General features: G+C 38.5%; 1 long non-coding RNA gene and 1 pseudogene across 3 annotated transcripts; one reads left to right on the top strand and one right to left on the bottom strand.

Annotated features, from left to right (window-relative positions):
- Positions 1 to 714: 714 nt before the first annotated feature.
- LOC137236649 (uncharacterized) lies at positions 715 to 43151 on the top strand. 3 transcript variants are annotated; one of them, XR_010948549.1, is made up of 3 exons: positions 715 to 864; positions 41361 to 41504; positions 41574 to 43151. It is a non-coding gene; the product is annotated as an uncharacterized lncRNA (long non-coding RNA). The 3 variants fall into 3 exon arrangements; XR_010948548.1 differs by lacking the exon at positions 715 to 864 and adding an exon at positions 40456 to 40609 and having other exon boundaries at positions 40669 to 41504; XR_010948547.1 differs by lacking the exon at positions 715 to 864 and having other exon boundaries at positions 40456 to 41504.
- A 5555-nt stretch (positions 43152 to 48706) lies between these two features.
- On the bottom strand, positions 48707 to 66478 carry LOC137236650 (protein claret segregational-like; annotated as a pseudogene).
- Between the last annotated feature and the right edge of the window lie 71358 nt (positions 66479 to 137836).

Genomic DNA, 137836 nt, shown 5'->3' on the forward strand with positions numbered 1-137836 from the left:
TACCGAAGAAGATTTAATGATGAGCTGTACGAGCTATACGCAGACATCAACATAGTCCAGCGAATTAAAACGCAGCGGCTGCGCTGGCTAGGCCATGTTATGCGAATGAAAGATGATGCTCCGGCCAGGAAAGTGTTTCTATCGGAACCCGCCTATGGAAGCAGAGGTAGAGGGCGGCCCCCACTCCGTTGGAAGGACCAGGTGGAAAACGATTTAAACTCCCTTGGTGTGACCAATTGGCGCCGGTTGGCGGAGCGAAGGAGCGACTGGCGCGCCTTGTTGGACGGCCATAACCGTTTAGACGGTTAAGCGCCAATTAAGTAAGTAAGTAAGTAATTTTGCACCATCTTTTTTCAATCTGGGCAAAAGAGTGTGGAACTCTCCTTCTTCATATCTTGAGGATGAGATGTCTTGGACCCATAGCCACGACCTTTTTCTTTTTCTTTCCTCTTCTTCGCACAAAAATGAAATAATTACACCTTCAAAAACTGTGTCGTCCATTTTGCAAACAAAAATAAACACAAACTTTTGCCGCAATGTGTCGCTCGATTGCCGCTTAATGTGAATTGCCAAAATATGTCGCTCTGTGAGGCGCCGCTGCCGCTACGTGTCGCGCAGCGTAATGTGCGCGTACCTTAAGGGCAAAATTATATAAACGCTTTGGTCGCTTCAAAGCAAAGATAGCGTACGGCGTTTCATTGTTTTTTCGTATGGCATTGTCAAACGTAGGCACGCAACCAAAGCATTTATGTAACTTTTTCGATACTTCGCCCTACAGATGTATTAATGAATGCAACAAAGCGTCTGTGTAAATCCGCCTTAATTTTTGTAGATGTGAAAGTCTCCTGCAAATAAAATGGTGCTGTAAGTTCAAACAAATCAAACTCCCATACGACACTAGTTTATTTTCTATGTATTTTTATTGTATTTTCTCTTATATTTTTTGTCGAGGGCATAGTGTACAAGTACAAGTGTGTTGACTTATCTGTCAAGCATTCTGACAGGCACTCGCTGGATTCGGAATGACAGCGAATTCAAAATGGATACCATTACCGAGTGCGCCGAATGATTGAAAAATTTAAAAAGTCGATACGATTGGTAGTCAAAAATGTTGTCGTTGAGACCAAAAATGCGACTCTAGACCTGAGATTTCCATCAGGTGAGCGAGGCTGTTTGTAGTTTTGACGTTTATCGCTTAGTGAACACACTTGGTATAGGTACACTATGGTCGAGGGAGCCAATAAGGTACTGGTGTAAGTGTGTGAACTATATTTAAACAAACTAACGAAATGCAAGAAAAATATAAAGCAGATAATTAAAAACAAACAAGCCTGTTTGTATTTCGATAGGGTTTTTCGACATTAGGCCGTTTTTTCTTTATTTTTTCTGAAAAGTGAAAATTTTGTTTTTAGTTTCAAAATTTTGTGCATACAAACACAACTAAATTCAAATTCAATTCAAAATTATGTGTGCAATTGAGTTTTCAATAAGTGTACATTTTTCAGTTTTTCATAGTTATTAGCGTAAAAATTTAGCAAAATTTCACAAAACGTTAAGAGCCTGTATGCACCTACAAATTCATTCTTCTCTAAAGTACTTATTCATCCACGATTTAAACTAACATTTATGTATGCTTATCTATGTAGTAGGCAGTGCGTTAATCACGCAGACATATTTTTACGGTTCACTAGATAACTTAATAACCAAGTTAACGTTTATAACGCACATAGTGTATAGTTAAAATTTTTTGTTTTGTAGTTAAAAGTAAGAAACTAAACTAAAGAGCTCTGTGCGGATATAATGAAATAAGTTGTCTAAAGCGCCAAATACACGACACGAACATTTCCGCGAACATTCCCGTTATGTCATGTTTCTGCGACCTTTTCTGTCGTGTATGGTGGTGTTTGCCAGTTCGCGCAAATGTTCGCCAAAAATCTAAATATTTAAATTTTTGGCGAACATTTGCGTGAACTGTTCGTGCGTGTATGGCGAAATTTCTCATAATCGTAGTAATTTCTGAACGGAACAGACGTGCGCGGAAAAGTAAAATGGACAATAAAAAATTTCTGAGTGAATTTATTGAAATGTATAAATCTTTGCCATCATTGTGGCAAGTAAAAAGCAAAGATTATTGTAATAGAATTAAAAAGAATAATGATTATGCGACTTTAATCGAAAAATTAAAATAAGTAGATCCTGATGCCACAAAGTATAGTTATAAAAAAAATAAGTAGTCTCTCATTATTGTATCCCGTTTCGTTATGAGTGGCAAAATTTTTTGTAAAAGTTGGTCAAATGTTGCCTTGCTCATACCAACGTAATTTTTAAAATCATTTTGTGACGTGAATTACAGTTCTTTAATAAGCTCACTTTGTCCAAGAACTGCTCGTTTTTTAAACCATTCTTTCCACCAAATTCTTGTTTTGCGATCTTCTCTTTTTTTTTTACGCTTAATTGCCACAGCGAGCAATATTGTTGCAGCACAATTGTTGTCCGTATTCATCGCTGTCTGAAAGAGAACTAATGTTCGGCCAAAAGTTCGTATGGTGTATGGCCAAAGCTGCGAACAAGATTGCTGAATGTTCGCGGAAATGTTCGTGTCGTATATTTGGTGCGTAAGGAAATGTTGCTGACATTTCAATGGATCAAATACAAATGTATTATGATTAAGTGGAAATTATTTAGTTGTGTTGTAGCCTTAAGTTAAGTACGTTTTTATATTAATAACTATATGTTGTTGCAGAGTAAAAATTAAAAAAAGTTGAGAGTACAAATACGTATATTTTGTCCGTATTCGGAACGAACTCACCGCTTTAACCGTAGATATTTGTTGTCGTAGTCGGGATTGGCAGTAGGCCTATAGTTGGCGGCCCTGCTGTTGTTGTTGTAACTGGTGCTGTTGCAGCAGGCCTATTTTCGGTGGCCCTGCTGTTGTTGTTGTAGCTGGTGCTGTTGCAACAGGCCTATGTTCGGGGGCCCTGCTGTTGTTGTTGTAACTGGTGCTGTTGCAGCAGGCCTATGTTCGGCGGTCCTGCTGTTATTGTTGTAGCTGGTGCTGTTGCAGCAGGCCTATGTTCGGCGCCCCTGCTGTTGTTGTTGTAACTGGTGCTGTTGCAGAAGGCCTATGTTCGGCGGCCCTGCTGTTGTTGTTGTAGCTGGTGCTGTTGCAGCAGGCCTATGTTCATGGCCCTGCTGTTGTTGTTGTAACTGGTGCTGTTGCAGCAGGCCTATGTTCGGCGGCCCTGCTGTTGTTGTTGTAACTGGTGCTGTTGCAGCAGGCCTATGTTCGGCGGCCCTGCTGTTGTTGTTGTAGCTGGTGCTGTTGCAGCAGGCCTATGTTCGGCGGCCCTGCTGTTGTTGTTGCAGCTGGTGATAGTTGTGCGTTCGGTAGGCGCTGCCGTTATGGTGGCTGTTGCGCTCTTGGTTGGCGCAGTTGGTGGTGGTTGTGGTGCGGTAGTGGTGGTTGCGCTATTGATATAAGTTGCTCTTTAGTGGTGTCGCTGGTACAACATTGGGCGCCCATTGAATTCGTTGTAGTGGTTTTGAACATCGTAGATGGGTGGACATCAGCCTCTTAGCATCTAACTTTCAACGTCCAACGTTAAGTCTATAACGCGCTTTACCTTTGTATCATACAACTTAATTTGATTACACTACTTGTTAAGCATTGCACTTTGAGCAAACCAAGAATAGTCCTAAGTATATACTGTATTCCAATACGCGTTTTATTTTTCTTATATAATCATGGTTGTCTTCCGAAGTTCACTGTGCCTGGGACTTGCTTTTTCCATCGTTTAGGACTAAAACTAACCAAGTTACACCATTAAAAGGATGAGAATATCCATGATGGCATGAGATGCGTTTTGTTTGTACACTGCTGGTATTTGTCTGATGGTTTGGCACCCTTACGCGGTATCCTGCATATAAGTATATACACTGATCTTCTCATAGGCAGTTCTCCACCTAATTCATGGTCGCACTCACTATTTTTGCAATGGTGCCACCTACGTTCTTGTCTGGCCAGACGAGCGCGACGTAATAAGATTTGAGTAGATGGCCTATGGACGAACGCGAGCTCTGATTTTTGTTGAATGCACTAAACCCGATGCTTCCAAGAGGCGACGCGTAACGCGCATGAAACGTCCATTATTTGTTCGCTGCTTTGACACGCACCAATTTATAAAGAAGAAGAATTTTGATTTATTCCAACGAAAATTTCAAGCAAAAATGTTCAAACGATAATGACGCTGATTAGTAGACAAAAAGGAAAATCGATAACTTTTCCCTCACTTTTTCCACTTTATAGTGTGTAACAATATTTTTTTTTGTTCTTTTTGCCACATCGGTAATAAAGATTCGTTTATAAATCTTGCACATGGATTTTTATACTTTTCAAGTACTTTCAGCCGTGTTGAATCTAAGACTTTCGTGCATAGATTTTGGAGCTTAAACTAACTGATGGAAGCGCACATTTCACTTGGAGATGTTTTGTTAGTTGTTTTTTTTTTTTGTCTCCAAATGCTCCAATTTTCTGCTGCTTTATATATTTATTCACACAGCACTTTAATATTGCTTCCTATGGGATTTTGCATTTTTTTGTATGCATCTATTTCCGCTCTTCGCATAGCTTAATTATTTTCGGTATTCCTTTGCACTATTATTCTCTAAAATACATTTGATTTAAATGCATTTCACTGCAAATTTGGTTTCTTATGTTCACCCTTTTTTCAGTATGTTCTTGTTTAATAGTTTTGTCAAATGAAATAAGAAAATTGATTTGTCTGTGCACGATTTGATGCCAATTTCGGCTGCAAATCTTTCAATCCAACTTGACGAACGGGCGTAAAAAACGGACTTTTGCCGACGCGTGCCATCCACTTAATTAGTCTTTTTTGAGGAAAAAACCTCCACCATGCAGTTATGCCCTTGGCAAGACAAAATTCCATTCCATTATTGCGACTGCGCAGTGGAAAGGCGCCGTTAAATCGTATGATCTAAGCCGGAGTCATTGGTGCTGTATGTCGTATAGCTGTATCCGTATCCCTAACTTAATCAGGTGTTTATCGTTACGACGGTAAACCAAAACCCAATTGGTTGGCTACGATACGGTTACGACCTTAGCAGCACCAATAATCGATTGCATTGATTCTCATAAGGTTGGTCGAATCAGCTATTAAAAGGTTACCGATACGGTTACCGATAAAGCAATCGAAAAATTAAAATAAGTAGATCCTGATGCCACAAAGGATAGTTATAAAAAAATAAGTAGTCTCTCATTATTGTATCCCGTTTCGTTATGAGTGGCAAAATTTTTTGTAAAAGTTGGCCAAATGTTGCCTTGCTCATACCAACGTAATTTTTAAAATCATTTTGTGACGTGAATTCCAGTTCTTTAATAAGCTCACTTTGTCCAAGAACTGCTCGTTTTTTAAACCATTCTTTCCACCAAATTCTTTTTTTGCGATCTTCTCTCTTTTTTTTACGCTTAATTGCCACAGCGAGCAATATTGTTGCAGCACAATTGTTGTCCGTATTCATCGCTGTCTGAAAGAGAACTAATGTTCGGCCAAAAGTTCGTATGGTGTATGGCCAAAGCTGCGAACAAGATTGCTGAATGTTCGCGGAAATGTTCGTGTCGTATATTTGGCGCGTAAGGAAATGTTGCTGACATTTCAATGGATCAAATACAAATGTATTATGATTAAGTGGAAGTTGTTTAGTTGTGTTGTAGCCTTAAGTTAAATACGTTTTTATATTAATAACTATATGTTGTTGCAGAGTAAAAATTAAAAAAGTTGAGAGGTCAAATACGTATATTTTGTCCGTATTCGGAACGAACTCACCGCTTTAACCGTAGATATTTGTTATCGTAGTCGGGATTGGCAGCAGGCCTATAGTTGGCGGCCCTGCTGTTGTTGTTGTAACTGGTGCTGTTGCAGCAGGCCTATTTTCGGTGGCCCTGCTGTTGTTGTTGTAGCTGGTGCTGTTGCAACAGGCCTATGTTCGGCGGCCCTGCTGTTGTTGTTGCAGCTGGTGATAGTTGTGCGTTCGGTAGGCGCTGCCGTTATGGTGGCTGTTGCGCTCTTGGTTGGCGCAGTTGGTGGTGGTTGTGGTGCGCTAGTGGTGGTTGCGCTATTGATATAAGTTGCTCTTTAGTGGTGTCGCTGGTACAACATTGGGCACCCATTGAATTCGTTGTAGTGGTTTTGAACATCGTAGATGGGTGAACATCAGCCTCTTAGCATCTAACTTTCATCGTCCAACGTTAAGTCTATAACGCGCTTTACCTTTGTATCATACAACTTAATTTGATTACACTACTTGTTAAGCATTGCACTTTGAGCAAACCAAGAATAGTCCTAAGTATATACTGTATTCCAATACGCGTTTTATTTTTCTTATATAATCATGGTTGTCTTCCGAAGTTCACTGTGCCTGGGACTTGCTTTTTCCATCGTTTAGGACTAAAACTAACCAAGTTACACCATTAAAAGGTTTAACTGTGGTTGCCATGGTGGAACCATACAAGATGGTAGTCACGGTGATATTCCTGCAGCCATCATTAAAAGTTCCATATATTTTGTTTTTGTGAACCGATAGACTAATGTCAAAATGGTACCGCGCTGAAAGTTGATGTCTCAAATCGTATAAAAGCTACAAGTCAGCTGTCACCTTGTATAGTTGCGCCATGGTGGTTGCCGTTATTGGGAATTTTCCCACACCATTGGATTATTTCGCGATGCCACCTGCGCGAAATTAACAAAAAATTGTTTTAACCACCCCAGGCAGACATGAGTGAGGGTGAATCCTATCTTTTTCCTATCACTAGCCAACTGGTACGTTGCAAGGGTGAATCTCCCAAGTGGACCATAACAACCTCCAGATTCTTGTGTTACACAAACATAATGAACTTGGGTACAGAAATTCAAATTAAAAAGTTTTTCACAATAATTTGAAAAACTTTACGTTTTATCTGCTTTTTACACTTAAAGGCGGGTAAACGTCTAGTTGAGGGGTCGACTGCTAATACGCGTCAAAAAATACCAAGAGAGGTGTCAAAGACGCATATTAACCTCTACAATAATAATCCGAAGGCAGAAAAGAAAAATTTTATCTCTGTCCGGAGATATTTGCAGTTGAATTTGGCGATTTTCAGGTGGTTGTTGTAATGTTGTTGTGCCCACAAAAAAAAATTGTGAACATTAGTGTTTTGCGCGGATATAGTTTTGGGGTCCAAACCGGTGTTGGACCCACCCAGGGTAATTTCTTATAAGCGCGGCCGAAGGCCGCCAACGCAGAAAGGTGTTCTGCGCAAAAATACTATGGATACCACCCCCGGTTTCGGAGGTACCCGCGGTACATCAGGTAATACTGATGTCAAGGCGCGTCGTTTGACACCTCTCTCGATATTTTTGGACACGTATTAGCATAAAACATGTAGGTCCCGTCCGGCCAATTTGTAGGGAAATTCAAGAGGAACACGACGCAAATTGGAAGGGAAGCTCGGCCTTAGATCTCTTCGGACCCGCAGTCGACCCCTCAAATAGAATATTACCTAAAGGAGTAACCCTCCGTAATAAATTAAACTTTTAATGAAAATCAATAACTCTGAACTGAACACTTTTCGCCATGAGATAAAATTAAAATGCTTTGGAACAGGCGAAACACTTTTGTTACTACATAAACCCCGTTTTTAATCTTTTACGTCTCTGCACAGAACCCTAATTGACCGTTTTCAAGCGAATCAACAATGGCAACCCAGATTTTCCCGTTATGCTCACCTAAGCGAGTGCCTGTCAGAAAGAAATCAACACACTTGTACTTGTACACTATGGCCTGAGGATTAAGAACATAACCATTAATGGCCGTTTTCATAAAAGTCGTTTACCGCTTTACCGGAATTAATTTATTCGCTGATTTGGCTAAAATTCGTTTTCACCGTGGCCGGTTATCACGAATCAGATGATTAAAAGCCCGATTAACTTTATCGGCGATGGATGGCCGGTTATCTGCTAATCGAGCAAAATTTGACGTCTGTCAGCTGTGTACAAAATAAAATTTGCGCGAAAATTTTATTAAAAATTGTAATTTCAGTGAACACTTCGTTTTGTGACGTCGTCGCGTTAAGTTCGGTTTTCCCCACAACTCAACCGCGTGTTATCACGGGACTCTATTCATGTGGTTGAGAATAAAATGGCGGATAGTGTGGGAATCGAAATGAAAATTAAAAACATTTAAAAAACTAAAAATTTATCGTACTTGGAGTAAACCATTAAATCTAAATATAATTTATCGTACTTGGAGTAAACCATTAAATCTAAATATATAATAACCTCAATTACGCAGAAACCTACGCACATGGTTCTGGCCTTAGTGTATTACCTGTGTGTTGGTGGAGCAACTGTACAACAATTTAAAGACAGCAAACTTCTGAATATATAACCTGGTGTTATGGATTAACACCAATGGAGGGATAACCTGGTGTTTTATTAAGCTTAAGCTTTAACCAATAAATTAATAATCAAAAAAAAAAAATAAAAAAAAAAATATAGTGTGGGAATCGAAATGGAAAAAATCTAATTAAAAACATTTAAAAATACTAAATAATTGTGCGTGTTACGAGTTCGTCGTAAAAAAAAAACATGCAAATTGTACAAAAAGATTATATTGCTATCGGGCAAAAATCTGAAAAAACATTAAAATAAAAATATGCATTTTCTGCAAAAAATACATATAATTGCTATCGGGCAAAATCAAATTTAACATTAAAATGTTAATAAATACATTCAACATATAAACGTAAAACTTTCGTTTTACATAAATTCATACATATATGATAAACGGAACATATAACGGGGTAGAGATTACCTTATATATAAACTGCGATAAAATTGCGATAATATACATATAACTCCACCAAGGACAAAAAGAACAAATAACGGTATTGAAAATTTATTATTTATTAATGTACATTCATGTACACATAACCAGAATGAATATAAATTCTTTAAAATATATACCTGAGACGACGAAAATACTTTTACAAACCGAAAAATAATTACCCCAATTGGATAAAAGTCAAATTGACATAAATAAGACAAATTGAATATAATATGGCGTGTTGCCAAATAAAAACCAACCCTAATTGAAAATACGAACAATTACAATAATTAATACCAAATTGCAAGCTGCTACACATGGTTCTGGCCACCTTGGTACTACCATTGTGTATTAGTGGAGCTAAAATTACATATACAACAATCTGAAAAAAGAACCATCCAACATACAACCTGGCGTAATGGACTAGCGTCCGTGCCATTCAACCAAACCCAAAAAAAAAATAAATAATTTCAGTGAAAATAGTGTATTTTATTAAACAAAATAAAACCGTACACAATTGTTAAGTGCTTATAGATTTATTACACACCAAAACGTTTTTGCTATTTGTATTAATTGGAGTACAACATAAATTTGGTGTACAACCTACTGTCCCTGTGATCCGGGCCAATTAACAATATTATTAGACAAAATAAAAAAGCGCACGCAATTGATAAGTGCTTATACATTTATTACATACCAAAATTTTGGTATTTGTATTTAATCAACTTTATATAACCAATTGGAATACAACATAAATTTGGTGTACAACCTGGCATTATAGAGTTCCCTGTGATCCGAGCCATTCAACCAAGAAGCGGAAAAACAATTAATAACCGCACATGACTCAAACATTTTTAATAACAGCCGTGTTAAACACCGATTTGAGTGAAACGAATTTAAAGACGGTTTTATACTAGGAGATAGTGGATATGGTGTAAATAGATACATGATGACTCCACTTTCATATCCCAGCACTGCCGCGGAACGATTGTATAACGAGTCCCAAATATGTACGAGAAATTGCATAGAGAGGTGCTTTGGTGTGTGGAAACTTCGCTTTCCAGTGCTTTCCATAGGATTGAGAATTTCGCAAGAAACCGTAATGGCAGTCGTTGTTGCATGCGCTGTTTTACATAACATCGCTCGGAAAAACGGCGATGCAGACCCCTCCGAAGATGGTTGTGGTACTGAAGAGTCTACTGAAACTATAGATGAATACCACTCGACAGAAAGTCAGGAAGCCTCCTTTTTGAGGTCGAGTTTGATCAGGGATTATTTTGCGAGGTTAGTATATAAGTCAGCTCATTAAGCCAGGAGTAACATACTTTTCAATTTTTTCCAGGTTATAAAGATATCACTCATCATCATCGTCTAGCGCTAGTGCTTGTTAGTTTTTATTATGTGCGCTGGTACGTATGCAATTTATTCGAATGCGTTATGAAAACTATATGGAATAACCTTTTTTTTTAAACAGGCGATTTTAAAGTTTGCAACTATAATACGTAGCTATTTAAAATCTCCAAACATATCGATTGACTTGCATGCAGATTTGCAATCCTTGCAACACGATCTCACAAAAAAACTCAAAGAAAAAAATTACGCTTCCCAAGGCAGTCGGTTCTATGTACCGGAGCGACTCTGGATTTTTCCCGAACAAGGACTGTCATTTCAGTGTAACCCCATTTAATTTATTATGTTCCTCCCACAACTTGTCATCCCCCCCAGCAGTGGGACTGCAACATACTCTCCTGCTCCGGGCAGGTATCGAACCCAATCCGCTACAATAACTACAACAACAAGAAAAAAATGAAGTTAGCAAAGTGGAGGCTTTACCAGTGCGTACCACCTTGACACAAAAAATTTCAGTTGGCTATCAGGAGGAACGATTTTCCACTCATTCAAGTAACAGCTTGTCCGTTGATGTGAAATGCAAAATCAACTTCCAATTCAGAATTTTGGTATAAATCTAACTGAATATTTAATAACACACAAGATCGATATATTAAATGCAATGTTAGCTGCTGGTTTTCTACAACCAATAGTGCCTGATTCCGAGCAAGTTGAATTCGATGAAAATCTACATTGCAAATTTATAGAGCTACATACACTAGCTCATACATACATATCGGTACATGCCGTTGGCATCACGGGAAGGACCATACATCTCCAAAAGAACTTTTTTTCTTCCTATTAGGACACATCGACATGTTCGGAAATAACACAGCACGCACCAGCGAGATATCAATGGTAGAGAAAGACCAGCGATACAAGCACTTTCACGCCACCATTTCTATGGGCTTCAATGCAATGCCGATGGTGTGTACCGAAGAAGATTTAATGATGAGCTGTATGAGGTTTACGCAGACATCGTGTTCAAAGTTATCTTTAGTTAAACTCATTTTTCATGTATACGTATTTTAGATTAATTTAATTCATTTTTCATAGTAGGTATATAGTTGTCTTTAATAAGCTTAAATAAAATAAATAAATATATATTTTATACTTATTTTGTTTAAAGCTGGCTTCAGGTCAAATTGAGTAGAACACAATATGTTTAAATTTTACTACCAATATATTTCGGCTACTCTTCCGGTAACCGTCTTCAGGGCGTAACTATTGACAAAATCAAAACAAAATAAAATAAAACATTAACAATTGCACATATTAAAAATTATAAAATTGAACAAAATATATGTACATACATTGCATTTATTAACACGTCTGCTCTGTCTGACGTGGAGCTGTGTACTGTCTTGTTGGAAAGTAAATATTTGTAGCTGTGCGCGCAGTTCGCTATATCTGTCTTATAATTGAGCCTAATGTTTGTATCTTTGTCGACGATATGTAACATTTCTAGAGTGAAACGTTTGCTATAATGTTGTTCTTGCTGGAGAATCTTTGTTTCTTCAAAATTTGGTGTATGTGCTCTCATTTTACAGTGCATCATGATTGCTGTTTTTTGATTCATTACATTATGGCAATGTTTTAAATCCGACTTGTGTTGGGCAAGTCTACTTTTCAATTTTTGTTTGCTTGTTCCTACATAAACACTATGGCAAGGCCCATTGTTTTTACCTCCTTTGCATGGAATTTCATAAACTACGTTACTTTTTTCCATTTCGGGTATTTTAGGTTTTGTTTTGTTGAAAAAGTTTTTCAAGGTATTAATAGGTTTGTGTGCTATTTTAATATTTTCTTTATTGTAACAATCTGACGTCGCGAGTCGTTCAGAGAGTTGAGGTACATAAATAACTGATTTGAAAAATACTGGGTTTTCGGATTTTTGCTTTTGGTTTTGATGTTTTGATTTATTTAATAAGCTTTTAATAGTTTTATCGGGGAAATCGTTATTCCTTAGTAATGCAAATATTTCTTTTTCTATTTGGTTGTGGTACATCTCATCTGAACTTTGTAACATCCTTCGAATACAGCCCATTGCTGTATTTCGTATCATCGCCTTTGGGTGTTTAGAAAAAAAGTTGACGATTCATGAGAGCACATACACCAAATTTTGAAGAAACAAAGATTCTCCAGCAAGAACAACATTATAGCAAACGTTTCACTCTAGAAATGTTACATATCGTCGACAAAGATAGAAACATTAGGCTCAATTATAAGACAGATATAGCGAACTGCGCGCACAGCTACAAATATTTACTTTCCAACAAGACAGTACACAGCTCCACGTCAGACAGAGCAGACGTGTAAATAAATGCATTGTATGTACATATATTTTGTTCAATTTTATAATTTTTAATATGTGCAATTGTTAATGTTTTATTTTATTTTGTTTTGATTTTGTCAATAGTTACGCCCTGAAGACGGTTACCGGAAGAGTAGCCGAAATATATTGGTAGTAAAACTTAAACATATTGTGTTTTACTCAATTTGACCTGAAGCCAGCTTTAAACAAAATAAGTAATTAATTAAGAGGTCACCAAAAATCACAATTATATAAAAAAAAAAAAAATAAATGTAAGGCGCGATAACCTCCGAAGAGATCTAAGGCCGAGCTTCTCTTCCAATTTGCGTCGTGCTCCTCTTGATTTTCCCTACAAATTGGCCGGACGGGACCTACATGTTTTATGCCGACTCCGAACGGCATCTGCAAAGCAGATAAGTTTTCACTGAGAGCTTTTCATGGCAGAAATACACCCGGAGTGCTTGCCAAACACTGCCGAGGGGCGACCCCGCTTAGAAAAATTTTCTTCTAATTGAAAAATCTTATTTCTAAAATTTTGATGTTGCTTTGCCCGGGAGTTGAACCCAGGGCATACGGTGTGATAGGCGGAGCACGCTACCCATCACACCACGGTGGCCGCCATATCACAATTATATATATTTTATAAATACAATGAACCAAGGAAAAACGGACAAAATTGAGTTTTTTAAAGTTTTTTTCTCCAATTTTAAGAATATTCACTACCATCTTGCGTGTTATCAAAGTTCTTATGACACATAATAGTGGTTAGTCATAAAATTGGGGAATAATATCTTTAAAATATCAGTTTTTTGCTCTCCTTAAGATATGAGTTTTTGCTGATAGAGGTTATTGAATATACGCTGACGATAAACACTCCTGCTCATATAATTAGGTACAAAATTGAAAATGATTTTATTGGTAAAGTATATTTACATATGGGCTTTTTATAATTTCCATTTAAAATATAGCGTAATATTTCTACTATTATTACTTACTTACTTAATTGGCGCTTAACCGTCTAAACGGTTATGGCCGTCCAACAAGGCGCGCCAGTCGCTCCTTCGCTCCGCCAACCGGCGCCAATTGGTCACACCAAGGGAGTTTAAATCGTTTTCCACCTGGTCCTTCCAACGGAGTGGGGGCCGCCCTCTACCTCTGCTTCCATAGGCGGGTTCCGATAGAAACACTTTCTTGGCCGGAGCATCATCTTTCATTCGCATAACATGGCCTAGCCAGCGCAGCCGCTGCGTTTTAATTCGCTGGACTATGTTGATGTCTGCGTATAGCTCGTACAGCTCATCATTAAATCTTCTTCGGTACTCGCCATCGCCAACGCGTAGAGGTCCATAAATCTTTCGAAGAACTTTTCTCTCGAACACTCCCAAAGCCGCTTCATCTGCTGTTGTCATGGTCCATGCTTCTGCCCCATATAGCAGGACGGGTACGATAAGTGACTTGTAGAGTATGATTTTCGTTCGCCGATAGAGGACTTTACTTTTCAATTGCCTACCTAGTCCAAAGTAGCATTTATTGGCAAGATTGATTCTTCGCTGGATTTCAGTGCTGATGTTGTTGCTAATGTTGATGCTGGTTCCCAAATAAACGAAGTCTTTTACTATTTCGAAATTATGGCTGCCAACAGTAGCGTGGTTGCCAAGGCGCATATGCGCTGACTCTTTGCTCGATGACAGCAGGTACTTCGTTTTGTCCTCATTCACCATCAAACCCATCTTTACCGCTTCTTTTTCCAGCTTGGAGTAAGCAGAACTAACAGCGCGGGTGTTTAGGCCGATGATATCAATGTCATCAGCATATGCCAGTAATTGCACGCTTTTATAGTATATTGTTCCAGTGCGGTTAAGTTCTGCAGCTAGTATAATTTTCTCCAGCATCAAATTAAAGAAATCGCACGATAGGGGGTCACCCTGTCTGAAACCTCGTTTAGTTTCGAACGGCTCGGAGAAATCCTTCCCAATTCTGACTGAGCTGATGGTGTTGCTTAACGTCATTTTGCACAGCCGTATAAGTTTTGCGGGGAAACCAAATTCAGACATAGCGGCATATAGGCAGCTCCTTTTCGTGCTGTCGAAGGCGGCTTTAAAGTCGACGAAGAGGTGATGTGTGTCGATTCTCTTTTCACGGGTTTTTTCCAAGATTTGGCGCATTGTGAAAATCTGGTCGATGGTAGATTTACCAGGTCTGAAGCCGCACTGATAAGGTCCAATCAGCCGGTTCACGGTGGGCTTCAATCTTTCGCACAATACACTTGAAAGGACCTTATATGCGATATTAAGAAGGCTGATTCCACGATAGTTGGTGCATTTTGCAGTATCCCCCTTCTTGTGGACTGGGCAAAGAACACTTAGATTCCAACCATCGGGCATGCTTTCGTCCGCCCATATTTTGCTAAGAAGCTGCTGCATGCGCCTTACCAACTCCTCGCCGCCGAACTTGAATAGCTCCGCAGGCAATCCATCAGCGCCCACGGCCTTGTTGTTTTTCAATCTGGTTATTGCTATTCTAACTTCGTCATAATCGGGCGGGGGGACATATATTCCATCATCATCGATTGCGGGATCGGGTTCTTCATCTCTGCGCGGTGAATTGCTGCCTCCATTTAGGAGAGCAGAGAAGTGTTCCCTCCATAATCTAAGCATATTATTATGAATAAGTAAAATGTCCATCATTTTGTCTCTGATACGAATGTAACATAACTTTCAATAGAGATTAAAGAGTCAGTCGTTAATTTGATTAAACCGAATAAACAGCCATTTTGACTTCTGTCCGTAGTGACAGACATCAGAAGTGAAGATGGACCTAAATGCATTTAATCTTGCACAATTGAAAGAACTATTAACCAAGCTTCAGCTGAAAACAACCGGCACAAAAAGTGAACTTATAAATCGCATACTGGAAGCGGGCGCAGATGTGGTGAAGCCAATCTTAGAGTCATATTCGCTATCGCTAGCGAGTGCATCTGTTGCACAGACGAAAGGTACGGATCAGCAGAAAATTGAAGAACAAAGGAGGGATGACTTACGAATGACGCAATTGGAGATGCAGGTTAGTGCGCTTTGTGCCGCAGTGAAACAACTAACTGATGTACAGTCGCAAGGTATTCGCTCCACGGAGGAGGTAAATCATCAAGCTTGTCCTGCATCAAATTGGCATCATAATGCGAAACTTTGTGTATCGAATATTTCATCATCGCATTCCGCGGCTTTACAGTTACCAGTGTCAGATCGGCCACAAGCAATGCCGGTCAGCGTGTCGTCATCAGCATCGCCAATGTGTGTAAGTGCGATGCCGAACGTACAGCAACCGTTTTCAATGTCACAGCAGAGGATTTACCCGAATTCGATTCAACAAACACCATCGCAACAAGTATATGCTACATGCCAAGCACACAGCCTTGGGCAGCGACGCAAGCAGCAGACGGTTGGTTACAGTCCCGTATTCACGATTAGGGGAGAGGTACATAGCTAGAGACAGATTTATTCGCACACCAAGTGAAATAGCAGCAATTCTGCCGGAATTCAACCCTCTTGATGGCACATACGCATCAACGCAATTTATTGAGAGAGTGGAACAATTGAGAGAAATGTATCAATGGGAGGACACTTTTGTTGTTTTTGGTGTTCTCAGCCGACTGAGAGGAGTTGCAAAGCGATGGGCCGACGCGCAGCCAGCATTTCGCGAGTGGAACGATTTTGTTGTGGCATTTTTATCTGATTTCCCGTGCGTTAGAAATTATGCAGATGCGCATATTCAAATGATGAATATGAAAATGAGTAAAGGTGAGAAACTCATCAAGTATTTTTATAAGATGTTAGCAATTGGAAGAAGGGACAATATCGAAGACGCTTCGATAATTCGTTACATCTTGAACGGTCTAAGTGACGATAGTTCGCGTAAAACGCTAAGCGCTATGAAGTTTACAAAGTGTTCGGATTTGCTACAATCACTCTCACAAATACCGACAGTTGGCGAGAATAGGAATAGAGCAAGTGAAACCAACTATAGAAATATTCAACTGCAGTTATCATACGCTCGCACGTCGCAACGCACTCCGCATAAAAACATCCAAACGCCAAACACAATGTTTTAATTTAAGAATTTTGGTTCTTTTATTTAAAGTAAGTTTGCAGAATGTTCCTTTAATAGGTAATTTTATTTTGTATATATACACTAGGCTTAGTTTTAAATTAATGGTTACAAAAATGTTTTATTTTAACTTTTTTCCGCACCTGTTCGTGCGTACACTTGAATGTCCAAATTTTAATTATCATTCTGTCAGCCGAATTGCTCTGTGTTCAAGTTGTTCCACACCCGTGGGTAGACAACGGGTGTTGCAGCAACTTGAACACAGGCCGACATTTTATTATTTATTATGGCTCTGTTACATCATCCTTTTTGGGGAAAAGAAGAATTGACAAAGTGATCAATTTTGTCACATTCTTCTTTGGCCAAAAACTTATAAAAATTGTAGCGAACAAACGAATATATATTTATATTAGGGTGTTCCTCCCCTTTTTAATTCGTTGGTTCGGAACCATTTTTATTATTAATTATTACAAATGAAATTAGAAGTAAAAATACTCAAATTTTATTTACATTTATGTTCGTTTACTGATAGGAACTAGAAAGTTATTGGCGGGAATATTAATTACAATTTAAATTAGTAAAATACTTTGTGTGTTTGTTTTGTTTGAATTTTCTTTTGTAAATATTTACATTATATATACAACTTAAGTTTTGTTCAAGCGTTGAAGTTTTAATATTTGTTGCTTTAGAGAATTTTTGTTTTTTTTTTTTGTTTGTAACTTAAGAAATGCGATTTTGTTATAAGTTATGAACAATTTTTATGACATAGGTTTTTGAATATGCAAAATTGTGTGCTCTTTTTTTTCTTTTTTGTTTTAACAATTTTTAAGCCTTCGTGGCTGCTTAAATTCTAGTAAGAAAATTTTGGATTTGTTTTTCAATCAAATTAAAAGTGAAAGTATTGAAGTAATGTTAATTTACTTTACTTTGGCGGTTTTTATGTACCACTTTTTCTTTGTTTTTATCATCGAAAATAGTTACATTAGGTTCGTTAATTTTAGTTATAATAAAAGGACCTTGATAAATATTTTCGTGCTTATGATGTGGTTCTTTTTGTAAAAGTACTTTATCTCCGATTTTTACAATTAGAGGTCGTGCCGTTTTATCGTACAGATTTTTACTTTGTAATTTATTTTTATTAATTAGATTGTGTGCCATTTTGTGCGTTTTCTGCATCCTAAGCTTAACTTCTTTGGCATAGTTGTCGACGTTATAAATTGGGTAAATTTTTTCTTTTGTCAATTCATTAGGCAATGTTGCCTTTTTCCCAAAGACTAACTCGTAAGGCGAAAATTGGTTGTCGAAAACTGTGCTACTCGTAGTATTGTGTAGGAAAGTAAAGTATTTTAAATAAACATCCCAATCAGAAAAAGTGTCTTTTAGATATGCACGTAAGTATTCATTAAAAACTCTATGATTACGTTCAATCGTGCCAACAGTTTCGTGATGGTATGAAGTTGAAAAATTATGTTGAATATTTAAAAGGTTTGTTAATTCTTCGAATAATTAATTTTTAAATTCAGTACCTAAATCTGATTTTATGGCATTCATTGTGCCGTAAGTTAAAATGAATCCTTCAAAAATAGCTGAAGCGATTGTTTTTGCCGATTTGTCTGGTACATCGACTGTTACCAGGTATTTAGTCATCTCGCAAATCATGGTAAGTGCGAACTTGTTACCATATTTGGACTCAGGTAGGGGTCCTATTGTGTCAATTACTAGTATATCGAATGGTTTACAAGGAGTTGGTGTTAAAACAAGTTTTTCTTTTGTTTTATGTTTAACCTTGTTTAAAAGACAATCTTTGCAATTTTTGATATATTTCGATATATCACGAGTCATGTTCTTCCAATAAAATTTTGTTCGCAATTTTGCGTAAAGTCTTCATTCCGCAATGTCCACCAGAAATTGGATCATTATGGTAAATTTTCATTAGTTTTAATTTTGTATCTTCGTCTGTTACTGTCTCCACTGGATCTGTTAATATAATTTCTAATAATTTTAAAATTTTATTTCCAATATTTTTGAAATTTGTAATAGTGTAATGTTCGAACATAATATCGTTTTTAGGCCATTCAATCTGCTTAATTTTGCGTTTGCCGGCTTCTGATTCAAGCCTCGAAAGTAATTTCTCTAAAGTCATTATTTCGTTAACAAGCTCAAAACTAAGTAACTCGAGTATCTTATGTTTAATATGCGCAAAAATTCTTAAATTTGTTTTTATTATATTTATCGTACGTAATTGCAGATCTTATTCGTGGAACATTTTTCGAAAAATTAAATGAAAATTTGTCGTAGACATGTAAAGTAATTTGTTTTTCATCGTTTTGTCTGTTTTCCTATGTAAATTTTTGTCGTTTGCCTTTTTTGTCATGGCTCTTGTCTGTACTGCCAAAATTTGTTTGTTAGCTTCTTTAATCTCATCGATTGTTATCCGCGATAGAGCATCAGCACAAACGTTTGATTTACCTTTTATATATACAATAGTAAAGTTATATTCAGATAGTTCCAGTCTTATTCTTGAAAGTTTTGAAGATGGGTCTTTCATGTTGAATAAGTATACTATAGGTCTATGGTCTGATTTTACAATGAAATGGGTGCTATAAACGTATGGTGGAAATTTCTTGATTGTAAAGTAAATAGCTAAAAGCTCTAATTCTATAATGGGCTTTTTCCGTTCGGCTTTATTAAATGCTTTAGAAGCGAAACAGATTGGTAAATCACTACCTTGTTGTTCTTGACTCAAAATAGCGCCACATCCAGTTGTGGAAGCATCAACGGTAATAATGAATTGTTTAGTAAAATCTGGATATTGAAGTAATTTTGGTGAAAGTAACGCTGCTTTCAAAGATAAAAATGCTCTTTCGCATTCTACATCCCATACAAATTCAACTCTTTTCTGCTTAATCGATTTTGGAGCGCTGCCAGAGACGCAAAATTAGGTATAAACCGTCTGTAATAGTTTGCAAACGCGACGAATCGTCGTACCGCGTCTTTATCAGTTGGTTTTGTATACTTTTTAATTGCGTTTATTTTAGAGTCGTCTGGCAACAAACCTTTGGCTGAACATTTATGACCTAAAAATGTAACTTCTGGTCGTAAAAAGTTGCATTTATTTGGGTTAAGTTTGAGGTTGAAAGATCTACAAGTATCGAAGACCTTTGAAAGATTTTTAATGTTGTGTGCTTCGCTACACCCTATGACGATAATATCGTCGACGTACAAAAATGCGACATTGGGTGGTATACCCGAAAAAGCTATGGTCATCATTCGCGAGAATGAATTAGGTGCTATATTTAAGCCGAATGGAAGCACTTTCCATCTAAATGCGCCACGGTCAGTGCTGAAAGACGTAATGTCACGAGAGTCAGGATGAAAGGGGATTTGATGAAATCCTGAAAAAAATCTAATGTGGAAAAATATTTTGCTCCACCGAGATTGTCTAAAATATCGTCAACTCTAGCTAGTGGGAATTTATCAGCAATGAGTTTTTTGTTTACTGCGCGAAAATCTACGCACATACGATATGCTTTTTGACCCTTAGTATCTTTCTTTGGGACTACAATCAAAGGACTATTGTAATTTGAATAACTGGGTTCAATCAAATCATTGTCTAACAATTTATTTACTTGTCGATTTATTTCTTCGCGTTGAGAGTATTGCAATCTATAGTTTTTAACATATACCGGTTCGTTGTCTGTCAGTCTTAATTTTTGCTCGTAAAAGTTATTTAAAGTCATTTTGTCCATGTCAAGAGCGAAAATGTCGGCATAATTTATGCAAAGGTCAATTAATTTACTATGAGCATGTTGAGGTATTTGATTTTTCAAAATCGAAATTAGTTTTTTGGTACGTTTGTCTTCTGTTTCTGTCTTGTTAATTGTATAAATATTGTAGTTTGAAAGTTTTTCTGTCCGAATACTTTTTCTTTTGACATACTTTATATCATCCGTGGTATTTATAACTTTAATAATTGGGTTACTGGAATTAACAATGCACCTAGCTGTGAAAACACCTTTTTCAATTTCCTGCGAGTCCACGAAAAGTGGCTCGGGTGAATCTCCTAAATCAAAAAGTCTGAATATTTCACATCTTGGTGAAATGATACAACTGTCGCTTTCTGTTCCGTGCAGGATTGGTATCACGACTTTTTCATTACCTACCCAAAAGGAAATACTATTTCTTTCATAATTAATAATGCATTTGTTAATTTTCAGAAAATCTTTACCCAGTATGCCATCGGATGGAATATTAAAGTCTTGTAAATTATGTTTAATAGAAAAGTTTGAAAAATTTAAATTTGCTGTAATTTTACCTAAAGTAGAAACTGAATTAGAAGTGACACCGGTAATGTTAATAATGTCGTTCGTATTTAAGGAAATATTTCTGCCTAGACATGATATTTTTATTAAAGAAATGTCGGCTTGAGTGTCTACTAGGAAAGAACAAAATTTTTGTGACTCGTTTAGTTGTAATTCTATAAAATCTGAGTAATTTAAATTTAAACAATAGATGGCTATTGGTGAGGGAAGTTCGCGTACTCGCTTAATTCGTCCTCCCTCAGTGTTCGCTCCTGAGGGGCGCTGGCGTTTAAAGCGCGAACGTTTGCGTTTCGACCTCTACCATTGGCTGATCTCGAATTGTTACCTCTATTGTTACCATTATTTGTATTTGAATTGGAATTTGTAATTGGACGCGTATTATTACTGTTGTTATTCTGGTATCTATTTCCGTTATAATTTCTATATCTTTGATTGTTGTTACCGTTATAGTTACTATTATATGAAAATGAACTATTATTTCTATAACCAGTATAGCCGCGGTTTGGGTAAAAACCTCGATAACTACCGCGTGAATTTCTAAATGTACTGTTACCACGTGATCGAAAAGCTAAAACCTGACGCTCAGTTACTTCATTGTTTTTTTCTACAATTAATTTTGCTACCACGTCTTTCGGATCTGTAAATATCGTTGAGGCTAAAATGGTTTTTACTAAATTTGATTTTGCATTTAAACGACACACGTTAACCGTTTGTTCGACTGCCATTTCATGAGCTTTTGTTTGAGTGATCCCTTCAATAATAAGAGACCGCTCAAGTGAGTCAGCTAAATCTTCAACTTTTTTGGCAAAATCTGTATAATTGTTACCATTAACATGCAACGTTGCAATTCTCCCTGCTACAACTTTCGAGTTGTCTGGTTTGATCCTATTACGCAGAGCTGTTTTAATTTCATTAACTGAAGTTACCTGTGTTGGTATTGCTTCACGAGCTTTACCCTCTAATTTTGATTTTAAGAACGCTATAAAAGTATCGGTTAAATCTGCAGTAGCGAATTGTTCAAGTAATGCAATTTTGTCTATAAAAGAATCAAGTGCTAGTGGATCACCACTGTAGTTTTCTCTAATAGAATTAGCACATGTGTTAATAAAAATTCTCTTTTCCTCAGGTGTTGCCATGATTTGATCGTTAAGATCTGGAGCTGAATTAGCAGAAGATGAGGCCACGTTTGTACAAATTGGATTGTTAAGATCTGGGCTTACGTTAGAAGTTGAAGTTAATATTTCACTATTTGAATCGTTAAGATTTGAAACTAAATTAGAAGTTAAATTTTTACTTGAAGAATCTTCGAAGCCTAGGAAATCTGCTGACAACGATAATTTATTTTCCTGTTTGGTGTCTTTTTCGGTCGAAGATGAAGCTAAACTTTCGTAACTTAAGCATGATTTATCGGAATCGGATTCTGAATCTGAAGTTTTTTGCACTTGCTTACCACTTCTAAGGTTGTACATATGAAATTAATGAAGCACTTGTTTGAATGTTGAATTTATATTTGAAATTGAATTGTTGAGGAAAAAGAAAAAAAATTGTAAAATTGAACTGATTTACAGGTGAATAGTCGCTAAAGAAATATTTAACAATTTATTTGAAGAATTAATGAAAACTGCATTATACTTGTTCAGAAAAGTCTTTAAGAAGTGATTGAATTTAAACTTTGCACAAAAGTATGTAGGTATTAATCGGTAAAAATTTCACAAATTTGGTTATCTGTTCAAATATTCTTTTATGTTCACAGACGCACCGATTTAAAAAAAAAAATTCGTATATCTTCACGGACGCACCGCTTTATATAAAAAATCTGACTTGGTTTTTAACGGAACCACCGCATATTTCAAAAAAAAATGTACTTAGTTTTTAACGGAACCACCGCATATTTCAAAAAAAAAAAAATTTAATTGGTTTTCTAACAAACCACCGTTTGTATCAAAAAATTAATTGGTTTTTTCGAAGACCACCGTATGTATCAAAAAATTAATTGGTTTTTTAACAAACCATTGTTTATATAAAAAATTCAATTCGTTTTTCACGAAATCAATTTTCCTTTAATTCTGAAATTTTAAATTTTTGATTGAAATGCGAAAGCAACGAATTTTATAAAAATTGTATAAATGTTTTAATATACATACATAAAGCCGTATACATACAATACCCGTAGGCAACATGTTAAATACATATATGTATACTTATTTTTTCTGGTCACTGCTGCTGCTGCGCTGGCAGACCTGAATCGCTGCTGGTGTTGTTGCTGGTATGTGTCTTTACATGTTAAAGTTGGTGGTGGTGGAAAATTACGCTGAATTGTATGTATGTTTTTGGGTACCGTTACCTTCGCCGTTATGCGTGGCGTGGTGCGAGTGCCGTTATGTAAAATTTATAGAATTTGTAAAATTTTGCATAATTTTATTGAATTTTTATTTAGGAAAATATGTCGTAATTTGTTAAATTTTAATTAGAAAGAAGTGTTGTAAGTTTGTTAAATTTTAATGTAGGAAATTATATCGTAGTTTAGTAGAAATTTATTTAGAAAATTGTACTTTTATTGAATTTTATTTAGAAAATTATTAAATTTGTTTTAGGAATCGTAGATTTAGAAATTTAAATTTATTTGCTTTATTGATTTTATTAAATTTTGTGTAGAACACCACGCACATGACTTCGCACACCAAAAAAATTTTCCACTCACCATTACTGCCGCTTCGCCTCGATGCCAAAATTGAAAGACAAAAGACCGGACTCCAGCCTCACGGTCGCCATGTAAGGGTCCTGCCATGGAACCTCCGAAGAAAACGTAAATTTGTTAATTTGGACGTGCGCTTGCACGTCGCAACGCACTCCACATAAAAACATCAAATGCCAAACACAATGTTTTAATTTAAGAATTTTGGTTCTTTTATTTAAAGTAATTTTGTAGAATGTTCCTTTAATAGGTAATTTTATTTTGTATATATACACTAGGCTTAGTTTTAAATTAATGGTTACAAAAATGTTTTGTTTTAACTTTTTTCCTCACTTTGTTCGTGTGTAAACTTGAATATCCAAATTTTAATTATCATTCTGTCAGCCGAATTGCTCTGTGTTCAAGTTGTTCCACACCCGAGGGTATACAACGTGTGATGCAGCAACTTGAACACAGGGTGACATTTTATTATTTATTATGGCTCTGTTACACAACAAAGAAAGCTGAATCAAAACAAAACGATCGCATAAACCAGATAACGAGTGATGAATGCAGGGAATATGAGGGAAACGTAGAAGAAATAGAAACTGAAACGTCAGTGAATAATATACACGTTGGTAATACATGCAAAGAGTTGTGTAAAATTGTTAATGTTATAGGCAAAAATCAAATTGAATGCAAGGCGCTCGTTGATTCCGGGAGCAGTAAGTCGCTGGTAAAGCTATCAATTGCAACAAGATGTAGGCTAAGCGTTAGTGAGTGCCCCGAGAAATTGATCGGATTTGCTGGTGGTGAATTAATTTGCCACGGGAAAGCTTTAGCAGAAATTATGTTGAATGACGTTACTCGTGTGGTCGAATTATTAGTTGTTGTTGATTCTGCAATGTCATACGACGTTCTTGTTGGAATTGATGTGCTTTCGAAGGGAAAGGTAATTATTGAAGGTGGCACATGCCGTATAATGTCGATTGCTAAATGCGGTTTAGACACTAATGAAGAGTTGAATGCCAGTGCGCAGCAAGGGCTCGTTGAGTTACTAAATCGGTACGCGGATTGTTTTTCTGAAAGGCTACCTGAACTGGGTAGGTCGAAGAGGTTCAGGATGAATATTCAGCTAATATCACAGAGGCCGATTTCAAAAAAACCATATAGCATCCCTATTCCAAAGCAAAGGGTTGTGGAGGAAATAGTCGATGAATTGCTGTAATTAGGAATAATTCGTAGGTCGAATTCTTGTTACGCATCACCGGTTGTACTTGTGCCCAAGCAAAAAAGAGGTTCTTCACGACACTAGATCTTATGTCCGGATACTATCAAATAGAATTAGAAAAAGAAGCAAAGCCTCTAACCGCGTTTGTTACTCATAATGGACTTTACGAGTTCAATAGAATGCCATTCGGATTGCGAAATGCCCCATGCACCTTTCAAAAAATTATGTCACGTTTGGTTGCACCTTTAAGTAAAGTGCTGTGAGTTATGTACATGAGGTCATCATCGCAACCGATTCGGAAGAAGAAAACTTATTTTACTTCTAAAAATAATTCAAGAAGGAGGTTGGACTTTGAGGGTATCCAAATGTTCATTCTTGAAACGGGAGGTAACATTTTTAGGACACCAAGTAGATGTAAATGGGGTTAGACCAGGAATATTTAAAACATCTGCCATAGAGGCATATCCGACACCAGGGAATCCGATGGAGATTAGGATGTTTTTAGGGTTAACTGGATTTTTCCGGAAATTTGTTCCCGGCTATGCGCTCATTGCCAAGCCACTCACTCAGCTGACGAAGAAGAACCCGGCCTTTAATTGGGACTCTAAGTGCGAAGAGGCGTTCCAACATTTGGTTAAACTCATTGTCAAAGCCCCGGTGCTTACAATCTACGTCAATTGCCTCAAGATTCAGAATCCGAAAGCAGAAACTATATTTTTTATCTCGTTTAAAAGTTATTCGCGGAAAACACATCGGTACTACTGTCGCTTTTGTCGTTGTTGCAATTAAACAAACGAAAACAAATGAAGGTGGTGAATAGTGTTGCCAGCTCCGCAACAATATATTTTTATCTTGGTAGAATATTATAAGGTGGTGGCACGTCGACATAAATGCAAACAAACATACATTATCAATGTATTTTGTTTTGTAATTCTCTGAATAATTTGAAATTAATGTATTTAATTGAAACAAGTTCATCGGACTTTATAGAGATTTTTATGCTGATTCCAAAGGTAACTCTGCGTAGAACACCTTTCTGCATAGGCGGCCTTCGGCCGCGCTTATGAAAAATAACCCTGGGCTACGCCATGCCAAGTCCGGGTGTGTGTTCTTCTTCGTAGTACACCCTTCTGCGCAGCACCCCAAATAATATTAGACTACAAATTATTAAAAATGTTTTACAAAAACAAAATACATTGATAGTGTATGTTTGTTTGCATTTATGTCGACGTGCCACTACCTTATAATGTTCTACCAAGATAAAAAGATATTGTTGCGGAGCTGGCAAGACTATAGCCGGAGTCATTGGTGCCGTATGTCGTATAGCTGTATCCGTATCCCTAACGTAATCAGCTGTTTATCATTACGACGGTAAACCAAAATCCAATTGGTTGGCTACGATACGGTTACGACCTTAGCGGCACCAATAATCGATTGCATTGATTCTCATAAGATTGGTCGAATCAGCTGTTATAAGGTTACCGATACGGTTTCCGATAAAGCACCAATGTCTCCAGCTTATGCACCACCTTCATTTGTTTTCATTTGTTTAATTGCAACAACGAAAAAAGCGACAATAGTACCGACGTGTTTTCCGCGAACAACTTTTAAACGAGATAAAAAATATTGTTTCTGCTTTTGGATTCTGAATCTTGACACAAATACACGTCTTTTGATACCGCTATCGACACATGCGACCTGATTTTTAGGACCCCCTCTTCCCCTACATATCACCAAAAGTTTGAAAATCGTGGCACCTTATATAAAATCCAACCCTCGAAAAATGTTAGGAAAGCTACCAACGAATGGGAGAAATAATTTCACTTGTAAAATGTGCCAGCACCCTTATAGGGCGAATTAATGGTGACTTATAACCATAAAGCCATAACCAAATAAATCAGCTGATCGAACCTACCTTATGGAAAGGTATGTAATCAATTAATGGTGCCATACCATAACGCTAACCCCATAGCCAATCAATTGGTTTTTGGTTCCTAGCCATATCCATAACCTAAAAATATTTGAGTTGGTGAATTTAATAACTTTTTGTAGATTTTCTTCATTGTTTTGGATACGTTATGACTAAGAGACTTATTTTTTGCGGAATATGTTTGTAATTTTTTGCGTTTTCTTCATTTTTATGAAATTTTCACGATTTTTAGGTTAAGGCACCATTAATCGATCACATTGAGATGGTTATGGATATGGGTATGGTTACGACTATGGCGTTAGGGTTATGGAAGTTTAATTTGGCTTTATAGCTCCGTCAAATAAGCAGCTTTTCATATAAATGAGTTTAAAGGTTCATGCCCGTTAAACGACGCGACATGTAGCGACGCGTTCCGACAAAATATTCGCGCCATTTTTGCCTACCTTGCAAAAATTGTTGGATTACGTGTTCAATTTTCTTCATATTGGATTACTCTAACAATACTCCTTTGCAACGCGTTTGCGGACCACCATCAGCCGATCATTACTCGAACAGAGTGGCCAAAAGTAAAATATTGCATACAAATAACTGATAAAATAACTTTACTATGGCAACTCTGATAAAATGCAACCGCGCACTGGTTTTATGTATACATACCCTTCAAAAAACGCGAGTACTCTATAAATAATGTAAGGAATACTCCTTTGGAAATATAGGACTGCTCCAAAACTAATCTATATTCATACTCCCACTCTCGCTTTGTTTGTGAGTATTCCATAGAGTACATACGTGAGAGTACTTTCCAAAGTACTTTCACTGTTGTACTCCATGGAGCACCCACAGAGGATCATATGCCAAAGTACTAAAGAGGAATTGTGTCGGAAATAATTATTGAAGTGAATTTAATTTAAAATGAAAGTAAATGAAGAGGGGCAATACAACTTTTATATTTTATACTACGAATATTCTTATGTTATTTAGCATTTGCGTTCTGCAACCGGTACGAGGAGGAAGAAGCGTCGAATGACAGAATGAAGAGGCAACGTTCGGCGGAAGGCGACAAGCCTGCTTTCAAGAGGCAGAAAGGACCCAGTACTAGAGCCGCGAGGTAGGGCAGTCGCATAGACAAGACAAGTAGGCCCAAAGCTGTAAGACAGATGGGTAGCAACTACCTCGAAAGCTGCGAGTCAGAGGGAAGTTCCAATTAAGGAAGTAGGAGATAAGCCAAAGGGAGATAACGCTAAGACTCCGGCTTTCTCGGAGGCGCTAAAGGGAGTTAACGCTAAGACTCCGGCTTTCTCGGAGGTGCCAAAGGGAGATAACACTAAGACTCCTGCTTTTCCCGAGAAGATGAGTGATGTGGCAAAGCATTCACTGAATGTGGCGCTGGTTGATCGTAGCAGTCCTTTCGGACAAATGACTGTTGAAAGGTGGAGATCTGTGGAAAGGGAGCTTATTAGCTTAATGCTTAAGATGATGCGGGAACAACCAAGTAAGCCCCTTCCAAACTTTGATTCGGAGGATGGTATAACGGTGTGAAGATGATAGCGTGCGACAACATCGCGAGCTTGCAGTGGCTGGAGGAAGTGGTTCCAAACCTCCAAAGGCAAGGCACGAACGCGCGGTTTGAGGTGGTGGATAAAGCGCAAATCCCCACGGTACCAAAAGTTAAGGTATGGATACTATGCGTGATGAAGTCGGAGGATACACTGCGACTTCTGCAGAATCAGAATCCGAACATACCGACACAGGATTGGAAGGTACTTGCTGTATTTCGGCCTACCGAGGATGGTCAGTTCTACATCTTCCAAATAAACAAGCAGGCGGAGGAAATTTTGTACACGCAGCTTGGTAAAATGTCCTTTGGCACTGGCAAAATTTACATGCGACTCAGGAAAAGAAGTCCCGAGGATAAAAACCCTAACACGCTACAGGTGGGCGAAGTCGAAAAGGACCTCAAAAGCCTAAGGGAAAAAAGACAGGTGGAGGTCCCCGACGTCACCACGAACGTGCTAGAAGAGGACCAACCGCTAAATGGTGCTGTGACTCGCACAGAGGAACACCCTGCACAACAGTCACGAGAGGCTGAAGGGGGCCTCGAATACTCTAAACCAAAAGGGCAAGGGGAGGACGACGACGTCAAGACGAAGGTGCTGGAGGGGGAAAAACAGCCCAATGGTGCTGCGAGTCCTACAGATAAACCTCCAACACAGTAAAGTGGCGTCGAGCGAACTCCTACTAACCCTTGAGGAGGGTTGGTTTGACGTGGCGCTGATCCATGAGCCGTGGCTCTCATCGGGAGGAAAGGTTTCTGGACTTAGCGCGCGCGGGTTTGGCGTTTACTACGCGCAAACGGAAGGACGGGCGCGAACTGCAGTAATGGTAAGGAAACAGCTGCATTCATATATGCTGCCTAATTACACCACTGAGGATCTCGTAGCGGTGGCCGTTGAACAAAAAAAAAAGAATAAGCAGGCATTTATCCTGGCGTCCTGCTACATGGCCCATGCTGCGGAGGTCCCACCGATGGAGTGCAAAAGGCTAGTACAGGAGGAAGGGCGCAAAGGGCGGTTGGTCATAGGCGCAGATGCAAATGCGCACCACAATGCGTGGGGAAGAGCAGATACGAACGAGAGAGGCGAATCTCTGTTTTGTTACATCCTGCAAACCAATTTGCAGATAGCCAACAGGGGAAATGTCCCTACATACATTGGTCCAACATCCAGCAATGTTCTGGATATTACATTGAGCTCCGAGCGTGATATATCAAGGTATGATTGGATGGTTCTTGATAGACCATCCTTCTTCGACCATGCGTATATCAGCTTCAACATCCCCCTAAAGAGGGTAGAGAAGGGAGGAACCTTTAGAAACCCTAGGTCAACGAACTGGACTAAATTCCAGAAACATGTAGAAACAAAACTGGGACAACCCAAAGAGGTTGCTAATGTAGAGGAACTGGAGGAGTCGAATGAATTCCTAACAAGGACGCTTATGACTGCGTATAACAAAGCTTGCCCTCTAAGAAGATTCAGAGGAAAAGCAAAGCCTCCATGGTGGAGCAATGAGCTGAGTCTTCTAAGAAGACAGGTTAAAGAAATGTTTAAGCTCGCAAAGACCGCGGAAAGCGAAGCGTGTCGAGACGAGTACAGGGATCTACTGAGGATCTACAAGCGTGAAATTACCAGGGCGAAGAGAAACTCATGGAAAAGTTTCTGTACGGACATAGAGTGCTCCAGCGAAACAGCACGGTTGAAAAAAGTCCTAGCAAAGGGAAACATAGTCCAGGGACTAATAAAGAGAGAGAACGGGGAATGGTCACGTAATAGTGAGGAATCCCTTGAGGTGCTTCTCGATACACATTTCCCATCGGGAGACGGTTTAGATGAGCCAGCAGACATCACTCACACTTCGATCACGGAGCTAGTAGTGCCGGGCTTGGTGACCGATTCCAAGATCGAGTGGGCAGTGAAGACGGTTTCTAAGTTTAAATCGCCGGGCCCAGATGGTATATTCCCGGCCATGCTACAAGTCTCAAGTAGGGCGGTCGTGCAATGGCTTAAAATAATATTCGATGGGTGCATACGACTGAATCATGTACCGCACTCTTGAAGAACTGCTCGTGTAGCTTTTCTACCAAATGCGGGGAAGATCGGTCACATGTATTCCAAAGACTATAGACCCATTAGCTTAACATCATTTCTGCTCAAAACCTTTGAGAGGCTGATAGATGTGTACATAAAGTCCAACGTGGATGAAAAGCTGCTCTCCACAACACAGCATGCGTACACCAAAGGCAAGTCGGTAGACACCGCATTGCATAGGGTGGTAATAAGCATAGAGAAATCCCTGGAATATAAGGAGTATGCTCTAGGAGTCTTCTTGGACATTGCCGGGGCTTTCAATAATGTTGCAAAATGGGCGATTATAGATGGTCTTAATTACATTAAAGTACATCCTGCCTTAATCAGATGGATCGGGTGCATGTTAGATTGCAGAAAGATTACATCACAATGGCGATTGTACGAGGCCACGAAATCAGTGGACAGGGGCACGCCGCAGGGAGGGGTGCTATCACCTCTGCTGTGGACGCTGGTCATCAACCAACTGCTCAGGCAATTCGATGAGGGACCCGAAAAACTTACGGAGTACGCAGATGACGTTGCAATTGTCATAAGTGTAAAGTGCCTTCCAACGATTATTTCTTTGATGGATCGGGCGCTTCGCGATATTCATACCTGGGCATCTAATGTCGGGTTGAAAGTCAATGCGGAGAAGACGGATATGGTCTTGTTTACAAAGAGGTACAAGGTCCCAAATTGGACCAGGCCTAAGTTAGGAGGGGTGACCTTACAGGAGAAACCTTGCACAAAATATTTAGGAATCATCCTAGACAGTAAGCTGTCATGGAAGCTCAACGTGGAGGAGAGGGTCAAGAAGGCCTCAACGGCACTCTGCGCATGTAAAAGAATGCTGGGGTGTACGTGGAGCCTATCGCCCTCTCTTTCTCATTTTTTACAGCGATTGGAAGCCCTATTCTATACTATGGAGTTCTTGTTTGGTGGAAAGCCACACAAAAAACAACATACCTCAAAAAATTAGAGGGGGTATGCAGACTATCGATGCTTAGCATTACGGGAGCCCTAAAAACAACCCCGACGGCTGCACTGTATGCCATTTTGCACATCCCACCTGTAGACCTGGTAGAAGAGAACAAAGCGTTAACGACCGCAACCAGGCTCGGTGCTTCGGGCAGCTTGAGCGCCGACCATATGACCATAGTAGTATAGCGTCATCCATCACAAGACGAACAGACTACATGATCCCCTATCTGCGCTTCGTGGGAGATCTTAAGGCCACAATAGAGGTGGACGGTTGGCGCAAGGGTGCGCAAATGGCGGACGAGGCGATACATGTGTACACCGATGGTTCCAAAGTAGTGGAAGGAGTAGGGTCTGCGGTATACTGCGCTAATCCGGAAATAAGCAGATCCTACAGGCTGCCGGATTACTGTAGCGTTTTCCAAGCGGAAATATTAGCCGTAACCAAAGCAGTAGAAACCCTGGAAGAGAATATCTTAAGCTGCAACCGTGTTAACTTTTATATTGACAGTCAAGAAGCAATTAAGGCAATAATCTCGCATAGCACAGCATCTAAATGCGTGTTAGAGTGTAAGCAGTCTCTGGATAGAATCGGGACAGGGAGAAGCATACATCTATATTGGGTCCCAGGGCATATGGGAATAGATGGGAATGAAAAAGCGGACGAACTAGCTAAAAAGGGCGCATCCCTTGAAGCTTGCTCCGTAGATGTCCCAATTAGATTGGGCGAGATTAAGCGAAGGCGAGAGGTGCACATGATCGACCAAGCGGGAAAGGCGTGGGTTCAAGCGCGGGGCTGTAAAGTGTCGAAGATTATGTGTAGGTCTTACAACACAGTTGCTCCTATCATTAAAAAGAGAGGACTGTAGACTCATGACGGGTATTCTGACTGGGCACTGCCTTCTGGCGTCACATGCCTTTAAACTAGGCTTGGTCAGTGATAGCAGATGTAGGAAGTGCGGGTTGGAGGAGGAAACGATCGAGCACGTTCTGTGCTCGTGCTCTGCACTTGCCAGGCCAAGACTCCAGCTATTAGGAGTGATACAGCTGTCAGATCTAGAAGCAGCAAGTGGCTTAAGTCCTAGGAAGCTTCTAGTATTTGCCAAGAGGACGGAGTTATTTTATAACATAGGTCCTGGTTTTTGATAGGGTTTTTCAGTTTGGTCGTTAAAACAAACTTCTGGTAACACTACGGACTCAATCAGTCTATGTGAGGTCCTCATGGACCGGCCAGTTCAACCTACCTACCTAAACTAATATTTCTCTATACATACTTTAGTATGTATACATAAAACCAGTGCGCTGTTGCATTTTATCAGAATTGCCAAAGTAAAATTTTATTATTAGTTACTTGCATACAATATTTTACTTTTGGCAACTCTGTTCGATCGTCATCGTGTCGTGATCACTGTCGTTAAAAAACGAGCAATTATCGGCTGATGGTTGTCCGCAAACGCATTGCAAAGGAGTATTGTTAGAGTACTCCAACATGAAGAAAATGCAACACGTAATCCAACAATTTTTGCAGGGTACTATAGTATAGAGAAATATTAGTTTCTTTATTCACGCAACTACTAAATAACAAAAGAATATTCGTAGTATAAAATATAAAAGTTGTATTGCCCCTCTTCATTTACTTTCATTTTAAATAAAATTCACTCCGGTAATTCTTTCCGATACAATTCCTCTTTAGTACTTTGGCATATGATCCTCTGTGGGTGCTCCATGGAGTACTACAGTGAAAGTACTTTGGAATGTACTCTCACGTATGTACTCTATGGAATACTCACAAACAAAGCGAGAGTGGGATCACCTACTCCTCTCCTAGGACATGGCAATGTTAATTGGAACACATTTTTTGTATGAATACAGACAGAGAAGGGTACCCTTCAAAAAACGCGAGTACTCTAAAAATAGTGTGAGGAAACTCCTTTAGGAGTATAGGAGTGTTCCAAAACTAATCTTTATTCATACAAAAATTGTGCTCCAATTAACATTGTGATGTCTTAGGAGAGGATTAGGTGATCCCACTCTCGCTTTGTTTGTGAGTATTCCATAGAGTACATACGTTAGAGTACTTCACAAAGGCGGCCACCGTGGTGTGATGGTAGCGTGCTCCGCCTATCACACGGTATGCCCTGGGTTCAACTCCCGGGCAAAGCAACATCAAAATTTTAGAAATAAGGTTTTTCAATTAGAAGAAAATTTTTCTAAGCGGGGTCGCCCCTCGGCAGTGTTTGGCAAGCGCTCCGGGTGTATTTCTGCCATGAAAAGCTCTCAGTGAAAACTCATCTGCCTTGCAGATGCCGTTCGGAGTCGGCATAAAACATGTAGGTCCCCTCCGGCCAATTTGTAGGGAAAATCAAGAGGAGCACGACGCAAATTGGAAGAGAAGCTCGGCCTTAGATCTCTTCGGAGGCTATCGCGCCTTACATTTATTTATTTTTAATAAGGTATTTTATACCATTTCAATAAGTCCAGGCCATGTTGGGCATCAGCGAATTATTACTCACTTGAGATATTTGTACTGTGCACAATCGAACGTACCTACCAAACTATACTAATTTGTGCATCTGGAGCTGTTTTGTAAACAATTAATTCGAAACATACAAACATCCTGCCAATAAATCTAAACAAAAACTAAATCAGAATTGGGTATTTGCCTTTAAGTACATTGTATAGCGATCCAATTAATATGAAATCTACATTGAACCATATGTTAGAGGAAGTTCTCCTGATAAAAATATAAACACCGCGATATACCATGGCCATGAACACGATGAGCTGATAGTTCATGTGTTAAGATTAATGCAATCTATTATTACTATTTCCTTTTATACATTATTTATTTCATATTGTAGCACCAACTGGAATTCCCGTATACAGCGCATTAACAGCGAGGCATTGGAAGCCTCACCCACGAAGAAATTTTATTCATACAGAAATTTTGTACATGCTAGGTATCGAATCCACATACATATTTTCCACCAAATAAGCAACCGGCGTATCCCTAAGTGTTATTTGTTGTTATCTATGGATTGGATTGAGTTTTATTTGTTCTAATGCCACCGTGGTGTGATGGTAGCGTGCTCCGCCTACCACACCGGATACCCTGGGTTCAAACCCCGGGCAAAGCAACATCAAAAATTTTAGAAATAAGGTTTTTCAATTAAAAGAAAATTTTTCTAAGCGGGGTCCCCCCTCGGCAGTGTTTGGCAAGCGCTCCGGGTGTATTTCTGCCATGAAAAGCTCCCAGTGAAAACTCATCTGCCTTGCAGATGCCGTTCGGAGTTGGCATAAAATCATGTAGGTCCCGTCCGACCAATTTGTAGGGAAAATCAAGAGGAGCACGATGCAAATTGGAAGAGAAGCTCGGCCTTAGAACTCTTCGGAGGTTATCGCGCCTTACATTTATTTTTTTTTTATTTAATGAATATTTGATGGTTCACTGTTCTTATTCATGAATTTATCGAAACTTTTTGACAATAGGGTAAAATGGATGATATCGAGTTTGAAGCCGTGGTAGTTGCATTTTTATGCGAAGAGGAGGAAAAAATACAGGAAGAGAAGCAGAGAAAGCGAAAAAGGTTGTGGGTTCATGATATCCCATTTTCAAGGTATGAAGAAGGCGAGTTCCATACTCTTTTGCCCAGGATAAAGAAGGATGGCGTCAAGTTTCATACGTATTTTCGCATGTCTAGAGAGAAGTTTTCTGAGTTGTTGACAATAATGCAGTCCCATATTAAGAAGGAAGACACGCTTTTCAGAAGAGCAATATTTATTAATTTATTTATCAGTCTACAATTTAAACAATTATACAGACCAAATAAACCGACACTTAATTCTCAGATGTAATACACGATATAAACAAAATAAGCAGTAATCAATTTTAAAGTAATATTTAAACAGTATTGAATTAAACGCTTGACAATTTCAATTAAAAACTTAAAAGTCAGCAAGAGTTAAAATGTTGTAAATGTGTTAAAATGTACTCATGAAGGGGTTGGAGGTGGAGCCATGTGTAGAAGTCCACGAAAGTGGGGAAAGCTTCTGACCGCCATTCACCTGGGAATGGCCAGAGCGATTCTTTTGCATGCGGTTCAAGCAGCTCACTACTGTCGGTCGCTTGCGGCCAAGTATGCTCTGGGTAGCCGCTAAACATCCGTTTAGCGGTGAGCTAATGTGAGAAGGCGACAACCTGGCTAGGCCACTCTGACATAATCGGTTTAAGGGGTAGCCGGGGGAGATCTCATCGGCAGCGTCTGTACACCTCTAGCTGCGGCTGCAAGCGGGCGTCTGTCTTGGAGCAAGCGGCTCGCCATATAAACGTGCAAGTAATATTTTCACCCCCGCTGAGCGGGTTGTGCGCTGGGCTTGGGACCCGCCACGTAAAACCATACTCCAATAAAATATAACAACAAGCCTCGGATAAATACACTCTCTATTGATGACGACCGTGGCAAACGTTTGAAGGACAATGAATTGAGGGCATGCACCTGGAACGTCCGCTCCCTGAATGGATTGGTACAGATGCCCGGCTGGTTGATGTCCTCGTCAAAGCAAAATCTGACATCACCGCCATCCAAGAAATGCGTTGGACGAAGCAAGGAAGAAAGAAGATAAAAAATTGTGACATCTATTGGAGTGGCCATACGAATAAGCGCAGTTTCGGCGTCGGATTCGTGGTGGGAGAGAGACTTTGTCGCCAAGTGCTGGCGTTCACGCCTGTGGACGAGCGTTTCGCCGCTATCCTAATAAAAGCAAAATTTTTTAATATATCATTCATCTGCCGCCATGCGCCGACAGAGGAGAAAGACGATGAGGTGAAAGACACTTTTTATGAACAATTAGAACGCACATACGAGCGCTGCCCCCATCATGATATAAAAGTCGTGCTTGGCGACTTTAACGCCAGCGTGGGCAAAGAATGTGTTTTTGGCCCTACAGTCGGAAAGTTCAGCTTACACAATGAAACTTCTCCTAACGGACTGAGGCTGATTGACTTTGCCGGTGCTCGAAACATGGTCATATCCAGCACGAGGTTCATGCATAAAAAGATACATCAAGCTACATGGCTGTCTCCTGATCGAAATACTCGCAATCAGATCGATCACATTGTGATAGACGGACGGCATGCCTCCAGTGTTTTAGATGTGCGCACGATCCGAGGACCTAACATCGACTCGGACCATTATCTCGTTGCAGCCAAAATACGCACCCGCCTCAACGCGGCTAAAACCAATGAACAAAAACCACAAGGAAAGCTAGACGTCGAAAAGCTTCAATCACAACAGACTGCCAATGATTTCGCAACTCGACTCTCACACCTGCTCTCTGAGAGCACAACTCATCCTGAAGGAATACAGGAGCAGTGGGAGCATATCTCCAAAGCACTTCGTACTGCCGCCGAGGAAAAAATTGGTTACCGGCGGCCACGAAAAAACAACTGGTACGATGAAGAATGCCGCGTTGCAACCGAAAGAAAAGACGCTGCCTACAGGGCTACGTTAAAAGCGAGCGCGACAAGAGGAGAGTTTGAACGCTATCGTGAGTTGAAAAGGGAAGCGAGACGCCTTTTCAGGAAGAAAAAAACAGAAAGGCGTGAGTGCGAGGAGCTTGAGCTGCTAGCCACCCGGAATAACGCCCGAAAATTCTACCAAAAAATACGGCGACAGACGGAAGGTTTTAAGACCGGGGCAAACTCCTGTAGGAATGAAAACGGCGACCTTGTAACTGATGTCCAGAGAGTGCTTAGATTATGGAGGAAATACTTCTCTGCTCTCCTAAATGGAGGCAGCAATTCACCGCGCAGAGATGAAGAACCCGATCCCGCAATCGATGATGATGGAATATATGTCCCCCCGCCCGATTATGACGAAGTTAGAATAGCAATAACCAGATTGAAAAACAACAAGGCCGTGGGCGCTGATGGATTGCCGGCGGAGCTATTCAAGTACGGCTGCGAGGAGTTGGTAAGGCGCATGCAGCAGCTTCTTAGCAATATATGGGCGGACGAGTGCATGCCCGACGGTTGGAATCTAAGTGTTCTTTGCCCAGTCCACAAGAAGGGGATATTGCAAATTGCACCAACTATCATGGAATCAGCCTTCTTAATATCGCATATAAGGTCCTTTCAAGTGTATTGTGCGAAAGATTGAAGCCCACCGTGAACCGGCTGACTGGACTTTATCAGTGCGGCTTCAGACCTGGTAAATCTACCATCGACCAGATTTTCACAATGCGCCAAATCTTGGAAAAAACCCGTGAAAAGAGAATCGACACACATCACCTCTTCGTCGACTTTAAAGCCGCGTTCGACAGCACGAAAAGGAGCTGCCTATATGCCGCTATGTCTGAATTTGGTTTCCCCGCAAAACTTATACGGCTCTGCAAAATGACGTTGAGCAACACTATCAGCAGTCAGAATTGGGAAGGACCTCTCCGATCCGTTCGAAACTAAACGAGGTTTCAGACAGGGTGACCCCCTATCGAGCGATTTCTTTAATTTGATGCTGGTGAAAATTATACTAGCTGCAGAACTTAACCGCACTGGAACAATATACTATAAAAGCGTGCAATTACTGGCATATGCTAATGACATTGATATCATTGGCCTAAACACCCGCGCTGTTAGTTCTGCTTAATCCAAACTGGAAAAAGAAGCGGTAAAGATGGGTTTGATGGTGAATGAGGACAAAACGAAGTACCTGCTGTCATCCAGTAGAGTCAGCGCATACGCGCCTTGGCAACCACGCTACTATTGGCAGCCATAATTTCGAAATAGTAAAAGACTTCGTTTATTTGGGAAGAAGCATGGACCATGACAACAGCAGATGAAGCGGCTTTGGGAGTGTTCGAGAGAAAAGTTCTTCGAAAGATTTATGGACCTCTACGCGTTGGCGATGGCGAGTACCGAAGAAGATTTAATGATGAGCTGTACGAGCTATACGCAGACATGAACATAGTCCAGCGAATTAAAATGCAGCGGCCAAGAAAGTGTTTCTATCGGAACCCGCCTATGGAAGCAGAGGTAGGGGGCGGCCCCCACTCCGTTGGAAGGACCAGGTGGAAAACGATTTAAACTCCTTTGGTGTGACCAATTGGCGCCGGTTGGCGGAGCGAAGGAGCGACTGACGCGCCTTGTTGGACGGCCTTAACCGTTTAGACGGTTAAGCGCCAATTAAGTAAGTAAGTACTCATGAAGGAGCTAGTAAATAATAATTTATGAAATTGACAATAAAGAAAATTAATAGTAGATAAAATATATACAGAGTAGAATTTATACAGAGTAAATTTGATTGCATACATATAAAAATAATGATCACAACGCAATTTTGCAAACAAGTTTCAAGTAACTGGTACTTCAAATTTGAAACAGAGGGTTGAACAGTATATCACGGTTTAGCGTTCTTTGCTTCATTTCGAATTACAAATTTAATGTAGTTAAAAGGTATTTTTTAATGCCAAGAAACGAGTCGCAGACGTCTAAATTTTTACAGTGTTTATTAAAATCACGACATAAACAGTGAAGTGGTTCGTGCATTTCATAATTCGACCTGCATGTAGCTACAAAATTTGATTGAAAATGTCTAGATGGCCTAATAGGAACGTTAAAATTAATTTCACCAAGCAAAACCGCACTATTTATTGACCCTCTTATTAATTTAACAATAAATAAGACACCAAGCATCTCCCTGCGGCTCTGCAATGTGGGCAGGCTTATGGTAACAATAAGGTGATTAATCATTATGAGTAGGGGCAATGATCCGAAATTAGGCAAAACATTTACCTCTACAGCTACTCTCGCAATGTAAGAAAGAAAAAATAGAAGTGGAGATGGTGCGTCCACCAGTAAAAGGTGGAAATATGAGCTCCAAATGGAATTCCTTTGCCCATATATTCAGAATTGGGCCACTGTGAGTAATTTGCAGATTCCGGCAATGACAACGTCCATGACGATTCACAGGGGGAAGGCATGGAACATACGGCCGAGAGGGAAAGTTCACCCCAGCCTTCCACTTCCAAATAAAACACCAGGAGCAATAGTGGCAGGAAACGAGTTCAGCCCTCACAGCCTTCCGTGGCAAACGTTTTGCAATCTTTCCTGACCACTCGGCAAACAACCTACCGCAAACAACCACTGCATGTCCAATACACTCGTTTTTCAATGTGATGGCGCACTCTGTGGCGGCATTACCCCAGGACTTGCAGTTGAAGGCGAAAGGCAAAATTTTTGCCATCGTATTGGAAGTGGAAGCAGAAAAAATAGAAAGGAATGCAAGAGGTATTATTATATATACTGCTTATGTGCACTTTTTATGTTTTGATATGAAATTATCTTTTATTCTTTACTTTGATTAATAGGGGGACTCATGATAGCATATAAACTTATAAGGTGTAAAATTATATTCATTTACACACGCGGTTATATGAACGCACCTAGTAATACTCTTGATAAACTTGATTGTTTTTCAGCTGTATTATTGCCAAACAAATTTTTTTGATTGTTATACAAATTAAAAAATACCAAGATTAAGTGAAAAATCAAAACTAAAACGCCTTTACTTGCTGATGTTGGAGATTTCTGATGAAAATGCCGGCTGTAATGTCTGCAAGGTTGCATTCCTTTGAGTTTACCGCGTTTACACAATGAAATGTGCGCGTAAATTTATACAAATTGTGTAAATGATTTTTCATACAAAATTTGACAGCTCGTTTACGCACTAGATAAATTTACACGTTTACACACTTTATAAGGCATTTATACGGTTACATGAGTCCCCCTAATATAAAACTGTTTCTCTCCCTTTCAGCTTTCTTGGCCTGCGCTCAAAACTTTGGTGTACCCACACAAGAAACCTTCCATTGTGTTGATCAATGGGAAACACAAAATTTGAATTCTGCAATTCTATCGTCATTTGCCTGCAATCATTAGGCCGCAAAGTAATCAGCCCTATTCTGCATTTCGACTTGGATTGGATTTTTTCGATTTGGCAATTTTGGTATTCTGTGTTCCAATCTCTTTCGATCCAACTTCGAATCGTTCGATTTTGTGTATTCTGCATTTCGATAGTAGTTCCGTTTTTCTAAGTTGCAAATTAGTTGGCGGAAAAATATTTTCTTTTTATTTTTTTATTAATTTATAACAGAATTTTAGCAAAAATGTAAGTAAAACTTGTTGAGAAACGTAAAAAGCTTGATGATTGTTTTTATATGTTTCCAGGTCAAAAACAACATGTCGATGTCGAAGTCCTTGGACGTATTTGCCCCGCAAAAGTATCTAACACATACTTGAAAGCATCCTTATTAAGTCAAAAGTTTTTTTAACCTAAATAGGAAAATAAGTCATTAAACTTTGTCACTTTTAAGTTAAATTTCTTACAATTCGGCACTCATATCAAATGGATTACACAAATCTCGCAATATTTGCCTCTCCATTCTCGTCTGGCCATTTTCGTATGCGTTGCTTTCCAACTCCACAAATAATGCCGCGGCTATTGACTACATTATAATAGACAGCTATAATTTGTGTATGTTCGTTGGGTCCAGTTATATGCCAAAGCAAGCTGCCGGAGTAGAGGAAGTTGAAGCGAAAACGTAAACAATCCTTGCGGAAAGAATAAATAAATCTTCATTTTAGGCCACTGCAATGAAATTAGCATCCATAGAATTCAGAAAATGTCAACTATATTCGTGCAGGAATCCTTTTTAACAAAACTTGGTGGCCACGGCAGGGAATTGGAGAAAAGAACGACAAAAACACACTTACAATTATGAAAGCACTTCACTCAAAAAAATATAACACGGCGCAATATATTCTATTCCTTTTCTTTGTACAAAATGGCTTGGATAATAAAATATAAACGTTTTTCAGTGTTTTTTTTTACAAATTTTCCTCAATTTATTTTGTTGCAGTGTTCGCACATTCCATACAGACAGCTGATTTCGAAAAATCATTTGCTCTTCCTCTTCTCGTTACAAATCCGTCGTAATGCAGAATACCCAATTTCGATTAAAGCGGAGCGTAGAACGGGAACGTAATCGAAATGCAGAATAGGGGTGAATAACAAAACAATTTAAATAAAAATTACATTAACTAATAAATAATTTTATATGCAACATTTTCAGGCACACAACTTTGGTAAACCATCAATCGGACCCAAGGAGGCTGACAAAAATGTATCAATTTTTCCGAAGAACAACCGTGCCGTACAAAATGTCATCTCACTACAATATGGCTCGAATAAGGGTGCAAATCAATCGGGCATTAATTTCAGCAACACTCGACACATGTAAAAAGCTAACTTACAACATAAATATGTATTACGACTGCGCAGAAGCAAGTGTGTATAACAATGACGTATAACAGTTTAAACAATTTTATTTGAATTTACATATATACTTTGTTTGTTGAGTGCATCGCTATACATATATATTTATTTTTTACGGCATTTTTTTTTTAATTAAATTTAATCATTCCACAAGTGTCCAAATTTTGAAAAAGAAGAAAGAAGCGAAAAAAAACGAACTAACAAATGTATTCCAAATTTTGCATTCTTGATAATTTACTTTATAAAAGTATACTTGTATTGAACAACACATTTATGTATGTAGCATTATTCAATGTAAGCATGATCACTTTAAAACACAAGCAAAGAAGAAAGATCTTGAAAATTGTATCATAACCTTTTTACTTATATTTTAGTTTCTATATAATTGGCACCTACCAAAATGAGCAAATACTATAACAAAATACGTTAAGAGGTCTTCTATAGATCTATAGATACATATTACATATGTACAAAACTATACTTGTATATTAGGGCAGGTCGATTTAAAAATCGCTCATTGCTCTGTGAAAATCGTATTCTAGGGATCAAAATAAGAAACTTTGCCGAAGGAACCATACCTCTAAAACGAATTCTGATGTCCCCCCTTTGGGTCGAACTTTTGGGTAGGAGAAATTTCAATTCTACCTGCTGTGCCTTGTGGTGGCTTAAAAAAAACAACACAAGCAATTTTACGATCTGCAATTGTGTCACAGTGATACCTTCATTTTTTAAAACGGTTGAATAAAAAACCCACACAACTATGTTTACGACATGCAGATGCATCACAGTGATGCCTTGGTGTTAAAAGGGGGTTGTAAAAACGCTAATTTCTAATATTTTTTTTTAATTTCTTTTCTATTACTAAGTTAAATTCATTTTTTCATTTACATATATTCTGACTAAATAAATTTCTAAAGAGAAAAATAAACTCCAAAAAGAAAAAACATAGGCATTTCAAAGTGGGATTTTTCAAAATTTGCAAGTTCGACCCAAAGGGGGGGACATCAGAATTCGTTTTAGAGGTATGGTTCCTTCGGCAAAGTTTCTTATTTTGATCCCTAGGATATGATTTTCACAGAGCAATGGGCGACTTTTTTGCCTCCCCTCAAATCGACCCTAATAACTATTGTATATGTATTTGGAATGCCTCATTTTTGCTATTAAACATTCAACACTGTTAATACACCAACAACTCCATTAAAGAAAACACCAATCATTCGCATTCTATGAAACTTTTACTCTTAATTTATGCAAAGATTGAAAAAATGAATATCTAATTGTATGGCCTTTTTTAAAGTGTGAAATTTGTCAACTTAACCTGTAAAACTTTTGAATAAAAAGCAAACAAAATATATCAAACCAAAATGTAATTAAAGTGTCTTCTCCCTTTTAAATACCGTTACATATATATTATTGTAGAATGTGTTTATTAATCATATACAGAGATACGAATTTATTATCAGTCGAACAGTTAAATGGGTGGATGATGTCATTCTTCCGATGTATGTTGTCCCTGCCAAAATCGTTGGTTCATGTGTTCCATTTTTGACGATTGAAGTATTTTAACGATCACCTTCTCCAGCTCTCGCTTTGCTTGTGAGTACTCCATGGGAATATTTTGGAAGTATCTACCCTTCCGTAAAGAATGTGGTCCAATTTACATGGCGATGTCCTACCCTGACAAATCGTTGGATCATGTGTTCCGTTTTTGACGTGTTGGAGTATCTAAAGGATTACCTACTCTAGCTCTGGCTTTGCTTGTGAGTACTCTATGGAATATTTACTTGGGAGTATTTTGAAAAGTATCTACTCTCGCGAGGGTATTCCATGGAGTACTCAGGAACACAGTGAGAGCCGGAGTATGTGGTCCTCTCCTACCCTGCTAAAATCGAGAGTACTCCGTGCAATTTTATGTTCCATTTTCATCATATTGGAGTATTTAGAGGATCACCTACTGCAGTTCTCGCTTTGCTAGTGTTTACTCTATGGAGTATTTGCTAGCAAGTATTTTGGGAGTATCTAATCTCCCGTAGGCATTCCATGGAGTACTCAGAAACCCAGCGAAAGCGGGAGTTGGTGGTACTCTCCTAGGACATCGCTATGTAAATTTGACCACATTTCCTCAAGGAGTACTCCTTAGCTAATTGAACGGAGTATAGGAGTATAAAGTACCATACATTTCTATTGGGTACGTAAGTAGCTCTTACTTGTTTATTAAAAATAATAATAATTACGTAAATTACAATAGTTAGTTATTTTATTTATTACAGTCTTTGGACTTAGATTAAATCTATGAGATCACATTTATACATTATACAGTCTTTGGATTTTGCATAACTAATTTTGAGTTATAAAATTTATTTCTTTATTACATAATAGGTACTCCTTTACAATATTCGTATAATAGCCTCTTGAACTCTTTCATATTTTTACAATCTTTTAAGTCCCTAGGAAGTTCATTGTATTCTCTTGATCCCTCAAAATATATACTCTTTTTATCAAATTCGGATTTTACAATTGGTAAGTGGAAATTATTTTGGTTTCTTGTGTTATAGTTATGGACATCGTTGTTGTATTTTACACGATCATTTAGATAATTTGGTAGGTTTCCTAATTTCATGTTGTGTATGAATTTCAAAGTATAATATAACACAAGCTGTTTTACACTAAGCCAGTTCAAGCTGTTTAGTAGCTCTTGTATGGGAGTATCAAAACGCTTCTTTAAAATAAATCGCATCACCGTATTTTGTTTTTTCTTCAACGTATTTATCCTTGAATCAGCTATTGTAAATATAATCATTGGGCAATGTATAAAATGAGGTTCAACGATAGACTTATAAACCATTGTTTTATAGTATCGGCTTACGTGCTTGCACGTCCGTATCATAAAACCTATCTTCTTTAAAACTTTCCCCTCTACATATTTAAGATGCTCATCAAACTTTAATCTTTCGTCTATTATAACTCCTAAGTATTTTATTTGGTTTATTCTTTCTAATGGGATATTTGCTATTTTTAGGGTTACATTAGCCGTTTTTTTTAACACGCGTATATCCGTTTACGCTTAAACTTTATATTGAATGCTAAGAGACAAACTATAAATACACCTCTGAAATTGCTGCGCATAAATTTTGTCCTACTAAATTTCAATACGCATTATACTCAGATGTAACTGAAATATGTGTCTTTGTTTCACCCTGTACACTAATTCTATGTATTATATGTGTGTCCACAATTCATCGCAACTGATTCAGCTATATGTTATACCCTATGGCCATCAGAGCGTTGCGTCTCCGGTTTTCGGTACACCCTGTTGCTGTAGCTAGTTGTTTTACCACAGCCGCTAGATGGGTCTCCTAAGCATTATCTAAGCGAAGATAGGCGTTTTTTAACACGCGCAAACGAAACGTATACGCGCGTGTTAAAAAACACGGCTATTGTCAACTCCTGAGTGTATTTTACTCATAACCATCCATTTTGTTTTCTCAATAGCCGTGTTTTTTAACACGCGTATATCCGTTTACGCTTAAACTTCATATTGACTGCTAAGCGACAAACTATAAATACACCTCTGAAATTGCTGCGCATAAATTTTGTCCTACTAAATTTCAATACGCATTATACTCAGATGTAACTGAAATATGTGTCTTTGTTTCACCCTCTACACTAATTCTATGTATTCTATGTGTGTCCACAATTCATCGCAACTGATTCAGCTATATGTTATACCCTATGGCCATCAGAGCGTTGTGTGTCCGCTTTTCGGTACACCCTGTTGCTGTAGCTAGTTGTTTAACCACAGCCGCTAGATGGGTCTCATAAGCATTATCTAAGCGAGGATAGGCGTTTTTTTACACGCGCAAACGAAACGTATACGCGCGTGTTAAAAAACACGGTTATTAATTTTGAGCTTGTTTTGACATAGCCCTTTTTATACAGAGTCTACATCCGTTTGTATTTTTGATATGGCCTCAGTTATGGATATGGATGGACAGCTTATCGTCAACAATGCATCATCTGCAAATAGTCTTATTTTACAGTGACTCAAACAAGTTTTAATATCATTTATGTATATTATGTACAGAATCGCGGCTAGTACTGATCCCTGTGGTAAACCTATTTCAACTTCTATTTCAGGAGATGTCACGTTCCTAATTAAAGTTTTCTGTTTTCTTCCTGTAAGGTAGCTTCTGAACCACTTTAAAGCTGTATTTCGGACGCCGATGGTATATAATTTCCTGAACATCATATCTCTATCAATAGTTTCAAAAGCTCTTTTAAGGTCAAGAAAAACTGTAACTGTTACTAGTTTGCAAGACATTCCTTCTTTCCACTCTGCTATCTCCATGTTCAATGCGATTTCACAGGAGTGTTTTGATCTAAACCCTGATTGCTCGCTAATAATAATTTCATATTTATTTACATATTCTAGCAGCTGTTCTTTTACAATTTCTCTATTATTTTTTCATCGCTAGGTAACGTATTTATTGGCCGTATTTCTTCTGGTTTTACTGTTCCTTTAACTTTTTCAACTGGTATAAATGTCGACGTTTTCCAGCATGCTGGAAAAACACAACTATTAAAGCTTTCATTAACTATGCTAGTATAATAGTATCCTAAGTATACCATACTATCTTTAACGACACCTTCTGTTAATAATTTTCTTCCACCATATTTATTTTGTAATGTTGCCGCTGTACGCAAGAACTGATCAACACTTACATTTTTAAGTTCAAATAAATTTCTATTTATGTCTACCTCAGCTTCAACTGGCATAATGGTTTCAATACTACTACGTATTATTCTTATACTTTCAATAAAAAACTGATTTAATTGTCTTGCAATTTCATAATCTTCCTCAACATAAGTGTTGTTTATAAAAACTCGTTCTATTTGAGAATTCTCGTTGTTCATATTTACAGCATCTTTTAGACATTTCCACATCAGCCTTTGGTTGTTACTGTTGATTGTGATTTTATTTTCCATGTATTTCTTCTTTTTAAACTTGATTACTCTTTTGTAGTGTCGTTTTATATCATTGTAATTCTCCCATGAGTTTGATATCTTTGCCAACTTGTAAAGTTCAAATTTTTGCTTGTTTAGTTCTGTAAGTTCACGATCGTACCGCTTATTCATTATTTTGATTTGAACTTGCTTTTCAAATATTATCGTATCCATTACGTCTTCCAAAATGTTATTTATGACTATGACTTTCTCATCGATGTCACAGTTTGTAATTTCGGCCAGATTATAATTCCTAAGATGATTTAATAAATTTTCCCCCGTATAGTTGTCCCAGCATAAGCGGTTATCATACACTCTCATTTTGTAGTTTTTTTGTACAGGCAGTTTGATACAAATTGTTTCATGATCTGATATTCTCAGATTCTCTAAGTTTTGCATTTCGATATCACCGCTATTGCTATAGAGGTCTATTTTGGTTTGTGATGATTCGGTTATTCTTGTATTAAAATTGATTAACTGTCTCATTGACATTGATGTGAATGTTTGATTTAGCTGGTTTGAGTAAGTTGACCTTACATTCATGTTTATATTGAAATCACCAATAATGGCATTGTTTCCATTTTCATTAAAATATTTGTCCAGCATTTCACCTATGTATCTAATGAACTCAGCATCGCTTGTATCCGGTGAATGGTATACTACACCAATTTGCCACTTAATTGTGCTTCTCGTCGTTTTCAGTACAATACACCACATATTATTGTTTATATTACTGTTGTATATTACTTTGAAGCTAATCAATTTATGAATATATATCAATACACCACCTGTGTGAATCACACCTTGCATGGTTATAACCAACAATATTAAGCTCTGAATCACTGATATTCTCTGTGGTATGAGTCTCTGTACAAAAAACTAAATTTGGAGCTTCTTCTTCTATCATTCTTTCAACTTCTTCTTTATTGGCTGTGATACTGTTTATATTAAGGTATGTGCACTTTATTTTATTTTTCAACTTTCGCTGCTTAATGTTATGTTTTAGATTGATGGCCTCATAATTTTTTAATTGCTAATACCCGAGCTTACTTTTTCTTTTTTGCAATTTGTTCGCATAGCAAGGACATACTTTGTCAAATGTATCATGATTTATGTCTAATGGCAGGTTTAACTTTTCCTTTGCTTTAATACAATTTAAACATTTATTTATGGGAATTTCATTACACGTTTTTGAATTATGGCTGGCATGGCATTTGTGACAGGCTTCCTCATTTTTGCATTCCACAGATTTGTGGTTAAATCCTTTACAGTTATAACACCTAAGCACACTGCTTGCATCGTACACTTTACATCTTTCCCAACCGATATTTATTCGTTCTGCAGCAAGTATCTTTGAAAAGTCCTCTTTTTCAGCTTGTATTATAACGTCAAAAACTATTGTATTGCCTCGTTTTCTTTCTATTTTCTTCACAACTTTTAATGCACTTTCGCTTATGTGAGCGTTTTGTTTTTTTATTCTATCAATCAACTCAGCATTATCAACTTGAATATGAACACCTTTCACAATTAAGCTTGGGCGAATCATGTTTGGCACCTTAATTTCGTAATCTTTTCGAATATTATTTTCAATCGCTGCTTTTATTCTTTCGCGTTCATCATTATTTTCACTGTGAATTACCATTACACCGTTGCTTTTTGATGCGATATTCGAAATTTTTAAATTTTTAGGATCTACTTTGCTGTTTAAATCTTGTTTAGTTTTTTCCACTGTTTGTTTTGATTTGGGTTTCACTATTATTGCTACATCTTTTTTTAACTGCGGCACTTCACCTTTTTTGTTATTATTTTTCATAGCTTCTGCATATGACATTTCCTTAGCAATATTTGTACTGCTTATTTTGTTTATTTCATTGTGTACCTTCTCACTGTCTTGACCAATTATCTCAGTTTTATCGTATAAGTTTTTTACCTCGACAATACAAAACAATCTAAATCTAAAAATGGAGCTACATTTATAAACATCAATGCTTTTGAATTGCCTCCCAATGAAGGCTTAAAAAATGCGTTAATTTGGAATTGCGATATGGTATATGATCCTGTTTTTGCAATAATGCTAATATAACATTTGTGAGCTCCGATAGTGAAAGATTTATATTTTTAGTTTCGTTCATACGTGTACTAGTTTTGGGTGACTCAGAGCCAGCTAAGTCTACAAGATTTATCGTTCCGACTGATGTCTCATTTTTCTCGGCATGAAAACCAATAAGTTCAATTTTTGTAACAGCATGAGATCGTGATGAACGTTCATTGCCTGCAGTTGAAGCCGTGGCACGATTCATTGTTGCCACATGCACCAAATCGCGTAAACGTGAAGCAGAGGTTACAGTCTCCTGAGTTATATTTGACATATATATATCGTTCTTATTATGTTTAGCCATGCGCATTTCCATATCTTTCTGTTCGTTGCTCAGCAAATCATATAAGACTTCGTTATAGATTTCCAAAAATGTTAAACGTATTTCATATTCCCAACCAAGACGTTTATAATTTTTAATGGAATCGAAAAGTAAATCGGCTGTGCGTGGAATCACTCAAGCATTTGTCGGCACACCGTACATTGTATATGTTTTTCCACTGCCGATTTTTCCATAAGCAAATATACAAATATTGTAACCATCCAAGGCAGATTGTATTAAAGGTGACAACATCTCAAAAATGTCCTCCTGTTTTGAATTAGGATGGAAGACTTGATTAAAGGAGAAAGTGTGCGCTCCACCTTTATTCTTATCGTAGTTTTTTATTTCAACTGTGGATTCATCAATAGAATTCTATCCACAGAGTACTTTATCTTCTTCAAAATCTAATGGCGGCCTTACACGACAGAACACGCGTATATTGCCGCGCAAATCCATTATAGTGTTATGTATTTCTTTACGTTCCAAGTTTGTATGAAACAGTTGCTCCTTGCAGGCAGTGAAATCTTCATGTAACTATTCATTTTCGGTTGTTAAAGTGTGGGTCGTTCGCGTAGCTGTAGTACTTCATGTGTAAGTGTATCGTGGGCTTCTTTTAGAATCTATAAGAAAAAAAAAAAACAAATTAGAGTATTTTTAAAGTATTCCAACTTTGCATGCAAATATATCGACCTTATATTCATACATTATAAACTCCAATTCTTCCTTAGTCTTCACAAGTGAGCCCGTAATGGAATCAAATTTTAAATTTCAGAATTTCAGTTGCTGATTTAAACATTCACGCTCAGTGTAAAGGTTTTTTAGTCCTTTGGTTTTATATAACTGATCCTGTGATTCTTCAAGCTGTTCTGGCAGTCCACCTAACGAACCCATTTGCTCACATTTCTTTTCATATTTTGCTTTAAGAATTAGAAGGCGGTATACGTTTATTAACTGGGTTTTCAGCACCTGTGGTTGATATTGAGGAACTGGCGCTACTGGGTGTAGCTTTTTTGTTATGGGTGGCAGCTTTCATTTCTGTTATCGTTGTCGCCGTGGTATTCGTCATAACAGCGCGTACGATACCACTACCAGTAGCTCCTGCTCCAATTTGAGGTCGTGTTGGTAATTGCCTTTTTGAAGATACTGTGGTGGAAGCTGTTACATTGCCTATACGTGGTGGTCTATTAACTGTAACATTTGAGTTGAATACATAATGAATTTGTGTTGTGGCATTTGTAGATGCGCCTGTATATGCATAGCGTGTTGTCTTGGCAGGTATGGGAGCAAGCGTCGTTTCTGGTCGTTTCATTGGTCTTATTTCCCTTATGTCACGAATATCACTGACTCAGCGGCTGCGTCGCAGCTTGGCACGCGCCATGCCAGTGTAACATGCAGATGGCGATCGAACGATGTCTTGTGATCCGGCACGTTCTTCAAGAGGAAGTTGTATATTACAATGTCGTTATTAGTTCTCAAAATATACAATGTTGTTTGCATACCACTTCGTTGAAAACCATTTGGTAAATTTGTTAAATCACGCGCCAAAGGCTGAAAAGTATCCAGTGATTTGTGCGGTGATTCTCCACAGGCGAGACAAACATTAGGCATGTTGGTGTTGAGTGTGGATAGGTACGAGTTTAATCTATAGATAGGCAAATAATACAGGTGTTTCAGCGTTTATTGCGGGGTTCACTAAAGGTTTATTAAAATAAATACTTCACCACTTCATGGATTATTTCGGAAACCATTGAGTATTTGCGCCTCAAGTACCAGAGAAATATCGGATTGGGTAATAGTCTAGTTGAGGGGTCGACTGCTAATACGCTACCAAAAATATCGAGAGAGGTTTCAAACTACGCGTCTTGACATCAGTATTATTAATCCGAAGGCGGAAAATAAAAATTTTAACGCGTTCAAAAGATATTAACGAAAAACCGGAAAAAGACCCGCGGGTACCTCCGAAACCGGCGGTCGGATCCATAGTATTTTTGCGCAGAACACCTTTCTGCGTTGGGGCCTTCGGCCCCGCTTATAAAAAAAAAACTGGGCTACGCCATGCCAAGTCCGGGTGTGTGGTATAACCGTGGCTACCGCCACGGTGATGCACAATTTTTTTTGTGGGTACGAACACAACAACAACCACATGAAAAACGCCAACTTCAACTGCAAATATTTTCAGACAGAGATAAAATTCCGGATTATTGTTCTCGAGATTAATACGCCTCTTTTGACACCTCACTCGATATTTTTGGTAGCGTATTAGCAGTCGACCCCTTAACTAGACTATTACCACCCTACAAGAATACTGACTATCATATGACTATCATCTGATTGTCAGCAATGTCAACCTAACGATCAACGCCTTATACAAACTTTCTATCACAAACTTAAGGGGACTTGCGCAAATGTGATGTAAACAACTGTGTACGTGTGTGTTTATGTCTCCTTCCATACAAGAAACGCTGATAGTTTTACTATCGCACTCAAAAAATTGATACGCGTAAAATAATAGTGGTTAGTGGTGATTTATTTTTAAATGTGTTTCCGCATGAGGAAAGCGCTCTTCTGTTGTTTTGTTATTTTCTGAATTTAAATTGAACATTCTGAACTCGAATTCTTATAAAACTATTTATTTTAAACAAATAAAAAACACGTATGATTTTATCACGTACAAAATTAAAAACGTAATGAAATAAAGTAAATAAAAAGCAAAAATCATTGTTTCATTTTTGGCGGAATATAACAATGGTCATTTATGATAGTATAACAGTCAAACCTGATATCTACAGTAAACTATAATTTATGACACTTTTTGATAGTTACAGTGTCATCACTGAACCAGGAAAAGGAATGAGAGTGAGCAGTACGGCTATATACTTAATCAGTAGGCCATGTTGGTGTATAAGAAGGAGACAAAAACTCACACGTACACAGTTGTTTACATCACATTTGCGCAAGTCCCCTTAAGTTTGTGATAGAAAGTTTGTATGAGGCGCTGATCGTTAGGTTGGCATTGCTGACAATCAGATGATAGTCATATGATAGTCAGTATTCTTGTAGGGTTCTTATACATCAACATGGCCTACTGATTAAGTATATAGCCGTACTGCTCACTCTCATTCCTTTTCCTGGATCAGTGCTGACACTATAACTATCAAAAAGTGTCATAAATGATAGTTTACTGTAGATATCAGGTTTGACTGTTATACTATCATAAATGACCATTTTTATATTCCGCCAAAAATGAAACAATGCTTTTTGCTTTTTATTTACTTTATTTCATTACGTTTTTAATATTGTACGTGATAAAAGCATACGTGTTTCTTATTTGTTTAAAATAAATAGTTTTATAAGAATTCGAGTTCAGAATGTTCAATTTAAATTCAGAAAATAACAAAACAACAGAAGAGCGCTTTCCTCATGCGGAAACACATTTAAAAATGAATCACCGCTAACCACTATTATTTTTCGCGTATCAATTTTTTGAGTGCGTCCCACACATTCCGACAGCTTTTGGTATTTTTTAATATTATTTTCGATTTTTTCTTTTAGCATGGAGCTTTGAAATGCTCTCTTTTTCATTTTTTAAACTTATTTTTTATATGGTTTTCGTCGGTTGAAAATGGCAGAATTTAAAAAATAACAAAACAACCGTGATAATCATTTGATTGTCATATGACTGTCAGTAGTGACAACATGATTAAATCGGATAAACTGTTCTCGCATACATAAAATTCCGTTGAGAATTATGTATCTGTCTCACATGCATAATGGTATCTGCTGTATGTTCTTTTGTTCTGTACCAGGTGTTCGAAGCTTTCCCAGTTTGAGTCCTTTTTCATGATTATAGGCTGTCGTTGGGTACATGCGGACATGCGTGTGCGAACAAAGGAACATACGAAAATTTGAGTATCAATGTTTACGTCATCGCAGGATCAGCATTGTCAATTACAAGTGTGAGTGTATTAGTAAAACTATCAGCGTTTCTTGTAGGGCAGTACAATTGCGTCAAATAATTTCACTCTGTGGGTTCATAAAGTTTCTTGCTTTTTTGTATTTAAAGCTGCAGACATTGGTGCTTTATCGGTAACCGTATCGGCAACCTTATAATAGCTGATTCGACCAACCTTATGGGAAACAATGCAATCGATTATTGGTGCCGATACGGTCGTAACCGTATCGTAGCCAACCAACTTGTTTTTGGCTTCCGTCGTAACGATAAACAGCTGATTACGTTAGGGATACGACTACAGCGATCCGACAAATGGCACCAATGACTCCCGATTTAAATAACTATCTACAGACACAGGGTGTACCGAAAAGCGGAGACACAGCCCTCTGATGGCCATAGGGTATAACATATAGCTGAATCAGTTGCGATGAATTGTGGACACACATAAAATACATAGAATTAGTGTAGGGGGTGAAATATAAACATATATTTCAGTTACATCTGAGTATAATGCGTATTGAAATTTCGTAGTACATATTTTATGCGCAGCAATTTCAGAAGTGTATTTAAAGTTTGACGCTTACCCTACAAGACAGGTACCCGTTACCTAATCGATTACTTAATCGTCACCAATAACTTGTTCACCAATTATCGTCGTAATGACTTTTACTATCGTGAAAAAGGTAACGCATGCGCTCTCTCAAAATAGTGTACGTGTGACTCGCTTTCTCGCTCTTACCTATTGTGTTTTCGCATTCCTTATCGCTCGATGTAATTTACATTTTTTAATTACTTCATCAGTTATGTTTTCGTTATCGCTAACCAAAACATATGCAACAACAACAACACGGGTAAATCGCCAAATACACGACACGAACATTTCCGCGAACATTCCGCAATCTTGTTCGCAGCTTTGGCCATACACCATACGAACTTTTGGCCGAACATTAGTTCTCTTTCAGACACTGATGACATGATACGAAACTTTTATTCTCTCTCAATTCGTTTCCAGGAATGGGTCTTGAAGTTCATTCGATTGTAAACAAAAGTTCGTTCGTTTCCAAGAATGGGTCTTGAACATCAGATGGCTATAGAGTTGCCTAAACTACCCAAAAAAAAAAAAACTCCAAGAAATCCGTTCGGTTTCATTATTTTCAAAAAATCAGCAAGTAAGGTGATAAAAACTTATTAAAATTTATAATAAAGGCAAAGTTTTGTAGAAATATTTTGTGGTAGATAAGTGAAAAAATATGAAATAATATATTTCGATTGCGTTGCTTTGCTTTGTTGCGCTGGCACCGCCATAAGATAACAATGAACGGCTAGCCCCTTTTTCACTTTGATGCGACCAAAATGTTTATTTACATACATATGTATATCCACATACAATAAAAAACGCAAAAAATTTATAAGAAATTACGAAATTATATCACTTGGTGAAGTATCTGCGTTGTCGTCCGCAAAAGGCTGTTAATTATACATGTTGCGTTAACCTATACGTATACCTACAATTTATCTCAGCTGTCAAAAGTGGAATGTTGCAACGCTCCACAAAAACCTGGCCTTTATGCATCCATTTACATCAATGCGAAGACTAAGAAGCTGACTTTTTCTCCAATCGAAAGCTGCTATCAACACCCGTTTCGTGTGCAGCCCTTCGATGAAAGGTGTTGTCACTGATAAATTTTCCACGGGTGAAAAATAGTTATTTTTTCTTCGGATTTATAATCCTGACAAAAATTCGAGTTTTTTGATATTCCATTTGACAATCTTGAGTAAGTTTTCAGTGAAAATTATAAAATAAACCTTTACCATGTAAAATACCCCAAAGTTATTCTGAAATGCCCAAATTTGATTTTGAGCATGATTGTATTTTATTTATTTTTTTTTTAAATATTTAAAAAAAATGCACATTTTCACGCGCCCTCAGAGAGCGAGAAGTTTCATATCATGTCATCTGTGCTTTCAGACAGCGATGAATACGGACAACAATTGTGCTGCAGCAATATTGCTCGCTGTGGCAATTAATTTTAATTATATTACAATAATCTTTGCTTTTTATTTGCCACAATGATGGCAAAGATTTATACATTTCAATAAATTCACTCAGAAATTTTTTATTGTCCATTTTACTTTTCCGCGCACGTCTGTTCCGTTCAGAAATTACTACGATTACGATTACTACGACTACGAAATTAAAATATTTTGATTTTTGGCGAACATTTGCGCAAACTGGCAAACACCACCATACACGACAGAAAAGGTCGCAGAAACATGACATAACAGGAATGATCGCGGAAATGTGCGTGTCGTGTATTTGGCGCTTAACTGGCCTATCGATTACCCGTACCGGTTACCTTCTGTCAATTCACTTTTTCCATGAATGAAACGCGTCCTTTTTGTTTAAATAATATTTAATTAACAAATAATTCATATTTATAATGGTTTTTACAATTGAAGTTATTTCCTTATGACCCTAATAAACTTAACATATAAATAAATAAATAAAATATTGATATGTACAAGCTTGTTATGGAATCGCATCTTCGGTGGAAGCAGTAAGGAAGGCGGTCGGCATGATGTAGTGGTGCACAGTGGCTAGTCATTGTCGGCTGGGGCGGGTCCTTGCCAACTTTACTGTTCCTGCGCCATAAACAGAAAAAATGGCATATCATGCCTATTCAAAAACTCAGCTATCAGAATTAAAAAAAAAACGACAGAAGCGCAGAGACGACTCAAAACGCTTATAATTCAAAATAAAACAACATCCGGCCGAACCGGATGTCACGGACAGACCGTTAACATTCAAAGATTTAAATTCCAAAAAGATAACCGCAAAAAAAAATTTACCGAACCGGACATGGCCGGTTACCAACGCTGAAAGTCAAAATAAAAAAAAACGCTGAAAAATTAAAGGAAAACAAAAAGGCATAAACAACGAGGGCCGAATATATATAGGGGGCGCCGCGGGTGTTGTTGCGACGCCCGGTGCTTGTCCCACCCTCAAATCCATGGCCGGTGGCCCCTTACCTGTATACCCTACGTGCCTTCTAAATAAAAAAGAACGCCAGCATTCCCATTACTACAATGTTTTTATTGACAATTCATTATATAACCAAAAAAAAAGCTGAATTAATATTAGGCAAAACTCGAGAGATGGTAGCTAACTAATGTTAAATCTTCCAAAATCACGATCAAAAGAGACGTAGGCTTGCTCATCATTGAAAATTAATTTGGCTTTTATACCTTAATTGTATCTCCTGTTAATGGGGATAATAAAAGAAAACTGAGTTTGTTTGGATGTTGATTTTGTAAGATAATATTCCTTACAAACGTTCTGATACAAAACCTAGATACATTAATTCCAGGAGTTAGGTACTCAGACGTTACATACATCAATTTCGCAATTCAGATTGATAGAACGAACGATACAACTGTAATCATGCTAGTTCGAAAGTTTGTTTTTAAAATAGTAGTCTGAAGACAGTTGATTTGAAGTCGAAAATAACAGATCCTGTCGCTTCGATTGCTGCACGATTGGTCTACATCGGTCAACTTCAAAATCAACTAAATCCTTCTTGTGGCTCCTTTTTTTTCTGAACTTAGTGTAAAAGCGTTTAAATGTTACTGCCAATGCAATCTGGAAGTTGGTTGCTAACTGGTTGTAGCGAGGTAAAAAAACTCTCTAGAACATTGATCAAAGTTAAATCAATTGGCCAACTACTTATAATCTCCTCACCTGCTATACAAATTTACTTATCACAACTACATTGTATATCTGTGTTGCTATTGTTCTGCACAACACTGATATTGTGAACCTTGCACTTATCTAGAATCTGGCCGAAGTACCTACTCCAAACAAAAATGTATTGGTTGCTAAGTTAGAGGAAGGCCCTAGATGTAACCAGTAAGAGGGGGAGGGGTACATTTAAAAAAAATTATGGTATTTTATTTTAGTTTGTTTTACTGTAGTTTATTTTATTTATTCTGTTTTATTTCAGTTTTATTTCTTTTCTTTATTTTATCTTATTTATGTTAGGTTATTTTCTTTTAGTCTATCTTATTTCAATTAATTTATTTTAGTTTAGGTAACTTTATTTTAATTTAGTATGAATTTTTGTTTAATTTTACCATTACTTTCATTAGAACGTATTCCCCCCCCCCCCCCCCCCCCCCCTTTTTTTTTTGTTTTTTTTCCTTTTCCCAGCTATACACATTTCCTTGCCTGATTTTAATAATTTATATTTTTATCAAAAAGTTTTTATGTTAATTTACGGTTCACTAGATAACTTAATAACCAGGTTAACGTTTATAACGCACATAGTGTATAGTTTAAATTTTTTGTAATATTTTTTTTTATATTCCTAGTAAATATATTCAAGTAAAACGTAAACTTTTAAATTTATAGTAAATCATACTCATTAAAGAAATTGTTTTACATATTTAAGTAAAACGTAAACTTTTAAATCTATAGTAAATTATACTCATTAAAGAAATTGTTTTACATATTCAAGTAAAACGTAAACTTTTAAATTTATAGTAAATCATACTCATTAAAGAAATTGTTTTACATATTTAAGTAAAACGCAAACTTTTAAATTTATAGTAAATCATACTCATTAAAGAAATTGTTTTACATATTTAAGTAAAACGTAAACTTTTAAATCTATAGTAAATCATACTCATTAAAGAAATTGTTTTACATTTAACAGTCAGTGTTGGTATTGCCTTGTTTTTTTTTGTTTTTTTTTCTTCTTGCTTCTAAATTAATTAAACTTCTTTAACTTTACTTTACGTTACGTTTACATTTTTAACTTTGCAACAAGTTGATGCTGCTTGCTCTCTTTAATTTAGGTATATGTATGTATGTGTTACGTGTTAAGATTTTATACTAGTGTTGTAGCCTTAAGTTTGAATATGTTTGTATATTAATAACTATATGTTGTTGCAGAGTCAAAAATGAAAGAAAAAGGTTGAGAGTACAAATACGTATATTTTGTCAGTATCGGAACGAACTCACCGCTTTAACCGCAGATATTCGTTGTCGTAATCGGGATGGCAGCAGGCCTATGTTCGCGGCCCTGCGGTTGTTGTTGTAGCTGGTATGGTCATAGCTGATATTGTTGTAGCTGGTATGGTCGTAGCTGGTATTGTTGTAGCTGGTGTGCCTGTTGTTGCTGTTGACAGTAGTGGCGGCAGGCCTATGTTCGGCAGCCCTGCTACGTACGTTGCAACTGGTGGTGGTGGTAAATCTGGTGGTTGTTGCGCTCGTGGTTGGCGCTATCGAAGGGGTTGTGGTTGTACTGACGATGGTGATTGCTCGTTGTAATAGAAGGCGCTGTTGGTGGTGGTTGGCGCTGTTGAAATGGTCGTGGTTGCTGGTGGTTGTGGTAAGTATGTGCGTTATCAAAAATGATTGTGTCGCGTTGATTTAGATCTCCAACGGGAGGATTGGTTCTACGCCCCAGATCCCAATTGACATCTACTGTTTTCTGGCGATGTATAGGTTTAGGGCGTCTGGATTTCAGGCATGGCGCGACGGGGAAGAAGCTTGATAGGTCGAGTGCCTCAATATAATGGACGAATTCTTATCAAAATCGGTTCGCATGTCCAGGTTGCCGATTAAAATTATTTAAGTGATCCTCGAAAATATCTTCTGCGTACGGACACCCTTGCCCAGCTTTTGCAAAATGCTTTTACCAACTTGTAGCCAAATAAGTGAACCACACAAGAATTGGAAAACGGTAGTCACCATAGTGTACCTATACCAAGTGTGTTCACTAAGCGATAAACGTCAAAACTACAAACAGCCTCGCTCACCTGATGGAAATCTCAGGTCTAGAGTCGCATTTTTGGTCTCAACGACAACATTTTTGACTACCAATCGTATCGACTTTTTCAATTTTTCAATCATTCGGCGCACTCGGTAATGGTATCCATTTTGAATTCGCTGTCATTCCGAATCCAGCGAGTGCCTGTCAGAATGCTTGACAGATAAGTCAACACACTTGTACTTGTACACTATGGTAGTCACATATGAAATTGAAAAATTGTAGTGCATGCGATGTCTTATCAGCTTGTAACAAAATGTGTGAATCAATATGAAATTGAAAAATTGTAGTGCATGCGTTGTTTCATCAGCTTCTAGCAAAATTAGTGAGTCACATATGAAATTGAAAAATTGTAGTGCATGCGATGTCTCATCAGCTTGTAACAAAATGGGTGAATCAATATGAATTTGAAAAATTGCAGTTGCACATCACTTGTTTGTGCCGATCACCATAACCATGGAAGCGCACCATACATGTCTTGGTCAAATCCACCACTTATTCGTGAAATTATTTTAGCATTCTCAGCATAATCTTTCTATGTGTTAGATTGCTGTTTCCAATGCCACTTACACGCAAAAAAATTAGCTTGACCACTTACTTGCACCTTACTTAAAATTTTTTGCCTCAGCATTGGTAGTACCAGGAAGAAAAAACCAGCCTCTCTCGAGTCCAATCCAGCAGAAAAAGAAAAAAGCCCAGGCCCACTTCCGTATATGGTTCCGCTATCTAGATCCACCGATCAATCGATACTTCGATGTTTTTATCGGTTCGTTCAACCCACGTGTTGGCTCATGTCCCTGTCACGCATACCATGTTCCGATTTTAAAGTTGTCGTGTTGATTATAGGCGTATGGGATTTAGGGGAAACAACTTTTGTGTCGTCAGAGAATAGTAACTACCAAGGTGTTGATTATGTTTTACTTTTGCCATCTCTTTGTGGCAATCTTTATACCAGTGAAAATACAAAAAACACAGAACCAGCTGATGAGATGAATTACCCAGCAAAGTGTTAAGGATAGATTAAAAGTTTTTAATATAACCGGAAAAGTGCTCTATAAATAGGACTCCACGATTAGCTCTTTTCTGAGAGGCTAAAGGCTCAACGGACTCAATGAGATTTCAGATAACCAGAATCAGGCCCTTGTAAAGTAACTTCAAGTGCCCCTCCACCATACCAAGGTATCTTCCGATGGCAGGGGTACCCGAAGATACTTCCCTGTTGCATTTATAGAAAGCATAAAATTATAACAAGGGTTAATTGATGATACGAAGTAAATTATGCTCGCTACAAAAACAAAAACAAATAAATGCAGATGACTGTTTAATCCATTATGCGAAGTTCTTGAATGGATGTGCAAATTGAAAAGGGCAAAGTACTGCTAAAATTGCTTTCCCCGAATTACCCAGGAACGAATTGATATGGCTACGCCTATCCTTCTTTAGCAGCAGTGCCGTGCACCAGTTCTGTGTTGGACAGGAAAATAAACGTTTGGTTGTCTCCAAGTTGATCATATGATACAGAATATACTCGTTTGCTACATCTACCTACTGGAAGGTGCATTTGTTGCATCCTGCTGTCTGGCCGCTCACCCAACAACACCAGGCACGACGGAACTTGTCTTTTTTTATTGGATGTTGTGGTAGCGCACTACCCTCAAGTGGCCCAATGAAACCAGGCTAATCCTGTTCATGCGTCCGCACCCCGTGGGACCGCCGTTAGGCATAACGTCACGTGGGGAAAGGCGATTTAGTCGCCATTACTTGCGCATTTCTCTGCGCTCCCTTCCGGCATGCATCAATTTCGTCATTACTATAAAGGCCATCTTGCTCACAGCAATCCAACAATCTATTTGTCCGCACATTCGTGGAACTAAATTCCTAATGGAAGGCTTCTCTCCAAAAACTCTGTTTACAGACAGTCTTTCGCCGTGAAAACGAGGGCAGTGAAACATTACATGTTCTGCGCTTTCCAATTCGGAGGGACAGCTTAGACAGAAAGGATCCTCCTCTATCCCACGCTTATGTAGATATTCCTTGAAACCACCATGCCCGCTCAATACCTGTGTGAGGTGGTAATTTAGTTCGCCGTGTTTTCGCTCGTACCATTCCGCTATATTCCGGACTAGCATGAAGGTCCAGCGCCCTTTTCTCGAATCTTCCCACCGTTCTTGCCACCTAACTATTGCTCGTGACCTTGCGCTTTTCTTAGCATCTTCAGATGGTCGGCTGATTCCAATGCTATACAGATCGGCCATTTCACCTGAGAGTAGATCTACTGGGATTTTCCTGGATAAAGCATGGATGGCGTCGGCGGACACCGGCCGATAAGCACATGATATTCGTATAGCAGTAATGCGGACGGCTGCTAGTATACCATTTTAGATCCATGCCATACTGGTGCTACATGTAATATTATAGAGCTGGTTACGTTGGATAATAGCTGACGGGTAGCTTCGCTTGGGCCGCCGATGTTGGGCATTATTCGCGCTAGGGCTCCACTAACTCAAGAAACTTTCTCCCCCACCGCCCTGAAGTGCTCCCTAAAAGTTAGTTTTGAGTCAATAATTACTCCTAGATATTTCAAGGAGGGCTACTACGACAATATCATCTGCATAGCCGACAATTTCCGTGCCTCCGGGAAGGTCGATTTGTAGCACCCCGTCATACATCGTATTCCAAAGAGTTGGACCTAGAACAGATCCCTGAGGGACATCACTCGTGGTGTTGTGCTTTCTTAGTCCCTCATCCATATCAAAAAGGAGTACTCTTTCGCTTAGATAGCTACGAATTATTCGGAGCAGGTACGGAACTTGTCTTGGGACACCCAAAGTGCACTCACGCTTCTCATGGCTCCAGCGGGTTAGGGGGGCTAAGAGTATACCCGCGGTAGGTATGCCTGTCGTAAGAGGCGACTAAAATACCAAATTGGTTCAAGGGGTTGTGTAGCGCAACCCTTTCAATGGGTTGCCAGCAATATATGTGACCCGGCCTATGAAAAGTTGGCTTATGACTCAAAAAAATAATGCAAAAAGAAAACTACTAAGAAACTGAAGAAATGCATTGTTTATCTTTAGCAGCTGTTTCTTTTTTGAGTCATAAGCCACCTTTTCATAGGCCGGGTTACATATAGCTTCTCAAACCCAATTGTCAACCTCACCCACCCATGGCGAATCCTGTTTCTTTAACAGCCGAGGCTCTGGCGACCCCATGTTCCTTATGGATCTACATTTTAAGGCGCTTAGTTACCTGACATCGCTTACTTAAACGGTTGATTCTAAAGTAAAAACCAAATATAGGTTAGGTTGAACTGGCGGATTCATGAGGACTTCACATAGACTAAATGAGTCCGTAGTGTTACCAGAAGTTTGTTTTAACGACCAAGCTGAAAACCCTATCAACAACCAGGACCTATTTTATAAAATAACTCCGTCCTCTTGACAAATACTAGAAGCTTCCTAGAACTTAAGCCACTTGCTGCTTCTAGATCTGACAGCTGTCAGCTGGAGTCTTAGCCTGGCAAGCGCAGGGCACGATCACAAAACGTAATCGATCGTTTCCTCCTCCAACCCGCACTTCCTACATCTGCTATCACTGATCAAGCCTAATTTAAAGGCATGTGACGCCAGAAGGCAGTGTCCAGTAAGAATACCCGTCATGAGTCTACGTTCTACAGTTTAATGATAATGAAAATATAAGAATCAGTGTTTATGAATAACATATTTTAATTAATCTCTTACAACAACCTGATCGGTGGCTACATCGCCATGTAGGTAGTGTGGTGTTCCACCGTGTATAAACGTAGGTACCGTATGTGCTCAACCGAGCAAATTGACATTAGCAGTAACATTATTTACATAATCATAGCTTGGTATTTGTGCAGGCATCAATATAGCATACATTGGTCCAGTTCGGTGTGCACCAGCCACTGGTACAAACACTTTTGAATGCACAGCTTTCATATAGATTGGATATCCAGCAGTGCTCCGGTTGTGCCAATATGTAATGGGCTGCTCCGTCTCTTGGTACGGCTGTATAGGTATGGGCGAGTGCAATGTATTACTAGTCTGCTCAAGATCGTATGGTACATAGATGGCTCGAAGACGCCAGAGGGGATTGGAGCCAGAGTTTTCGGACCCAGAGCCAAAATATCAGTACCTCTAAAAGCACGTCGGAGCATTTTTCAAGCGGAAGTATTCGCCATAAGTTAGTGCGCTAAGCTGAACGTTCAGCGCTGATACCCTATTGAAACAATTGCCATCCTCAGTCAGACAGTCAGGCCCCACTAAAGGCATTTGCGGCGTTCGAAACAAAGTCAGCACTGGTCCTTCAGTGGGTAGAAAAGCTGAATCAATTAGGAGCACACAACGTAGTACTGTTGCCCTGGGTCCTAGACCACAGGGGATTAGAGGGTAATGAGCAGGCGGACTCAGTGTTTAATTTGTTGCGTCCCTCCCACAAATTGTCATCCTCCCAGCAGATCCTTGCAGCGGGTCTGCGCCATACTCTCCTCTTCTGGGAAGATATCGACCCCAATACGGGTCCTTATCCTGACCCCGGTCCTGAGAAATGGGTTTGCAGCGTTTGCCGGAAAATAATCTTTTTAGGACGGTCATAAATATAAGGGCCTGAAATATTTCAATGAACTTCCTAATCACATAAAAAGTAGTAATAACTTCAATACTTTTAAAAAAAGTTTATGGGAGCATTGTAAAACCCTTCCAATAAGATAAAGTTTTTCTCTTCTTATTTTTTACATGATATATCCGATACTGGAGCGCGAAAGCGGAATGGTAATATTGGAAGCAGCAAAATACAATGCATCCGGCCCTAAGGAAAAGAAAATCGGTCGCCACCTGTAACTCCAGACAGTTCCAACAACTAATTTCGCTGGAATTCGGTATTTTCAGCCGATATTTACTGTTGCTGATCAGAATCACTCGCATTCCGACAGCATTAATATAACAATAAAATTATATAATGTGTAACGAAAATAAGGTCAAACAAAAGTTGGAGCAGGGGGAATTGGAAACATGTCCTTTTCAACCTCCCATTATATGTTGAGCTGTGCTGATCGGAATCTTCATGCATTCCGACAGTGTCTTTACTAAACAAAGTTGAGGGGTGATTGGATACACGTTATTTTCAATTTCCAACATCCAAAGACATGTTTATCTGTGTTGATCGGAGACTAATACATTCCGACATCTTAAAATATAAATATAATTGAAAAATATAAGTTCCAAATTTTGTTGCCTTAAGCTGGGAGCACTGGAGGATTGGAAACGCGCCCTTTCCAACCTTCCTTAAATGAGTGGCTCCCAGACTCGTCCGTTTGTCTCGCTTGTAAATATGCTGATCGGAATCACATGGCATTCCAACAGCATGTTCAATAGAAATAAGTGATTATAACAATGAATTGTACTTGGTAGTTTAAGTTTTAGGCCTAAACAGCCGTAATAATAAATAAATTAAATTAAAAAAAATAAATACCCTTATCAGTGTTTCACGTGCAAGGGATGGTTGCATCGGACAGGTTGCTCTGGGCTAGATCCCAAAATCCAGCGTCCTCGTAACTTTTATAAATCTTTTGTGGCTCTTGTTGTTCATGCCCTCATTACATTATGAGGAAATACGGCAAATGAGAACTCAGCCGTATGAAGCAAAAAAACACAAGCAGGTCCTTGGTGAACTCCACAAACAGGCGTGGGACCTTTATGCTAGGAATTGCCCGGTGAATCCAGTACTAAAAAAAGAATAGTACCCAAAACTTGCGGAAGAGAAACGCATACTCCCCAGGGAAACGCGAGTCACTCTAGCTCAACTTCATTCTGGATTCTGTAACAGGTTAAACTCTTACCTCTCCAGAATCAACCCCGACATACAAAATGTGTGCCCCGCTTGCAATGTGTCCCTACATGACACCAACCACCTCTTTAACTGTATTGTGGAACCAACGCCTGTAACACTGCTCTCATTATGGTCCACTCCTGTTGAAACAGAGTTTCCTTGGACTCCCGTTAGAGGACATTGATGACAATTTGTGATCGGTCGTACCTATTGCATGGGGCGAAGCACTGCTACAACAACAACAGCAGGCGGACAACCCTGAAAGAGAGGCAGCAACTGCATGACCCATCGATCCCGAGGCGTTCCTGCCAGTTGGCTCACTCAATAAATGCCCCTATTAGTAGAAGGGAGGGAAAAGAGAGAAGAACACTGGCGCAATATGCCAGGCCCGAGTCAATCTAAGTTACTGTTAGGGGGTTACAACACAACTCGATATAGGGCATTAATAGGCCTCTCGAAAGATACGGCTATTCTTACAGGACACTGTAGACTGAACAGTCACATGCAAAAGATGGGTATAATATCGAACAACACATGCCGATTTTGTGATGGATCAGCAGACGGCGGACCATATCCTTCCACCATGGCCAGAGCATTCCCACATTTAATCCCTCAAGCCAAGAACACTGCTAGGGTTCATCAAGGAAGTCGGCTAGGATGAGGTGCTGTGAAGGAGATGTGCAAGTCACTGTGCAATCTTCAATAAATTATCTATCTATCTACGTTCGGGTAACAAGCACCATTGAGGTACTAGCCCCACCATCTCGGGAACTATTGATATGACTACATTAAACCTTCTAGGGATTGAATTTTAATAATGACCGCAATGCAAAAGTCTGCTAAAATATACCATTCTCAATGAAATGCTCGATATATAACTTTCCACGTTTTGAAACAGTGATGAAAAGAGCAAAATGTACTAAAATTTTATATGGCTGTGGGTAATAAGGTGTTGGTGTCCTCTCCTAACGCAATGTAATGACAACTGCGACGCAGGGAAAATGACAAAAAGCTTGTAAATCTACTGATAATAATTATATAATTCCTCCCCTTCTATGCAGTTCTTTGCATACATACATATGTATTTTGCTCTCCAAACGCTAATTAAAAAAATCAATTGGTATTTACATGAACTTCGAACTCTGTGGTATTTGCATTCTTTAGTTGATTATCAACAAAAGCATGACAAATTATCACAAAAAAATTCATACATACATGCTGCTTATATATTTAATATGGTACCCAATTTACTTACCCTTTCTGGTGCGATGATTCCTGGACAATCGGGCCTGACTAGACGCGATTTTTTTGCTTTAAGAAAGCGTGCTTAACGCGAAGCATATCATGCTATGGCACACCTTTGGTGATGCAAACAATCAAAGAAATTTCTGCATCTAATGCTTCTAGGATAGCAGCAGCAGCTCCCGGTGGCGCCACATAAATAACAGTTGCATGCGGATCAGTTGGCTTTTTTGCTCCGGCTACCTATTCAATTTTAATTAACATTACATTATCTACTATTGCAATTTTTAATCAATATAAATTACCGAAGCAAATACTGGGAAACCAAGATGCGTAGTTCCACCCTTTTTTAGGGAAACACATCCAACCAGTTTGGTACCGCATTCCAAAGCATGTTGGTTGTGTAAAGTACTTTGTTTAGCGGTAAATCCTTGGCAAATGGCACGTGAATCTGAATTTAATTGTAGGTTTCCTGTGGTTTTGGCATATTCTGAGCTGAATCGCACTCCGGCGGAGATGCTATCTATTAGAATAATATAACATTTTTTTTATTATTTAAAAATGCACATACATATGAATGAAAAGCAGAAAGTAAATGTTGTTGTTGTAGCGATAAGGACACTCCCCGTATCGACTTTGTTGGTCCTTTGCCGGATGCAGATCGGGTACGTTCCGGGAACCATTAAGGTACTACCCCGACCATCTCGGGAGCGATTTAGTATGACATGAAACCTTCTAGGCCATCCCGTCGATTCTATACAACTTAATATGGTAACGATTTAAAAGACGGTGCACCACCTAATTTTTATCAAAAATTATCAAACGTGGAATCAAAAAGACGCGCCTCGAGCTCCGTTTTTAGTATCCTAAATATTCGAAAATATAAATTTTTATTTCTGTCAAAACATAATTGTGATAATTTTTAAATTAGGTGGTGCACCGTCTTGCAAAACGTTACCCTTAATATTATTTTGGGCGAAGGCCGCCAACGCAAAAAGGTGTTCTCTGCAAAAAATTTTTAATTTCCGTCACATGTCGCAACTAAAAGCGCAAGAATTTTTACTTTTTACACACCAGATTAAGCGAGAGCTTGTAAGAGTTTTGCTCATAATGTAATAATAATAATAATTGCATCATGTTTTTAATAAAATCTCAACAATTATATTTTTTCTGCGTTTCAATGTTTTCCGGAATAAATAATGAACAGTCATTTCGATGACAGCATGAAACATCGATGTGTTAGTGGAGAGCGAAAATACCTTTGAATGTGTAGGTGAACTAGTTACCTCCGTCTTGTAGGGTAGCAGTCCATTGTTATGGTCCACTTGGGAGAGTCACCCTTGGAACGCACCAGTTGACTAGTAATAGGAAAAAGGTAGGATTCACCCTCACTCATGTCTGCCTGGGGTGGTCAAAACAAAATTTTGTTAGTTTCGTGCGGGTGGCATCGCCAAAAATTTCCATGACATTGACGAATTTTCAATAACACCTGGCGCAATGGTGTAGGTGGCTCATCTCATCATCTGATTTTATTCGTTTCATTGTACTGGCATGGAGATTGTCAAAAGGAGGTGGCGAACGTAAAATGCAACCGATGCATTAACAATTATGCCCTGCTTGGTGGTAAAGTTTTACCTAATTCGGCGCACAACGTTCCCCCAGGACCCAAAAGTTGCAAAGTTTTACGCTTTCTCTACGTTCCATTCACCTATCATCAATACAAGGGTTTGACAACCGGAACGCGACCTGTATAGTGCTGTAGGAATGAGCTAACGATAACAATGAACCAATCGATAATCGCCGCCACAGTTAGATAACTGCGTTTTTCCATCGCTGAATGGAAGGAACAATTTTTTCGACGATACCAGGACGTGTGTGGCCAATTTTGAAGATGAGATGGTAGAAAAACTCGGCGTGGCAAAGACTTCTTAGTTTTGTTGCGTTTTTTGGCGCTGATTATAAAATTTTGCGGTAGTTCGGTCGCACAAATTGGGCGCGGCGCTTTAAACGCTTCCTTAGTGAAAAGAAGCCAATAAATAAAGAAACTGATATAAATTAATATAGTGCGACAAAAGCGGCACAGTTCTCGCATATTGGCATTAGAACTGTGTGGAAAATTAACTGCAATTCATTCGTGTAAGGAGATGCCGCTAATGCGTTTATAAAAAAAAAACTAAATCGCAGCAGTTTGGTGAAGGGTGCAAGTTTTACGGAAGAAAACACAAAATAATCTTGCTAAAATCCTAAATGTGTCTGCTAAACTTTACATAATCATTTATTTTTCATTGCTCATAAAAGGGGGCGGCTGTTTATGTGAGAAAATTGCACGTGTTTTTTTTTCTCTGGGTCTGCAACTAAGCTACAGTTGCCTCCAAACTAATTGTCGGTCATAACAATACTACAGGAGTTTCAAACTAACAACGAGCACTCATTCATTTCGGCATTAGATGCAATAACTGGACGACGGCGCAAGAAAACTGTTTAGGAACCGCGCATCATCAAGCACGCTCTTTAATTGTGCTTAGCGCAACCACCACCAACTGCGCCAACCAGAAACAACGTTTCCATCAAGCACACTCTTTCAGTGGGACTAGCGCAACCACCACCCTTGCGACGCAACAGCCACGGGCGCAACCACCACCAACTGCGCCAACAACGTCGCCAGTGCCCACAACAACCACCTGGACCGCGCAACCACAACCGAAATCCCCTCGGCTGCGCCTACCCAATTGCACAACAACCACCCGACGTGCCACCACCACCAGCTTTGGTAACAACAACCAGCAGGGCCGCTGCATATAGGCCAGCTGCAACATCAACTTTAGTAACAACAACCAGCAGGGCCGCCGCATATAGGCCTGCTGCCACATCAACTGTATTAACAACAAACAACAGGGCCGCCGCTTATAGGCCTGCTGCAATATCAACTTTATTTACAACAACCAGCAGGGCCGCCGAACATAGGCCTGCTGCAACGAACCCAGCGTGACACCAAGACCAGCAACTAATCCTGGTGAGTTCGTTCCGTAATACGGAAACCAATTTTTTTTCTCATATTTAATTTAGTAAACCATTGTTGGGTTTTGGAAAGAAAAATACTACATACAGATAGTCCACGTAGATGTAGGTATTTAAGATAAACCTCATTTTAATCTTTTTGTACAAAACTTAGTCTTTACTTGCAACATACGTACATTTATGTAAGGGCGTGTACGTTTGCTACACATTTAAAAGTATACATAGATGTAGGTATGTAATATAAATTGTTGCATAACTGACTGTTGGGGTAAGGCGGAGGTGGCACTTGGCATGCTGGCAAGCCCCTGCTAGCTCGTCGGGTGGGGTGAGTTTTTGCTCACCCGCCTTACCTACAGTTATACAAACAAAAGAGAGGTTCATGCCTGAAATCTATGAAAAGAAAAGGAAAGCTGGAAGAAAAGGTCTGTCCGTGTCAGGTGGAGTCATCCCTTCCCTTCTGCGTAAAACCTTGCCTTGGGCGTTACACTGACTCCGAAACTTTAGTAACGCCCCCTTGGCCTGAAATCTGGAGAAATAGAAAAACGAAGGTTAAGGAACTAATAGGTAAATAACAAGGGTAATGTTGAGAAACTGGAAAAAAGGTAGGCAGAAGTAAGGAAACGAAACGCAATAGCAGAAATGTTAACAATTATAGAGGTTACAAAAAAATTACTTCATAAAAAAAAGGCTCACAAGGAAATCGGCGAAAAACTAGAATTGATTTAAATTAACCCTAAGAAAACTAAACTTAACAATTCAAATTAAACAAATTCAATGAAATGAAATGGTGCTTAAAATTAACTGAAAAAATTCAAAAAATTAAAAAAATAACAAATGTAAATTCCGGCAGTGGCGCACGGATAATTATGTTCCCCTTTTGGGCTCTCTCCTTGAGTGCTGTTCTCCTCCAATTAGTGGTTGTCTCTGCAGCTCCAATTTAATGATGGCGGTGCCAGGACAGGAGCGCTCAGATGCCCCTTTACTCCCTTGACGTCTAGCCTGGCACCGTCTGTATGCTTCCCCATCCTCTATATGAAATACTACCCCGCTTTTGTGTATTTCGGACTGTATTGGTGGCTGGTGTGGCAAGTTCCTTTAACTTAAATACTACCCCGCTTTATTTTTGCGTTTGTGGCTGGTGAAGGTGGACAGCTTAAATTTTTGCACAGCAATCTAGATGTGTAGAGGGGAAGAATATTAGGGACTGGGGTCATGGCGGCAGAGGAAGACACATTAGGGTGCATGTGAACTTATTATATCTATTGACTTTTATCTACTTATTTCATTTTACCTATTTATGTCATTTTATTTATTCATTTGGTTTTAATTATTTTACTTGATCTTATCCAATAGATTTTTATTAAATATCTGGTTTTATTTATTTATGTATGTAATTTTAGTTATTTTAATTAGTTTTATATTTTATTTTATAATTTTATTTAATTTATTTTAATTTTATTTTATTTTTAACTTTCATTATTTTATTTTTTTACTTAATTTTATCTTTGTATATAATTTCATTTATTTCACTAAATTTTATTGATTGTATGTATGTAATTTTATTTAAGTTAATTTGCACTTTTAACATTTTTTTAAATTTATTTTCACTATTAGTCCACATGCACCATGGACTGGGGAAAGGGGTTTCACTGGACTCACCTGGGGCTGTTGTCAAGCAGGGTATGGAGTCCCGGTTCCTCCTTGGGATTCCGCTAAATCACCCGTTAGCACGGTTTTATGAAAAAAATTGCGAAGGTTTTTTTTTTCGCAACACAAAATATATATAATTAAAACTTGCTTCCGCACTCATTTAAGTCAACTTTTCTTTTGAGACATTCTCTGCAATCGTTTGGCGGTCGTACCCCATAAATCAAAAGCCTTTCTTTCTCACCACTTTCACTCAAGAACGAAAGACACCAATACATACAATCCTATTTTGGCGGGAAACGACGGATATAAACTTTCACGAACTAACTTCACGCATACTAACAGATACATGTTCGAACATCTATCCAAGTGTTTGCTTCCTACCAGTTACTAACACATGTAAACGTAGCTATGCTGGTATATGCACACAGATGCATGCGTAAATGTTTGAACATCCTTACCATCGTCTGTGGGTTAAGGCTTCGGCTACAGGCTCGCAACCGCCGATGTTGCATGCAACACGGAGCGTGGGCGTAAAAAAATTCAAAGCGCAGTCTGTCCTAAAGCTACCTTCAAACGCCTAACGTGTGGCCTCGACCCACGACCTAAAGCCGGGCCATTGCCTATTCTTCCGATTATTTAGGGTTTATGTTAACTCGTATAAGAGCAGCACGCGGAGCAACAACTGTTTCTACTACTAACCTAATATCACAGATATCTACTTATATTAATGACTAGAATGGCATGCGGGTTAAATCTAAAGTTATATCACTGGTAAGTATCTAAGCCTATATCACAGATATCTATCTACCTAAATCTGTATCACAGTTTTTAGTATGTTAGTAATAAAACATCACAGAATCTATAAAATAAAAATAAAAAAAATAAAAGTAAATAAATAATAAAAAACAATAAATAAATGAATAAATAAGGTCAACTATAAACATGGTCAAAGAAATAAATAATTGCATAAATAATTACTCTAACGGTCAAGCTAAAACTACAACTAGAAAACGTTACCAACATCTACATTTAACATAGGTCACCAAAACTAACATTCAACATATAATTAAGCAACAAACATATCCTTAGCGTGGTATACGCCGACTTTCTTGCCACTGGTATCGCCGAGTTCGTACATGGAGTTGCCGATCGCTTTCAGCACGACACACTTAACTTGCTTTGGGGCAAGCTTAGCATTATAGTTGTTTATTTGTGAACTCTGTTTGAAATTTCGGCGATATACCACTTGTCCGATTTGCAATTTCACATCTTTGGATCTGGTGTTGTAAACCTTTTGGCTTCTTTCATGTGCTAACTTCAGCTCCTTCATTATCGAGTCCCTAATTCCTTGCAATCTATCTGCTCGCACATCTATCTGTAAATCACTATCTTTCACGGCGCCTAATTTGCGGCATACTTCATAGGACGCACCATGTTGCATCATCGGCAAGCCAAACGTGGCACAATATGGCGAGCAGTTTATTGATGTGTGTATCGCGCTACGAAGGGCAAAGGCCGCATCGCTGATGCACCTATCCCAACTCTTTTGATTCTCTTTAATGAAGGATCTTACTATCTGTAGCACTGAGCGATTCACCCTCTCCTCCGCATTCCCTTGTGGAGAGTAGAATGCAGTCCGGATATGTCTCGTGCCATACTTTTCTAAAAATTTTGCAAACAATTCTGATACGAATTGCTTGCCATTATCTGAATGGACATATTCCGGAACTCCAAAGATGTGAAAAACCTCTTTTTCTAAAAATTTAATAACATCTACAGACGTGGCTTTACGCATAGGTTTCAAAAAAACAAACTTGGAAAAATGGTCAAGACAAACAAACACATACACACTACCATCACACGTACGTGGGTAAGGGCCCATAAAGTCAATAAACAAACGTTGGAAAGGTCTCTCAGTCATGTGTTGCTTTCCCATGAGTGGTTTGTGAAAAGAGTTCTGAGTTTTATTTCCCTTACAGACTTCGCATTCCCTAACATAATTTTGAACCTCTGTTACCATACCAGGCCAGTAGTATTTTTCGCGTATTCGGGCTAACGTTTTATGGATGCCTCCGTGCCCAGCAGAAGGTGAGCTGTGGGAGGCTTCCACCAATCCTGTACGCAATTCCGACGGCACCCAGAGTTTCCAGGCTTGGTCCTGCTGAAGATAGTCCCCCCGATTAAACTGAGTCCGTCTATAGACATACCCGTCTGATACGCACAACTCTGGTAGTCTATCTTGATTCTCTGTCACAGTTTTCTTAAGCTCGTCATACTCTTCCGTTTTAAAGTATGGTGAGTCCAAGTCAATGTCCATTAGTCTGTCAGATAGCTTAATTTCGTCCATGTGTGCTCGCGACAGTGTATCTGGGACGACGTTAAGTGCTCCTTTCCTATGCTCTATTTCAAAATCGTATGCCTGCAATCTCAAACTCCATCGCGCGAGTCTCCCAGAAAGATCTTTCTGGTTCATCAACCATTTGAGACTCGCGTGATCGGTGATGATTGTGAACGGCAACCCTTCGACGTACGGCCTAAATCTCTTCACGCTTATCACTGCCGCGTAGCACTCCAGCTCGGTTATGCTGTATTTTCGCTGTGCTTTATTTAGTCTGGCGGAAACGTAAGCTATCGGTCGTTCGTTGTTCTCGTCGTCTAACTGAAAGAGTACCCCGCTCACTCCGTCTGTCGAAGCATCGCACTGGATGTAGAAACGTCTGTTGAAGTCAGGATGTACCAGTACAGGAGCAGAGATCAGGCTCTGCTTCAGTCGCTCAAACGACTCTGGCGCTTCATTCGTCATCGTAAACTTTTTAATTTTGCCGTTAGTGGGACAGTCGTGCAGCGGAGCTGCAATGGTTGCGTAGTCTTGGATAAGATACGACGGTACCAACCTGACATCCCTAGAAACCGTCGGAGCTGCTTTGGTGTTTTCGGCTCGGGGAAATCCCTCACAGCAGCAACTTTGTTCGCATCGGTACGGATGCATCCATCGCCCACTACATAACCTAAGTACCTAACTTCTTTAAAACAAAATTTACTCTTTTCCACGTTAATGGTAAGGTTAGCCTCACGTAAACATCTAGCGGCCTTTTCCAGCAAATATAAATGAGACGAAAAATCTACGGAACATACCAACAAATCATCTAAATACAGAAACACGGAATCACGTAAAGAAGCGGGTATAACCTTGTCCATAAGTCTACACATTCTTTGCGCTGCGTTACACAGTCCAAACGGCATGACTGTGTATTGGTATAGGGGACGCCCTGGCACTGTAAATGCTGTCTTTTCCCTAGATTTCTTCTCGAGCGGGATCTGCCAAAATGCATCTTTCAAATCAATTGCCGAAATGAACCTAGTGTTCTGCAGTCGGCTAATGATCCCGTCGATATTTGGCAGTGGATATGCATCTTTGATGGTGCGTTCATTAATCTTTCGTGCGTCGAGGCACAGACGCTTCTTTTCTCCCTTTATCACCAGCGACACAGGTGAGCTCCAGCTACTATTGCTCTCCTCTATCAAGCCTAAACCAAGCATCCTATCGAGCTTTTCAAAAACTAGCTTTTGGATCGCTGGTGATATAGGGTAATGTCTTTGCTTGACTGGGAGGTTTTAATTTGTGACTTCTATCACGTGTTCCTCCACATTCGTTTTCCCTAAACCTAGGACCGCAAATGAGGGAAACTGCGCCTTGACCTTCTCCAACGCAACACTTTGCTCTCTTGTCAGAACATGCTGTACCGCTTCAAATGATAAGTCGCCCTCGGCGGGTACAAGTTCTGCAACGCCAGTGTGAGTTGGATACGATAGAACCCCACGACTAACAACATTCAGATCGAAAGCCTGCCAAAAGTCTACCCCTAAATACACCTCCTGCTGGAGTCCTGGCACGATGAGAAACTCTAGGTCCTTATATATTCCATCCCAGAAGACAGACAGAGTGATAGCACCAACCACTGGCGTTTCGCCACCATTCGCTGTGCGTATGTTTTGATTGGCCAGTGGGATGATGCCATCCTCCCTGCCTTCTATCAGCTTCTCATAATTTTTACCTAGACAACTCGCGCCAGCACCTGAATCCAGCAAGGCTACGACACCCCTATCCCCGATCTTTGTCTGCGCAAAGAAACGGTTGTCGCCTTTCATGGTGACAATTGTCGCTACTATTTTATTGATAATTCGTCTCATGTTCTTTTTCTTTGCTCGCATCTTCATTATCTTTTTAAAATTTCTACTTCTTTTCTTAGCGAGAAATTCTTCGCAAAAAATTCCTTGTCTAGCTGCTTCGTATTCCAGCTTCCTTTGATGTAGACTTTTTGGCTCGGCTTTCCCTACACATAACTTGACTCTACACGCACTGTCGTCCGGCCTTTCTAAAATTCTGAAGCTGGGTTGGTCTCCGGGTAGTCTATTTCCTGGCGAGATTTCCCGGCAATCTCCGCCAGTTGGGAGTTTCCCTTACCCGCTTTGTAAACACAAAAAGACGTATCACCCCCACACGCAAAACATACCATATCATGAAAGGACGATTTACAACGATTATCTCTCTTCAATTCGGATGGATTCTTGACAAAAAATCAACAGGCATTCCACACGAAAAACATAACATGAGGTGAAAGGGGGACGCACAAAACGAATTGGTGGTGGGTTTGGAGTTGCTCAAAGGTTTGTGTTTGTTCGTAGCTCCAGGTATTGGATGATATGGTTGTTGGTTTGGCCCCTTCGGTTTGACGGATTCGTGATCGCCTCCACGGGTTGCCTATTGATCCCCCCATCCCCAGGTGTCACTTCGGGATATTCTAATTCGTTGACCGGTTTGGGACGGGTTCGGTTCTCCTTTATGAACCGCTCTGCCCTCCTACACTCAGCCTTCAGCTCCGCCAACGTGTCAATCTTCGATGCGAAGGTTAAGTTCGCAAGGTAGGGTTTCAAGTTGCCCCTAATGATCCCCACTAGCTCCTTCTCCTGGATCTTTTTCCGCAGGCGGAATGTCAGGTTATGGACCTCACCGTAGAAGTCGTCGAACCCTTCTTGTGGCTGTTGTTTGCGTTCCATAATTTTTCTTATAATCTCGTAATCGGACTCTGCAATCTTGAAGTGGGCTAGCAGTTCCGCTTTGAGCTCAAAATACCCGAACTCGGGTTCGTCGGCGTGATCTTCAAGAACTTGCCAGTACCACTTCAAGGCAGAGCCCGTTACAACGCAATGGAAATCGGTGAAGAGCTGAAAGTGGGATATGTTGTGTTGTTGCCTCAACTTTTCAATCCTAAAAATGAAGCTCTCCACCGTAATTCCCTTAGTCGTCCCGTCAAACTTCACATGCCACTTATCCAGGTCCAACTTCTTCCATCTCGGTGGGTCCTGGGTGTTTCTATCGCTACCTGAAACCCCCCTGCTGCACCTGGATTGGCACGCTGGTTGGCTGTGTCATTTCTCGCATCCCTAGGCTCGGGTGTAGACGCGCGCTCACACCGGTGCCCTAACGGTTATGCTGAGTTCTCCATATCAGCGACGCGGTTGCTGAGGTTTGACACGTTATCCCGGATATGACGGATTTCGTTCATATATTGTGCCATCACCTGGTTTTGCTGTGCCATCATCGCCATCATCTGACTTAACTGTTCGATTTTGGCGGCTGTGGAACTAGGTCCGCTTCTCTGGGGTTCCGCTGCCCCAGCACCCGCGTTCGCTGGTGGCTCAATCCTCCTAGGGACAACTTTACACCAGCACACGGGGGGTTAAAACCGAAGAAAGGATCCTAGATTTAAAATTCAAACAAAACTCAAAAAAGGAAATTTCAAAAAATTTGTTGCTATGCAGTTAAGGGTTAATAAACTCAAGAGTAAAAAAAATGTATCCAAAAAAGAAAGGGAATGAAGTAAAAAACCAAAAAAATAAAAATAAAAGTTTCTTAATATAACAGAAATATTAAACAAAGAAAATAAGCCCACTGAGGGTTAACCTAAAAATTCAACCCCTCAGATATTTCCAATCTAAGGTAATATATAAAAAAATACTAAGGAGTATGTAGAGATCGAACTCCGTATTTAGGTAAGAAAATTACAAAAACTCAAAAAGGTATAGAACTCAAAAATACAATAAAATAAATAAAATAAAAATTCAATTCCGACTTCAAAACTTCAAAAATAATTTGGAATAAAAGAATAGAAATTCACTAATAAAGTTGTTTAGTAGATAACACCAAAGAACAATTAATGATTAAAACCTTTTTAGAATCCTAATTCGAAGTAAGCCAAAGGTGATTTTCTCAATAAGGTAACTTAAGAACTAAGTAGAAAGATCCAAAAGAATACAATTCAGAATTTCAAAGTTTGATATTACCGAAATACAAACATATGAATCTTGAAAGTAAATCCGAATTCAAAAATTTGTTAAACAAAAAAATAATAATAAAATGAAATTGCAATTGAATTCTCGTCGTCACTCCGTCCATTCAGTGTGGCACATCAGGCCTCGAAGCCATAGCTTAAAGCTTGGCTGCCACACTGCCGCAAACAGCTTTGGTACAGGCACGCTGTAAACCTCATGTACAAGCAGTGCTGGACTGCTTGCACAGTAGCTTAAACAGCGGCCTGCCCTCGAAACGCCTCCCTACTATCATACTTGCTTTACCGCAGGATCCCACTTATACAAGCGTTGCAGCTTATATAAGGAACTCCTACGGTAGGCTAAGTATCCCCCTTGTATTTGTTACAGTGACACTAATCGACAGCGTCCAAGTGATGTTGCCACTATAACGGTCGTCTGTCCAGTCGAAGAAAAGAAGATTGTTAAAGAAAGTGACAGAGAAATAAAAACTAATTTTTTTTAAAATTGAATGAGGAAGAAAAAAATAAGGAAACTGAGAGATGGGCTATTGATGTTAAAATTAGTTCGTAAAAAAAGTAAGTAAACAAAATTGTAAATAGACAGAAATTTGGGAAAAATGAAAAAAAAAAAATAAAAAAAATTGGGCTATTTCGTTGGGCGCCATTGTTGCATAACTGACTGTTGGGGTAAGGCGGAGGTGGCACTTGGCATGCTGGCAAGCCCCTGCTAGCTCGTCGGGTGGGGTGAGTTTTTGCTCACCCGCCTTACCTACAGTTATACACACAAAAGAGAGGTTCATGCCTGAAATCTATGAAAAGAAAAGGAAAGCTGGAAGAAAAGGTCTGTCCGTGTCAGGTGGAGTCATCCCTCCCCTTCTGCGTAAAACCTTGACGCAGCTTTGGGCGTTACACTGACTCCGAAACTTTAGTAACGCCCCCTTAGCCTGACTTTTGTCTGTACGTTACGGTCCCATGTCCCTAGCCTGTCCAGTCTGCCACAGTCGACTCACACCCACGTCCCCTACATTGCGCTCTGCAACACCCACACCAATTTAAAGTGTTTAGCCGCTCATTCTGAGATAAGCTCAACCCATCTAACTAATGAACACGATAGTATGAATTTCTTCGTGAAACGTTATAAAACTCTTTATTCGCTAGTTATACTTAAATGATGCTCAAAACAATTCAAAACTTCCCTGATATCGAATTTTCCTTAATGCTAATGGTTTGAAACTAATTCCATCTAATTATATGTATAATAAAAAAATATAAATGATGAAGATAAGGTTGCTAAATTGAAGATAATAGAGAAAAGGAAGTGGAAGCTGGGTTGTAAAATTGCCGCGAAAGCACGTTACGTAATTCAAAGAAAATCAAGACATCGAAAGTCAGAAAGATCAGTTTGTTTAATGGCAGAATTGAGAATGAAAAACAGAAAATTAAAAACCGATGGAAAATCAAAAGTAAAAAACTTTAAATTGAAAACTATTGAATAAAAAAAATAAAAAGGATGTTACGTAAAAAGGAAAATTGAACCGTGTACCAAAAACTTAACTTGAAAATTACCGAATAAAAATGTGAAACTTTAGCGTACAAAACTTAAACTTGAAAATTAATAAATGCTGTCGTTATCGGACCGCCACTGTATCCCAATAACTCCCTAGCCTCTGCTGGCTTCCAGCAGGTTTGTTTACAATTTGATATATACTGTCACGGATATTAGCATCACTAAGTTATCCCATCACTAAGGCGATGCTAAGGCCATGCCAAGCAGTATTTGCGTTAATAATCAAATCAAGTATACACATATATAAGGCAGCCCAGAGAGATGTCACACACAGATGCATTTACTTATACGCCTATGTGCGCGCGAGAGACTGTAAACTACAAACATTCACATCAATAATTCAATCTTTATGTATCTACATAAACGAATAAATAATTGCGTCTACACATATGTACCATGTACGAATACGAGCAGCGGAGAGTCAATGCGCAAACACATGCATATATCTGAGAAGTTTGAGAGCAAAAGGGCAAATAAGAGGATTTGCAAGTAAATTCGTTACAATTGGTGTCAGAAGAGGAATTGTTGAATAAATTCCAAAGGACAACAAGGACATGGCAAAGTTCAGTGAATTGAAGATCCAGCAACTAAAGAAGGAGTTGGAGACCCGTGGATTGAATACAAGCGGCGTTAAACTTGAACTTCAGGCACAGCTACGAGAGGCAATGGAAGCAGAAGGAATTGATGTGGAAGAGCATGTCTTTCATCTTGATGGCGAGGAGACAACAAAAATTGAAGAGAAAAACGAAACATCGCAAACAGTTACCAGCACAGACTTGAACGTGAAATTGGCTGCAATATCTGCACAAACGTCGACAGTAACATCGAAAATTGAAGCACAAGAAACACGTATTTCAGAAATGTCGACACAAATTTCTTCACAACTGGAATCGCAGGAAACCCGTATAACATCCAAGATGGAAACTCAACTGGAAGAACAGAAAACATATATGTCATCACAGATGGAATCCCAAGAGACACGAATAACATCGAAGATTGAAGCACAAGAAACGCGAATGTCAGAAATGTCGACACAGATTACATCCAAGATGGAAACGCAATTGGAAGAACAGAAGACATATATGGCATCCCAACTGGAATCGCAGGAGACACGCATAACATCAAAAATGGAAGAACAAGAGGAGCGCTTATCATTGCAGGTGGCACAAATGTCTTCACAGTTAGAAGCACAGGAAGCAAGGGTAACATCAAAGCTGGAAGCGCAGGATGCAAAAATCGCTCAATTTCAGGCAGAAGTCGATGATTTGAAGGGTCGTATGGAGCAGTTACAATTAAATCGTCCAGCAGTTTCAGCGAGTAATCCAAAGGTAAAAACACCATCCTTTGACGGTTCTGTTCCTTTCCAGGTCTTTAAGCTACAGTTTGAGAAGACCGCAGCAGTGAACAACTGGAATGTGGAAGATAAAGTTGCCGCACTCTTCGTAGCATTGAAAGGACAAGCTGCCGAAATCTTTTCAGACTATTCCAGAGTACGAACGGAACAGTTATGACGCATTGATGGCTGCTGTAGAACGGCGATACGGAAGCGAACACAGGAAACAGATATTTCAAATAGAATTGCAAAACCGCTACCAAAAAGCTAACGAGACCTTGCAGGAGTTTGCTTCTGACATTGAAAGATTGGTTCATCTTGCAAATGCGGATGCACCCGTGGAATACACGGAAAGAGTGAAGATTCAGAGCTTTATAAATGGCATACGGGATGTCGAAACGAAGCGAGCCACATACGCGAACCCAAAGCAAACATTTTCTGAAACGGTATCCCATGCATTGACTCAGGAAACGGCGTCATTATTGAGTAAACCATCATACAAAGCTCATCGTGTGGAAGTAGAAAGGCCAGAGTGGGTAGATACAATTTTGGAAGCTCTGAAGGGATCACAACAGAAAAATGCCGGAGTTATGAAATGTTTCAAGTGCGGTAACCCAGGTCACATTGCACGTCATTGCAGTAGCAATTCCAATAGTTCCAACAATGTGGGTGGCCGTAAACGCAGAGCTGAAGGAGACGAGCAAATCTCCAAATCCACTCAATCGTTAAACTAAAGCGAGTCAGCAGCAAGGGGCGACAGCTGACTCCCTCAATTGAATGCCCCATAATCTCTATCTCACAAATTGGAAGAAGGTCGAGCAATCTTACTGTCGGAGGACATGTGGATGGAAAGGAACGTTTACTGACTGTAGATACGGGTGCATCTCATTCCATCATTCGAGCGGATTTAGTCAACAAGAAGATAAGACCATTGCATGGAGCAATATTGCGTACAGCCACTGGAGAAGACACCCAGGTAATTGGAGAAGTAGAATGTGAAGTAGCAATTGGAAACGTCACGGTACTACACAATTTTATAGTGGCAGGTATTGTTGATGAAATCATAATTGGAGTGGACTTCTTAATCAACCAAGGCATCAAAATCGATATGCAAAGCAAGACGATGCGATATAAGAACATGGATGTGCCACTTAATTTCGGCTACGAGAGAGGCTACAGTAGTAAACGAGTGCTGGTGGAAGATGGTCAGCAAATACCACCAAAATCAGAAGCAGTCATCTGGGCAAAGGTTGATGGAGATTGTGGGACAAACAAATTGTGGGTTGTCGAAGCAGCAAATAAATCAGCACTGAACATACTTGTAGGAAAAACCCTGGCTATGACAAAACAAGATGGACGCATTCCGGTTTGAGTACTCAATGAGTTCAAGTCACCATTCAATTTGACCAAAGGAGATATTTTGGGAAGATGCCAAGAGGCCGAAGTAGTTATTAACTGTGAACAGCTGCAGGAACACGTTTCATCTAGTAACACTGATCTTTCAAATCATATCACGGCATGGACGCATGGGCTAGAGGAAGCCTATCAGAGTAAGGCAAAACAACTGCCCATAAAATACGCGAACATTTTTGACCAGGATGGTTCCAAACCAGGCCGCACCAATGTTGTGAAACATCAAATTGACACTGGAGATGCGAGGCCGATCCGTCAAGCTCCACGTAGTGTTCCACTGGCGAAGCGGGAAGCTGTGAGTCAAATCATACAAGAAATGAGTGACAGCGGCGTCATCGAACCATCAGCTAGTCCATGGAGCTCACCGGTAGTACTTGTAAAGAAGAAGGATGGAAAAATGAGGTTTTGCGTGGACTACCGAAAGTTGAATGACGTTACGAAAAAGGATAGCTACCCATTGCCAAGAATTGACGACACTCTGGACTCGCTATCTGGTACGAAATGGTTTTCCTCACTGGACTTGAAAAGCGGCTACTGGCAAGTTGAGGTGAAGGAGGAAGATAAAGAGAAAACAGCCTTCAGTGTCGGTGATGGTCTTTGGCAATTTACAGTGATGCCTTTTGGACTTTGTAATGCACCAGCTACTTTTGAGAGACTCATGGACCAGGTACTGAAAGGACTACATTGGAAAACATGCTTGGTGTATCTGGACGACATCATCGTATTGGGCAAGAGTTTTGATGAACATCTTAAAAACTTGGAGGAAGTTTTCCAGAGAATAGCTGGCGCTGGTCTGAAGTTAAGTCCCAAAAAGTGTACGCTGTTTAAAAAGGAAGTAAATTATTTGGGCCACAAGGTAACGACAGAAGGTGTCTGTACAGCAAATGAAAAGATAGAGGCAGTAAAGGATTGGCCAAGACCACAGAATCTGCATAAATTGAGAAGTTTCCTTGGGCTGTGCACATATTACCGCCGATTTGTACCAAATTTTGCCAGCTTAGCCCATAGTCTCCACGAGCTAACAAGGAAAAATAAAGCTTTTGAATGGAAGAAGGAGCAAGAAGAAGCTTTCCAAACATTAAAAGAGCGGTTGTGCACTGCCCCAATGTTGGCATACCCGATTCCAGGAGCAACGTTTATTCTAGATACAGATGCGAGCGGATATGCTATAGGAGGCGTTTTATCACAACTGGTCGATGGACAAGAGAAGGTAGTTGCATATTACAGCCGTTCAATTGGAAAACCAGAGAGGAACTATTGCGTTACACGGAGAGAGCTGTTGGCATTTGTAGGGTGCATTAAACATTTTCACAAATACCTCTACGGCCAACGATTCCGTGCCAGGACAGATCACGCAGCGTTGAAATGGCTTCTGCAGTTCCGTAATCCGGAAGGACAATTGGCACGGTGGATCGAGCGACTACAAAGCTACGAATTTTCCATTGAGCATCGAAAAGGTAGTACCCATGGAAATGCTGATGCAATATCACGAAGACCATGTAGTTTGGAATGCAAGCACTGTTCAAAAGCCGAGGCTAAAGAAGACACTATAGATGTCCGGCTAATGAATATAACATGTACAGATGAATGGGACAAGGAACAGCTAAGAAAGTGTCAGCTAGAAGATGCAGATCTGTCACGTGTTATGCAAGGGCTCGAACGAAATGAAAGACCAAACAGAGAAGAGATGTCAGCAGAGAGTCCCATTGCAAAGTCATATTGGGCACAGTGGAACAGTTTAGAATTGATATCCGGTTGCCTTCATCGAGTATGGGAGAGTGAGGATGGTAAATACAAGAATAAACTGATAGTTGTTCCCAGAAAGAGGATTCCTGACGTGCTCAGCGAGCTGCATAACGGTCCAAGCGGAGGTCATCTTGGAATCACGAAGACGCTCGAGAAAATTAAAGAGAGATTCTATTGGGTTGGTTGCCGTCAGTCGGTCACTGAGTGGATTGCGAACTGCGAGGTTTGCAGCAGAGCGAAAGGGCCCAGAACACGAAGTCATGGCCAGATGAAGCAATATAACTCAGGTGCGCCATTTGAAAGGATCGCCATGTATGTCGCAGGTCCATTTCCTACTAGCAACCACGGAAACAAATACGTACTGGTGGTTATGGATTATTTCAGTAAATGGCCAGAGGTATACCCAATCCCAAACCAAGAAGCAGAAACAGTAGCAGAAGTGGTTAAAAACGAATGGGTTGCAAGGTATGGTGTGCCAATGGAGTTACATTCTGACCAAGGCAGGAATTTCGAATCAGCTGTGTTCCAGGAAATGTGTAAGTCATTGGGCATTCGAAAAACACGGACAACTGCATTGCATCCTCAATCCGATGGTATGGTAGAACGATTCAATAGAACATTGGAGGAGCACTTAAGGAAAGTAGTAGACAAGTACCATAAAGAATGGGATACCCGCATACCATTATTCTTGATGGCTTACCGATCAGCAGTGCATGAGACAACGGGCCAAACCCCTGCAAAAGTAATTTTTGGCAATGACCTTAGACTGCCAGCTGATTTGAAGTTTGGGATAGATGCCAATGCGGAGAGAAATGTCAGGAAATCCACTAGTGATTTGGAAGAAGAGCTAAGAGAAATACATGATCTGATAAGGCAACGAACAAAGATTATGAGTGACAAGATGAAAGCCAGATATGATAAAGCAATTAATTCAGAAGGTTTTCAGGAAGGAGATTTGGTGCTGTTATACAACCCACAACGAAAAAAAGGTTTGTCCCCGAAATTGCAGTGTAATTGGGAAGGCCCATACAAAGTTGAAAAACGGATCAACGATGTAGTGTACCGCATACAAACCATCGGTAAACCACGAACCAAAATGAAAGTGGTCCATTTGGAAAGGCTGGCAACGTTTAGATCGAGAGATTTGTCTGATCGGGACGATCAGACTTAGGTGGAGGGCAGTGTCACGGATATTAGCATCACTAAGTTATTCCATCACTAAGGCGATGCTAAGGCCATGCCAAGCAGTATTTACGTTAATAATCAAATCAAGTATACACATATATAAGGCAGCCCAGAGAGATGTCACACACAGATGCATTTACTTATACGCCTATGTGCGCGCGAGAGACTGTAAACTACAAACATTCACATCAATAATTCAATCTTTATGTATCTACATAAACGAATAAATAATTGCGTCTACACATATGTACCATGTACGAATACGAGCAGCGGAGAGACAATGCGCAAACACATGCATATATCTGAGAAGTTTGAGAGCTACTGGACTAGTAGATTCTGGAAGCGCCTAAAAGATGTATAAAATTGTGCAATTTTAGTTATAGCTGAGAAGTTTGAGAGCTCATGGACAATGCTAGTACATTCTGGAAAAATGCGAACGAGGAAACCAAAGGGTATAAAAGGCAACAGATGTAGAGGCGCTGTAATTCAGTTTGATTTGAGCTATCAATCAGTTTGATTAAGCACGCGATCTGGCGGCCAATAGTAGAGTTTCATTTGAGTTATCAATCAGTTTGGTTATTAAGCCAGCGAGTAGCAAATTATACGTGTGATTGTGAAGTACTTTAATAAAGGCCATTTTTCCATTCTTCAATATTGGAGTTATTTATTCAACAGTTTAGTGTTTCGAACAGAGCAAAAGGGCAAATAAGAGGATTTGCAAGTAAATTCGTTACAATACGTATGTTTGTATTTAAACTATTTACGTAGGTAGTTAATAACTTATAACTCTAGCACTTACCGATGAATCCCGCGACGGAGCCGCCTGCGTCGAAGAGAGAGCGTGGCTGCAAAGAACGTACATATACATCTACCTACAAACCTATGCTGGAAAGTGTTCCAGCCTACAATGGGAGGTGACAGTAAGAAAATTTCCAAAGTTATTCGGGCATGCGGCTGCGGCCCGAATCAAAGATTTTACGCGTGGTTAGAGCGAAGTAAAAATCAATAGAATAAAAAATGGAAAAAATTATAAAATAAAAATATAAAAATATAAAATCTGATAGTGTTATAAAAATTCTAATGGTGTTATAAACATTTATCCGACATTTAACCAATATGCCAAAAATGGAATTGAGGGCCAATTTAAAAAAATGCGAATAGCTTTACGTAAAAAAAAAGGGATAGCGCAAAAGAAAATGTAAAGCAACAAAAAAAGTGAAAAATAATATAGAAAAAAAATGCGCTAATGGGGAATAAAAAAAAACGCAAAACGTGCAAAAAGCAGCCAAAGTCGAACAAATACAAAAAAATGTTAGACAGGTGAAACAAAATTGGCGATCTTTAAATGCTAAAAAAAAGGAAATGCAAAAAGTGGGGAGGTAATGGAGAAACTGTCGGCTTAAGGCTTAGGAATTTAATAGAAGAAGCAGGACACGGGATAGAGATTAAATCTGGAGAAATAGAAAAACGAAGGTTAAGGAACTAATAGGTAAATAACAAGGGTAATGTTGAGAAACTGGAAAAAAGGTAGGCAGAAGTAAGGAAACGAAACGCAATAGCAGAAATGTTAACAATTATAGAGGTTACAAAAAAATTACTTCATAAAAAAAAGGCTCACAAGGAAATCGGCGAAAAACTAGAATTGATTTAAATTAACCCTAAAAAAACTAACCTTAACAATTCAAATTAAACAAATTCAATGAAATGAAATGGTGCTTAAAATTAACTAAAAAAATAAAAAAAATGTAAAAAAAATTAATAATTGATCTTATCCAATAGATTTTTATTAAATAGCTGGTTTTATTCATTTATGCATGTAATTTTAGTTATTTTAATAAGTTTTATATTTTATTTTATTTTATAATTTTATTTAATTTATTTTAATTTTATTTTATTTTTAACTTTCATTATTTTATTTTTTTACTTAATTTTATCTTTGTATATAAGTTCATTTATTTCACTAAATTTTTTTGATTGTATGTATGTAATTTTATTTAAGTTAATTTGCACTTTTAACATTTTTTAAAATTTATTTTCACTATTAGTCCACATTCACCATGGACTGGGGAAAGGGGTTTCACTCGACTCACCTGGGGCTGTTGTCAAGCAGGGTATGGAGTCCCGGTTCCTCCTTGGGATTCCGCTAAATTACCCGTTAGCACGGTTTTATGAAAAAAAATTGCGAACGTTTTTTTTTTTTTCGCAACACAAAATATATATAATTAAAACTTGCTTCCGCACTCACTTAAGTTAACTTTTCTTTTGAGACATTCTCTGCAATCGTTTGGCGGTCGTACCCCATAAATCAAAAGTGGTGAGAAACACTTTCACTCAAGAACGAAAGACACTAATACATACAATCCTATTTTGGCGGGAAACGACGGATATAAACTTTCACGAACTAACTTCACGCATACTAACAGATACATGTTCGAACATCTATCCAAGTGTTTGCTTCCTACCAGTTAATAACACATGTAAACGTAGCTATGCTGGTATATGCACACAGATGCATGCGTAAATTTTTGAACATCCTTACCATCGCATTAACCCACAGGCTGCCGCTACAAAATTTCATTTAAGACTTTTTACCAAATTTTTAGCCTTTACTTGCGACGTACGTACATCTATGTATGGGCGTGTACGTTTGCTACACATTTAAAAGTATACATAGATGTAGGTATGTAATATAAATTTCATTTAAGACTTTTTACTAAAATTTTGTCTTTACATGCGACATCCGTACATCTATGTAAGGGCGTGAACGTTTGCTACACATTTAAAATTATACATAGATATAGGTATCTAATATAAACCCCATTTAAATCTTTGTATAAAATTTGTTCTTTACTTGAAGCATACGTACATCTATGTAAGGGCGTGCACCCCCTATGTATATTCGGACCTTTTCCCCTTTTATTTTAAGTTCCAGTTTTTTTTGTATTTTGATATTTAGCAATTGGTAACCGGTCATTTCCGGTTCGGTTAATTTTGTTTATTTTTTTTGCGTTTATTTTTTTTTAATTTTGAATTTGAATGTTTTAACGGTCTGTCCGTGGCATCCGGTTCGACCGGATGTCGTTTTATTTTGAATTTCCAGCGTTTTGAATTAGTTCTGCGCTGTTCATCATTTCAAAGGCATGATAGGAATTTTTTTCTGTTTATGGCGCAGATCGGTGAGGTTGGCAAGAACCCCGCCCAGCCGACATGACTAGCCGCAGAGCACCACTAGATCATGCCGACTGTCTTCCTTGCTGCTCCCCTAGAAAATGCGTTTACCATAACAACGTCGTTTTCGAGGCGCCGGGTGCGAGGGTCACTCCTGGTCAAACTGTGAAGTTGACCATCCCACCAGTCCGGGGTGAGCAGCCGCAGGAGCAGCCACCTGCGTTGGGGTGGGATGGTTGGACGGATCAGGGTGTCCGGAGTGATCATCGTCTCCTGTAGCTGAGGGATCCACGGGACTTAACGTCAGTCCTCCAGATTTTTTTATTCACCCGATGAGGCAGTGCTGCACGCACTTTAATTTTTGTTTGTAATTTGAGGTTTTTTGTTACCGGATGTTGTCCGTTAGTCGGCTTTGGTACATATAGGTCCGCTAATTGGGGTTTTTATTTTTTTAATGTTTAAACTTGTATAGTTTTTTTTAGTTTCCGTTTTTTCTGCCGAATTTGCGATATCTGGAGTGAGTGTGTGAGCGAATAGTAGGACCCCAGCTCAGCCCACGTCTCAGGTGGTACCACAGAATACCACCTGGATTGTGACGGATTGAGCTGGGATTCAAAGCGGCACCCTTTCCTGTCCCACCAGTCTGGGGAGCAGCCATTGAAGCCGCTCCACCCATAGCGGTGGAGGCAGAGGGGTGTCCAGGGTGAATTACGGGAGGCCTCAACACCCCCAGCCAGGCCCACTAGCGCGTCCCTGGAGACCGCCTCTGCGTTGCGGCTGGGTGTTTGGGACCAACCTGTGTGTGTCCGGGGCTGACCCTAGTGGCCCCAACCAGTCCCAGAGGCAGGTCCCTAAGACCGCCTTTTGCGTTGCGGTTGGGAGCACTAGGGACCAGTATGAGTGAATTTTTTTTTTTGTAACAAAATTTTTTTTATATGTAACAAAATCGTTTTCCTGTGTCTTCTGATGATGGAATGTCAGCATTCCCATCACCACCCGTAGTATATATGTAACTAATAATCACTTTTTCCATACAGTTTTTTTTTCAATTTCTTTTTCCTCTTCGATACGATTGTCGAAAAAAAAATATATTTTTAGTATTTATTCTCGCGAATTTTTTTTATCCCTCGCGTAATTTTTTTTCTACATATAATTATACGTTTTTTTTTGTTCTCAAACCATCGTCTAGAATATAGGGTGAAGGGGGGTGAATTCAAATCTTTTTCTTAACCCCTAACTGCTTTACGTTTCGTTTTAAGCAGAAGTTTTTTTTTGATACCAATACTACGATTTAACAAAGTACATTTTTTTTCTGATTATAATGTCGCATGACCAATCGTTCGGGCGAATGCCCACCAGAAACACTCCTTCCGGGAGTGATGGCAACTTTTTTTTACAAAATGTATAAATTGATTTTTTTTAAACTTACAAATATGATTTTTTTTTTACCCGGTCGGGGCGTTTTGGCGGTCGGGGACATCTCGCCCAGTATTCTGCCCGAACATTGATCTCATAGGGTGTTTACACGCGTACTCACAGTCTGGCAGTCCACGCTTGGGTTGGACTAGCCTTACGGAGTTTGGACGAGTTTTCCTTATCAAAATATCCACACATATGTTTTTTTGCCTTTCTGTGGAGGCGATAACCACTAGAACCATACGGAATTTTGACGAGTTCCCCATAACAAATGTCTAATTGCCGCAAAGCCTTTTAAACTAAGAAACAAAATTACTTCACCATTTGACATAACTTGTTTTTTTTTGATGGACTTTGTTGCCAGGCTAGCTTCGCGGTAGGACTTTGCGACTCTTATCTTAGGGGTGAGTCGGGCCCCACGTTGCTGGCATCGAAATTCCTGGTAGCGGCTTCCCACAGATGAACCGGTTTCCTGTTCGCTTCATCGTCAGGTCTTCAAAGCGAAGCAGGTTTGTTATAGTCCACTTGGGAGAGTCACCCTTGGAACGCACCAGTTGACTAGTGATAGGAAAAAGGTAGGATTCACCCTCACTCATGTCTGCCTGGGGTGATCAAAACAAAATTTTGTTAGTTTCGTGCGGGTGGCATAGCCAAAAATTCCCATGACATTGACGAATTTTCAATAACTCCTGGCGCAATGGTGTAGGTGGCTAATCTCATCACCTGATTTTATTCGTTTCATTGTACTGGCATGGAGATTGTCAAAAGGAGATGGCGAACGTAAAATACAACCGATGCATTAGCAATTATGCACTGCATGGTGGTAAAGCTTTACCTAATTCGGGGCACAACGTTCCCGCAGGACACAAAAGTTGCAAGGTTTTACGCTTTCTCTACGTTCCATTCACCTATCATCAATAAAATGGTTTGACAACCGGAACGCGACCTGTATAGTGCTGTAGGGATGAGCTAACGATAACAATGAACCAATCGATAATTGCCGCCACAGTTAGATAACTGCGTTTTTCCATCGCTGAATGGAAGGAAACATTTTTTCGACGATACCAGGACGTGTGTGGCGAATTTTGAAGATGAGATGGTGGAAAAACTCGGCGTGGCAAAGACTTCTTAGTTTTGTTGCGTTATTTGGCGCTGATTATAAAACTTTGCGGTAGTTCGGTCGCACAAATTGGGCGCGGCGCTTTAAACGCTTCCTTAGTGAAAAGAAGCCAATAAACAAAGAAACTGATATAAATTAATATAGTGCGACAAAAGCGGCACAGTTCTTGCATATTGGCGTTAGAACTGTGTGGAAAATTAACGGCAATTCATTCGTGTAAGGAGATGCCGCTAATGCGTTTATAAAAAAACTAAATCGCAGCAGTTTGGTGAAGGGTGCAAGTTTTACGGAAGAAAAAACAAAAGAATCGTGCTAAAATCCTAAATGTGTCTGCTACACTTTACATAATCATTTATTTTTCATTGCTCATAAAAGGGGGCGGCTGTGTATGTGAGAAAATTGCACGTGTTTTTTTTTCTCCGGGTCTGCAACTAAGCTACAGTTGCCTCCAAACTAATTGTCGGCCATAACAATACTACAGGGAGTTTCAAACTAACAACGAGCACTCATTCATTTCGGCAGTAGATGCAATAACTGAACGACGGCGCAAGAAAACTGTTTAGGAACCGCGAATCATCAAGCACGCTCTTAAAGTGTGCTTAGTGCAACCACCACCAACTGCGCCAACCAGAAACAACGTTTCCATCAAGCACGCTCTAGCACAACCACCACGGGCCTAGCGCAACCACCACCCTTGCGACGCAACAGCCACGGGCGCAACCACCACCAACTGCGCCAAAAACGTCGCCAGTGCCCACAACAACCACCTCGACCGCGAAACCACAACCGCAATCCCCTCGGCTGCGCCTACCCAATTGCACAACAACCACCGGACGTGCCACCACCTCCAGCTTTGGTAAAAACAACCAGCAGTGCCGCCGCATATAGGCCAGCTGCAACATCAACTTTAGTAACAACCCGCAGGGCCGCCGGCCAGTAATACGGAAACCAATTTTTTTTCTCATATTTAATTTAGTAAACCATTGTTGGGTTTGGAAAGAAAAATACTACATACAGATAATCCACGTAGATGTAGGTATTTAAGATAAACCCCATTTTAATCTTTTTGTTCGCTATACATTTGAAAGTATACATAGAGGTGGATATGTAATATAAACCCCATTTAAATCTTATTGTATAAAATTTAGTCTTTACTTGCAGCATACGTACATCTATGTAAGGCCGTGTACGTTTGCTACACATTTAAAAGTGTACATAGATATAGGTATGTAATATAAATTTCATTTAAGAAGTTTTACCAAATTTTTAGCCTTTACTTGCGACATACGTACATCTATGTAAGGGCGTGTACGTTCGCTATACATTTGAAAGTATACATAGAGATGGGTATGTAATATAAACCCCATTTAAATCTTTTTGTATAAAACTTAGCCTTTACTTGCAGCATACGTACATCTATGTAAGGGCGTGCACGTTTGCTACACATTTAAAAGTATACATAGATGTAGGTATGTAATATAAATTTCATTTAGGACTTTTTACCAAATTTTTAGCCTTTACTTGCGACATACGTACATCTATGTAAGGGCGTGTACGTTTGCTACACATCTAAAACTATACATAGATGTAGGTATGTAATATAAATTTCATTTAAGACTTTTTACCAAATTTTTAGCCTTTACTTGCGACATACGTACATCTATGTAAGGGCGTGTACGTTTGCTACTCATTTAAAAGTATACATAGAAGTAGGTATGTAATATAAATTTCATTTAAGACTTTTTACCAAATTTTTAGCCTTTAATTGCGACATACGTACATCTATGTAAGGGCGTGTACGTTTGCTACACACTTAAAAGTATACATAGATGTAGGTATGTAATATAAATTTCATTTAAGACTTTTTACTAAAATTTTGTCTTTACATGCGACATACGTACATCTATGTAAGGGCGTGAACGTTTTCTACACATTTAAAAGTATACATAGATGTAGGTATCTAATATAAACCCCATTTAAATCTTTTTGTATAAAATTTAGTCTTTACTTGCAGCATACGTACATCTATGTAAGGGCGTGTACGTTCGCTATACATTTGAAAGTATACATAGAGGTGGGTATGTAATATAAACCCCATTTAAATCTTTTTGTATAAAATTTAGCCTTTGCTTGCAGCATACGTACATCTATGTAAGAGCGTGCACGTTTGCTACACATTTAAAAGTATACATAGATGTAGGTATGTAATATAAATTTCATTTAGGACTTTTTGCCAAATTTTTAGCCTTTACTTGCGACATACGTACATCTATGTAAAGGCGTGTACGTTTGCTACACATCTAAAACTATACATATATGTAGGTATGTAATATAAATTTCATTTAAGACTTTTTACCAAATTTTTAGCCTTTACTTGCGACATACGTACATCTATGTAAGGGCGTGTACGTTTGCTACACATTTAAAAGTATACATAGAAGTAGGTATGTAATATAAATTTCATTTAAGACTTTTTACCAAATTTTTAGCCTTTAATTGCGACATACGTACATCTATGTAAGGGCGTGCACGTTTGCTACACATTTAAAAGTATACATAGATGTAGGTATGTAATATAAATTTCATTTAAGACTTTTTACTAAAATTTTGTCTTTACATGTGACATACGTACATCTATGTAAGAGCGTGAACGTTTTCTACACATATAAAAGTATACATAGATGTAGGTATCTAATATAAATTTCATTTAAGACTTCTTACCAAATTTTTAGCTTTTACTTGCGACATACGTACATCTATGTAAGGGCGTGTACGTTCGCTATACATTTGAAAGTATACATAGAGGTTGGTATGTAATATAAACCCCATTAAAATCTTTTTGTAGAAAATTTAGTCTTTACTTGCAACATACGTACATCTATGTAAGGGCGCGTACGTTTGCTACACATTTAAAAGTATACATAGATGTAGGTATGTAATATAAATTTCATTTAAGACTTTTTACCAAATTTTTAGCCTTTACTTGCGACATACGTACATCTGTGTAAGGGCGTGTACGTTTGCTACTCATTTAAAAGTATAGATAGAAGTAGGTATGTAATATAAATTTCATTTAAGACTTTTTACCAAATTTTTAGCCTTTAATTGCGACATACGTACATCTATGTAAGGGCGTGTACGTTTGCTACACATTTAAAAGTATACATAGATGTAGGTATGTAATATAAATTTCATTTAAGACTTTTTACTAAAATTTTGTCTTTACATGCGACATACGTACATCTATGTAAGGGCGTGAACGTTTTCTACACATTTAAAAGTATACATAGATGTAGGTATCTAATATAAACCCCATTTAAATCTTTTTGTATAAAATTTAGTCTTTACTTGCAGCATACGTACATCTATGTAAGGGCGTGTACGTTTGCTACACATTTAAAAGTATACATAGATGTAGGTATGTAATATAAATTTCATTTAAGACTTCTTACCAAATTTTTAGCTTTTACTTGCGACATACGTACATCTATGTAAGGGCGTGTACGTTCGCTATACATTTGAAAGTATACATAGAGGTTGGTATGTAATATAAACCCCATTAAAATCTTTTTGTAGAAAATTTAGTCTTTACTTGCAACATACGTACATCTATGTAAGGGCGCGTACGTTTGCTACACATTTAAAAGTATACATAGATGTAGGTATGTAATATAAATTTCATTTAAGACTTTTTACCAAATTTTTAGCCTTTACTTGCGACATACGTACATCTGTGTAAGGGCGTGTACGTTTGCTAATCATTTAAAAGTATACATAGAAGTAGGTATGTAATATAAATTTCATTTAAGACTTTTTACCAAATTTTTAGCCTTTAATTGCGACATACGTACATCTATGTAAGGGCGTGTACGTTTGCTACACATTTAAAAGTATACATAGATGTAGGTATGTAATATAAATTTCATTTAAGACTTTTTACTAAAATTTTGTCTTTACATGCGACATACGTACATCTATGTAAGGGCGTGAACGTTTTCTACACATTTAAAAGTATACATAGATGTAGGTATCTAATATAAACCCCATTTAAATCTTTTTGTAAAAAATTTAGTCTTTACTTGCAGCATACGTACATCTATGTAAGGGCGTGTACGTTTGCTACACATTTAAAAGTATACATAGATGTAGGTATATAATATAAATTTCATTTAAGACTTTTTACTAAAATTTTGTCTTTACATGCGACATACGTACATCTATGTAAGGGCGTGAACGTTTTCTACACATTTAAAAGTATACATAGATGTAGGTATCTAATATAAACCCCATTTAAATCTTTTTGTATAAAATTTAGTCTTTACTTGCAGCATACGTACATCTATGTAAGGGCGTGTACGTTTGCTACACATTTAAAAGTATACATAGATGTAGGTATGTAATATAAATTTCATTTAAGACTTCTTACCAAATTTTTAGCTTTTACTTGCGACATACGTACATCTATGTAAGGGCGTGTACGTTCGCTATACATTTGAAAGTATACATAGAGGTTGGTATGTAATATAAACCCCATTAAAATCTTTTTGTAGAAAATTTAGTCTTTACTTGCAACATACGTACATCTATGTAAGGGCGCGTACGTTTGCTACACATTTAAAAGTATACATAGATGTAGGTATGTAATATAAATTTCATTTAAGACTTTTTACCAAATTTTTAGCCTTACTTGCGACATACGTACATCTGTGTAAGGGCGTGTACGTTTGCTACTCATTTAAAAGTATACATAGAAGTAGGTATGTAATATAAATTTCATTTAAGACTTTTTACCAAATTTTTAGCCTTTAATTGCGACATACGTACATCTAAGTAAGGGCGTGTACGTTTGCTACACATTTAAAAGTATACATAGATGTAGGTATGTAATATAAATTTCATTTAAGACTTTTTACTAAAATTTTGTCTTTACATGCGACATACGTACATCTATGTAAGGGCGTGAACGTTTTCTACACATTTAAAAGTATACATAGATGTAGGTATCTAATATAAACCCCATTTAAATCTTTTTGTATAAAATTTAGTCTTTACTTGCAGCATACGTACATATATGTAAGGGCGTGTACGTTTGCTACACATTTAAAAGTATACATAGATGTAGGTATGTAATATAAATTTCATTTAAGACTTCTTACCAAATTTTTAGCTTTTACTTGCGACATACGTACATCTATGGAAGGGCGTGTACGTTCGCTATACATTTGAAAGTATACATAGAGGTGGGTATGTAATATAAACCCCATTTAAATCTTTTTGTATAATATTTAGTCTTTACTTGCAGCATAAGTACATCTCTGTAAGGGCGTGTATGTTTGCTACACATTTAAAAGTATACATAGATGTAGGTATGTAATATAAATTTCATTTAAGACTTTTTACCAAATTTTTAGCCTTTACTTGCGACATACGTACATCTATGTAAGGGCGTGTACGTTCGCTATACATTTGAAAGTATAAATAGAGGTGGGTATGTAATATAAACCCCATTTAAATCTTTTTGTATAAGTCTTTACTTGCAGCATACGCACATCTATGTAAGGGCGTGTACCTTTGCTACACATTTAAAAGTGTACATAGATGTAGGTATGTAATATAAATTTCATTTAAGACTTTTTACCAAATTTTTAGCCTTTACTTGCGACATACGTACATCTATGTAAGGGCGTGTACGTTCGCTATACATTTGAAAGTATACATAGAGGTGGGTATGTAATATAAACCCCATTTAAATCTTTTTGTATAAAATTTAGCCTTTACTTGCACATACGTACATCTATGTAAGGGCGTGTACGTTTGCTACACATTTAAAAGTATACATAGATGTAGGTATGTAATATAAATTTCATTTAAGACTTTTTACCAAATTTTTAGCCTTTACTTGCGACATACGTACATCTATGTAAGGGCGTGTACGTTTGCTACACATTTAAAAGTATACATAGAGGTGGGTGTGTAATATAAATTTCATTTAAGACTTTACCAAATTTTTAGCCTTTACTTGCGACATACGTACTCTATGTAAGGGCGTGTACATTCGCTATACATTTGAAAGTATACATAGAGGTGGGTATGTAATATAAACCCCACTTAAATCTTTTTGTATAAAATTTAGTCTTTACTTGCAGCATACGTACATCTCTGTAAGGGCGTGTACGTTTGCTACACATTTAAAAGTATCATAGATGTAGGTATGTAATATAAATTTCATTTAAGACTTTTTACCAAATTTTTAGCCTTTACTTGCGACATACGTACATCTATGTAAGGGCGTGTACGTTCGCTATACATTTGAAAGTATACATAGAGGTGGGTATGTAATATAAACCCCATTTAAATCTTTTTGTATAAAATTTAGTCTTTACTTGCAGCATACGTACATCTCTGTAAGGGCGTGTACGTTTGCTACACATTTAAAAGTATACATAGATGTAAATTTCATTTAAGACTTTTTACCAAATTTTTAGCCTTTACTTGCGACATACGTACATCTATGTAAGGGCGTGTACGTTCGCTATACATTTGAAAGTATGCATAGAGGTGGGTATGTAATATAAACCCCATTTAAATCTTTTTATATAAAATTTAGTCTTTACTTGCAGCATACGTACATCTATGTAAGGGCTTGTACGTTTGCTACGCATTTAAAAGTATACATAGATGTAGGTATCTAATATAAACCCCATTTAAATCTTTTTGTATAAAATTTAGTCTTTACTTGCAGCATACGTACATATATGTAAGGGCGTGTACGTTCGCTATACGTTTGAAAGTATAAATAGAGGTGGGTATGTAATATAAACCCCATTTAAATCTTTTTGTATAAAATTTAGTCTGTACTTGCAGCATACATACATCTATGTAAGGGCTTGTACGTTTGCTACGCATTTAAAAGTATACATAGATGTAGGTATCTAATATAAACCCCATTTAAATCTTTTTGTATAAAATTTAGTCTTTACTTGCAGCATACGTACATATATGTAAGGGCGTGTACGTTTGCTACACATTTAAAAGTATACATAGATGTAGGTATGTAATACAAATTTCATTTAAGACTTTTTACCAAATTTTTAGCCTTTACTTGCGACATACGTACATCTATGTAAGGGCGTGTACGTTCGCTATACGTTTGAAAGTATAAATAGAGGTGGGTATGTAATATAAACCCCATTTAAATCTTTTTGTATAAAATTTAGTCTGTACTTGCAGCATACATACATCTATGTAAGGGCTTGTACGTTTGCTACGCATTTAAAAGTATACATAGATGTAGGTATCTAATATAAACCCCATTTAAATCTTTTTGTATAAAATTTAGTCTTTACTTGCAGCATACGTACATATATGTAAGGGCGTGTACGTTTGCTACACATTTAAAAGTATACATAGATGTAGGTATGTAATATAAATTTCATTTAAGACTTCTTACCAAATTTTTAGCTTTTACTTGCGACATACGTACATCTATGGAAGGGCGTGTACGTTCGCTATACATTTGAAAGTATACATAGAGGTGGGTATGTAATATAAACCCCATTTAAATCTTTTTGTATAATATTTAGTCTTTACTTGCAGCATAAGTACATCTCTGTAAGGGCGTGTATGTTTGCTACACATTTAAAAGTATACATAGATGTAGGTATGTAATATAAATTTCATTTAAGACTTTTTACCAAATTTTTAGCCTTTACTTGCGACATACGTACATCTATGTAAGGGCGTGTACGTTCGCTATACATTTGAAAGTATAAATAGAGGTGGGTATGTAATATAAACCCCATTTAAATCTTTTTGTATAAGTCTTTACTTGCAGCATACGCACATCTATGTAAGGGCGTGTACCTTTGCTACACATTTAAAAGTGTACATAGATGTAGGTATGTAATATAAATTTCATTTAAGACTTTTTACCAAATTTTTAGCCTTTACTTGCGACATACGTACATCTATGTAAGGGCGTGTACGTTCGCTATACATTTGAAAGTATACATAGAGGTGGGTATATAATATAAACCCCATTTAAATCTTTTTGTATAAAATTTAGCCTTTACTTGCACATACGTACATCTATGTAAGGGCGTGTACGTTTGCTACACATTTAAAAGTATACATAGATGTAGGTATGTAGTGTAAATTTCATTTAAGACTTTTTACCAAATTTTTAGCCTTTACTTGCGACATACGTACATCTATGTAAGGGCGTGTACGTTTGCTACACATTTAAAAGTATACATAGAGGTGGGTATGTAATATAAATTTAATTTAAGACTTTACCAAATTTTTAGCCTTTACTTGCGACATACGTACTCTATGTAAGGGCGTGTACATTCGCTATACATTTGAAAGTATACATAGAGGTGGGTATGTAATATAAACCCCACTTAAATCTTTTTGTATAAAATTTAGTCTTTACTTGCAGCATACGTACATCTCTGTAAGGGCGTGTACGTTTGCTACACATTTAAAAGTATCATAGATGTAGGTATGTAATATAAATTTCATTTAAGACTTTTTACCAAATTTTTAGCCTTTACTTGCGACATACGTACATCTATGTAAGGGCGTGTACGTTGGCTATACATTTGAAAGTATACATAGAGGTGGGTATGTAATATAAACCCCATTTAAATCTTTTTGTATAAAATTTAGTCTTTACTTGCAGCATACGTACATCTCTGTAAGGGCGTGTACGTTTGCTACACATTTAAAAGTATACATAGATGTAAATTTCATTTAAGACTTTTTACCAAATTTTTAGCCTTTACTTGCGACATACGTACATCTATGTAAGGGCGTGTACGTTCGCTATACATTTGAAAGTATACATAGAGGTGGGTATGTAATATAAACCCCATTTAAATCTTTTTGTATAAAATTTAGTCTTTACTTGCAGCATACGTACATCTCTGTAAGGGCGTGTACGTTTGCTACACATTTAAAAGTATACATAGATGTAAATTTCATTTAAGACTTTTTACCAAATTTTTAGCCTTTACTTGCGACATACGTACATCTATGTAAGGGCGTGTACGTTCGCTATACATTTGAAAGTATACATAGAGGTGGGTATGTAATATAAACCCCATTTAAATCTTTTTGTATAAAATTTAGTCTTTACTTGCAGCATACGTACATCTCTGTAAGGGCGTGTACGTTTGCTACACATTTAAAAGTATACATAGATGTAGGTATGTAATATAAATTTCATTTAAGACTTTTTACCAAATTTTTAGCCTTTACTTGCGACATACGTACATCTATGTAAGGGCGTGTACGTTCGCTATACATTTGAAAGTATAAATAGAGGTGGGTATGTAATATAAACCCCATTTAAATCTTTTTGTATAAAATTTAGTCTTTACTTGCAGCATACATACATCTATGTAAGGGCTTGTACGTTTGCTACACATTTAAAAGTATACATAGATGTAGGTATGTAATATAAATTTCATTTAAGACTTTTTACCAAATGTTTAGCCCTTACTTGCGACATACTTACATCTATGTAAGGGCGTGTACGTTCGCTATACATTTGAAAGTGTATATAGAGGTGGGTATGTAATATAAATTTCATTTAAGACTTTATATAAAAATTTTTGTCTTCACTTGCGACATACGTACATCTATATAAGGGGTGCACATTTGCTGCATATTGGAAAGTATACATAGATGTAGGTATTTAATATAAACCACATTTAAGACTTTTTACATAAAATTTATTCTGTACTTGGTTCATATGAAAGTCTATGTAAGGGCGTATTCGTTTAAAATTACTTAGATTATAAGGAAGCGCACTTTTGAAAGGCGAGAACTATTGGCGTTGACGGCCAATAACCACTGAACTTTTTGCACCATCTGCATGATTAACGAAACGTTAATATTTACGGCAACCCCAAATTTGAAAAATTAAATTTAAGCTCATCATTAAATTTAAAATCAAATGAAAAAAAAAATTAAGGATCTGATATCAAATGCATAATCCTGATAAATGCATTGACTATATATGTATATTTATCCTTAAGAGCCTATACAGGCCAATCTGTATGTTATATACACCTAATCATTAAAGGTGTCCATCCATTTTCAATGTATTTCAATTGCCAGCGCAATATATAGCTTCTCCAACCCAATTGTGAACCTCACCTACCCGTGGCGAGTCCTGTTTCTTTAACAGCCGAGGCTCTGGCGACCCCATGTTCCTTATGGATCTACATTTGAAGGCGCTTAGTTAGCTGACATCGCTTACTTAAACGGTTGATTCTAAAGTAAAAACCAAAACAAAATATAGGTTAGGTTGAACTGGCGGGTTCATGACGACCTCACATAGACTGAATGAGTCCGTAGTGTTACCAGAAGTTTGTTTTAACGACCAAGCTAAAAACCCTATCAACAACCAGGACATGTTATAAAATAACTCCGTCCTCTTGACAAATACCAGAAGCTTCCTAGAGCTTAAGCCACTTGCTGCTTTTAGATCTGACAGCTGTCAGCTGGAGTCTTAGCCTGGCAAGCGCAGGGCACGAGCACAGAACGTAATCGATCGTTTCCTCCTCCAACCCGCACTTCCTACATCTGCTATCTCTGATCAAGCCTAATTTAAAGGCATGTGACGCCAGAAGGCAGTGTCCAGTAAGAATACCTGTCATGAGTCTACAGTCTACAGTTCAATGATAATGAAGATATAAGAATCAGGGTTTATGAATAACATATTTTAATTAATCTCTTACAACAACCTGATCGGTGGCTACATCGCCATGTAGGTAGTGTGGTGTTCCACCTTGTATAAACGTAGGTACACGCAGTAACATTATTTACATAATCATAGCTTGGTATTTGTGCAGGCATCAATATAGCATACATTGGTCTAGTTCGTTGTGCACCAGCCACTGGTACAAACACTTTTGAATGCATAGCTTTCATATAGATTGGATGTCCAGCAGTGCTCCGGTTGTGCCAATATGTAATGGGCTGCTCCGTCTCTTGGTACGGCTGTATAGGTATGGGCGAGTGCAATGTATTACTAGTCTTCTCAAGATAGTATGGTACATAGATGGCTCGAAGACGCCAGAAGGGATTGGAGCCAGAGTTTTCGGACCCAGAGCCAAAATATCAGTACCTCTAAAAGCACATCGGAGCATTTTTCAAGCGGAAGTATTCGCCATAAGTTAGTGCGCTAAGCTGAACGTTCAGCGCTGATACCCCTTTGAAACAATTGCCATTCTCAGTCAGACAGTCAGGCCCCACTAAAGGCATTTGCGGCGTTCGAAATAAAGTCAGCACTGGTCCTTCAGTGGGTAGAAAAGCTGAATCAATTAGGAGCACACAACGTAGTACTGTTGCCCTGGGTCCTAGACCACAGGGGATTAGAGGGTAATGAGTAGGAGGACTCAGTGTTTAATTTGTTGCGTCCCTCCCACAAATTGTTATCATCCCAGCAGATCCTTGCAGCGGGTCTGCGCCATACTCTCCTCTTCCGGGAAGGTATCGACCCCAATACGGGTCCTTCTCCTAACCCCGGTCCTGAGAAATGGGTTTGCAGCGTTTGCCGGAAAAGAATCTTTTTAGGACGGTCATAATATAAGGGCCTGAAATATTTCAATGAACTTCCTAATCACATAAAATTAGTAATAACTTCAATACTTTTAAAAAAAAGTTTATGGGAGCATTGTAAAACCCTTCCAATAAGATAAAGTTTTTCTCCTCTTATTTTTTACATGATATATCCGATACTGGAGCGCGAAAAGGGAATGGTAATATTGGAGGCAGCAAAATACAATGCATCCGGCCCTAAGGAAAAGAAAATCGGTCGCCACCTGTAACTCCAGACAGTTCCAACAACTAATTTCGCTGGAATTCGGTATTTCTTGCTGATATTTACTGTTGCTGATCGGAATCACTCGCATTCCGACAGCATTAATATAACAATAAAATTATATAATGTGTAACGAAAATAAGGTCAAACAAAAGTTGGAGCAGGGGGGATTGGAAACATGTCCTTTTCAACCTCCCATTATATGTTGAGCTGTGCTGATCGGAATCTTCATGCATTCCGACAGCGTCTTTACTAAACAAAGTTTGGGGGTGATTGGATACACGTTATTTTCAATTTCCAACATCCAAAGACATGTTTATCTGTGTTGATCGGAGACTAATACATTCCGACATCTTAAAATATAAATATAATTGAAAGATATAAGTTCCAAATTTTGTTGCCTTAAGCTGGGAGCACTGAAGGATTGGAAACGCGTCCTTTCCAACCTTCCTTAAATGAGTGGCTCCCAGACTCGTCCCTTTGTCACGCTAGTAAATATGCTGATCGGAATCACATGGCATTCCAACAGCATGTTCAATAGAAATAAGTGATTATAACAATGAATTGTACTTAGTAGTTTAAATTTTAGGCCTAAACAGCCGTAATAACTCGACTTGGCCGCCAGAAAATTGCTTTGCAGAATGAATGCATGCAACTCCGGCGGATTTGTGTTATCCAGCCGTCTTCTTCTTCTTATGCTCCTCTGTTGATGTTGCTGTGGCATCAATTCATTACTTATTCCAGTGAATACCACATGAAATGCAATAATGTGCATTGTTTATACCTTATTTCTTAATTTCAAACAAATTCGCAACAATAATTAAACTTTTCAATTTTTTAAACAAAATAAGAAATGCGCAACGCAATTTCAAGTGACAAAACAGCTGACTTCGAAAATTCGAAATTCCTACTCCCCAATTATTCTTCTCCCTAGGAGAAAAGAATTGGAGGAATTTTTCCGCGGGAATAAAAAAATCCGCGAGAACAAAATTCCGTGAGAATATTTAGAATTGGTCAGTATATGAATCCGCGGGGAATAAAGAAAACACTTGCAGTCACGCCGGTGTCCAAAATCGAATCGATCTCTTTTAAGCTGTCGGGCAACGCACAAAATTTGCTTGATGGTTACCTAGCAACGTATAGTTGTATGCGTATCGGGCGATGTAATGCTCACACGTATTTGTTGTCGGCTTCGCGTTGATGAAAATCAAAATTTTTTGATTTTTTCGCTTGACAGCTGGTCTATTTGATCGTGGCCGACGTCGTTGACAAGCATTAATGTGTTAGTTTTCTGAGAACGTGCATTGAGCAACTACAAGCTACAAAACTGCATACTCAAAAAAATTCTTAGAAGAAAGTTGAAAAATTTTTATGAGAATTCGCAAAATTTACAAGCAATAAAAATCGTCATCCGATGACACGTTTACGTCTGCACGGTACGAATTTTCAATACAAATGGCGCTTGATGCTTTCTGCTTGTGTGGTGGCCGGGCAAGCGACAATCACCCGAAACGCACACAACTACACGTTGCTATAGTAACCGTCAAGCAAATTTTGTGCGTTGCCCGCATGGCGGAACGATACAAGGTGGCAGCATGGTGACATACCTGCAAACATAAACAAAAATTCCATGTACTTTGTTTTTGTAAATTCGATGACAAATGTCAAAATCGTACTGCGCTGGAAGTTGATGTATCAAATAAAATAAAAAAAGATTATAATCAGCTGTCCCATGCTGCCACCTTGTATCGTTCCGCCATGGTTTCCCGGCAGCTTTATTTCTTCAAAATTACGTGTACATCGTATTTTGTTATACTCTAGTTCTTTACAAACGAATCTTACTCGCTATTTAATAATCATAAACATAAAGTGTAATCAGTACTTAGGCTGTGTTCACATATGTATAACTTAGTGTACCTTACGCCATAACGTAATGCCATAAGTATGTATTCCTACAATGTTATATTGTATTGCTACAACCAGGGCCGTAGAGAGAAAATCCGGGCCCGGGACTAAACAATTTACGGGCCCCTATAAAAAATCCACTAATACATTTCATTAACTTGAATTAGTAACGTCTCATTCATGAATCACTATTGATGGATTACATCAAACACAATTTTTACCACATCAACTATATGATTTTTGGACTAAGAGCTGACAATAAAATTAACACAGAATATTTACTATTTATACTATTTTATTGTAACGTAGAAATAAAATTCTTTTTTAACAGCCACATATTGTTTCAAATAATCTTTTCTAGTTATTTGGTAACATTTTAATACATTTCTGATAAATTTAATGATGATTATATATTTTAATTGTTCAATATAGAATGTTCGGATATCAAAAAGTGGCTTAACTTGCTTTTTTCGCTGCAAAATTTTTATAATAATATCAAAATTTAACTGTTTTGCCAAAACGGATTCAACACAAAGCGTGGCAAGTCCGGAAACTCGCTCTTGAGATGAACACGATCTATGAAAGTTTTTGATCCTTGAAAGGACGCTGAAGGAACGTTCTGCACTAGCTACAGTGACAGGTATAGTGTAAAGCAACACAAATGTTGGGGAAAATCGTATACAGATTTTGAACATATGTAGATGGCATTTCGCAATTCCAATAGTGACAGACCTTTATCAAAATTTGCTTCGTAAATGTGTTTCAAGCGAATTATTTCGCATTATAAGCTTTGAGAAATATCCGACTTGTATTTTTCGACAAATTTTGCTGCGCTCGCCCGAATCGTAGTTTCATCCATGTCTTCAAATTGCCACAAAAAGGAAAACGTCTCGCTCAAATTTCTCATAGCTGCAAATCGTTCAGTAATGCCAGTGATAACCGAAGCAACGATCACCAGGAATGTATTGGTTTTAAAATCAGACTCTGAATCATCCGTGATCATCTCATTTAAATTATCTTCAGAACGTTTTGGGTTTTCTCTTTCGAATGCCCGGAAACTTTGGCGAGATGTTCAATTGAATAGCAACTGTTTTGCATTCGTTTAAAATTGTTTCCCATTGGTTCCTTATCAACTTCAAACCAGTTAATAAGGCATCTAGATGTCGGACCTCAACATCTATGGTGGCGTCTCTAGCTTGGAGGACCACGTTTCTTTCATTAATGGTAGTCAGTATTTTGAACCAAATGGAGGACAGCAAGATACATTCGAACTAGTTGATGTACTTGAGAATGCCGGTAACATCGCCGTATGCTGGCGCAGGCAAATTTGGCTTTTGGCTGAAAGACTATGAAGAGAGCACGGGACATTTTTTTGAGGATGTCTCATCGTCGTGGAGTGCTGCTGAAAATAGTAAAACATTTGTAAAACTCTGAAGAAAGTAATTGCAGCCGTACAACATTCCGCAGCATCAACACCACATAAATTGAGGCTGTGGGTTGCACAAGGCGAGTAATCAGCATTCGAGTTTTTGTCGAGAATGTGACGTAGTGCTCCGTTGTATGCTCCTTTCATTTTGGCGCCGTTATCGTACCCTTGTGCACGACAATCTTTTAATGGGATTTCATGTTTACCTAGAGTATGGCAAATTAGATCAGCGATTTTCTGACCAGTTTTCTGGTTCCAAATCACGAAAGCCAAAAACCGTTCTTGAATTGTAAAATTTGTTGCTTTCGAATTGAAATAGAGCTAGCGAAAAATGAACGTAGTCAACGTGACTATCATCAGGCATAGCATCAACGATAATATCAAAATGCTTGGCTTTATTGCCTTGATCTATATAGTTTCCCTCACGTGCTGTGCACAAATTTCTATAAACTCGTTCTGAATGTCTGGGGAAAGATAGTGAACTTGTAAACATTTTTGCTGCTGTTGTGAAATCCCAACTTTCTCCAAATGAATTCTAAGTATCGGATCATAATGGCTTATGAGATCTTAGATGCCCAAAAATGTCCATCGTTTCGTTCACCAAGATATATACCTTCGCCTTGAAAGCTAGACCTCTTTCACCCAAAAAAAAAATAGTGCTCAAAATTCTATATAAAATTTCTTTCCACTTTTGAGTTTCAGTGATTAGCTGTTCATTAATAAGTGTATCAATTGTAGCCTCCTTTCGAATTAGATTTTGTAAGGATAGCCATTGAATATAACATTTAATGTGATCTTGAGTATTTTCGTGTGATGGCAGTTTATCGTATAGCTTCTTCCATACCTGGAATTTCGAATATCCGCACAAAAAATTTTAGGCAATTTAAAGTATTGCACTCTAAAACTCTTGTTTGAAAATAAGATTAAAATGGGTGTAAATTCCTGTTGAAATAATTTTTTGGTGTAAAAATGCCAATTTTTTGTACGTTTGCATGTTGAAAATAAAAAGTGCATGATATTACTATAAAAAAACGTGTAATATTTTGATTTACACCCGAAAAGTACGTAGTTTTACGCAAGAATTGTGCAAAATTATACATGCTTTGTAATTTCACACAACAATGTGCAAATTTCGGTCACTTTATTATCGTATTTTGCTTCAGATAACTGTAAATTTTCATTTTCGGTGAAATCGTCGTGTTTGTCGTCTCGTGGTGGAAAAAAGTTAGTAAGAATTAAAATATAAATAGGCGAATAAGCTAGAAATATATGTAAATATATACATATAAGTGAATAAGCTTTACAAATATATTGGAAAAGTTTGTGTGTAAAGTGTGTGCAAAGTAGTTCTGCAAAAAGAGTTATCATTTTCATTTATATGCGCATATGGAACTGACTTCAAATTTGTTTGAATGTTTGTTTCCCAAATGCAATAAAAAGTTTTCAAGCTACAATGTCTATGCAATCCATTTATCAAAAAAGCTAAAGCATTCTGCTAAAGACGCCGTTATTGAAGGTGTCACCACAAATTCAATTGCTCGATGGCTTCTTGCGACTTTTTCGCTACAAGCATACATGAAGTATATTCACATATTTTAAAACATTTTGCTTATAGCAGAAACGTCAACTTTCCAGTAATTTCTTGCTTGAAACCATTTAGTAATGCGTCCTCATTTCTATCACATTTTTTCTGGAAACATAGCCAAAAGAGTGACTATTCGGTGGAAAAAGAAGTGGGCGAAAATAATGAGGAACTATCGCTAAATACGATTAGTTTCCAGGAGTTGCCAAATAGTCCTAGTTCTACCCGCGTTAATAGCTTTAAAAATATGTTAACACGGTTAAAATGCAAATATAATATTTCTGAAACCTGCGGAGAGTGTTGGTTTAAAGAGCTGTGCACTTAATTTATTTTCACGGCTACTGCTAAGTATTTCAAGGAGAACGACGAGCTTCTTTTTAAATTTTATAAGGTATATACATACATAAGTATATACATATTTTTTAATATTTATACCAACTTTCACTTTTTCAACTCTTTAGTAACTTTCTAATTATTTTATACATTATTTCAGTTTGGGACGACAATAGAAAAAGTTGAAAAAGGAATAAAAGAGCCAACGCCCGGTGTTTCTGTTATAGGTGAATATTATAATATTTTATTGTAACGAATTTGCTGCAAATCCTCTTATTTGCAATCCTCCGCTAAGTTCGAATCACTAAACTGTTGAATAAATAACTCCAATATTGAACAATGGAAAAATGGCCTTTCTTAAAGTACTTCACAATAACACTTATACTTTGCTACTCGCTGGCTTAATAACCAAACTGATTGATAACTCAAATGAAACTCTACTATTGGCCGCCAGATCGCGTGCTTAATCAAACTGATTGATAGCTCAACTCAAGCTGAGTTCCAGCGCCTCTGCATCTGTTGCCTTTTATACCCTTTGGTTTCCTCGTTCGCATTTTTCCAGAATCTACTAGCATTATCCATGAGCTCTCAAACTTCTCAGCTATATGCATGTGTTTGCGCATTAACTCTCCGCTGCTCGTATTCGTACATGGTGCATATGTGTGGACGTAATTATTTATTCGTTTATGTAGATACATAAAGATTGAATTATTGATGTGAATGTTTGTAGTTTACAGTCTCTCGCGCGCACATAGGCGTATAAGTAAATGCATCTGTGTGTGACATCTCTCAGCTGCCTTATATATGTGTATACATGATTTGATTATTGACGTAAATATCGCTTAGCATGGCCTTAGTGATGGTATAGCTTAGTGATGCTAATATCCGTGACACTGCCCTCCACCTAAGTTTGATCGTCCCGATCAGACAAATCTCCCGATCTAACTGCCGCTAGCATCTCAAAAAAATGTACCACTCTTCTAATCCGTGGTTTCCCAGTGGTTTGTATGCGGTAGATGGTATCACTGATCTTCTTCACGACTTTGTACGGGCCTTCCCAACTGCACCGAAATTTGGCTGGAACACCTTTCCGCCGGTGAGGGTTGTTTAACATTACCAAATCTCCCGCCAAGAAACCTTCTGAATTAAAGTTCTTGTCATGCCAGTGTTTCATCTTACTACTCGTTACCCTGGGCCGTTCCTTCACACTCTGTTGTTTGGTCAATGAACCATTTCGTAGAGCTTGCGCTGGACGGATTTGCTTGGCATAATCGGTATCGTTCCCACATTTCACAATAGTAGTGCGCTCCGGCTTGAAACTACCCTCACATTCTTTCTCGTAAATTCGTTGCTTCGTTTTCCTGCGTCTTTTAGGTTTTGTCAATGCCAGTGTTTCTCTCGCAGGTACTTTTGATTTTGATTTATTTGGCCCATTCGATCTATCAACCTTTGCCTTTGACTTTCGTGCTCTTTGTCGAGTCTTTTTCGACCAGTACCCGATTACTGCTGAACCCTTTTTCCAAACTAAAGTTAAGTGGTATGTCCTGATGCTTATAGCGCATAATTTTTCTCCGCATATCGATCCTGACGTCATGGTCAACCAAGAAGTCCACTCCCAATATGACTTCATCAACGATTTCCGCCACAACGAATTTGTGTAGAACCATGACTTTTCCAATTAATACCTCACATACCACTTCGCCTTGGACTTGATTATATTCGCCTGTGACCGTACGCAACCTTGCTCCAGGTAATGACTTTACTCTCCTGTAGACCAAATCAGATCGGATCAAGGAATGAGACGCCCCCGTATCTACAGTCAGTACATGCTCTTTACCATCCACATTCCCTCTGATGGTAAGACTGCTTGATTTCCTTCCAATCTGCGACACAGATATCACAGGACATTCAATAGCCGGGGCAAGTTTCCGTGCTTTACATCCGACACGCTCTTGCTCATTTCCGCCAGCTTTGCGTTTGCGGCCACCCACATTGTTGGAAGTATTAGGACCAAGATCGCAATGTCGTGCAATGTGACCTGGGTTGCCGCACTTGAAACATTTAATAACTCCGGCATTCTTCTGTTGAGATCCCTTCAGTGCTTCCAAAATTGTGTCTACCCACTCTGGCCTTTCCACTTCCACACGATGAGCTTTGTATGCTGGTTTACTCAATAGTGAGGCCGTTTCCTGAGTCAATGCATGGGATACCGTTTCAGAAAATGTTTGCTTTGGGTTCGCGTATGTGGCTCGCTTCGTTTCGACGTCCCGTATGCCATTTATAAAGCTCTGAATCTTCACTCTTTCCGTGTATTCCACGGGTGCATCCGCACTTGCAATATGAGCCAATCTTTCAATGTCCGAAGCAAACTCCTGCAAAGTCTCGTTAGCTTTTTGGTAGCGGTTTTGCAATTCTATTTGAAATATCTGTATCCTGTGTTCGCTTCCGTATCGCCGTTCTACAGCAGCCATCAATGCGTCAGAACTGTTCCGTTCGTACTCTGGAATAGTCTGTAAGATTTCGGCAGCTGGTCCTTTCAATGCCACAAAGAGTGCGGCAACTTTATCTTCCACATTCCAGTTGTTCACTGCTGCGGTCTTCTCAAACTGTAGCTTAAAGACCTGGAAAGGAACAGAACCGTCAAAGGATGGTGTTTTTATCTTCGGATTGCTCGCTGGACCAGCTGAGCGATTTAGTTGTAACTGTTGCATAAGACCTTTCAACGCTTCTATCTCGGCATCAATTTTGTCCTCGAGTTGTAAAATTTTTGCATCCTGCTCGTACAGTTTCGCAAAGAGCTGCGATGATACCTGTTCCGAAATGTTTGTCGACATTCCAGATATACGTGCCTTTTGCGCTTCCAATTGAAATGACATATATGTCTTCTGTTCTTCCAACTGAGATGACATTTGCGACGCCATTTCGGAAATACGTGCCTCCTGTGACTCCAGCTGAGATGCCATTGTCGATGTTTGTACAGATACTGTGTTCGTCACTGTCTGCGGTGTTTCGTTTTTTTCTTCCATTTTTGTTGTTGTTTTGTCGCTATCATAATGAAAGTCATACTCCTCAGCATTGTAGATTCCTTCAAATACCATAGCTACACTTAGTCGTTTTTATAGCTGGGATTTGTCGCCAAAAGTAGCCACTCCACGGACTTCCAACTCCTCCTTCAGTTGCTGGATCGTCAATTCACTCAACTTTGGCATGTCCAAGTTTATTCGAAGTCTTCGGAATTTATTCAACAATTCCTCTTCTAACACCAATTGTAACGAATTTGCTGCAAATCCTCTTATTTGCAATCCTCCGCTAAGTTCGAATCACTAAACTGTTGAATAAATAACTCCAATATTGAACAATGGAAAAATGGCCTTTATTAAAGTACTTCACAATAACACTTATACTTTGCTACTCGCGGTCTTAATAACCAAACTGATTGATAACTCAAATGAAACTCTACTATTGGCCGCCAGATCGCGTGCTTAATCAAACTGATTGATAGCTCCACTCAAACTGAATTCCAGCGCCTCTACATCTGTTGCCTTTTATACCCTTTGGTTTCCTCGTTCGCATTTTTCCAAAATCTACTAGCATTGTCCATGAGCTCTCAAACTTCTCAGCTATATGCATGTGTTTGCGCATTAACTCTCCGCTGCTCGTATTCGTACATGGTACATATGTGTAGACGTAATTATTTATTCGTTTATGTAGATACATAAAGATTGAATTATTGATGTGAATGTTTGTAGTTTACAGTCTCTCGCGCGCACATAGGCGTATAAGTAAATGCATCTGTGTGTGACATCTCTCAGCTGCCTTATATATGTGTATACATGATTTGATTGTTGACGTAAATATCGCTTAGCATGGCCTTAGTGATGGTATAGCTTAGTGATGCTAATAGCCATGCCAAGCAGTATTTACGTCAATAATCAAATCATGTATACACATATATAAGGCAGCCGAAAGAGATGTCACACACAGATGCATTTACTTATACGCCTATGTGTGTGCGAGAGACTGTAAACTACAAACTCACATACATCTGAGAGACGCTGAAAAGTAGAAAATTGTAAACAAGTAGAAACTATATGAGAACTATAAACACTCGAAATAGTTGGTAAGTTCTGGAAATAGAAGAGCCTAGATGTATGCAGCGTAAACTATAAAAGCGGCACAAGCGAGTAAAAAGGAATTCAGTTTGATTTGAGATTTGGATTAAGCGCTATCTAGCGAGCTATAGCAGTATTATTTTGAATAGTAGAGTTTCATTTGAGCTGTCAATCAGTTTGGTTATTAAGTAAGCTATTCGTTGCAAAGTACAAGTGTTATTGTGAAGTACTTGAATAAAGGCCATTTTGCATTATTACATATTGGAGTTATTTATTCAACAGTTTAGTGATTCGAACTTAGCAGAGGATTGCAAATAAGAGGATTTGCAAGTAAATTTGTTACAATTGGTGTCAGAAGAGGAATTGTTGAATAAATTCCAGAGGACAACAAGGACATGGCAAAGTTCAGTGAATTAAAGATCCAGCAACTAAAGAAGGAGTTGGAGAACCGTGCATTGAATACAAGCGGCGTTAAACACGAACTTCAGGCACGGCTAAGAGAGGCAATGGAAGCAGAAGGAATTGATGTGGAAGAGTATGTCTTTCATCTTGATGGCGAGGAGACAACAAAAATTTAAGAGAAAAACGAAACATCGCAGACGGTTACCAGCACAGACTTGAACATGATATTGGCTGCAATATCTGCACAAACATCGACAGTAGCATCAATGTCGTCACAAATGTCATCACAACTGGAAGAGCAGAAGACATATATGGCATGACAACTGGAAGAACAGAAGACATATATGGCATCCAAGATGGAAACTCAACTGGAAGAACAGAAAACGTATATGTCATATCAACTGTAATCGCAGGAGAACCGTATAACATCGAAGATTGAAGCACAAGAGGCACGAATATCCGAAATGTCAGCGCAGTTCTCTGCTCAACTGGAAGAGCAAGAAGGACGTATTTCCTCGAAGTTGGAGGCGCAAGAGAAATTTTACAGTTTGAAGAAAAGATCGAGGCCGAGGTGGATGCTTTGAGAGGACGTATCGAGCAGTTGCAACTAAATCGCCCAACAGTTTCAACGAGTAATCCAAAAGTAAAAACACCATCCTTTGACGGTTCTGTTCCTTTTCAGGTCTTTAAGCTACAGTTTGAGAAGACCGCAACAGTGAACCAATGGAATGCTGAAGATAAAGTTGCAGCTCTGTTCGTGGCACTGAAAGGGCCTGCAGCGGAAATCTTACAGACCATCCCAGAGTACGAGCGGAACCACTACGAAACATTGATGAGCGCTCTAGAGAGACGATACGGAACTGAGCATAGGAGACAGATATTCCAAATGGAGTTGCTGAACCGCTTCCAGAGGCCTGGTGAACCATTGCAAGAGTTTGCGTCGGATATTGAAAGGCTAGCACATTAAGCGAATGCGGACGCACCCGTGGAATACACTAAAAGGGTAAAAATTCAGAGCTTTATAAATGGCATACGGGACGCCGAAACAAAGCGAGCTACATACGCAAACCCAAAGCCAACATTCGCAGAAACGGTGTCACAAGCTCTGATTCAGGAAACAGCGTCGCTTCTGTGTAAGCCAGTTTTCAAAGCACGCCGTGTGGAAGTAGAAAGGCCAGAGTGGGTAGACACAATTTTGGAAGCACTGAAGGGATCTCAATAGAAGAATGCCGGAGTTATTAAATGTTTCAAGTGCGGTAACCCAGGTCACATTGCACGTCATTGCGATCTTGGTCCTAATAGTTCCAACAATGTGGATGGTCGTAAATGCAAAGCTGGCGGAAATGAGCAAGAGCGTGTCGAATGTAAAGAACGAAAACTTGCCCCGGCTATTGAATGTCCTGTGATACCTGTGTCGCAAATTGGAAGGAAATCAAGCAGTCTTACCGTCAGAGGGAATGTGGATGGTAAAGAGCGTGTACTGACTGTAGATACGGGGGCATCTCATTCCTTGATTCGATCTGATTTGGTCTACAGGAGAGTAAAGTCATTACCTGGAGCAAGGTTGCGTACGGTCACAGGCGAATATAATCAAGTCCAAGGCGAAGTGGTATGTGAGGTATTAATTGGAAAAGTCATGGTTCTACACAAATTCGTTGTGGCGGAGATCGTTGATGAAGTCATATTGGGAGTGGACTTTTTGGTTGACCATGACGTCAGGATCGATATGCGGAGAAAAATTATGCGCTATAAGAACCAGGACATACCACTTAACTTTAGTTTGGAAAAAGGGTTCAGCAGTAATCAGGTACTGGTGGAAAAGACTCGACAAAGACCACGAAAGTCAAAGGCAAAAGTTGATAGATCGAATGGGCCAAATAAATCAAAATCAAAAGTACCTGCGAGAGAAACAGTGGCATTGACAAAACCTAAAAGACGCAGGAAAACGAAGCAACGAATTTCCGAGAAAGAATGCGAGGGTAGTTTCAAGCCGGAGCGCACTACTGTTGTGAAATGTGGGAACGATACCGATTATGCAAAGCAAATCCGTCCAGCGCAAGCTCTACGAAGTGGTTCATTGACCAAACAACAGAGTGTGAAGGAACGGCCCAGGGTAATGAGTAGTAAGATGAAACACTGGCATGACAAGAACTTTAATTCGGAAGGTTTCTTGGCGGGAGATTTGGTACTGTTAAACAACCCTCACCGGCGGAAAGGTTTTCCAGCCAAATTTCGGTGCAGTTGGGAAGGCCCGTACAAAGTTGTGAAGTAGATCAGTGATACCATCTACCGCATACAAACCACTGGGAAACCACGGATTAGAAGAGTGGTACATCAGGAGATGCTAGCGGCAGTTAGATCGGGAGATTTGTCTGATCGGGACGATCAGACTTAGGTGGAGGGCAGTGTCACGGATATTAGCATCACTAAGCTATACCATCACTAAGGCGATGCTAAGGCCATGCCAAGCAGTATTTACGTCAATAATCAAATCATGTGTACACATATATAAGGAAGCCGAAAGAGATGTCACACACAGATGCATTTACTTATGCGCCTATGTGTGTGCGAGAGACTGTAAACTACAAACTCACATACATCTGAGAGACGCTGAAAAGTAGAAAATTGTAAGCAAGTAGAAACTATATGAGAACTATAAACACTCGAAATAGTTGGTAAGTTCTGGAAATAGAAGAGCCGAGATGTATACAGCGTAAACTATAAAAGCGGCACAAGCGAGTAAAAAGGAATTCAGTTTGATTTGAGATTTGGATTAAGCGCTATCTAGCGAGCTATAGCAATATTATTTTGAATAGTAGAGTTTCAATTGAGCTGTCAATCAGTTTGGTTATTAAGTAAGCTATTCGTTGCAAAGTACAAGTGTTATTGTGAAGTACCAGGCCATTTTGCATTATTACATATTGGAGTTATTTATTCAACAGTTTAGCAATACGAACTTAGCAGAGCGTTGCAAATAAGAGGATTTGCAGCAAATTCGTTACAATATGTTAGACGAACGTATTTTAACCCTTTCCAGGGCACTACCATAAATCCTCAAAAATTTATTAAAAATTGTATGTTTCGTTCATTTAAGTTATTTATTTAAGAAAATATAAAATAACATTTTATAATTTTGTATTAATAATTTATTATTTTAATTAAAATTTTTGTCTAATTTTTTATTCATGTCATTATTTTCTAAATACATATCCAGAAGACGTACCTCAAAATATATCATATATTTTCTTTGAAAAGGTTACCTTTAAAGAAACAAACGGAGATTTACTTGACTTGGTTTTGCAGCTACTTTGATATTATTACATATTCAATTTAGAATATCCCAAAAATATTTCGCAACCGTGTGAATTTTTGATGCGTTATTTTTTTTTTTAATTTTATCCGTCCCAAATACGTGGAAAAATAAAACACATTAATAATATAACAAAAATAAATACACTTATGAGAAAAATCGATGCAACCGTAAATTAAATTTAAAAAAATATCTTAATAACTCAAGAAATATTTATATAGTATTAAAAAAATTTATGAAATTAATGCATTAATTAACAGTTAAGTTTTTTATTGTAGTTTTGTTCTATGATGAATTTCATATCTAAACCGATATGCATTGAACCCAACCCGATCAGATTTGGATGAAATTATTAATATATTAATTAATTATTATTATTATTATTATTTTTTCTTTATTGATAACAGCATTCAGATTAATACAGATTTTCTCAAAAAAAACTTGTTTTTGTACGAGAAGATAGCTTAATTGTTTTTAATAAATTTTGCCATCAATTGATGTGAGAGTAAATTACTACAATAAAATGAGAAAAAACAAAAAGAATAATAAAGGAAATAAAGGAATAAAATGGAAGAAAAATAAAAAAGAATTAAAAAATTAAAAGGCATAAGTTATACAATATAACGTAATATTATTTATAATTACCCAAAGTAAAATCCAAAAAAAAAAAGTGTTTTAAATACATCCGAACCTAGAAATAGGAGCGTTTGGAGCTTATTGATCGCATTGAATTCCTCTAACTTAACAAAATAGTATATGTCAAAAGGAGACAGCGCAATCAAAAAAGCGCCCAACGCTCCAATCCAGGTTTCGGTGATACTCATAACAAAGAAGTTGCCATATTAAAGTTATATATTAAAATTATTAAGAAGTAGCTGTTTGACTCTCGTTTTAAAGCATTGGAGATTTCTAGCATTTTTTATTTCGTCCGGAAGCTTATTAAATAATTTTACACCATAGTGCCTTAAGGATTTCGCACTTCTCTCCGTTCGAAAGAATCGCGGTCTGATGTTCGATCTAGTTCGTAGCGCGTATTCGAGATGTGGTTCCTCTGGAATAGAAAAAATATGTTTAATTAAATTATTTTTAACTTTGTAAAATGCTTCTAAAGTTTGCAATATAGCATATTTCCGAATATCCAACCTGTTTTGATATAAGAGCTCGCTTGCCGTTCCTCTAGGCAAATGCAAAATATTTTTTATAACTTTCTTTCGTATTCTCTGAATTTCATTTGTAAGTTGCTCAGAGCAGTTATTCCATATAGGGTTTAAATAATGTATTTTAGACATGAACACAGAGTTGTATAGAAGCCATAAATGTTTTTGTGGAATCACTTTACGATTTCTATAAATAGCGAAATTTAGCGGTAATAATTTCATTTTAATTCGGTTTATGTGTTCTCGCCAGCTTAAATTTGCGTCAAACCAAATGCCAAGGTATTTTAATGTATCGACCCTCGATATGAAACTACCATCTAGATGAACTCCTTTCAGATCATAAATGCTAGGGATATCCCTGTAGTTGTTGAAAATTATGAAATTGGTTTTGGCTAAGTTCATTTTCAATAAATTTCGGTCGAACCATTGGGATATAATCTTTAGATCTTCTTGTATATAGATTAAAAGCTCATCAAGACTATCAGAAGCATACAGGAAAGTTTCGTCTTCAGAATAGAATTGCGGCATACCCTTTAAATTAAGATTTAGAATGTTATTAATATATATTAAAAATAAGGTGGCTGCCAATTTGGATCCTTGTGGAACACCTGTTCTAATGGTTTTGATTGAGCTTTTGCAGTTTTTGATTTCTACATATTGTTTTCTGCCAATGAGAAAGCTTTCAAAGAGTTTAATTGCAATGCCATCAACCCCTAACTCATGATTGAAAGATTCACCGAGTCAAAGGCTTTGCTGAGGTCAATTGCCAACATTCCAACATACTTTTTTTATCTAAATTTTCATAAATAAACTCGGTGCAGTTGATACAAGCAGATAGCGTGCTGGATTTTTCCGTAAATCCAAACTGATTATCGCTGATTATTTCGTTAGATATAATAAATTGTTTTAATCTATTTAATAAAATATTTTCAAATACCTTGTGAATCGTATTCAATTTCGTTATTGGCCTATAGTTTGAGCAGACCTCCTTATTTCCACTCTTGTATATTGGAACTACTGATCCGATTTTCAACTCTTCGGGATACTGACCACTTTGAAAACATTCGTTAATGAACTTTGGTAACAGACCAGACAATTCTTTTTATTTTTTTACCAATCTGACTGAAATGCCATCCGGGCCATTGGCCGAATTTGGGTTAAGGGTAGTGATTGCATCTCTTACTTCTTCAAAATCACACTGGCTTAAAACAAAAGGATGTGTTATTCCATCTACAGGCTCAGGGGAGTACTCAAAATTTCCTGGCGTTTTTATAATATTTATAAAATAATGATTAAAAGCATCTGCTATTTCCGTTGGTGTTGTAAGAACTTTATCATTATAATCTATTTGCGTGATAGCTAGAGGCGATACATTAGTTTGCCCATATATAAGCTGATTTAAAACTCTCCACGTCTTGGCACTGGACTGGATATTATCTTCAATTTGTCCCCCATAAAATTGTCTTCGCGCATTATTAAATTTATTACGTGCTTGAATTTTAAAATACCTAAACATATATTCAAAATATAAGTTGTTAATTTATCTCTTCTTTAATTTGTAATATTAGTTTTTTTTCTTTAATTACGGCTAAAATTTTGTTATTTAACCACGGCTTCTTAACATTTTTATTCGTTTTTTTAATACGCTTAGAGCATTTTTCAATGCTGCTACATAGCTGTGTATGAAATCCCGAAAAGTGAGGCTGTTCTAATAAATCGTGTATATGATTATTTTCTTCGAATAATGCGTAATCAAAAACTTGTATTTCACTCTTGAGAGGTTCTTTATTTAGTACATTGTTATTAAAAGTTAAAGCTAGGGGTCTATGATCAGAAATTTCGTTGTCATCTAACGATAGAGTGTATGAAAATTCAACTAAATCCGTTAGAGCATGATCAATGATGGGTTTGGAATCGCTTCCTCTTCGTGTATACATCTCTCTGCTCAAACTGTTAAGAAAAAGAAACCCACTACTGAGTACCATATTAATATAGTTGTTTATATATATATTTGGAGTTAATAGGTTTAAGTTAAAATCACCAACTATTATGGATCTCTTATATTTTCAACAAAGAGGCTGAAATCCAATGCACAGAATCTATAGACGCGCGAGATGTGCATATTTGCTTTAATTAATTTTACTGTCAAAAAGCTACTTCCTTCATATTTAATTACAGATACGAGAGAAGATGGAACTGTTTTGTGTACGAAAATTACGCACCCTCCTGCTCTATTTGATATACGATTTGCAAAATAAGCAGTATAATCTTTCAAGTTGAAATACATATTTTCATTTTCGTATATCCAAATTTCGCTTACCGCAACTACATGAAAGTTCTACCCTCCGTTGTATTCTGTTGTATCAGCATATCAAGGTCATTCAGCTTATTTATAATACTTTGAATATTTAGATACATTATATTAATATTTTTATAATTATTGCTAAAAATCAACTTATTTAAATCATATTTCACATTGATATCAAGTGCTACATTAACAGCATCCATGATTGTAGATAAAAAAGAAAAAATGTATATATATACTTAAGTAGCTAATTACTCAAGTTTTCTCATGTCATCAATTTCTTTAATTAGTATAGCAGCAGTGTCGTTGTCTTTTCTTGCAAAGACCTTCGTATCCTTCACCCACACGTATTTGTAGCTTTTTTTGTTTGATTCTGATTTCACCTTCTTCAAGAGATCGCTAAGCTCTTTCTCCGTCAGCTGATGAAAGTTTACATACTTTCCTTTCATATCAATGTCGGCAAGTATTTTGCTTACATCTATCTGCCCACCTTTCTTTCAAAATTCAAAGCATTTTGTTTTTAACCCGTCGCATTTCATTTTCACAATTATGGGATGTGTTCTAAACTTCTTATTTTCATTTGGAAACACATCTACAATGCTATCATTGGTAATGTTGGCATTAACTTGCTCGGCAATATTCATGATAACCGATTTTAAGGCAATGTGTTTTATTTGTGGCAAATTAGTTATTATTAAATTGTTTTTGTTTTTTTATTGGTTTATCTCCATCATATTACGTTCTAAAGCTGGAGACATTGGTGTTTTATCGGTAACCGTATCGGTAACCTTTTAACAGCTGATTCGACCTTATGAGAATCAATGCAATCGATTATTGGTGCCGCTAAGGTCGTAACCGTATCGTAGCCAACCAATTGGGTTTTGGTTTACCGTCGTAACGATAAACAGCTGATTACGTTAGGGATACGGATACAGCGATACGACATACGGCACCAATGACTCCGGCTTAATGTTTTAATTTTCAATTTGACATTTTCTCCATTCGTTTTAATCTCTTTCATTTCTTTTTTTATTTGTTTGTTTTCTTCTGTTAATCGATCAATCTCTTTCTTAAGTGCATTAAAGCCATCACTTATGTGGTCTTGGGACTCTCTTATTTTTTTCAACGCCCACTCTTGCACTTTAAACTCTTTGTTTAACTTATCTATTATTGCAGTTAAGTTGACAGAAGTAGTTTCGTTGTCGCTTGAATTGCTTGAAGTTAAGTATATTTCTTTGTTATTATGTTTTTTATTTGTTCCTGTTTTTGGCGCCATTTCTTACTTTTCTATCGCCGTCTTTCGTAGTATTACTTGTTTTACCAAAATTGTAATTTCTTTTTTATGTGTTTGCAAACTAACAAGCAAGAAAGAAATATGGTGCACAAATCACTTTTGTAAAAAAAGGCATCAAGTGTTTTTTTTTATGTTTTTTGTGGATTTCTAAGTTTTTAACTGCCTTTATTCACTTTAGATTTAACTGTTTTAACCAAGCTCAGCTTATTGCATCCTCTCACTTCAACTGACATTTCTCATTTAATAAATAAATATTTATGAAATTAATGAATTAAAAAATTAATACTATTTTATAATTTTAGTTTTCTTCTATGTAAAAAAATATCTTAAAAACTTAATGAATAAACAAATGTGAATAAGTAAATATTTAAGTTAAAAATTTTTTTAAAAAAGACCTGGCCTTTTATTTACAAAAAATGTTGACTCTTGGTGTTTAAAATCGCGCTCTTAGGAAATATAAATATAAGCAACTGATGAGTACAAATTTAGGCATATTGTGTCTAAAGTATTACACATTTTTTGCATAAAATTCAACAAGAAATTTATAAAAATAAAGATGTGTAATATTACACATATATAGTGATTAAAGTGTTGCCTACCATTTTCGTAGTAAATTTACGATTTTCGGTTTAGAGTGTAGGCAATAAAAGGCATTGCTACTGGCACTCCACACTAACCAGTCACGCTCCACTTCCTCTCCATTTGGCAAGATTCTGTTTAACAACGAGTTAGGAAATGCCTCGTCATGACAATCACGTGGAAAAATAACAGGGCATTTTTGACGACCTCGACGAATTATTTCGTTGACTTCTTCAGATCGCAAAAACTCATTATTCACGGTACCGATATCGAAGTCTTTTAAATAATCTGGACTTTGATACAGAGTTGGTGGTATTGTTGGAAGACTTTTTGAGGATGAACCTTCACAAGTATCACCACGAAAACTTTACGATTTCGAATTCATGTAAACATACATTTTTGCTTGATGTTTTTATTGTCTCCTCAGGCCCAGGCAAAAAATCATTATCTATATTCGTTGCTTTTGAAATTCGGCTTAAAATTTGCACATGGAACAATTAAAGTCTCTCCTGAATTAAAAACATGTCTTATTACCTCCAAATCGCGGGCCCCTGAGAAACCCCGGGCCAGGGGGAATGCCCCCCTCTCGTCAGGCCTGCCTACAACTCGACCGACCTGACAAGTAGAATCCCCCGATTCTAAGTCTATTATTATTTGTTACTGTTAGTGTGGTCTAACCAAGGTTTCAAGTTTGTTACTGACCAAGTACCTTTATAAGGTATTTGGGATTGTTGAAAACCTTCTACGTCTTCTACGATGTATCGGCCATTTTCTAAAACTGTTGATACCTTACACGGCCCTCTAAATTTAGGAATTAATTTGCTAGACACCCCTATGTGGGAACTGAAATTACTTATCATCACATAGTCGCCCACCTCGAATCTCCTTGGTTGGACTCTTTTTGCATCTGCGTGTTTTTTATTATACTCCTGTGACCTTTTTTGTACTAATTCTGTTTGTTGTCTAATATCTTCTATCGATCTCGTATCGGGTACCTGTACCGATTCTAAAACATTTTCTTTAAGAGTATCTAACACTTTTCCTTTTTGTCTGACTCCGAATAACAGCACACTTGGACATTCTTTTGTTGTCCGTTTGCTTGTGGCGAGTTTGTTGTTATTTTGATATGATGTACGTTATTATCCACTAAGAAGTCTTCAAAATCGCTGGACGTAAAACAAGTTCCCCTATCTGACGTTATACATTTCGGTATACTATACGTTCGGAAGTAGTTTTCCAACGAAATAATTGCTTCTTTCGACGCTGTCGTTCTAGCATACCCTGCTATAACCTGACAAATTTGGTGAACGCATCTATAATTACCAGAACATGTTTATACTTTGTGTTACTATTTTGAATTGGTCCATAGTGGTCGATATGTATCATCTCAAAAGGTTTGTTGCCTTTAGGAATCATGTTTAGAAGACCTTTTTTACCATGTTTTGCGGAAAAGGCTATACACTTAAGGCAGTTTTCTATATGCCTCGCTGCTTTTTGTCTTACCTTGGGGAACCAATAACTTTTGCTTATCGTCTCTACCATTTTATCAATACCTATGTGCCCTAGTTCATCATAGTATTTATAGAGAACGTGTTCTTCCATTGACTCCGGTACGTAAAAATTTATGCTGCCGTCTTTCTTTTTGTACACAACACCGTTTCGCATTTCATATTCACTACTCTCCGAAGTTTCTAGACTTTGTTTTATGTTTTTTATATTTTCATCTCTACTCTGACATATGATTGGTTTTTCCTCAAGGGTGTTTGTATGGATCTTTAGAACATTGTTAACTCTGCTTAGTGCATCAACATGTTGCATCCTTTTGCCTGCTCTGTGTTCAAGCTCATAGTCATAATTTTGCAATTCAAGTGCCGATCTAGCAATTCTGGGGTTCATATCCTTTTTATTAAGTGTCAAGGTCAGGGAGTTACAATCTGCATCAATTTTAAATTTCACTCCTTGCAGATATACCCGAAACCGCTTCAAGGCATATATTATGGCTAATGTTTCCAACTCGGAACTATGATATCTTGATTCGACATCGGTGGTACGTTTAGAAAAATAAAAAACCGGCTGTAGCTTACTATCTTTTTTCTTTTGCAAAAGTATGGCTCCAAAACCCAAAGCGCTTGCATCACAATGCAGCACAGTGGCATCACTCGGATTATATATGGCCAACACGGGTGATGCCAACAGCTTACTTTTTAAAGTATCGAAAGTTTTCATTTCTAGTTGACCAAACTGAAATTTCTTCTCTTTTCTTAATAAGTCATAAAGTGGTTTCGCTAAGTTGAAAGGTCCTTTATGAACCTTCGAAAGTATGAACAAAGTCCCAAGAAGCTCTGTACTTCTTGTACCTTTGTTGGCACTGCAAAGTTTTAAACAGCTTTTAGGCCTTTTCTATCTGCTGTTATTCCTTCGCCCGTAATAGAGTAACCCAAATACGAAATCTCTGCCTGTAAAAATTCACACTTGTCCAACCTAAGTTCTAACTTATTTTGTACAAAACACTTAAAGACTTTCTTAAGGATGCGCATGTGTTCATCCAACGTTTCTGTTGCCACCATGATATCGTCCAGATATACAATGCCTTCATTGTTACGTACCATTTCAGCGAAAACTTTATTAATGAACTTTTGAAACATGGCCGGGGCATTTCTTAAACCGAACGGCATTCTTAAAAACTCGAACTGTCCAAGGGGTGTCGTAAAGGAAGTGTATTTAACCGATTTTTTTCCACAAAGACATGAAAGAACCCATTTTTTAGGTCTAGCTTTGTGAACCATATTTTGTTCACCAACTTGTCTAACAAATCATCTATTAGAGGTATTGGATAGCTATCCTTCGCCGTAACCTTATTTAATTTTCTATAATCTATGCACATACGCAATTCACTGGTTTTGTTTTTTACCAGCACTATTGGAATTCGGATTCACTAGGCCGTATATACCCCTTTGCTAAATAATCGTCTATGATCTTTTGTAGTTCTATCTTTTCGCTGTATGACAACCTTTTAGGGGCGCAGCTGAAAGGTTTTTTGTTCTCTAACGTTAACTTTAATTCTTGTTTAACTCTAGGTTCGAGTGGCCGCTCCGCGTGCAAATATTCACTCGAGAATAGTTTGTGAACACTTTTCTTATCGCTATCACTAACTTTGTTTCCTATTGTATATTCAACATCGTTAGAACTTTCTATATTAATTGCCAGTAATTCTCTTATAACGTTACCTTCTTTTTCATATATATATTTTGTAACACTTTGTTCCTGACCAACTTCTGAATTTTTTAAGTTTACATTTTTATTTGAACCGATAACCCCTACCTCACCTATCACCTCTACTTAGCCTATTTCGAGTTTGGCTTCACTTGCCTCAATAAAATTTCTTCCTAGTATAATGTTGTGTCTAATCGATTCATCGGGAACCACTACGATTTCAATTAAAACGTCTTTATTCAATATATTCACATAACAGAGTAATTTTCCGAAAGTTATTAATTTTGATTAATTACCGCCCTATTCCTGGAACTAGACATTGGTTAAGCACGCTTATGGGACTCCCTGAATCGATTAGGCCTTCTACAACCAACTAGAGCGAAATGCTTTCATTAAATCATTTGCATTATTAAAATTTTGTAGTTTTGCTTAGATTTGCAGCTGTTTATGGGGAATACCGTCAAAGAGGCATTCAACTAGTTCCATATCACTAGTTTTAAGGCCGCTGCTCAGTAGACATTTATCATAGTAGTAGTTGCCAAACGATTCGAAACGACGACGCATGGTTAACGTGTTGTCTTTCTGCGTAAAAACCATTGCCATTTCCTTCAGCATATCGTCAAGACTGTATAGATGCATGTTATTTGTGTTATACCACGACAAAGCAACACCTTTTGATTTCAAGCGAACAACCAAACTGAGCTTCTCGCTATCAATTTTTAATGTTTTTTGAGGTGTAGTAACTGTGACTGCCACAGCTCAAAACCATCACTTCCATCATACGTCGACAATAATTGTTTTAGTGTTTCCAATGGCAAGTCGCCATTATTCGTCACATTATTCACTGCTTTTTTTTCCTTTTCTAGCACTAATTGTAGTGTTAGTAATTCTATCTCCTTTTCAAGCAGTAGAATTTTGGTTTTTTCGTCACTTTTGTTGGCGGCTGAAACGCAGGCCATGTCACCGTCGTTCTCTTGCTAGTATTCGGATTTGTCATTTTGTATTGAATGTGTGCCAAATCGACCATTCCTCAAGTTTAGGATAACATTATTGTAGTCGTTGATATCATTGGCCGCACCATTGTCGTCATTATGATTGTTAGCCGCACCATTGTCGTTGTTGGACTCGTTTACCGCTACATTTTCCGCACCTTGATTTACTGTATTTTTATTCACACTATTGCTCGCTCCGTTATGTCACCGTTGACTGAGCTGTTATCTTAAGATATAGTTTCATCGTCGCTATCGGCAGTTACATGCTGTCTTCTTGGAAATCTTCCTTCGGGAACGCCATCCCCAGGATAAAGTCCACGCGCTTCTGCAGAGAGCTCACTCAGCCGTGCCGCTAAAGAAGCTTTAGCGCTGCTCGCATTTACCACGCTTTTAGTTGCAACAGCGTATATTTCTCGGCATTTATTATTTCACTGGTTTTGTTCATCGTTAAAATTTATTTTTACTTAGCCTTTGCTTTTTGAATGTCAGGGTGGTTTCGCGCACCATTTCTGATGCAATATTATATGAATCCGCGGGGAATAAAGAAAACATTTGCAGTCACGTCGGTGTCCAAAATCGAATCGATCTCTTTTATTTCTTCAAAATGGCGTGTACATCGTATTTTCTTATTCTCTAGTTCTTTGTAAACGAATCTTACTCGCTATTTCATAAACCTAACAATAAGGTGTAATCAGTACTTAGGCTGTGTTCCCATATGTATAACTTGTTATGGTATCGCATTTACGATGGAAGCATAAGGAAGGCGGTCGGCATGATGTGTTGGTGCACAGTGGCTAGTCATTGTCGGCTGGGGCGGGTCCTTGCCAACCTTACTGTTCCTGCGCCATAAACAGAAAAAAAGTTCCTATCATGCCTATCAAAACTAAAAGCTGTCAAATTCAAAAAAAAACCTGACAGAAGCGCAGAGACCGACTCAAAACGCTTATCAATACAAAATAAACGACATCCGGTCGAACCGGATGCCACGGACAGACCGTTAAATTCAAAACTTAAAAATTCAAAAAAACTAACGCAAAAAAAATGTTACCGAACCAGACATGGCCGGTTACTAACGCTGAAAATGGAAAAAAATGCTGAAAATTAAAAAGAAACAAAAAAGGCCGAATATACATAGGGGCGCCGCGGGTGGTGTTGCGACGCCCGGTGCATTATCCCACCTTCAAAAACCATGGCCACCGTCGCACCTAAAATTCCGGTGGCCCCTTACCTGATTTACCTAAGTGCCTTCTAAAAGAATGTAGACGCCAGCATTCCCATTCTAATTACAATTTTATTGACAATTCATTCCTGTGAAACTTAGGCTACATTTATATTTAATACATACTAGATAAACCTCTGAGGTTAAGACCAACGAACTTTTCTTTTTTTCTTTATTTCGCTAATTTTAACAACTAGTTTAATTAACGGTATACTGAAAGCTTTTAAAAATAACTAAAAAAAATGTTTTCGAAAGAAATTCCAAAATTTTGCTTCTAATTCTCCGTAACGTTATTGGGCTTTATTTATCCGTGTAAAACGGTATAGACAGAAATCTATTGAAAATTCCAAAATGTTCAAGGTTCTAAAGCAGTTCTCAAGTTTTAAATTTTTTTTTCGAAATCGTTGTGGATATTTTCTTTTACATAGCTTTCCTTATGTAATAACTTAGAATTTATATAGGTAAATAGAAGAAATTAAATAACTTTTAAAATTTGTTAACAATTTTTATTGGTACTTCCACGTTCAGTACAGTAGGTTCTTTTTGATGAAATGCAGAACTAAAATTATCTCTCTCTATCTATTCTTCAACTTGCAGGTGCATACGATAAACTTAAAAATTGTATCATTAAACCCATTCGGAAATTTTAGTGTCCCTACGGAATCCTTTTAATATATTTCACACGTTTTGGAATGTATTGAAATTCAAAGTTACTAGGCGTTGAACAAATTTGATATATTTTTTCCCCGGTTTTATTTTCGTGTTAATTATTTTAGTTTATCTCATCTTATTTTATTTTATCTTAATTTAGTTTGTTTCATTTTATTTTATTTTATCTTAATTTAGTTTATTTCATTTGAGGTTATTTTATCTTAATTTAGTTTATTTCATTTTATCTTAATTTAGTTTACTTCGTGTTAGTTGAAGGAAAACTAGAAGTCAAGAAAAAAGTATTCATGGAAGTTTATTGGCAACTTCCCTGTTCGATGAACCATATGTAACTCATAATAGCGTAGTGGAATGAGTTCATGAGTCACATGTGACTCATTTCTTTATACAACTTTGATGACGCTGTCTGCGTACGAGCGTGTCGTTACATATATTTGTGAGTTCTAAGTGAGCGTATATCCAAAAGAACCGGACTTTAGGAAGTGAAGGAAAATTTCAAAAAAAATTTTCCTCCTTTTTTTTTCTAATACCCTTTTCTCATTTTTTTTAATTATTGATTATACTTCCAACTTCACTCAAGCAAAGGGGCGTACTTATACACGCTTTTGACATTTATGTATCAATTTACTGTTATTTTGATTCGTAAACTTAATTTACGTTTTTTTTCTATACGTTCACCTGGGACTCAGTGAACGTGGTAACAAGATTGGTTTTGCTACGTTCCTGAGTCACATTTGAATCACCCAGAATTGTATAGCCAAAATAAGGTAAATATATGCCAAATCATTTATAAAAATAGTATTCTATAATATGTATTCCTATTATTCAATTAAGCACTACAAAAATTAATGGGCGTACGACATTCTCAAAGCGCTTTGTCTAAAGCAGCGCATTCCTAATGCTAGTGAAATGAATGTATTTTTAAATGGTTATGCTCATGGCCATATGAAAATGTAAATGTATGTGTGTTAATTACTTTAATCTAGTTAGTATAGTACTTTCTATAATTTTAAATACTAAATCTTCTTTTAAGTGGTTTCCAAATTATCCTACGATCCAATTCGGTTTTGGACTCTCTCAATTTAGCAGATTATAGTGGTCCGTAGTACGGAACGAACTCACCCATTGTTTTAAACGTTGTGGTTATTGTATGTGGCATTGCAGCAGGCTTATAGCTGGCGGCCCGGCTGTTGTTGTTGTCGGCTTTGTATCATATGCTACTGCATACATATACGAATGCGCTTTAGGGTATTTCCCAATTTTGTTCGCTTAATCCCTAATTGTCAAATCCTGGACTCTGCAATTGTCCGTCTTCAATTTGTGACATCAAGTGGTATCGTCAAGACAATAAGAAAGGAAAATCACCATGCAGTCAGCACAGACAACGCCACAATAATATGTGGCCGTTGTATGTTGCCATAACGAAAAAGTGAAATTGCGGCTAGTAGTAAAGCCGCCAGAATGGCAAATGTAAGTAAATTACCCACTTTGAAATGCAGGTAAGATTTTGTGTACGATGAACAAATATTGGTTATTAGTGGAGGATTATTTACACTGCCTTTGATGAGTCTTTTGATTCTATGGTGCTTTTAACTCGTTTCCTTTGTAACTGCGGAGCTGATTGTCGCTGCATTTCTTCCAGACGCGTCAACGATTGCGATTTTAATGATATCAAATGTTGCTTGCAGAAAATTAATTCAGTTTTATGTCCGAAAAGTAGTATAGGATTGTTTTCATGTGCACAATGCTTATCGGCTTTAAAATTCAATTTAAAGTACACTTAGCCCTTAATTGGAAAATTTTAAGGGGACAAATCACCACAGTTAACCAACTCAGCTCAATTTTTTTCCGGAAACTCGTGGCAATTTTCGCTAGTGATCGCAGATCTGGGTTTTCCTTGCTTTCGATACATTTGGTATCGCCACTTTCGCTCCATCACTAGGTGTGCTCGCGCGAACCGCTCCCAAGTGGACCGTAACCGTAAACCGTAGCAGCAGACCGTAACAAACCTGCTTCGCTTTGAAGACCTGACGATGAAGCGAACAGACAACCGGATCCGCTGTGGGAAGCCACTGCCAGAGGCCTCCGATGCCAATCAACGTGGGGCATGACTCACCCCTGAGATAAGAGTCCAAAGTCCTACTACGAAGCTAGCCGGGCAACATAGGTCCATCAAAAAAAAACTAAGTCAAGTTGGGAATTAATTCTGTTTCCTAGTTTAAAAGGCTTTGCGGCAATCAGACATTTGTTATGGAGAACTCGTCAAAACTCCGAAAGGCTAGTCCGACCTAAGCGTGGACTGCCAGGGGGTTCACGTTCCTCGGTGAGTACGCGTGTGAACATCCTATGAGGTTAGTGCTCGGGGAGAATACTGGGTATATATTGGTAGGTATATATAAAAAAAATCAAATTGTAATTTGGCATAAAACCGTTCTTGTTGGTTCATTGAGGACGAATATCCGAAGCGTGAAAGCGACCTATCAATCTCCCGTTTAGGTCTTCGAGATCATACAGTGCCTTGCCTATTTTTCGAAGCACGCGACACTTCAGGTATTTTGGTAGGAATTTGGCGTTAATGCCCTGTTTGAAGTTACTTAAGGCAAAGTTTTTCCGAAAAACTTCCTGACCTTCTTTATAGTTGACTTGCCTAGAGCGCTTGTTATAGGTGGTTACTCCCCTATCCTTGGCCTGATCTAAATTTCTACGGATCTGCTCACGAATATTGGTCAACTTGTCAGCTCTGCTTACTACCATAACCTGGTCTTCCCGAAGGCTGCCGAGTTTCTCTAAAATGTTGTACGTTGAGGCATGTTGGACCATATTTTGGCCATATAATGCAAAGTATGGAGAACATTGAATCGCCGTATGAAAATCACTTCTCAAAACTGATAAAATCTCGGGTATATGCTTATCCCAATCGGTATGGTCAGGTTTATCTTTCAGGAAAATCCTAATCTTCGAAACAATTTCTCTATTAACGCGCTCGGATGCGTTCGCTTGAGGAGAATATAACCCCGTCCTCACGTGCGTCACCCCGTAATTTGCAAAAAATTGGTTCATTTCCTTCGAGATAAACTGTTTACCATTGTCACTGTGAATAAACTCCTACAGCTGGAAAAATTTCAGAAGCGAAGTAATTTATAACGTTTACAGTGGTGGCTCTCTGCATGGGCTTTAGCCAAACGTATTTTGAAAAATGGTCTAGTACTATGAAAAGAAATTGATTTCGCCGCTTAGATCTCGGATACGGCCCTAGGAAATCAGAATATAATCGCTGAAATGGCCTCTCGGATGCAAAGGTATTCTCTATAGGCGGTCTCGACTGCTGATTAGTGGGTTTTACAGCTTTGCAGGTGTCACAACGCTGGACGTAGTCCCTGACGTCCTTAGCCTGCTGCGGACAGAAGTACTTCTGTCTAACACGGTGACGGTCCGAATTAAGTCTAAATATTCGTTGCTGCTAAATTCGGGAGAGACTAAATCTATTTCCCCGGGTGTGGTAGTGAAAGACAACTCATCGGCATCAAACCGCGACAGCGCATCTGGTACTACATTCAGGGAGCCCTTACGATGTTCCATTTTAATGTCGTATCTTTGCAGTAAGAGCGACCACCTCGCCAACCTCCCGCTCAAGTCCTTTTGTGTCATTAACCACTTGAGACTGGAGTGGTCCGTGATAATACGAAACGGTAATCCCTCAACATAGGGTCGGAAACGCTTCACGCTGATTATGGCAGCGAGACATTCCAGCTCGGTTACCGTGTAATTGCGTTGAGCATTATTCAGTTTTTTTGACACAAACGCGATCGTATGCTCAGCGCCCTCGTCATCGACCTGGAACAACACTCCGCCAACACCTATTTTGGAAGCGTCGCATTGTATTACGAATTCCTTTGAAAAGTCTGGTTGGGCCAAGACAGGGGCGGAACCCAAAGCTACTTTTAGCTTTTCGAAGGCCTCTATAGCTTCAGAGGTAAGCTTGAACGGGCCTGCTGACTTACGGAGACAGTCGGTCAAGGGACCTGCCAAGTCAGCAAAATTGGTAATAAACGCCCTGTACCAATTCGCTATGCCCACAAACCTACGCACTTGCCGAGGGGATTTAGGGATCGGGAAGTTTTGAACTGCTTCTATTTTTCCCGGATCCACTTTCAAACACCCGCTGCCTATCAAGTACCCTAAGTAGCGTATTTCCTTCTGACAAAATTTACTTTTCTTCACGTTTATTGTCAGCCCTGCGTCTCTCAAACATTTGGCCACTTCCGCTAGCAATTTCAGGTGGTCTTCAAAATTAGTGCTACATACCATCAGGTCGTCTAGGTAGACGAAGACATTCTCTCGCAAACGCGAAGGGATTGCCTTGTCCATTAGCCTACTCACCCAAATGGCATTACTTTGAAGTGGTACAGGGGCCTCCCCGGAACTGCGAATGCTGTTTTTTCCTTGGAGGACTCTGTCAATTTGATCTGGAAGAACGCGTCCTTCAGATCAATACCACTAATAAAATGCGTATCCTTCAGTCTGCTCAATAACCCGTTGATATGGGGCACGGGCTACGAGTCTTTCTTAGTCACCGCGTTGACCTTCCTGGAATCTATGCACAGCCTAACTTTACCTGGTTTCCGGACCAGTACTACAGGACTACACCACGGGGAGTTTGATTCTTCTATAACTCCTAATTCGAGTAACCTGTCTAGTTCGCTAAAAGCTTCGGCTTGCCTCGGTGGCGAAAGAGGGAAATGTTTGCTTTTTATGGGAACGGCATCACCGGTATCGATGTGATGCTCCACTAATTTAGTTTGCCCTAGGCCTAACTTCTCGTACGAAGGAAACGTCTCGATGACCTTTTGTAATTCTAATTTCCGGTCTGGTGACAATTCATGGAGGTTAAGTTCCTCTTCCTTTTCAAGTCTAGCCTCTATGCACTCTACGATTGGGAATATTTCGGGAGCTAACGCAAATGCTCTCCAAAAATCTACCTCGAAGTAGGCTTCTTGGAGAAGTGAAGGGACAAGGTAAAAACGAATAACCTTAGTGACATTTTTAAAGGTGACCGGTAGAGATACTGAGCCTAAAATTGTTTGCTTGTTGCCGCCCGCTGTGTATACGAACGCATGTAAGGGCTGATAATCGAAGCCGTTATCCTCTAGGAATTCTAATCCATTTTTTCCTAAGATGGAGATGTTGGCTCCCGAGTCCAACAGCCCTACAAGAAAACTATCTTTAATTTTAGCCTTTACGAGAGGCCTTGCATCCTCTGTAAGCGTTAACGTGGTGGCTTGCAGCAGTCTACGCTCCTGTACTCTCCTGTGGTATCTCTTCCTATACTTCAAAATATTGTCCGATACCGGGTATTGTTCGAAAATGGTATGTCTTATTCGCTCATACCTAGGTTCCCTTTCTTCTAGACTTGATGAAAAATGCGCCTGGCAAGCGACATCCCTATGCTGGCGTTGCAGAATATTGATTGGCTCGCCCATCGCGGATGAGGACGTTTGACTCTCGGATTCAGAACTATTCGAATTGCTCGTACTGTCAGGGTAAGTTATTATCACATTTGAGGGTTCTTCTGCCAGGGTACTACTGCACCTCGGAAGGTCACCACCTCCATGCAGAGATTCACCCTCTGGTTCACGGGACGACGCCTCGAGCACTGGCTGGTGTTGGAGCTATGAAGCCGATCGAGGTTCCCCCGCCTTCTCGCTCGGGTACTGGTTTCCCTGCTTGCGATGGTCCCTAGGGCATTTAGGAGTAAATACACCCTTATACCCACATTTAAAACAAAAAGGATTTTTAATGGGTTCCTCACAATATATATAGGAGTGGCCTATTGCCTGGCAATTCCACCATTGGATTCCCGAATAGTCCGGTCTCCTGTTGCTTCGATATTCCAGCGCCTCTATCTGTGGATCCATTTCGCCGTCCTCGATTTCCATCCTCATGTCCGGGGTTGTCGCGCGTAATTCGTTTACATGCCGTCCTGGGTAAGTGGCTCCCAACAGCTTGCTTTCTTTCAGCACTTATTCACCTCTGCGCGCTACATCGAGTAGATCATGAAGGGTCCTTACATCTGCGTTGAAAGCATTAGAAGCTCTGACATGGGTTCTCTTAAGCGCGCGTTCAAGGAGATTATGTCCGTGTGGAACACGTCATAGCACTCACTTGCTTTCTGCTTGCGCATGGAGATCTCCATCATGATCTCGTGGTCAGTTTTCAAAGTGCCAAACTCTCTTTTCAATGAGTAGCACAAGAAGGCATAAGTCGCGTTTGGGTTTTGTTTCGTGAAAAGCCAGTACCATTCTTCGGCCCGCCCGGAAAGAAACAGGTGGAAACTAGCCATTATTTGTTCGTCCGTGCATTGTGTGCGCTCACACAAGGTGTTCAGTTTAAAAAGGAAATCGGCTACGCTTCCAGTGCCGTCGAACGCGATTTTCCACTCCTGCGGTTTCACTACTATGCTGCTCGGTGCAGGGTACATTGGTGGTACTACTGTTTGGAGCGGGTTACGGTCCATCCTATTTGTGTTCCGGTTCTGATTCGCTGATTGCTGCACAGATTCGAGAGCGGCGTTGAGCTGGTCCATATTGTTTCTGATTGACCCCATCTCTCTCCGCATTTCCTCCTGCGAAGCCTGGAACAGCTGGTGTAGCACGTCCACCCACGAGCCTCCACGAGTAGCTTCGTTCTGGATCCCTGGAGTATTCGTCCGATCACTTGCAGCTTCTCTTATATTTCCCATTCCATAATTAGGTGGTAAAGCACCAGCTTGCGTTGGTCATTCAGGTCCGAGCCCATATTCGTTCCCGCGGGATCTCCATATGGTCCACCTACTGGGGTGTGCACCACCAAGGGACGCCTGGCCTTGGAGAAAGCCCCCCTATTATTTCCGCCCCGGTTCTGGCTCACCCGAAAGCTTCCCGCACTCCCGAACGGAGTATTTCGGCCCGGTTGGCCGTACGACTGCTCGCGTGACATAGTCCGTGAAAAAAAAAATGTAACTTGTTATGTGGTAGTTTTGAGAAAAAAAAACTTTTGCCGCGTAATGCAGTTAGGGGTCAAATAAAAAGGTCAGAATTCCCCTTCACTTTATATTTTGGACGACGATTTGTTTAATAAAAAGAATGTATATAAGAAAAATCGCGAGAAAAACTGCAGTAAATAATCGATGCTCGTATCGAAAGACAAAAAAAAAACAGCTGAAAGAAAATTAGTAGTTAAGTTAAATATATAGTGCAAGTAATCAATGGGAATGCTGGCATCCCCTTCCCGAAGGCACTCGGGCCACAGTTACAAAAAAAATCACACAAATTCATTCATACTTGTCCCTAGTGCTCCCAATCGCAATGCGAGGGGGTCTTAAGGCCCCCCTCCGAGACTGGTTGGGGCCACTAGGGTCCGCCCCAGGCACACACGGGCTGGTCTCAACACGCCCAGCCGCAACGCAGGGGCAGTCTCCAGGGGCTCGCCCCTGGGACTGGTTGGGGGTGTTGAGGCCTCCCGTCCATTCTTACTGGACACCCCTCCTGCCTCCGCCCCAATGGGTGGAGCGGTTTCGAAACCGCTCCCCAGCCTGGTGGGAGAGGAAGGAGTGCCACTCTGGATCCCAGCTCAACCCGTCACAGTCCAGGTGGTATTCTACTTTACCACCTGGGACGTGGGATGAGCTGGGGTTCTTTCACCACATACACACACACACTCACTCTAACAACACAAAATTCGGCTAAAGAAAACTATGAAACAAAAAATTTAAACATTAAAAAAAAACCCAACTTAGCGGACATATATTTTCCAAAGCCGACTAACGGACAACATTCCGGCAAACTAAAATCCCAAATCTGCAAAAAAAACTAAGTGCGTTCAGCACTGCCTCACCGGGTGAATACAAAATCCGGAGACTGACGTGTACTCACATGGCTCCGTCAGCTACTGCCCCCGATGACCAGCCCGGGCAACCTGATCCGTCCAACCATCCCACCGCAACGTAGGTGGCAGCTCCTGTGGCTGCTCAATCGGACTGGTGGGATGGTCAACTTCACAGGCTGACCCGACTGACCCTCGCGAACAGCGCCTCAGGGGCCACGTTCGGCGCCATCTGTTATGGCGCCCTCAGCAACTGTCAACGATGATCACTCCAGACAACTTGATCCGTCCAGCCATCCCACCGCAACGCAGGTGGCTGCTCCTGCGGCTGCTCACCTCGGACTGGTGGGATGGTCAACTTCACAAGTTGACCTGGAATGATCAGCGCGACAGCGCCTCAGGCACTAAAGCCCGTTGGGCGCCATCTGTTATGGAATCGCATTTTCGATGGAAGCAGTAAGGAAGGCGGTCGGCATGATGTGTTGGTGCACAGTGGCTAGTCATTGTCGGCTGGGGCGGGTCCTTGCCAACCTTACTGTTCCTGCGCCATAAACAGAAAAAAAGTTCCTATCATGCCTATCAAAACTAAAAGCTGTCAAATTCCAAAAAAAAAAAACCTGACAGAAGCGCAGAGACCGACTCAAAACGCTTATCAATAGAAAATAAACGACATCCGGTCGAACCGGATGCCACGGACAGACCGTTAAATTCAAAACTTAAAAATTCAAAAAAAACCAACGCAAAAAAAATGTTACCGAACCGGACATGGCCGGTTACTAACGCTGAAAATGGAAAAAAACGCTGAAAATTAAAAGGAAACAAAAAAGGCCGAATATACATAGGGGCGCCGCGGGTGGTGTTGCGACGCCCGGTGCATTATCCCACCCTCAAAAACCATGGCCACCGTCGCACCTAAAATTCCGGTGGCCCCTTACCTGATTTACCTAAGTGCCTTCTAAAAGAATGTAGACGCCAGCATTCCCATTCTAATTACAATTTTATTGACAATTCATTCCTGTGAAACTTAGACTACATTTATATTTAATACATACTAGATAAACCTCTAAGGTTAAGACCAACGAACTTTTCCTTTTTTCTTTATTTCGCTAATTTTAACAACTAGTTTAATTAACGGTATACTGACAGCTTTTAAAAATAACTAAAAAAATGTTTTCGAAAGAAATTCCAAAATTTTGCTTCTAATTCTCCGTAACGTTATTGGGCTTTACTTATCCGTGTAAAACGGTATAGACAGAAATCTATTGAAAATTCCAAAATGTTCAAGGTTCTAAAGCAGTTCTCAAGTTTTCAATTTTTTTTTTGAAATCGTTGAGGATATTTTCTTTTACATGGCTATCCTTATGTAATAACTTAGAATTTATATAAGTAAATAGAAGAAATTAAATAACTTTTAAAATTTGTTAACAATTTTTACTGGTACTTCCACGTTCACTACAGTAGGTTCTTTTTGATGAAATGCAGAACTAAAATTATCTCTCTCTATCTATTCTTCAACTTGCAGGTGCATACGATAAACTTAAAAATTGTATCATTAAACCCATTCGGAAATTTTAGTGTCCGTACGGAATCCTTTAAATATATTTCACACGTTTTGTAATGTATTGAAATTCAAAGTTACTAGGCGTTGAACAAATTTGATATATTTTTTCCCTGGTTTTATTTTCGTGTTAATTATTTTAGTTTATCTCATCTTATTTTATTTTATCTTAATTTAGTTTGTTGCATTTTATTTTATTTTATCTTAATTTAGTTTATTTCATTTGAGGTTATTTTATCTTAATTTAGTTTATTTCATTTTATCTTAATTTAGTTTACTTCGGGTTAGTTGAAGGAAAACTAGAAGTCAAGAAAAAAGTATTCATGGAAGTTTATTGGCAACTTCCCTGTTCGATGAACCATATGTGACTCATAATAGCGTAGTGGAATGAGTTCATGAGTCACATGTGACTCATTTCTTTATACAACTTTGATGACGCTGTCTGGGTACGAGCGTGTCGTTATATATATTTGTGAGTTCTAAGTCAGCGTATATCCATGTTAAAGCACGGCCCTTTTACTGTATGAACTGTTTCAAATATTTTGTCATCCTTTATTATTGTTCTATCATCATACATATGTACGTACATATGTCACAGTCTGTTTGTTTTATTGAAACCTGGAAATTGTCCGCTAAACATGAATACGTATGTGAAAATGTCTCGCTCTTTCGCATAGGTACATAAATTTGACTTCATAACTGTTCAACTATATTTATTTGTAAACCGCAATGTTAGTCGCTCTAACTCTAGTTTCCTTTAAATATGTAGAAATAAACCCACAAAACACCCGCAAATAAATTAATACGTGGAGTTAAATTCGCAAATCGTAATTGACGACAGATTTTTATTTCGCATCGACGACAATCCAAAAGAACCGGACTTTAGGAAGTGAAGGAAAATTTCAAAAAAAATGTTCCTCCTTTTTTTTCTAATACCCTTTTCTCATTTTTTTAATTATTGATTATACTTCCAACTCCACTCAAGCAAAGGGGCGTACTTATACACGCTTTTGACATTTATGTATCAATTTACTGTTATTTTGATTCGTAAACTTATTTTATGTTTTTTTTTTTTCTATACGTTCACCTGGGACTCATTGAACGTGGTAACAAGATTGGTTTTGCTACGTTCCTGAGTCACATTTGAATCACCCAGAATTGAATAGCCAAAATAAGGTAAATATATGCCAAATCATTTATAAAAATAGTATTCTATAATATGTATTCCTATTATTCAATTAAACACTACAAAAATTAATGGGCGTACGACATTCTCAAAGCGCTTTGTCTAAAGCAGCGCATTCCTAATGCTAGTGAAATGAATGTATTTTTAAATGGTTATGCTCATGGCCATATGAAAATGTAAATGTATGTGTGTTAATTACTTTAATCTAGTTAGTATAGTACTTTCTATAATTTTAAATACTAAATCTTCTTTTAAGTGGTTTCCAAATTATCCTACGATCCAATTCGGTTTTGGACTCTCTCAATTTAGCAGATTATAGAGGTCCGTAGTACGGAACGAACTCACCAATTGTTTTAAACGTTGTGGTTGTTGTATGTGGCGTTGCAGCAGGCTTATAGCTGGCGTTGTATCATATGCTACTGCGTATGGAGTTTGTGGTGGTTTTGGTGTACTTTCATACATATACGAATGCGCTTTAGGGTATTTCCCAATTTTGTTCGCTTAATCCCTAATTGTCAAATCCTGGACTCTGCAATTGTCCATCTTCAATTTGTGACATCAAGTGGTATCGTGAAGACAATAAGAAAGGAAAATCACCATGCAGTCAGCACAGACAACGTCACAATAATATGTGGCCGTTGTATGTTGCCATAACGAAAAAGTGAAATTGCGGCTAGTAGTAAAGCCGTCAGAATTGCAAATGTAAGTAAATTACACACATTGAAATGCAGGTAAGATTTTGTGTACGATGAACAAATGTTGGTTATTAGTGGAGGATTATTTACACTGCCTTTGATGTCTTTTGATTCTATGGTGCTTTTAACTCGTTTCCTTTGTAACTGCGGAGCTGATTGTCGCTGCATTTCTTTCAGACGCGTCAACGA

This window comes from Eurosta solidaginis, chromosome 1, assembly GCF_040869045.1.
Source record: "Eurosta solidaginis isolate ZX-2024a chromosome 1, ASM4086904v1, whole genome shotgun sequence".
NCBI lineage: Eukaryota > Metazoa > Arthropoda > Insecta > Diptera > Tephritidae > Eurosta > Eurosta solidaginis.